Here is a 144,179-nt window from a genome sequence, read left to right as displayed (position 1 = left end):
TGTCATCTCCTGGTATCAGCATGAACATGGCCAGCCCTGCAGACTAGTCATGAGAAGATGGGGAAGCCAGGGGGTTTGGGCGGGACTAAGCTGCAGAATTGATCCTAACTGACTGATAACGTAGGGATGGAATGGAGCATGAAGGATGTATGGATGTGAACAGAGCGTTTTAGAATTGCTGAGCATTTCCTTGCTTAAATTGGATTGTGTGTTGCAGCCCTCCGGAGCAAGCACACAGCTGCCTGCCTTGCGCAGAGTAACTTTGGGCTTCTCTTTCTTAAATGTTGATTAAACTTTTGAAACTGGCTGAACGTCCCAATTTATCTTTTACACAAATGAACAGGTTTTGAAATCTGGTTTCAGACTTGTCTAAAGTTTTCAGCAAGTGACCCAATTAGTTCTCCTTACATACACAGAGATAATGTTTAACTTTCTTAACTTGTTTTACTGTTTTGTTTTTAAACCAGGAGCTATGGCTACATGGATTTTTTTTAAAGATAATGAATAAATATTTCTAGTTCTGAAATACATCCCTTTAAAGTAAAGAATATTCTGACTTTGAAACTTAATCATTTGAAACAGTAATTATATTTAAAGTGATTACATAATAAGATGAAATATATTCATTTACTAACATATGGCTTTTCATAGTTGATGCTGTTTTTTTTCACCTGTTTTCATTTTTTCAGCTAAAGTTCAAAGACATTTTTCTAACCAAATGTCATTTATTATATCACCGTAAGCTGTTTATACCATGAATGTATTGTTAACATAGCGAAATGAAACTTTAGTTCTGCCACTAGTAGCAATATTTAAGGCTTACCAAATATTATAAACACTGCAAATTCTATCCATAATATCCAGAAGCTGATTTTGGATCAAATTTAGACCCGTCTTTCACACAGCACCACATTAAATTTAAAATTAGTCAAGGATTACAGTTTGCTATGAAGAATGTCTCCACCTCCAATATGAGCAAATGTCATCAAAGTGAAAGGGGAAGAAAAAAAGGAAAGAAAAGATGTGATTGTTTTGACACCAGTGAGAGAAGCTTAATGTTGCTTCATTTTTAACCTCGTTTCAAATTATCTTTTAACCACCCTGATATTTCTGCATGGAGATAATCACATCTCATCAGCCTTCTTAAACCGGCAGCTCCATACTCAGAGCTAATGCTTCTTGTTAAATCATATTGCTAAACAAAACATTACAGCTCCTGCAGCAGACTGATGGGAATCAGCTTTGCTGGACGGTCTGTTTTGTTTTTTTTTTCTCTTTCCATCATTCAATTTTATTTTCTTTCCTTCTGTAATTTTAATCTTATATAAGGTATGCAAATATGTTTCCTAGAAAGTCAGGACACGAGTTTAAAAGACATAAAAGCAAATCTGCCTTATAGATGAAGACAGAGACCTGTTGAAGTGCTCCTAGGAAAATAATAAACTCAGGGATTCACAGGGACAATTTCATAGAAGAAAATCCTTCTCAGGAAAGGAACTGAAACTTGGGACTTCAGGAGAAGAAAAAGCGATCCTGGTTTTAAACATACACAATCAATTATTTCTTAACATCGCTTAAGAATTCACATATCATTGAGGTTTAGCAAACACAGGAAGAACACACGGCTTATTTATTTTAGCAGTTTTGCATGTGCGGATGTAAAATCAAAAGACCCCTGCTTAAGCATTTGAAAAACTAGTATATAAATGACCGACTGCCTTATCTTTACACAATTTGCCTTAACTTCACTTCCTCTCACTTTGTCATTTAATTTGTACGATTTCCAAATCAGAGTGACGATCATCTATTAGTCCCCCTGGTGACAGAGGGCAGGGCGTTGTTGTAGCCGAGTTAATAAAGCAGAAACACAAGCCTAATTACTGGGGAGATAAACCATGCTGGCAGGAGTTACCTTCCTCGAGATCTGGAGCTATTTGCACCCAGACATTTTGTAGGGAGTGTGTGCGAAAGGACAGACAGAGACCAAGCAGGTGGGGTGTGTTTGTTTTCACAGAAAGATACTGATAAATTTCAGGAATTGTCTTCCCTGGAAGACGGTGTGGTAAACTGCAGCTACACTGGGAGGGGGGAGCAAGTGCGTATTCATTAATCAAATGAGATAATGGGGGGGAGCGCAAAGGTGCTTTATAACTGGAAGGGGAGAGCAAATAGAAAGTGGCATTGTTGCTAAAAGGGCATGTATGAATGTTTAAATAAGTCTACCTACACATGTGTTAAATAGCTCTGACGTGGTGGTGGTAGTGTGTGGGGATGGAGGGTCAGGGGAGACAGAGAGAGAGAGAGAGATTGAGAATGCCTCTCTAATGCCAGAAGTTACACCATGGAATGTATTTCTGTATGGAAAGATTTAAATACATGGAGATACATATATATATATATATATATATATATATATAGTATAATGTACAGACAGAATCATACTATATGACTCAACAACTTTTATAGCATAGAACCTGATTGAAAATGTAAGTTATTGATGATTCAGAAGCACATATGTTTTTATAGGCTTAAACATGTGTATATGACTATACCATATTCATGCAGATTGCATAGGCATGCTGAGAAATTTCACCATCCCGTGTACTTTTTCACATTTAACGTGCAAGACTGCAACACTTTTTATCAAGACTGCCATCCTCCCCAATTCCCTTCCTCCCAAGTAAACAAACAAAAGAGCCTACCTGTGTAGCTAACATTTAAGAGATATTCATAAAAAGAGAAAAAAAATACAGCTCCTGACTCCTGATTTGGATGAATACAGTGATCAGTGGATACTATAGTAAAAGCTGAGAAACTATGTTTGCAGAGTGAACCTATTAATGCAGCTTTGTCCAACAAATATTAAAATTGCAAAGCAATTTGCCCATTTGACAATGGCTAATGAACTTAAGTATGCAGAATGAACTTTAATAATTGAGGAAATTGTGCAATTAAGCTGAAAGCAGCTGAAAATTACAAATAAAATTAACTCTCTAGTTTAGCAAGACTATCACTACTTCTATTACCAACCAGTTTGTGTGGGTTTCAAGAAAGTCTGGAAACTTTCAAGTGATTGTACATTTATTGTGATGATTTACCGTCAAGATATTGACCTCATTTTTTTCTTTAGTAGAAATGAACACTAATACTTCTTACAATATGTTTCTGAATTGCCATGTGGTTGGAATTATACAAAAGTTCTCATTGGCAGGCTGTGTTTTAATTTTGATTTCAGGTTTATGATCCTATCTGTGTCTATTTTAAATTTAAATGGATTACACTCAGCAAAAAAATCCTTTTACTAGACTGGCTTGCCTGTCTCATACTATTAGGCTCTATATGTCCAGCTTTTACAAATCTGTTAATACATAAAACCGTAAGAAGCCTCTTATGTTCAAACCAGGTTGGACTGAAGACATCAGATTAATATTTGATAATGTAGAAGAGCCCTTAATCAGATTGGTTATTTCATGACAGAATGTTTCTTCAATTATCATAATTGTTGTGCTAAATATGTTTGTCTTTGTATCTGGCTTTGGGCGTAATCTTCTCTCTTGAAAGCCACTCCAATGTGGAACTTCAGATTCCTGCACAAAACCCAATTAATATTAAGATGACAAGCCCCAATGAGCTCCAAAGAGGCAACAGCTGAACAGACTCTAACATTCTTAAGTACAGATACTTGAGTGATCAAGTACATCTGAGGGAGACACACAATTCAATAATCCCTTTCTCAAGAAAGTCAAGAGCCCTGTGAGATACGAGGGAAATCAAAGGAACACATCAGAAAGAAAATGACGGGTCTGGTCTTGTAGCGTCTCTATTAAAATGCAAAAGTTATGGATTTTTTTCGGGGTGATGGGAACCTTTTCTGTTTTTATTGATTTCTTTTTATAGCTTGATGATTTCTCTAAGATTATCTTAAAAGCTTAAAGAAAAAAGAGGCCTCATCAAAAGGTATCTTGCATGACAGAAGTGTATATATAGCCTTGGTTAACATGAAGGCCCTGTACAGGCTGGGAGGAGAGGAATTCTGCTAGTTCATCAGCCTGGGGGAGGGCTGCATTGAGCAGTGAAATGAGCATTTTACTGCCATATTTGATGCACGTGGCAAAACTACCCTCTCGCCCCTGGACCAGTCAGGGGAGATGAGAAGGGGGCTGGAACTACCTGGGCATTGCCCCGGAGAGGCAGTTACAAAGCTCTGTATTAACAAATGTCTTTCCCTTTGCATTGTGTAAAGCAGTCACCTTCATACTCTGACCCCCAATTTCCTGGCAGCCTGGGTGACTCCTTGGATTTACAGCTAACTTTGCTGTCCAGAGGTGACATCCTAACCCATTGATTTGTAATCAGAAATTGGTTTCCTGTCACTTTAAAAGTGAGGCACTAAGGGGCAGTAAAAACAAGGCTGTCGGGAGCTAAATGGAGCTATAGTTCAGACCCCGGGGGCCATTACACACTACCTTCCCCGTGTATTTATTACATTAAAAAAACCTTTGTAGTGCACTTTAAATGGCCAGTGACATCCTCTTAGGTGACTTATGGCTCTGTGAAATCAGTTTTGTAGAAACTCCTTCACATGTGCCAAAATGAAAAAAAAAAAAAAATATATATATACAAAAAAAAAAAAAAGAAAGTAAAACCCCACTCCCAGTGTGCCGTGTTTGTGCGTAAGAGTGTGCTGGTCCCAGTCCACTGAGTCTCTGTGACCAGCATTTCAGCAGCAGGAAGTCCCCACTCTGGCCACCCAGCATCACCTAGAGCTCACTTTGCTCAGACACCACAGAAAGTGAAACCAACCAGTGTGGCCCTTTGCCTCTCCCCTGATAAATCTAGTGGAGCCGTGGAGGCCGCCTGCCCAGTTCCGGCGTCTCTCCTAAGTAAGAAGGAATCATACATATACTCATGTCCCTTCCCCTCCTCCATATACCCCCAGATTCCACCTCCTACATTTGACACCCTGACAATTTTTTCAGATATCCCCTTTACAGTAAACAGTAGGGAACATGAGATAATTATATTCAAAACTACCTAGGCTGGAATAGAAATAGACTTCTCCGACTTAAGCTTACATTCTCAAAGATGCAAGGGCTTGAAAATTACTGAGATAATGTTTTCAGAGATTCCTCTTATAAACCAGACACCAGTTCCATCCAAATGCAGATCCTCGTGGGCCCCGAGCCCCCATTTCCTTTCTCTGCTTGTCACAGCAAGGCAGGACTTCTCTAGAGAGAGACCCTCACCCTGGGAGCAATCTAAGCGCTGTGCACCATTGCATCAAAATTAGACTCTCTACCACACAAGCATGGACAATTCTCTTCCCAGAGTGAATTGCCCCAAATTGTGAGATACTTGAAATGTGTTCCTGTTGCCTTCTGAGATTCCTGCTAATTAATATTCAAAAGACTCAAAGAGGAAAAATGGATACCTAAATCATACATATGTATATGCCTTTTAAGCTTTATTATAAAGGCAAAATAACCCCTTACTTGGTTAAAATCCAACTTGAGTCAACATACAAAGGTGACTGCACTGTAATACTAGACATATCTGCATTATGTAGGCATGTTACTGCGCCACCAGAATCTCTCAATAGTAATTATTATGCCAAGCACCCTGTTGGCACAATTACACTAAAGCTCTAATTAGTAGCAGTAAGATTAGAACCCCTACATGTTAAATCTGTAGAAGCAACGCTGAGTGAAGGATTTAAAACAGTTTCAAAACATTGTATTGTCTTTATTACAGTCTTTATACTTCAGTAAAGAAGGGTTTTCTATAAAATGCACTTAAAATAATCTGGTCCTGTCACTAAAAATAGGAAAGATAAGGTAATTGCAGTCAAACCTAGTGAGTCGGCTCGCTACCTAGGTGCGGTTAAATCGAAAATGACAAATCTAGTGAACTCCACTGGGAGATCCATACTTCCTGCCTGCTGGACGCATTGGTATTTTTCCAACCATCAGCCAGGGGAACACGCGGGGGCCATGCTTGTCACGGGCCTGCCTTTTCATTACCTCGGAGGAGCCAGGAGGCAGGCATCGGAAGCGGATCTCCCTCAGCAATCCGATCGCAGCATCCGGAGATTTACCTGTCTCCTTAGAGACTGCGGCATTCGCGTTGAACGCAGCACAGGTCTCCTCCCCTCCCACGGAGATGGCCCCTGGGCTTAGCTCCCAGAGGGCTGTGAAGCTGGACGTCGGGTGCCAGGACTGGGGCCTCCTGGAGAAGAGAAGCCAGAGGGCACACTCCGCGGCAGAGGTCTGGGTCACACCGAGAGTAGGCAGGGGGTCTGCAGCTCACCCCTGAGCATCTGGGGGAGACCAGAACACAGCTCATGGAGAGGGGGAAAGGAGACGCGGATTGCCAAATACCAGGTGTATCTGTTTGGATCTGGGAAACTTTAGATTGGATTTTCCCGTGAAACTGAGTAAATGTTCCACTGTGTAAAATGTTGTAAGGGTGAAAACCTAGAAGCTCAGCAGGGGGGGAAAAACAAAGCTATCATCTGCCTGGTAGTTTGCCCTTCCAGGCCCACCCCCTGCCACCTCCACAGCCAACAGGGCAGGGAAGCCAGGCCAAGGCCTGGAGAGTCTTCTTAGTGGCCTGCCTGCCATCCATGGGCTCATCTGCTCACCCAGCCCCAGTTACCTGCAAAAACCCTGGTTCTCTCAATCCGTGGAGCTCCTGAGTGGAAAAACAGGGAGTTCTGGGCACACAAAGGGCCTGTGAAGGCCACAGAAGCTGGTGGTAAATTAAGCTTATGTTTAAAAAGAAAGCACACACACACACACATATAAACACACACACACACACACACACACCTATATAGATATATATATAGTCTTGGCCAAAAAGTCCATTTGCGCTTTTCTGTAAGATCTTATATATATCTCAGCTGCCCTATAGGCAGAATTTGTCCTACGTACTTTGACGATGCACCCTTAAAAGCACGGTTATCCTGGAAGAATCTGTCCACAAACACCTACAGAATAGACATTTGAAAAATGTTTCACCTGGGTTTTTCCATAGAAGCAAATGCATTATTTGTTTCGCTTTTCAAATGCCAAGTCAGACAACTCTGGCAGTCTTCAGGATGAAAACAGGAGACAGAAATCCCCAAAGGTTACCGTAGTTCAGCTTTAGTGTCACGAAACGGCAGTTATTTCCCTGGGCCAACAAATTTCCCATAATTACAATAATACCTAGTGAGCGTGTATCTGTAAAGCACACATATATAGACTTTCGAAATGTGCCGTGTAACAGCCATAAAACTGTCTCCAAGAATGTACAGTGATAAGAGGGCAGAAGTCAGAGGATGGCCTCTGAATCTTAATAATTGTATGTGTTCAGCCATATGTTATATCCAGAAGTGCTATTTACTGTAAAATTGAAGGCCAGGAGAGTAGGCACTTTCTGGCTTCTATATTTTATGTTGGCTTTTCTTTCATAGCTCCAGCCTGGAAGAAGGAAGCAAAAACATCCTTCTGCTTTACAGGTTATCTCCTTGCCGTCATAATTCTGGTATTTATATGCATGTATGTTTTATCTACAAAAGATATCCACAGGAGAGCTGATCTTCCTGCAACTGTTACAGAACTATTAAATGTATATTAGCATGGTCATTTTTATTTAATGGAAACAAATAACAGTTAATCTTATTGGAAGGGTTAAGTGGGTTTACTTGGGAAAGGGCAAATCCCTTTGGATGCTTTCTTTTTTAAAGAATAGCTGCAGTGGCTGACAGATGGTCTTTGTCTGAGTGTAGCTGAGGACAGATACAGTTTCTTTTTACACATTTATGAAAGTTGTAGCTATAGATGGTTGGTAATATGCGGTGGCCTAGGACAAAGGGCACGCCCAGTGGACAGAGAGGATTAGATTTCAGATCAGTGACAGATGGCTGGCTTAGCAGAGTCAGATAAAATTAAAAGGGGTGGGGGGTGTGGATAAAAAGAAACCACTTTCCATGTAAAAGTTGTGTCTCTTAAGACAATGGCAGCATGCACCATTCAGTTCTCTTTCCAACCTGGTGTCAAGTTCCTGGGATTTAAATTCCTACATTTTACTTTTTGCCTTTGCAGAAGAGGTGGGATTATTCTTTGTTGATCAAGTTTATCAAAGGGAAACGAAGAAACCAAGTAATTCACAATTTGCCTTTCACCTTGACCAGCAGAAAGTATTCCATTTGCACAACGACACTGGATTTGTGTGTGTGGGTCATTAGCCACAGTACTCCTCCGCGGTTTGGGCAGATTTTTTTTATAAGCCTATTGGTAAGATCCACATTTTTGCTTACTCCATATGCACCATTTAAACCTATCACATCACTATAACCTTCGTCAAATAACCATACAACATATTTAGTGTTAATTTGTCACGCTGAAATTATTCATCGGTGTCTTGAGTAAGTCCGATAATATTTATGGGTTATGCCATTCCATGTTTTCTGGCAATGCAGTTTGCTAGATTTCATGGATTTACTGTGTCTGCTCTTTTATGACTGACATAGCAATAACCAGATTGCAGAGATATTTATGTTGTTTGTGGCTTAGCAAGATAATTAAAGGATATAAATTAATCAAGTGCAATTAATTAGAAACTTTATGTTCGCAGCAGTCCTTCTTTGCATGTATAATTTATATTTATTGATTTCCTGGCTTTCATTAGCCTATGAGATAACAGCAAAAATGCATTAGAGAAGAAAATGTACAATTAGCGTGAGAGTGAACCTTGGCATAATGGATAGATCAGCACATGTTTGGGGCAAATATAAAGCTTTGTTAACTGTCATAAGCAGTTATAATTGATGAGTGGTATTTCACTACATATCTTTCAGCTGATTAACGGCGTTTTTAAAGAGTCCCCTTAATGGGAAGCTGATAGGTTGGCTAAATTTACATTTTAATCAGAGTATTTATGATGGAGGCAGCCCTAGAAATTCATTGGCAGAGGCTGAGGCGACATTTCCTGAGGGACTGCAACAGGAGTGGGCTTTGGAGTGTGTCTACTCACCTATTCCGTCTCTTGTCATTTGTCCGAAAGGGTTTGTGGCGGGGGAGTGGCGGGAACATCAGTGGCCTCTTCAACATTAGTCACGTTCCCTATTAATATCCTGCAGAAAGGGCCACAGGCCAGGAGAGGGGAACCCCAGTCACGCTTGCCTGTCTTCTGTCCCCGGCTGTCAAATGCCAGCCCCACGGGCAGCAACGGTGGCTCCCAAGCTTCTGCACCAAGGGCTCCCAGTAGGAGGGAGCGGTGCCTTAGCCAAAGGAAGGGCAACACCCGAGTTGAGCCTGCTTCTCATGTTTCCCAACTGGGTTGAAAGCCAAGCCAAGCAGCTCCAAGGAGACCATGCAAGAGACCACAGCCGTGGATCCAAAGGCACATCAACTCATGCTCATAGCTCAACAGCTTCTATTTCAAACCTGGAAGCAGAGCCTGCCCCTGAATCATAAAGCCACTAAAACTCTGGCTCATCCAAGCAGGACTAGGATTAGAACAGTCAGAGGAAACTTTCAAGAGGGAGTCAAAAGTAAATCCTCCCATAGCAATACCTTCCTCCTTCCTTCACAAAAGGTGACAGGGGATTCTTCCTCCAGAATTCCCACTAGAAGACTGAGGTGGAATTTTCTATCAACCCTGTGAGCCATGACATGTCCAGAAGTTGAGAAAGGACAAAAGCTATTAACATTTCTAGCCTAATATTCTCCCTGGTGGCTCAGATGGTAAAGAGTCTGCCTGCAATGCAAGAGACCTGGGTTCGATCCCTGGGTCAGGAAGATCCCCTGGAGAGAGAAATAGCAGCCCACTTCAGCATTCTTGCCTGGAGAATTCCATGGACAGAGGAGGCTGGTGGACTACAGTCCATGGGGTCACAGAGTTGGACACGACTGAGCAACTTTCACTTTCAGCCTGATACTCTGTGTTCATATCATGAAGCCCACAGGTTTGATTTTTTTGTTCGTTGTAACAGACTTTGTGTTGGTGTCAGACTTTCTAAGATGGTGTCATGGGCAGCCCCCAACCAAACACTACAGGACTGTACAGTTAGTAAGGCCAGAGTGGGATTCACGTCTTGCCTGTTGAAGTGGTTTTGCATGGACATCTCTGCAGGAAAGGACCTATTTTTTGTCATTTCCGCGTAGAGGTAGGACTGGACAGCCATGTTATACATTTAGTGGGCCTTCCCAGTGTGGTCTTTATAAGAAAAGAATGTCAAGAAGACCTCTTGAAATAAAAACAAAAGAACATTCCTCCAAGGGGGCTCATTCCTGATTCAGAAACAAACCAGGGAGATCCTTAGGTCAGCTTAGAAAAGGACTTGAACAGAGTGACACTGGAGACCTGGTCTGTTCTCAAGCAAAGACAAAAGCCATTGCCCTGAGTCCTGCCAAGGGCCTTTTCTTCTTTTTATTCCTGCTCCTATGCAGCCCGAGTCTTCAGAACTCCCTCCCCTATTTCCTGATGGAGTCCCATAAGTGTGTATTGAATATTGACTGAATCTTCCCTGAATCTCCTTGCCCTGGGGCAATTAGAGTTGAATTATATACACCCAAGCTAGGCTACAAATAAAAAATTACTTTTCGTTTATCTCTGTGAGAAGAAACCAGAAATGAGCAAATATGAGATTAATATAAGTGAAGGAGGATATGGTTTCTGCTTTATGTGGTGATAAGCCCCTTTTTTTCCTTTTCATACTAATTATTATTATCATTATTAGTATTATTTTACCCCTCAATTGCCTTAGGATGTTATCCAAGAGGAAGCACTGTATCGGCTGGTGAAAGCTCCACAGTATTATTTATTTCATGTAATAAAATGTATGTAATGATCATGATTAATGTTTGTTTATTGTTGTATCATTGTGTTTTCCTTCCAGTCTCAGTGTGATACTGGTTTAATTAAACTTGGGAGAGGGTGGGAGTGGGTTTGGGTGACAGTCTTCAGAACTTTATACAATAATGGAGTCTGCATTTGGTTGCACTTACATGCCGATTAAGATGAAGATGTCCTCATAAATGACTGATTCTGTTTGTTCTTTTAAAGGAAAGTCCATTCCCCATCCTTTATTGTGTAATTTACAGATAAATTTGTTGTGACTCAGACCAAAGGCTTTTATGTACAGAAATTGCGATGACAGTAGAAATTATGGTAATTGAAGAGTGTTCTATTTTAGGTTTTCCTCTGATCACATGAAATGATCATAAGCATCTTTCCTGGCCATAATCGTGCCCCAGATTCCAAATTATTTTTTATTAGTTTGTTATCCAGTTTAACTGTTTGCTCAGGGAAGAGAAAGGCTGAGAAGGGAGAGCAAAATATTGTCATTGCTGGTTGATTGTCTTCTCTAAGGAAAAATTAGATAGGTGCAGTCGGGGCCATTATTTGTTTTCATTTCTGGTGCACCCAAAATTACTTTGCCAAGGCTCCCATTACATAGTTTCCTCATTTCCTTGGGAAAAATCAGATGTATGTCCTAAATGGAAGCCATAGAGCTTTGAAATAATATATTTCTAAAAGTTTTTAAAGCTGAATTCACATACGCCTTAACATTTAAAGCAATTTACAGTTTCAAAACTGGGCTTCCCTGGCGCCTCAGTAGTAAAAAAAAAAGCCCTCCTGCCAATGCAGGAGATGTGCATTCGATCCTTGGGTCAGGAAGATCCCTCGAGAAGGAAATGGCAACCCACCCCAGTGTTCTTGCCCGGAAAGTCCTATGGACAGAGGAGCTTGGTGGGCTATAGTCCATTGGATAATAAAAGAGTCAGACACGACTTAGTGACTCAACAACAACCACAGTTTCAAAACACTTTATTATCTCATTTTAGCATCTCAACCTTTGAAGGAAGTAGGATATGAAATTCTTTTATTAATATATATAGGATATATGTATAGTTCATATGTTTTTCTGCAACTTGTTTTTTCCCTTCAGTAATATGCTGAGGCTTTTATGTAAAAATTTGGTTTAATTGGAGACTTCTAGGTCTTCTGTGGTGGCTTAGACTGTAAAGAATCCACCTGCAATGTGGGAGACCTGGATTCGATCCCTGGGTTGGGAAGATCCCCTGGAGAAGGGAATGGCTACCCATTCCAGTATTCTGGCCAGCAGAATGGACTATACAGTCCATGGGGTTGCAAAGAGTCAAACACAACTGAGCGACTTTCACTTTCAGGATGCGTTCAGATTTCTCTTATTATAAACAATGCTGAATCAACATTCTGTTGGAAGGATATGTATACTTATGTGTATATATACATAAATACATATACACATTCATGCATGTATTTGTGTGCATGTGTGCCCGTCTGCATGTGTGTTTGTGTATGGGCTCCTATAAGCATTTAAGCATAGAGTGTTTTGTATCAGGATATAAATCAGTTAAATTTTTCATACAGTCTATACACACTATACAAAATATCTATAGGTTTCATTTTCCCACTTCTTCCAACCTTAGATAATATCAATCTTTAAATTTTTACCAACTTTAAAGAAAAAAAAAAAGGTATCACATCATTATTTAGTTGGTGTTTTCCCAGTCAGTAGTGAGGAGTGAAGCATCTTTTTATATATTCATTAGTCACTCATATTTCTTCTTCAAACCATTGCCTGTTCACATTATGTACAAATGTTTCTTTTCTGCTGTTCTTCATCTTCATAATTATTTAAAAAACTTTACGCTAATATTCACTCCAACTGAGTGCCTACTATGCATCTCAGTCACCTCAGGCTCTCATGTGAAGTTCCATTTTGTTTACAAGGCCCTGCTCAAGATCTCTGTGTGGTGTTTTTTCCTTACTAGGCAGTCAGATCAGGACTAGGGCTAGATGAGTGAAGAAAGGAAATTCAGAGAGAGGGGAGTGACTTACACCTGTTTATTCTGTCTCTAAGTGGGAAAGCCAAGATTGGAGCCCCCATTTGTTAACCACCCTGTCCTCCTTCCCTGTGGATGCTGCCATGATGCTGGGTCTGTAAACAGGCAGCTAGAGAGCAGGCATGGGCACAGCTTTTCAATTTCAATTACCTCTCTGTCAGACTCCCCTCAGCCATCTTCACCTGCGCTTGAAGGAAGTTTCCCGCCTCTCCTTCAAAACAGCTCCAATCACAGACCTGTGAAGCTTTACCAGATGCCCTCAGCTCAACCTTTGTCTTTTCTGTCGTTATCCATTGGTAGTATGGGCTTCTAGGGCAGTGTCTGTGTCTGCCTTGTAAGGCAAATGTTGATGTCATAGCTCCCTCCTGCCCTAGAGAGTGAAATTTCATAAGTTAAGGACCTCTGGTAGATTAATTGCATTAGTTAAGTGCTCTTCCTCTCTCCTGTATCCATGTCCTGGTGATGAACTCTTCACATGAAGAGGTGAGGTCTATTCCTCCAACCCTTGAATCTAGAATCACCTTGCCACTTGTCTTAAGAGGACTTGTGTGGTTCTGTTCACACTCTTGCTATCCTATCATTGACACCATGTGAACAAACTTAGGGGACTTCCCGGGTTTCACTAGTGGTAAAGAACCCGCCTACGAATGCAGGAGACTTAAGGGACTTGGGTTCAATCCCTGAGTCGGGAAGAGCCCCTGGAGGAGGGCATGGCAACCAACTCCAGTATTTTTACCAGGGAGAATCCCATGGACAGAGGAGCCTGGCAGGCTATGGTCCATAGGGTAGCAAAGAGTTGAACATGACTGAGGCGACTTAGCATGCATGCACCACACATGATTATTAGAATCAGCTCTAATTACCTCCATTGAGTGAATTTTGCTAGTGATTTGCTTGTTGAAGGATGGGAAGCCACATGGAAAATTGTCCCAGGGGAGGACATTTCAGACAAGCCATAGGATTGAGTCTTCATCTAATCTACAGTGATTGCAGAAGTGAAGTGAAAGTCACTCAGTGGTGTCTGATTCTTTGCAACCCCATAGACTGTATAGTCCATAGAATTTTCCAGGCCAGAATACTGGAGTGTGTAGCCTTTCCCTTCTCCAGGGGATCTTCCCAACACAGGGATCGAACCCAAGTCTCCCGCATTGCAGACAGATTCTTTACCAACTGAGCCATAGGGCTCAGATATATGAGCAATTCCAGCTGCAGCCTGCTAAGTCCAAACTAGGCCAGAAGAAGTCCCCAATCACTCCAGAGATTAATGAGCCAAGTAAATTGTTATTGTTTAAACCATTTGGGTGGCTTGTTACATAGAAAAGATGACTGATAACAAGCCTTTCTGCAGCAAAGTAAGCCTGGTCTTATTCGCACAAGGGTGCATAATTCCCATGTCTTCCTCATTTTAGAATGCTTGAAATATAGCCTAGCATGTTACATTGTACATAAGTCACAAGTTCATTTCAATATTTCTGATCTACAGATATAATTGTTCTTTGAATTCTTTTTCAATAAGGAGTTAAATGAAATCTTTGACACTGTTCATTTGATGTTTATATGAGAATAATGGTTCTGTACACCCACCTTCAATATGGGGAGAGGGCTTCCCTACACTAACAAGCAATGCTTGGGCACCAGCAGGATGTCCTACAATTTAACTCAATTCTGATGTCTACCTGGAGATAGTGTCAGATCCCACAGGTTAAGGGCTCAGTCCTACAAAACTAGCCCTGCACCCCCACTTCAGATACCAGTCACAAGCTCAGGTTATCACCTGTGCTTCTGGCCCACGGGTTATAGATGGGAGGTTCCAATGATCCCCTCCTTGGACTGGATTAATTTACTAGAGTGACTCACAGCACTAAGAGAACATTTTACTTACTAGATTATTGGTTTATTACAAAGGATATTCAAGGATACAAATCAACAACAAGATACACAGAACGAGTTTCCAAACAAAAGAACTTCTATCTTTGGGACTTCCCTGGTGGTCCAGTGGCTAAGAGTCCATGCTCTCAATACAGGCGGCCCAGATACGATCCCTGATCAGGGAATTAGATCCTACACGTTGCAACCAAGAGTTCGAATGCTGCAAGTAAAGATTTCACATGTCCCAAAAAAGTTCAAAGATTTTGTATGCCTCAACTAAGACCTAGCACAGCCAAATAATTTTTCTTTTAAAGTTTCTGTCATTTTGGAGTTTGGGGCCACACACTGTGGCTGACTGAAGTGTTCTAATTCCCCAACCAGAATGCACTCTGAACCCAGTACATAACTCAGGAACAGCTGGATGGAAGTGATGTGCACAGAGCAAAGGATGTGGGGTTTCTATACCCACCTCTAGGTGTTTCAGTCTCCCCAGATCTCCATGTGTTCGTTAACCAAGAGACTCTCAAATCCCTTCATTTTGAATTTTATGAACATTTCATGACATAACCATGACTGATTAAATAATTGACTCTTGGTGATTTATTCAACCTCCAAGCCTCCTCCCCTCCCTGGAAATCAGGGATTACAAATTCCAACCTTCTGTTGTAGTGTTTTAAAAAGTCACCTTATTTACATAAATCCAGTTGTGGTGGAAAGGGGCTTGCTAAAAATAACATTTCACTTTTATGGCTCTGAAGCAATTTCAGGAACTGAGGACAGGAGACCAAATTCTGTCTCCCACTGCTCTCTGACTCAAGAAATTTCAAAGGTTTTGGGATCTGTGAGCAAAGATCCCTGGATAAAAACCAAAAATATGTGGAAAATATATTTTGGTCATCTGAATTAGCAAATACATGTTTCTTATAAATCACAATATTCAGAGAGTCATGGTTTTACTTTCACTTGAAATTTTTAACAGTTTGAGAGATCCTTTCAGATGCTCAATCGATTCATGTGACAGAACAGATTAAATTTCATTCCCGAAGTAGAGAAACTCAAGGGCTACTTAAGCTCATGTGTATCTTTTCTTAGTTCCCAGTATGAATCTAAATCAGCAGTAGTACCTGATTCTCTGCTTTTCCAATTTTATTCTTCTCTGCTGATTTTGGTTTTTTTGTTTGTTTGTTTGTTTTTGATTTGTCTATGGCCAATAAGTTATTTCCCATTAATGATAACAGTGATTGGAAATTTGGTTTCATGGTTGGACCATTTGGTGACTTCTGGGTATGGATTAATGGTTTATAGAGATCCAGTTTTTGCTGGGCGAGAGGTGACAGAATCTTGCTTGCCAGTCTTTGTTGTTTGTTCATCTATTATGAGATCAAATCAAATAAAAAGTTTGTACTGGGAAGGAGAACAGCTCCTCAATAAGCCAGACTGCTGAGCTTTTGAGTTCTGTGTTTTCTCCTAATCTGTGGGTGAAAATACACAATTGAAACTTCAAGATCTCTATGTGCCTATATGTCTGTAGTTTAGAAAGGACTTTACCTCTCAGTGTTTGAGTATGCAAAATTTTCACATCTCCAGGAGATATTAATAAACTAGATTATAAAGTGTTTTAAAGGACTTCTGTTCTGATTGGTTTGTGGAGATAATTATGCCTTGGTATGAATTAGATATCCTTAATATTCCCAGAATATAAGAAAATTTAATTCCAACACTTTAAGCACCCTATTTATATTGTTACAGAAACCAACTCAGAAACACTATGATAATTGAAATTCACATAATTGAGCTAAATCTTTGATAGACAAAACTAGTTTAATAATTTTTGTGTAATGAAAACCACTATATGTGCTTATTCATTACTGTCAGTTATGAGAAAAACATTTTTATTATGCTGCAGTAAGTTTTCCTAAACTTATACAGCTTTAGCGATCAAATAACATATTGTTACTCCTATATAATGTCTCATGTGTGAGTGCTCAGTCATGTCTGACCCTGTATGACCTCATGGACTATAGCCCGCCAGGCTCCTCTATCCATAGGGATACTCCAGGCAAGAATACTAGAGTGAGTTGCCATTTCCTCCTCCAGGAGATCTTCTCGCCCCAGGGATCGAACTCTTGTATCCAGCATTGGCAAGTGGATTCTTTATTACTGAATCACCTGAGAAGCCCCCTATATAATGTTTAAAGCTATAAAAAATATAAATGTACATTGGTGTTTAACAAATGGAATCATTCTCATCTACTATTTATGTCAGCAGTAATTATGTAATTATTTGTAGTACATCAGCTTGATCATAATTTCCAAGGTCTTAAGGTAACTAAAAACCTGGGCATGATGCTGAGTTAATTAATAAATAAACATTTGGCATATGATTGTTTCTAATTAACACATTACTAAAGCATTGGTTGCTGCTGCTGCTAAGTCGCTTCAGTTGTGTCCAACTCTCTGTGACCCCATAGACGGCAGCCCACCAGGCTCCCCCGTCCCTGGAATTCTCCAGGCAAGAACACTGGAGTGGGTTGCCATTTCCTTCTCCAATAAATCATTGGTTACTAAGCATAATTTTAAGATTATGTATTTTCCATTTTGTTTTTATTTGCACACACATGCTGCAAACTTGGCCTAGGTTAATAAATGTGTTTTTGCTACTTGGGGTAGTTGTGTAGGGGATGCGAGTGCCAGTTGAATATTAGTGTAACATTTTTCAGTTAATCACCCTACAGTTTTCCCTGTGAAATGAAGGTAGTTACTTTGAGTTAAGTTTTAATTAATATAAATATTTGGAAGTATAATGAAAGTGTTAGTCAGTCCTGTCTCTTTGCAAACCCATGGACTGTAGCCTGGCAGGCTACTCTGTCCATGGAATTCTCCATGCAAGAATACTGGAGTGGGTAGCTGTGCCCTTTTCCAGAGGATCTTCTTGACCCAGGTTCGATCCCTGGGTCTTCCACATTGCAGTGAGATCCTTTACCATCTGATCGACCAAGGAAGAGACAGTATTTGTTTTTTTAAAAAAGGAGGGCCTATATTAAAAGGAATAGCAAAAAAAAAAATATAACTGTGAACATGTTTCTATTTCTCAAAGTAAAGTAGTGGTTTTCAGTTTTATTTGTTTTTGCCTTCAGATCTGTTTATATTCTTAGAACTTAGGCTCCCAAAGAGCTTTGATTTTTAAGTTACAACTGATACTTACCATATTAAAAATTAAAACTGATTCTAAGATATTTCCTGATTCATTTGACATTAGCAATCATGAATGTATTACATGTGAATAACATCTTAATATTACTGTGAAATTAGATCTGACCTTCCAGACCTAAAGTAAAGAAAGTGAAAGTGAAAGTCACTCAGTTGTGTCCGACTCTTTGTGACCCCATGGACTGTATAGTCCAGGCCAGAATACTGGAGTGGGTAGCCTTTCCCTTCTCCAGGGGATCTTCCCAACCCAGGGATCGAACCCAGGTCTCTTGCATGGCAGGTGGATTCTTTACCAGCTGAGCCACAAGGGAAGCCCAAGAATACTGGAGTGGGTAGCCTATCCCTTCTCCAGTGGATCTTCCTGACCCAGGAATTGAAGTGGGGTCTCCTGCACTGCAGACGGATTCTTTACCAACTGAACTATCAGGGAAGCATAATGTAAAACAAAACTTGCAAAGTAAATTTTACTTATCTTGATTTATAGATAATACCTGAGTCTGAATAGCATGAAATATATTAAAATCTTAGCAAACGTTTGCACAATTTGATGGGCGTGTTTCCTTGGTTTACTGTCTTTACCTATATTAGGGCTTATTCTTTCATGTGTAATCTACCTAGATAACAAAGGTTCTGTATCCTACCAAATTATTTTCTTCACTTTATTTTAACTATTAAGTTCTTACTCAGTTATGAAAACAAAGATTCTTCACATTAAAAAGTTATAGGTTATCTACAATCATATCATCTTCTACATTTACTTTTTAATGTTTGATCATCTCTGATTAAATGAGCAACCAAACATTGTGTGTCAAGCATCAGTGATGCTAACTTAATCAAATGTCCAAATCTTCTTTGGCAGGTTTTGTTTTTAATCATCATCTGCTCAAAAGCATACCCCAAACATTAAATCAAACTAAAAAAAAAAAAAAAAATTTAAGTTACCTTTTGCAAGCTAAAACTCTTTTGAAGTTTCTCAGAAACTCCTTGGAAAATCACAAAGATTTGTTGTTTCTCATTATAGAAGGAAAATGCTAGAAATGATTAGGTTTATTTAAAACATTATTGTTGATAAATTGTTTGGGAAGAATCACCATATCAGAGAAGATGCTTTTCCTCTGCCGCATTCAATTTGTGTAAATCAAGTGTTACAAATACGCAAATTTCAGAAGCTGTATACTGGGAATTTCCTAGAGATTTGTCAGGGCCCTCGTTCTCCATGACATGTTTCTATTTATCATAGCCATGAAGATGTCAGACAACAACAACAGTATTTCAGTCATGATTTGGGTTACTATTTAAAATCTTTGCTTAGTTATCACCTCACTTAAAAAAAATTATTGTATATTTGCTTTACAATGTTCTGTTAGTTTCTGCTGCATAGCAAAGTGAATCAGCTAGAAGTACATATACATCCCCTCTTCTTTGGATCCCCTACCCTCATTTAGGTCACCACGGAGCACTGAGCAGAGTTCCCTGAGCTATACAGTAGATTCTCTTTTATACATAGTATCAGCAGTGTGGGACTTCCCAGGTGGCACTTGGGGTAAAGAATCTGCCTGCCAATGCAGGAGACATGAGACTCGGGTTCAACCCCCAGGTCAGGAAGATCCCCTGGAGGGGGAAATGGCACCCCACTCCAGGATGCCATTCTCGCTGGGAGAATCCCATGGACAGAAAAGGCTGGCAGGCTACAGTCCATAGGGTTGAAAAGAGTCAGACACTATTGAGCCTCTGAGCACTATAGCACAACTATCAGTGGTGCATATATATTCAATCCCAGTCTCCTGATTCTTCGCATCCTTTTTACCATTCTTGCTGTCTATATGTTTGTTTTCTACTTCTGTGTCTCTATTTCTGCTTTGCAGATAGGTTCATCTGTATTATTTTTTCTAGATTCCACATACAGATTTAAGTAACTCAGAAAGAGAAAAACAAATATCACCTCACTTTAATTGAAACCTAGCATCTTCTAGGTAAGTGAGTTTTGATTGAGGATGCACTGTAAAGTTTTATAAAAATACTTTTCCTGCCCATATTCCAGACTTACTGATATTCTTGCTACAGGTAGCTTTAAAAGGCACAACAGAAGTCAGCAAATTGTTGAAGTTGTTTATGGGAGGAAATATGTTGCCTACATTGAGTGAGCACAGGGGGAGAAGATTAATGGCAGGACTGTTCCAGTAGACTTTACTCCAGCAAGGTGGTTATCAACAGACTGAAACTGGACAAAGATCACAAAAAGATCCTTGAACATAAACACAAATCTCATTCAGTGGGAAAGGAAAAGGGCAAATCTAAGGAAGAAACAATTGAGAAGATTCAGGAATAAAGTAGTCTGGTATAGAACTTAAAAAACTGTTAAAATGGGAAAAAAAAAAAAAAAAACCTCTTAGTATGTTCTTACTTTATGCCTGGCATATTCTTGCTAATTTTTACTCAGGCACAGTTACATATGTCTATTAATATATGTTGTAGCTCAAGATTTTTCCCCTTATGAAAAATCATACTTAGCCATTATGTAAGTCACTGACTTCTTTAAGAATAGGCTGAATCACTTTCATGGCAGACTCTATTTTGCAATGACTTTATCACCTTGTTTTGCTTGGCACAGAAACAAACAAATTTCCTTGTCAGTTGCCTTATTCTTGTCATGAACTCTAACTGGATCTGTCATTTTTGGAAATTATTGGTGATAAATTAACTACAGGCATTTTAAGTTACCAGCATCTACACATAGTTTGTCTTTAATACTTGCCGAAAGTCTCTGCCACTAGCCCCAGGCTAGAGTTCATGTTCACTAAACGACTTAAATAAAGAAGGACCATCTGAGTGCTTCTTGGAAAAGGACTATACCACTTACTATTGAAACTAGAAAAAAAAAAAAAAAACTGGTGAGTGTTCTGATGTCATTGCTTAGACAACATTCAGACCATTCCAGTGGGCTGAGTCAGGATTTCCAGAACTCTTTTTATTTGAAAAGCACATGGTTTCATGAGATTGCTAACCCAAGACCCTGTGGAACAAGAAAGGACCAGATAAATCAATGAGGAAATTTTACTGGAGTGATTTGTTGTAATACTACAGATTCTATTTTGCGGTTTTACTTTTCTCTATATAAAAGGAAACCCTTTTCCTTTCTTTCCCAAGCTGTAGCCCATGACAATTTAGTACGCTCTGTTTTTGGAAATGAAAATGAGACATTTAAATAATATTTTTCTTACTAATACCCCTTCTATGTGCAATCCCTATCAAATTATCAATTGTATTTTCCACAGAACTAGAATAAAAGTTTTTACCATTTCTGTAGAAACACTAATTCATCAATTCTTATTGAGTATCCTTACTTTTCATGGTAATTTAGCAATTTGCATAGACTGTGAATAAGATTGTCATTGTTTTATCAGGATATGATTAGAAACACTAGTTACATAATCAAGCCCTTGCCTGGAATGTCATTTGCAATGTTGCTCATATAATCTGATATGGCCAATCACTTTTAAGGAAATAAGATTGACTCTCTGGAGCCAATGCTTACAGAACTCTCCTGGAAAAAAAGGTTGGCCTGGTAGGACTTACAGGGTCCCAGTTCTAAGGAGGGACACTTCCTAGAGGCCAGGAACTTTGCGATATTTTGGAAAGAAGAATTCGTAAAAATTTAAAAGTACTGGAGGTGAAATCTGGTAGAGTTTTTGAGCTTGTCTTCCTCGCCTCAGGATAGCAAATAACAGAGGCTTTTAACTCCCAATCTAACATTTCATAGGGAAACTTTCAGCAAAGCAAATTTAAGAAAACCTATGTGCTAAGTTGACTCATTGGAAAAGACCCTGATGCTGAGAGGGATTGGGGGCAGGAGGAGAAGGGGATGACCGAGGATGAGATGGCTGGATGACATCACCGACTCGATGGACATGAGTTTGAGTGAACTCTGGGAGTTGGTGATGGACAGGGAGGCCTGGTGTGCTGTGATTCATGGGGTCGCAAAGAGTCGGACATGACTGAGCGACTGAATGACTGAACTGAACTAAACTGACTGATGTGCTAAATTAACACTCTTGCTGCACCATGTAAATAATGAGGCCAGAGCAAGAAGATCAGCCTTATTTTGTGACCAGCAATTGTCTTTCTCTGAGAGGAGACTGTCAGGAAATGTGAAATCAGCAAAAAAAAGATGGAGACTATACAGTGAAAACTATGCCTTATTTAGGGTTCAGAGTCCAGGTTTTTTGATTTTAGCTTTCACTGACTGAATTATAAGATCTAGAGAATTAATGGTGATGCTACTCCATTCTGTGGGTGGAGGAACAATTCTTCCTTGCCATGGAAAAAGTGATTTTGCATCCAGTTTGCAAGTTCATTTCAATATCCCCAACCTGCCAGTGTGGCTGTTCTCTGGATGCTCCTTGGAACTCGTTGGGACATCTCATTGTTCTCTCATTTTGGTTACTGACTTCTGCAAAAATTTTGACATGTGTTCATTGAATATCTGTATGAAAGTCATGATTTTCCCATCTTTGAAAAAAAGCCATCTTTTAACAATAAATAGTAAGCTATAATCATTCTGTTTGAAGTCTACACTGGGATGAGTATTTCTACCATGAAGGTTATGTGAGGACAAATCCCTTCTCTTTCGATCAACTTTATCTACACAGGATCCATCTTCCCATCTTCTGAGAAGAGCAAAGCTACTTCTCCCCAGGGTTTAGTTCCTGTGTTTCCCGTGGGGCTAGGCAAATTCTCACTTGTAGGTGTGTACAGAGACCAAAACCTGGCCAGTCTGAGTGTCTCATTCACCCTGTCTACCCCAGTTAGCTAAAGGTTGATCATTTGACCCAAGCCAGACAAATTGGAGACAGTGAGACTCATTTCTAGAATTTTGGCTGAGAAGATAAACTTATTTTGCAGGATTTACTGAAAGAATGGTCTATAAGCCTATAAATGTTGGTGACTCTCAGGTTGCTACATGGGAAAGCCCTGCCTGAAATACGGCCACCCAGGGAAAGAAATGGAGACTATTATTAAAAAGAGAGGTGTGGGGCGAGGTGGGGCGGGGAAGGAGGGAGGGGACAAGAGAGAGAGACAGAAAGCAGCCAAGTCCTAACCACTGTGTTTGAACTGATAAACTTGTTTCTGTCATTTGCAAAAGGAAAAGTCCTGATGAATGCATTTTTATGAAGTTACTCTGGGATTTAAGGTTTGCCTACTTAGAACCAAAGGGAGTCAGTCCATTTTCAAATTGACATTGTAATAAGAAGGCTATTATTATATTATTATTACTCTTTCAGTAAATGTTATGCTCCTTCAAACCAAAATTCCAGAACTGACTCCTCCTGATTCTGACGTGCCTGGCTGACAGCTACTGGCCAACTCTTTGTAGCTGCAGTCGAGTGTTGAGTGGAGTGTAACTGCATACCGCAACCCTTGGAGACGCACTCAGAGATGCTTTCCTGGCCAACATCCCACCCACACTCCACTACACTCACTTCATCAAAGTCCCGGCCATGGAAGGAAGGCTCTTGAGTCAAACCATGAGATCCCATGGCTATCGTTCTAGCCACAGGATACATATCAACTTGGTCTGTTACATGTTGGCTCCATGGACCAAGCCCCTTTAGAGCTGCTCAACAAAGGCAGTTTTAACCTGGGTTTTATTCCAAAGCTAAGTTCTAAATCAGAATCATGGAGTCATAAATACTCGATATTAATGCAGGCCTTCTTTAATTGCATGTAAAAATGTGTAGAAATTGTAAACAGGGTGCATGGGAGGACAACAGTATATTAAAGTATATTTGGAAGCCTGGATTACCAGGAATACATTATGACCAGTAAATATGACCATTGAGTGTTGAAAAATGAGTCCCACTTAGGTGAATTTGCAAAAAGAAAGGAAATAATATTTGACAGCGTCTCCCATAATTTTATATGCACAGCTAATATTAATATAAGGCATAAGTTTGTATATTGTTTGCTTCTAAAGGAATTGTTGATCAGCTTAGGGATAACTGTATTCATTGAGTCATTTGACAAATAAGTTTAGACCTTTTGAGCTTAGGGACACATGTGTGTAATTCCATGTGTGTGTCTTGGGGTAGAGGAACAAAAAAGATGCTCTTATAAGATTGTTATGTCAGTATTTTACACATAAGTTATATTTCAAGGAGCACATTTTGACCTGTGGTATGTAGAATTCCAAGTAATACCAAATTCAGTAAAGGGATTCTATTGTAATTAAAAATTACATCCTGAAAATTATAAAGCACATTTAAGATGAGAGATGAAGATTCTTATACATCCATGCATGTTCCCCAATCCTGCTAGAGATGAAAGAATCTCCTAGGATTCTTGATAAAATATAAGTGCATTTTGGGATATCTATTTCATGCCAAGATGGGCTCGATAAAGGACAGAAATGGTATGGACCTAACAGAAGCAGAAGATATTAAGAAGAGGTGGCAAGAATACACAGAACTGTACAAAAAAGATCTTCACGACCCAAATAATCATGATGGTGTGATCACTAATCCAGAGCCAGGCATCCTGGAATGTGAAGTCAAGTGGGCTTTAGAAAACATCACTACAAACAAAGATAGTGGAGGTGATGGAATTCCAGTAGAGCTATTTCAAATCCTGAAAGATGATGCTGTGAAAGCACTGCACTCAATATGCCAGCAAATTGGGAAACCTCAGAAAAGTGGCCACAGGACTGGAAAAGGTCAGTTTTCATTCCAATCCCAAAGAAAGGCAATGCCAAAGAATGCTCAAACTACCGCACAATTGCACTCATCTCATATGCTAGTAAAGTAATGCTCACAATTCTCCAAGCCAGGCTTCAGCAATACATGAACCATGAACTTCCTGATGTTCAAGCTTGTTTTAAAAAAGGCAGAGGAATCAGAGATCAAATTGCCAACATCCGCTGGATCATGGAAAAAGCAAGAGAGTTCCAGAAAACATCTATTTCTGCTTTATTGACTATGCCAAAGCCTTTGACTGTGTGGACCACAATAAACTGTGGAAAATTCTGAAAGAGATGGGAATACCAGACCACCTGACCTGCCTCTTGAGAAATCTGTATGCAGGTCAGGAAGCAACAGTTAGAACTGGACATGGAACAACAGACTGGTTCCAAATAGGAAAAGGAATACGTCAAGGCTGTATATTGTCACCCTGCTTATTTAACCTATATGCAGAGTACGTCATGAGAAATGCTGGACTGGAAGAAACACAAGCTAGAATCAAGATTGCTGGGAGAAATATCAATAACCTCAGATATGCAGATGACACCACCCTTATGGCAGAAAGTGAAGAGGAACTAAAAAGCCTCTTGATGAAAGTAAAAGAGGAGAGTGAAAAAGTTGGCTTAAAGCTCAACATTCAGAAAACTAAGATCACGGCATCTGGTCCCATCACTTCATGGGAAATAGATGGGGAAACAGTGGAAACAGTGTCAGACTTCATTTTTTTGGGCTCCAAAATCACTGCAGATGGTGATTGCAGCCATGAAATTAAAAGACACTTACTCCTTGGCAGAAAAGTTATGACCAACCTAGATAGTATATTCAAAAGCAGAGACATTACTTTGCTGACTAAGGTCTGTCTAGTCAAGGCTATGGTTTTCCCTGTGGTCATGTATGGATGTGAGAGTTGGACTGTGAAGAACTCAGAGCACCGAAGAATTGATGCTTTTGAACTGTGGTGTTGGAGAAGACTCTTGAGAGTCCCTTGGACTGCAAGGAGATCCAACCAGTCCATTCTGAAGGAGATCAGCCCTGGGATTTCTTTGGAAGGACTGATGCTAAAGCTGAAACTCGAGTACTTTGGCCACCTCAGGCGAAGAGTTGACTCATTGGAAAAGACTCTGATGTTGGGAGGGATTGGGGGCAGGAGGAGAAGGGGACGACAGAGGATGAGATGGCTGGATGGCATCACTGACTCGATGGACGTGAATCTGAGTGAACTCCGGGAGTTGGTGATGGACAGGGAGGCCTGGTGTGCTGCAATTCATGGGGTCGCAAAGAGTCGGACACGACTGAGCAACTGAACTGAACTGAACTGAACACGCTTTTACAATTAGGAAAGTTTAGGAGACATTGCAAATGTGCCTACCTATACAATATCATATGTGTAAATATAATAAATGTGTTAATGTTTGTAGATGCCTGTGCATGTATACATTCTTAGCTTTCTTTGCATAATGTTCATGCTCCCCTGCCAGACAGGATATGTGTCTAAGATTGGTTACCCTACCTCACCGGCTTTTTGTGAAGACCACAATGTAGGTAAATTAAAGGCTTCTTCCTCCTTGCAATACTTCTGACTGTAAATACATTGTGTACTGATGACTGACATGTCTGTCTCCCCCATAAGATTATGACATTTTTGATGGTAGAAGCATGCCATCTATCTTTTTAACTTCAGGATTTAAAGGAGAGTTGGCACAGAGTCTAAGCCCAACTATTTATAGACATATAATTCTACTAAAATGTCATTTGGAAGGTACCAAGAGAAGTGGAAGGTTCTTGAAAACCATTAAAGAGGGTTTAATCATTGAACTTCCCTGGTCCCTGATGGCTCAGAGTAAAGAATTCGCTTAACAGTGTAGGAATGTAGGAGATGCAAGTTCTATCCCTGGGTCAGGAAGGTCCCCTGGAGAAGGAAATGGCAACCCACTCCAGTACTCTTGCCTGAGAAACCCCATGGACAGAGGAGCCAGGCAGGGAACAGTCCATCAGGTTGCAAAGAGTTGGACATTGCTGGGCACACATGCATCATGCTATCATGCTGCGAATCTGTGAATGTCTCAGGTCAGAGAGAGGATGGTTCAGAATCCCCACTGATACCACTATTTGGTGAACTTGGGCAGGTTCCAGAATCTCCTGAGCACCAATCTCCCACCTTGTATACAACGTGTCTGTGTATAGCGCTAACCTCATAGGCATGATGAGCGAATGCGGTGTGTAAATTTACATCACACTGATTGTCACCGAGAGTCCTTCGCAAACGTGTTTTCCCTATCATCATCATCAACTTTATCAGCTATTTTCATCCACTCTTTTCTTAAAAATACAACTTACCATGCATTTGGTTGCTGACTCATTAACAATATATTGAACATGTGCTACAAGCAAGGAATTGAACTCAGCCTAATAGAGGCTTGGGCAAAACACAAGGTGTGGTTCCTCCCTGGGAGTGAGGGGTGCTTCATAGCGAGTTCTTGAGTGAGTGGATTGTAGGGTGTGTCTAGGCAAGGGGTCATTTTAAAGATCAGAGACCAGAGTGGAGATGCTAATGGCTGAGAGCCCCCAAACTGCTTTTCTGGGATCTCGGAGACAATCTGGGTCTCAGCAAACAATTCATCAATATTAGAGCATTCTTGTTGCCAAACATCCAGGTGAAGGAGGGGGCCTGGTGATGTTTAAATTGCTCCCTATTCATCCACAAGTTTGGTGTCATGTGGACTCAGCTGGAGCCAGTGACAGGTAAGGACTAAGCCATCTCTCCTCCTTGGTTCTCCTTCCACAGGGAGGCCAGCACCTCTTCCCAGTGTGGCTGCCATTTGTGAATACTCTGGGTCAATGGGGAGACACGTATAGAATATAAAACCAGAGAGCATCGTTAGCAGCATCCTCAGTGGACAGACGGGGAAACTGAGACCCAGGGTGGGGAAGGGAACTTTCCCCTGGATGTTCAAATAGTTAAACTCTGATCTTCTTTATAGTAAAGGGATGACTTAAATCTCAGATATCTGCTTTAAAACACATTAATAAATACTTACTAATAGTAGTAACAGGAATACCATACATTTATAGTGATTGCCCTCAATCCTAAATGCACATAGGATCATCTTGAAAAACTTTAAAAAGATGTGGTATCACCCCAGACCAATTAAATGTGAATATTATGGGCGTCAAGGATGTCGGGCTATTTTCAGATGTTCCTCGGGCTATGCTGATGCAGTGGGGGTGTACACCTGAGATTTGTGATGCGTGCCTATCCTTGAGGGCTTTCCTGGTGGCTCAGTGGTAAAGAAGGCACCCGCCAGTGCAGGATATGCAGGTTTGATCCCTGGGTCGGGAGGATCATCCCCTGGAGAAAGGAAAGGGCAGCCCACTCCAGTATTCTTACCTGGGAGATCCCATGGACAGAGGAACCTGGAAGGCTACAGTGTCCATGGGGTCACAAAAGAATTGGACATGACAGCGGCAACCTGTCCTAGAACACAAGACCTTTGATTTAGAAAGATGGCACTGATGAACCTATCTGTAGAGCTGCAATGGAGATGCAGACCTGGAAAACAGACTCAAGGACACAGTAGGGGAAAGAGAGGGAGGGATGAATTGAAAGAGCAACATTGAAACATACTCATTATGTTACATGCATTACATATATTACCATCTGTAAAAGGGATGGCCAGTGGGAATTTGCTGTTTGATGCAGGGAGCTCAAACCGGTGCTCTGTGACAACCTAGAGGGGTGGGAAGGAGGTTCAAGACGGAGGGGACATAAGTATACCTGTGGTTGATTCATGTTGATGTATGGCAGAAACTAACATAATATTGTAAAGCAGTTATCCTCCAGTTATAAAAAATAAAACACAAAAGATTAAAAATTTGAAAACATAGTCACTGCTTGCATCAAAAAAAAAAAAAAAAAAAAGAGTTCACACTACTTTCAGAATATCCCTGCTTTTAAGGTACATGGAAAACCTACAGAATGTGTGTGAATCTGCATCCTTACTCATTATCCAAGACAAAGCCTCTCACTTTGGGACCATGCGGGATCTCTCCTTGTGACATGTTCTCAACTTCTAGCTCAGTGGTTCCCAAACCTTACCCCATATCAGAGAGACCCATATCAACTGGAGACCTTTTTAAACACTGATGACCAGGTCCCAACCCCAGAACTGCTGGTTCACTGGGTGCCCAGGTAACGCTGATGCTGCTGGGTTGGAGAGTCCATACCTTGAAGAACAGTGGTCTAGATCATGCTCACTGATAATAGCAATAAGGGAGATGTCACTTATTTACAAAATTAAAAGAGTCAGATAAAAACACTGAAAGATTTAGGTTGGTCCTAAAGAATTTTTGATACTAAAATATCAACATAAGCAATCAGCAGTGACACTGTAAAAACTTCACCTCTGAAGTTTTGTCACCTCTAAGAGAGGACACTAAGTTCTACCTGTCTAATGACATCACTGTCCATCTTCCTGCGTCTTCTCTACTTGTGTCTCCTTGAAACAACTTGCAAGGCTTTGTCTGCTACTCACTAACCCTATTTCTAACCCTAACCCCAACCCCACTCCTGCATATGCTATCAGAAAGTTGCCATGCTTGTGGTGAAATGTATAGAGAAAATAATGAGTACAATTTAAAAAGAGGTGTATGGTTTTCCATAGTCAATATACAGCGCACGTTCAAATGAACTAGGTTCATATGTAAAACTCTCAGTGAATATCTGACATCAAAGAAAAAATAATTAAATCTGTCTACAAATGTAAGCATGATCATAGCCTTGGTCTGCAGGATTTCTGTCTACAGGGCTGTCTTAAAACACAGTGAAATGAAATATTGCTGTCTAACGTATGGGCAAAAATATTTTAAATAAATAAATGTTTCCTTGAGTCTCAGCTTACAACACAAGAGCAACTGATTCCTGGGTTGCCTGGTACTGAGGTTTATTGAATGCATAATACTGCACTTTTGTTTGATATGATATTGTGAGAAAAGTTTCAATCTTCCATTCAGAATAAAAAATTAAATGTTTTGGAAGGGGCAGGGAGATTTTGTGCCAAAGTATGTAGACATCTCCTGTGGAGGTGTTTTGGGTTCTGGATAGTTTTTCAACTAGATATGTATCGGTTTTAATTATAATGTTAAGCAGTTCTCCTGTTTTGACTAGACATACTTACAATAAATAAATTTGATTCATCTACGGACTTGCACCCTGAATGGCATTTTACAATCCAAGACAAGAATTATAATTCAGTTTGAATTATCATAATGTGTTTATCACCCTAAACATTTCCCAGGCAGGCAGACTCCTTTCTAAGTGAACTATATGAACATTACTGCATAGTAATTTGACCCACTGACCCAGGAAGATGTCCTTGAGGTTCAGGGACCAACCCACTCAAGATTGCAGACAGACTGCAGTCTTTGGTCCAGTACACCTGGCTTGAATATGGTTTGTGACCCTCACTGGTCCAACCTTTGTCAAATCATACTGCTTCGGTGGGCCTCCTCCTCTCATTTGTTCACTGGGGATAACAGTGCTCCCCTAGTAAGTGGTACAGGCCCCCTCCATGGAGGTGTGGCCTATGTAATTAGGAAGGGCCTCTTACTTAGCTTGGTGCTCTGCTAGTGCCATCTTAAAATTCTTAATTTTGACACAAGGGGTTCCATATTTTCACTTTGTACTGAGCTGCACAAATGAGTTGGTCCTGACATGGTGTTGATGGAGTTCATTGTGATCACAGATATCAAACCCATAGCACTCAGTCAATAGTAGTCCTCTTGTTTTTAGGCTGTGAGGTGGGCCCATGAACTGTCCGTGTCATCAGCTGTCAGAATAACATCAGGCAGCCAGCATGGTCTTTGCTGCTAATCCCACGTCTAAAGGTTGGATTGCAAAATGAAGGTGCAGCTTCCTTCAGAAGGTGTCTGGAGAATACTCATGGAAAGCAGCCTACTTGCAATCATACATCCTTTTATTTCACTTAGAATGTTCCCTACACAAGTATTAGCTCTTCCATTTTTTTTTTAATTTAAAAGAAAAAAACAAAGACTATAGGATTAAGAATTCTAATCAGAATTCTCAGATGGATAAATCATCATCTTGTAGAACCTTGATTTCTCAGTGTCAAAAAGACCTTCAGCTTCCTCACAGTGTTTCTGTACATTAGTTTAGCATCACTCGCCGTCAGTTTGTATTGTTGTAAAGTTGCTAAATCGTATCCAACTCTTTGTTAACCCATGGACTGTAGCACACCAGGGTCCTCTGTCCTCTACTATCTCCTGGAGTCTGCTCAAATTCATGTCCATTGAGTCAGTGATAATATCCAACCAACTCATACTCTGCTGCCCCCTTCACCCTTTGCCTTCGGCTTTTCCCAGCATCAGGTGTCATTTCCAAAGAATTGGCTCTCTGCATCAGTGGCCGAAGTATTGCAGCTTCAGCTTCAGCAACAGTCCTTCCAATGAATAGTCAGGGTTGGTTTCCTTTAGGGTTGATTGGTTGGATATCCTTGCTGTCCAAGGGACTCTCAAGAGTCTTCTCCAGCACCACAATTCAAAAGCATCAGTTCTTTGGTGCTTAGCTTTCTTTATGATCCAACTTTCAGATCCATACACGACTACTGGAAAAGCAATAGCTTTGACTATAGGGACCATTGTAGGCCAAGTAATATCTCTGTTTTTTCAGTATGCTGTCTAGGTTTGTCATCTGGAGAGGGCAATGGCACCTTACTTCAGTACTCTTGCCTGGAAAATCCCATGGACAGAGGAGCCTGGTAGGCTGCAATCCATGGGGTCGCTAGAAGTCAGACATGACTGAGTGACTTCATTTTCACTTTTCACTTTCATGCATTGGAGAAGGAAATGGCAACCCACTCCAGTGTTCTTGCCTGGAGAATCCCAGGGATGGGGGAGCCTGGTGGGCTGCCGTCTCTGGGGTCACACAGAGTTGGACACGACTGAAGCGACTTAGCAGCAGCAGCAGCAGGTTGGTCATAGCTTTTGTTCCAAGGAGCAAGCACCTTTTAATTTCATAGCGGCAGTCATCGTCCACATGATTTTGGAGCCCAAGAAAATAAAATCTGTCACTGTTTCCTCCTTTTCCCCTCTAATTGCCATGAAATGATGGCACCAGATGCTATGATCTTAGTTTTTTGAAGGTTGACTTTTAAGCCTGCTTGTTCACTCTCCTCTTTAACCTTCATCAAGAGGCTCTTTAGTTCCTCTTCACTTAATGCCATTATAGTGATATCATCTGCATATCTGAGGTTGTTGATATTTCTCCTGGCAGTCTTGGTTCCAGCTTGTGATTCATCCAGCCTGGCATTTCACATGATGCACTCTGCATATAAGTTAAATATACAGGGTGGCAATATACAGCCTTGCACTCCTTTCCCAATTTTGAATCAGTCCGTTGTTCTATGTCTAGTTCTAAATGTTGCTTCTTGAACCACATACAAGTCTCTTCACCACAACAAGGCTGTAATCCATGAAGGGGCTTCAGTGTACACCATGGTTCATAAAAGAATTCATACTGCAGCCATTTCTAGGTTGGAGCAGGTGTCTTCCTGTGAATCCAGGAAGGGAAGACTCTTGTATATCTTTGCGTTCTCTGCTTTCCTCTTCTGACTCTTAACTACATCTTTCACATGGATAAAAGTCATTCTTGCTACTTATCCCACCTGAAATTTCAAAGGAAATTGGAAGGAACTAATCAAAGCCAAGTGCAACAAATTTGAAGGACTATTTTATTAGATTAAACCCTCATTGTAATAATGATGTCATTCTCATCTATACACAGATTCTGGTTGAGATTCTGTATGTGGCAAAGAGGTGGGGAATTGGATAAGGGTAACATTATTTGTCCTGAAGGAAGTTTACTTAAAGGTCATGGAAACTCAAGCAAAGCAAAAGCCACCATTTTAACCTGCCAGAGTTTCAGTGAGTAATTTATTGGTGTTGGGCCAAACCATTTGCAAGTGAGCAACACCATTTCCCCCACATTCTACAACCTTCAAGAATTTGAGAACTTGCAAGTCCTAAGAGTGTCCTACAGAGACCATTTTCTTCCATGGTTATTAAATGTATCAGTTGCGCTCTCCACTTGCAAATTCATCTGCCATCATGCTTTTAGATTTGTCAGGGTTTAAATGGGTCTTAGGATCTGCAGCGTATCCTAGGATCAAATGAACTCCCACATTTTGATCCAATCCCTTTGTTCCTTCCATATCTTCCCGATTCAAGGAGGGGGCTCCAGGATTGCTGTTTAAATCAAGACACGCTCAGAGAGTTCCATCCATGGCCATACATGTCTGCATTGCACCTGCCGAGGACTATTATCTAATCTTTTCTGGGAAGTTTACACTCTCTCTAGTAAACCTCTTCATGTTTACCCAGAATGGTGTTTTATGGTATAAGAGATACTTAGCCTCTGAGTGTTAAAGCCACTTTGCACCTGGCATTAAGAAGAGACTTTCAGGAAGGCAGGGCTTGATGAATTCACTGAATGCCTTTCCTGTGAAATTTCCTGCAATTAAACCTCAGAATTCTCCCACTCCCATCAAGCTTGAACAGTCATTTCTCAAAACACTGTAGAGCTTAGGTTCTGAATGTGAAGACTCCTCGGCACTGATTTAATTGCAGGCTGACAAAGACTGGGACTTCTTACAATGGTGCCACTAGATACCACAGAGCTGAGGCATTGAACCATGGTGGGAAGGGATTCTTCTGTTGATTCAAAATCTCATCACAGTGTTTGAGGAGTTGGGTTTTGATTCAGGCTTCAGGGAATCTGAGAAGAGAGTACATTCTGTTAGAAGAGCTGGATCTTCAGGGTAAGGTCGCTGTTTCCATCTCAGCACCTATACTATTTTCATAATTAATCCCCCCATGCAGCTTCCCTGGGCTTGGGGAATGGGAGAGAGGGGAGGTCTTTGATGGATATTAACACCCACAATCTCAGAAACCTCAAAAAGAAAGTACACCGAAGTCTTCACATGTCTGGATATATCATGAATTCTCATTGCCAATGTTAGTCACTCATTCGTGTCCAACTTTGCAACCCCATGGACTGTAGTTCTCCAGGCTCATCTGTTCATGGAATTCTCCAGGAAAGAATACTAGATTGGGGGGGGGGGGCTATTCCCTTCTTCAGAAGATCTTCCTGACTGATTGAACCTGGGTCTCCTGCCTTGCAGGCAGATTCTTTACTGACTGAGCCATCAGGGAAGCCCAATGTGGCTGGAAAAAGCGACAAGGAATGGACAGACCCTAAAAAGCAGTAGTTCTTACACTCGGTTGCAAATCACAAAGAGTCGGACACGACTTAGCAACTAAACAAACAAACAAGGAAGTTTTAAACAATCTGATGCCAGGGATGCCAGCTGATTGATCTCAGAATCTCTGGGTAGGGGACTTCGAACTCCCACCATCTAGGGAACTCACCTTATCTCTGCAATTAAGAGAGTCTCCAGCAAGAGGGTGGATTTGATGAAAATCCCCAATGCCTTTCCAAATCTTATTTTGCAACTTGAATAAATAAATAGAATTTATTTTTCAGAATTCTCCAGCTAAGCTCAGTGTGCCACCAAGATTGAGAACCTACAGTACTCAGTGGGTTTGTCATGGGTGCTTCCTAAAGTGACTGTCTGAGAGGCACTCAGGGGTGACACACAGCTCACAGACAAGTGGGTTTCCCCCAAGGAGACCCCAGAAAGAAGGAACAAACTTGATGGTTTATGGTGACAGTTGGTGCTCTGTGACCCGGTGACCACAGAAACTGGGACTCCAGGAAAAGAATGTGAAGAAAGTATGAGGTTCCAGAGACAGGGGGTCTTGCAGGGAATATCTATAAAATTAAGATCTGTAAATCACTGGGATTTGCAAGGGAGAGATCAGTGAGTAATTTAGGTATCATAAAGCATCCATCGTAAAATGACCCCTGAACAACAACAAAGGAAACCAGAGAATAAAAATAAAGATGTTTGCAGTTCAGACTTCCACCATCCCTCTGCCTCTCTGTCTGTGTGCTAGAAGTCTGAAGCCTAAAAGAAAGGGAAAGAAGAGAGGTTCGAGGGAAAAAATTATTCTGTGCTCTCCATCTGTTGAGTGCTTCATAGAATGGCCAAATGAAAGCAAATGTTTTAAAAATATTATTTAATGAGTGAATGAATCTTAAACTAAAATAATGGATGGTCTTCCTTTTACTGAATGACAGTAGTAAGAAAAGATAGATGCTTATTTTTAAACATAGCTAGCATTATAAAATGAATGGAAAGGATGATTTTTGCCCTTTTCAGTTTGCAAAATAGGATTTGGAAAGGCATTGGGGATTTTCATCAAAAACCACTCTCTTGCTGGAGACTCACCCAGTCAAAGAAATACGATGAGCTCTCTAGATGGTGGGAGTTCGAAAGCCATTTAGGGATGGGATTGGAAATGTCCATCTTTTCAAGCCACAAAATAATGGCCCCTTCCATCATGTAATTGAATCGTGTTTCTGTCTCCTTATCTTCCCCTAAACCTCCAATCCACTCACCTTCCTTCTAGAATCCCTTTAATTCTCCAGTCTCATCTCTGCAAAACAGAAAGGAAAAAAGTGTGATCATGAGATTGGCATTCTGTTCAAGGTCTTAGAAACAAAATGAATGCCTAAAAAATAAATTAAAGACTTGAAATGCAATGTGTTCCCATTTCTTTCTCACTCCTGGCCTGCTGCGAGGACCAGTTTTCCTTCAAGCCTCCACAATTCTTGGTCCTTCATCTCTAAGGACAGTGCTTCCTGTTTCCAAAGGCAGAGGCTGTTGGATTCTGAATGACCTAGGGGACCATGGGGACCAGTATCTCACCCGCAAGGCTCTAAGTGTTAGTTTTTCAGTCATGTCTCACTCTTTGCAACCCCATGAACTAGAGCCTACCAGGTTCCTCTGTCCATGGAATTCTCCGGGCAGGAATACTGGAGCAGGTTGCCATTTCCTGCTTCAGGGAATTTTCCTGATCCAGGGACTGAATCTGTGTCTCCTATGTCTCTGGCATTGTAGATGGCTTCTTTACCATCAGAGCTATCAGGAAAGCCTCAAGGCTCTAAGGGAAAATCCTATTGCTTGTTCACTCCAGAAATTCAGCTCAAGATGCAGTTCCATACTGTGGCATTGCACTATCCTCACCCATTGCAGTATACTATGCACCCTGAGAATAACTCCTTTTGCCTCCTCTTAATTTGGGAAGAAGAAAAATAAAATAAACTCCATAGTATTGTCTTCTAACATTAAATAAATCCTTTTAAAAAAAAACACCATCTATTTAAAAGGTTTTTATAAATCTATCTCCTCAAACTGAATTCCTTGCACAAGCCCTGGAATTCTAAACCTCTGTGTGGCTGGAATCTGGGGCAATTACACCTAAGGGCCAGACCTGCGGTAATGCCCCAAATTACTTTCTGGAGGGAGTGGCCGGGGGCTGGGGGTGGTTTCCCATTATTTTAAAGGAAAGACTTCAAACCAAATGTTTCTCTCTTTATTGATCTGCTTTCATCTCCTTTCATTGCATTTCCTGTTTAGCTTTTTCCTCCTCCTTTTTATTTTTTCCACCCTGGTGGTGAACACCCTCAAATTGGTGATTGAAGACCTTGAAGGTGCTGTTTACAAAGGCTATTAATGCCCCCGTCCTCATTTCCTGGTTTACTGCCAATAAGCCTGACACAAAGCCCTCCTTGGCAGACACTAAAATATTGGCGAGGCCCCACTGAGCTTCTCAGTTTGCAGATAGTAGAGGTTTGCGGAGGAAAGGCGCCTTCTTTTCCCTGTGGCTGGCTAGGAAGGCTCCCTTTGTAACTATTTAAAGAGATATTTTAGAAAAGCTGAATGATTCAGCTGGAAGGGACTTCACAGATCTTTGGGGTCCAGAGATTCTTGACCTGAAGTCTACTCATCTTGACAAGACTTGGGAATGAGTTTCAAGGGGCGAAGGAACCCTTGGCATCATATGCAAACACTACATCAATATGTTCTCATGTACTCTTCTCGGGAGAGATTCTATGGTCTAAAAAAAAACTTAAGAATCACTGATGGTCCCCCTCTCTTTTATAAATACGGAAACAGGTGGAAATCAACTGAAACCGTTTTTCCCAGTTTTTAACATAATGTTATGCATATTATCTATTTTGTTGTCTTAAATTGACCCGTATTGCATCATTACCTCTGTTGAGAGGCCTTGATTTTCTTGCCTCTAAGAAAATGAGGTTGTCTTTGATCGGAGTTTTCAATTCTTGAGGGGAAAAAAAGGACTAGATAGAGGGCCAGCACCTCAGAGTCTAGAATCAGCCAGACCTGGTTCAGACCCAGACCAATCACCTGTGGGCACTGAAACCTTTGGTAAGTCTATTAACCTTTCAAGTCATGTGCTTCTTCATTAACTTAATAAAATGAATAATAGTGCCCACCTTATTAGGTTACTTAAGAATTAAATGAGATAATGTGTGACTGCCTAACACAGAGAATTCAGTAAATGTTAACCACTTTCTAAATGAAAGTTATGTCACGGTGAATAAGATGAGCTTCCCACGGTGCTGCTAGTGGTTAAGAAAGCACATGCCTATGCAGAAGGGATAAAGACTAGGGTTTAATCCCTGGGTCGGGAAGATCCCCTGGAGACGGACATGGCAACCCACTCCAGTATTCTTGGAAAACCCAATGGACAGAGGAGCCTGGTGGGCTCCAGTCCATAGGCTGTGCAGAGTCGGACTGAGCAGGCTTGTTGGACACAGAGCAACTTAGCACACACACATACTTCCATGGATACAACCAGATTCTGAAAAAAAGTCCAGAAAGAATTCCAGGAAAAGAAATCTAATTGTGCATAGAAACACCTCACTTATTCAGGTTTTACCAGAAATAGCAGATCAAGCAAGGTATGCCTAAATTGGCTCTGTGTTGTAGGAGATTCCTGCTGTGGTTACCTCTGCAAGCCCACCCTCCCCAAAAAACAGGGCAGATGTTAAAGTCACCCTGTGAATGTGATGTGATAGTGTAAAGAAATTTGATTCTGCTTTAGTTGACAGTTTTTGAAGATAAGCCGTTCGACAACCTTGGTATATCAGTATCAGAAATAATTAACTTCCTAGTATAATGTGTCATAGGGTAAGCCAGTATTACTGTCACCATCATCATCATTATCATTTCAACTGTTATCACATGATTTGAGAATCACGCTACGTGATTATCTTTGAGGTTCTCTTTTAGTTCTAACTACATCTTTTTAACATTTAAAAATGGCTTATATTAAAAAATTCAAAGTAGTTCCATTGAATTTTTTTAGATTAAGGAAAAACAATAAAATATATAATACATCCATGTATTCCTCAACCCAACTTGAAAAGAAAGGTCAGGAGTGCATTTGACTGGTGTGGTCAATTGGTCAAAATGGTCAACTGGTGTGCTCAGTTGGTCAAATGGTGAAGTACATGTGACTGCAATGGTCTCCCACACTGCAGGCAGACTCTTTACCAGCTGAGCCACAAGGGAAGCCCAAGAATACTGGAGTGGGCAGCCTATCCCTTCTCCAGGAGATCCTCCCACTGAGGAATTGAACCAGGTTCTCCTGCATTGCAGGGGGATTCCTTACCAACTGAGCTATCAGGGAAGCCCTCTAGATTAAGGAAAAAGAATAAAATATATAATACATCCGTGTATTCCTCAATCCAACTTGAAAAGTAGGTTGGAAGTACATTTGACACTCTCATAATGCACTTGCTATTTTACCATTCTCTGATTTCCATACATACCTCTAACCTGTTGAGTCTTGTATGTTTTTAAGCAAAGGGATTCCTACATTAGATATTTATCTGTTGCTCTGTTCCCTCAGCATTGTCTTGAACTTCGTCAGTGTTGACACGCAGCTATTGAAAATATAATTTTGACTTTTGTTGTGGTCATAGTCCATTCTCCCATCTCCATTCTCCTATCTGTAGATATTGGTGTTTCTTCAGATTCTCGTTTTACTTTGCTTTTGCTAAGATAAACGTTGCTGTTATCAATCACCTTGTTGATATCAACTGTGAGCGGTTTTCTAGATTGTGCTTCTAGGAGAAAAATTTGATTTTTAGGTAATTGCTTTTTAACTTAATAATAAATGCAGAACCATTTTCTAAAGTGGTTGAACTAATTTACATGTCCATCAGAAATATGTAATGTAATATAATCAACACATTTAATACAATCAGACATTTAAAATTTTTGTCAGTCCATTAGGTATTAAATAATATCACTTGGCTTTGAAATTTCTTGGTTTCTAATGACCATCAGTATCTTTTCCTGTGTTCACTGGCAATTCACGATTCCTGTTTTGAAAAGTTTTGTCTAGAATTCTGCCTATTTTTCTTTAGAGTTTCTTGTCTTTTTTCTCATTGGTTTCTAAGAGTTTATTAAACATTTTGGGTTCCCTGTTTTTAATGGTTATATCTAGTGAGAGTATCTTCCAGTTTAAGAGCTCTCTTTAGAGAGTCATTTGATAAGCAGAATTTATTCATCTTTTCCTTTGTAAGTTATGCTTTACTCTAAAATTTATTTTAGAAAATCTTACCATATTACAAAGGGTAAATTCTTATCTAAATTTTTTTGATGGTGCCTTTCACATAAGGCCTTAACATACCTGGAGTTGATTTTTATGTAGGGAGTACAGGAGGGGCCCAATTTCATATTTTCACAAGTGCATAACCTCACTAATCTGGAGTCCACTTTTCTCATAAAACTTTCCATTTAGGTGTGGGTCTGTTTCTGAATTTCCTCTTCTGCTCCACTGAACTACTTGCCTACCCCTGTTCTGATATCACACTGTCTTAATTGCTAGAGTTTTTAAGAAGCTGATATCTGGTAGGGAAATCTGTTTTCTCTCCCATTATTTTTTCACAATCTTGAGCATTCATCTTTAACTAACTGTCAAATTCAACTACCATTGGGATTTTTGAATGGAATTACACTGATCTATAGAGAAATCTTGGGATAAATTATATTTTTATGATATTAATGTTTTTATCCTGCCATGTAGTTGAAGAATGCCTATCAAAATGGTTTCCCACTTTTTTCCTTAAAGATCTGGCAGATATTCTGTTTGGTTTACTCCTATTTGTTTTCTGTTTTATGTTGCTACCATCATCATATTTTTTATACTTTCTAGCTGCTAATGGTGTTTAGAAAGGCTATTCACCTCTATATTTTGTAACAGGAAACTTTTAAAACTCTTTTTAATTTTTGTAACTTTTTTGTAGATAAAAAGACTGCATATTGTATGAAATGTCCAAAACAGGCAAATCTACAGGCAAATCTATAGTAGATTCTTGTTTGCCTAGGGCTGGGGTAGAGGGTTGCAGGGAAATGGGGAATGCTACTAGTAGGTATGAGGTTTCTTTTGGAAGATTGGAAATGTCATAAAATTGATTTGGTGATGGCTGCAAAACTCTGTGATATAGTCAAAATCACTGTATACTTTAACAGGTAAATTGTACAACATAAGAGTTATATCTCAATAAAGCTTTTTATATAAGAAGAAACTAGACAAATGTCATATGATTGGATGTTAGAAACCATACTCTGCATAATCATGAATCAAGGATGAAATCTTAATAGAAATTAAAATATATTTAGACCTAAGTAGTAAAAATACTATATAAAAACTTGTGAGATTAGATAAAGCTTCCTTAGATGAAAAGTTGCAGACATTTTACAAGTGGTTGTATAAAAAAATAAGAGGCTGGCTGATATTGAATAAGCTAAACAGTTAACTTGGTTTGACAATAACAAACCCCAAGATAGAAGGATGAAAAATGTAATGGCAGGTTTTAAAGAGATGGAAAGTAACTTTACACTTTAGAGTCTCAATAAAACCGAATACTGGTTTTCTTAAAGGACTAATAAAATTAACAAACTTTCGACAAGACTTATGATGAATAAAAGCAGGAAAGGAGCCAATAAATACATCAGAAATAACAATGAGAATAACCACAGGGCTGTCAAGATTAGAAAGATAAAAAATTAGTAATGATTTAGTCTAAAATATTTGAAAACAGATATTATAGACAAATTCTTAGAAAAAGTATAACTAATAATTTGACTCAGAAGAAATAGAAAATTAGAATAACCTTTTAATCATTAAAGAAACTGAGACTATGTAATATAAATTTGTTTTCCACCTCATTAAAATCTGATGCTATTTTTATTATTCTCATCCTCCAATTTTTAGATTTGTTATTGTCAAACTAAGTTGAATGTTTAGTTTTTCAGTGGACACATGCCTTTCGTATTGAAGATTTGTGTTTTTCATAAAGTTTGGAAAACTCTTAGCCTTCAATATTGTCTCTCCCTCAGTTTCTCATCTTGTGTTTCAGGAAACTTGATTAAACATGTGTTGTGTCTTCTATTTCTATCCTCTGAACCTCTTCCTTTTTCTCTTATTTTCTTCACTCCCCATGATGCATTCTGGAAAATTCCTTCAGAGTGAGCATCTAATTCATAATATCTTTAGTTATTTAGAATTTTCAATGAAAAACATCCATTGAGCTTTTAAATTCAAATACTGTATAGTAATTCTTTTTTCAGTTTTAGAAATTCAGTTTGGTACTTTTCCAAATCTCCTTTATTATTTGTATTGTCTGTTGCTCCTAACTTATATTTTAATTCCCTGTGACATTTTTCTAATTATACTACACATGGTTTGTTTATGTTCTGCATTTTATGATTTTATTACCAAAGCTTTGTTGTTGTCATTCTATGGCTTTTATTTTAACTAGCTCAAATTCCACTTGTTGCTGTGATGTTCCACTGTGAGCACATATTCCTTAGAATTCTTCCCTTCCAGAGAATATTTTGTTCGCTTCTGCCTGTTGTCTGGAGGCTCAATAAAATTGGGATCGATTTAAAACAAGTTCTTACCCTGAGGGACTTTTGGACAACAATGAGACAAGTTTCATGATTAAAAATCCTCTTTATCCGTTCTCAAAGTAGAGCAACCCAGTTCAGTTTCCTTGATGTTTCCAGATGTAGCACATGTATACAAAGAACACTTCTATTTTATCCTTCCAGTAAGGATAAGGTGTTTTGAAGTTCCTTTTTCTTCCATGCCTTGTGTCTTCCGTAGCCATTTATAAGGAAAAAGCCAGATTCAGTATTACCTACCTTTCTAGATCCCTCTTTCCTTTGTGTTTCCTTTTCTCTGGGAATCTTTTACTTTTAAAAGAAGGAAACTCAGTAATTCAACTAAAAATATGAGAATTTTCTCCTCATATATTTCAGCATAGTTTTTAAAAATTTCAGTGTGAGCATCCTTTTGTGTGTAATTATAGGGATGTGTATGCGCGCATGCACGCGCACGCACGCACATTCCTGCACACATGCATACAGTGAATTAGATATTCCACCATACTTCTGGGAGCAGGAAGCCTTTTAGACTATGATTTTTCTATGTCTTCTGAAATTATCCCTTGCTCTCCAGTGTAAAATAATCTGTGTGTGAGATTAAATTGTCTGCTAGTATCTATCTCATTGATGCATGTTCATGAATTCTCATTTGCCAAATAAATAAGGAGAAAAATTCAACTCTCAGACTTCCTGGATAATATGTATAGTTTTTACTTTCAGATTTCAAGTACACTGTGCTTAGTTAGCAATGGCATCCCACTCCAGTACTCTTGCCTGGAAAATCCCATGGACGGAGGAGCATGGTAGGCTGCAGTCCATGGGGTCGCTAAGAGTCGGACATGACTGAGTGACTTCACTTTCAATTTTCACTTACTTTCATGCATTGGAGAAGGAAATGGCAACCCACTCCAGTGTTCTTGCCTTGAGAATCCCAGGGATGGGGGAGCCTGGTGGACTGTCATCTATGGGGTCGCACAGAGTCGGACATGACTGAAGCAACTTAGCAGCAGCAGCAGCAGCAGCAGCATGCTTACATTCTATAACTTAACTCTTTAATGCCTGGGGGAAGACGAACCTATGTTGTGATATAGGCAAACTTTTAGGTTCTGAAACAGAACTTGTTGTCTATTAGCAGCCCCAAAGAGCTCTCAAAGTTTAAAAATTTTGTTGATTAGAAATAAAATTTCAGTACCTTATTATGGCAGCAAATAAACAAAAGAGGAGGCGGCACAGGAAAATAGAAATTTTATACTAGTATCTTGAGCCCTCATACCAGTTTGATGTCTGAAGCAAGTAATTTGATTCAATCATATTAGTAGAGTATTAGGAACAGTGGTTCCACGAGGAATTTGTAGTCTTTAGTAATCTAGGGATAGGGACAATACTGATGTGCCCTGCTTGAGGGAATTATACCAACCTGATCAAGATCATGGACTTGGAAATCATAGAGGCCTCAGTCTGAATTCCTTAATCTGTTGCTTGACCTCTCTAAGCCTTCCTTTCCTGTTTGGAAAATAAGGATGCTAATAGAAATTATATATGTGACTGTTGTAAGAACTGACAACACTGTATTTGATAAGAATTGACAAGCACTTATCATAGTTTATGATATTATGAAAGCTCAAAAAATTGTGTTTCATGATAATTATGATTCAGGACTGTTTTCCAGGATGGAGTGATACTATCCACCCCTTCAATGATGAACTCACTGGACAGGGGCTAAGGTTAACTCTTATATTTCCAGAATAGTGATTAGGGGTGCTCCAAAAGATGTTGGAAAATTCCCCAGTTATCCTTGAAATGAACATGTTTCCAGTCCATAACACAAGACAACTGCATTATAAGACATCATGTTGAAAGGAAGAAAATTATTGAAAAGAACTGAAAAAACAAACAGCTAGACTGCATCCCAGTTTCTAAATAGTAGAGACCACCCTTGCATAGAGAGGGACAAAATGATGCCCCATTATTTAACATAGTCAATGTTCAGCAAAGCAAGGAGTGAATTTCCTTTTTATCTGTTGTTGGATGACAAGGCTAGTTTGAAAAGGACAACGAAATGTATATTAAGAAATCAGGAGATCTAAAATGTGTTTAATTGTAGAGATGCTAAAAGCAAGGCAAAATGTGTGTGCCAATAGTGCAACTTGATCCAAACTGCATTTGGACTGAGCCTGTAATAAATTGTCAGAGCCAGCCTTTGCATTCACTTAAGCTAATACCGAGTGTCTCATTTCTACAAAGTAAATCACAGTGGCTTTGGTACTTTATTTTCCATCTTGTGTATAAGTAAACTGCAGGATCAATTGGGAGGTAGAATCAATCTGCTATTTATTACCTTGAAATGTGACACCCTATTTTAAGTGCCCTATTCCCTTATGATTTTGCTTGAGAACAGTATTATGTCCAAACAATATAGAAACCAGCTTTACAGCTCCTGGGTTTTTTTACATCAGCCTGGATGGATTTATATTGTATATAACTTTCAGAACCTAAATAAGTTACTTAGTGGTTTTGAAACAAGCATGTAAACGAGGAAGAGTCATTTGGGATTTTGGGAGTCTTAAATCTTAGCAGAATGCACTCATGACCAGAGCATTTTTTTTTTCATCATCAAAAAAAAAAAAATATGTGTAGGACTCCCATTGACCCACCGATCATGGCTTAATGTTCCAAAGAAAATAAATAAAAATCTCATGTCTAGGGAAAAGAGTTAGGCTTCATGGGGATTCTGTCATCTTGTCATTACACTTTGCAAAGAAACCTTGGCCTCTAATTTATGGGTTTCAGAAAGAATGCCTCCTCACACTGCTGGGAGGTTGAAAGGGCAAGAGATCTGATGTATATCAGAAAGGTTAAACCTAATCTTTGTGACCTGCCACCCGCTTTTCCTGATTAAAACATGAGGCACTGGGGCCCAGCAAAGATTCTTACTCTAAAGGACTGTCTGTATCTTAGTCCTTGATCTTAGTCTTGAGTCTTGGTTTATTTCAAAATGGTCATTATTGGGCTTGGTGGTGACTGCACAGAAAGTCTCTAGCAAGTGTGATAAAACATTTTTAAATGCCCCAAACTGAGTTAGATGAAACTGAAGAGAAACTGACAGTAATGAAAAGCTGGTGACAAGCTTGATCCCCATAAATTTGTATTTTATTAGGGCTTAAACTTAAGGTTAACCAGAAAGAGAAGGGAAGAAAAGAGACGAAAACCTTAAAGGTGGTTCAAGAAAGATCACGGCAACATCAAGTTTCTCCTTAGCCAGCTAAGATGGCAGTGGACGGTTTCTTTCTTTCCCTCTCTATAAATGTGGACACTCCATTATATGTAAGTTCTTAAACCTTTCATGATAACAGCATCTCATATTAAATTCATCCAGGACTTCTTGGAAGATATACTTAAGAAGGAAGGATGGTTTCTTCCTTTATAATAGTGTATTAATCCTCTAATATTTCAGGACGCAACTCACTTTAGCCTCTCCTTATCCTTCAGAAAGCCTGAACTGTATATTCTAAGCTTTGGCATCATCTCCCATGGACCAAGTCTTTTAGGACAAAACATGAATTAAAAAGGCATTAATATATATGCTGTGATGTAATTTAAATCAGAGGGCAATTGTATGTGTATGAAAAAGTTCCTTTTTTCCTCTTCATCCTTTTAGACCCCCAAAACTTTGTCTAAAGCAGTTAATGTGTTCTGGGATTTATAGGAAAATTTATTATCTTAAAGATAAAATAAAATTTTACATTGTATACAGCCTAGGACAGGCTCTGAGAATAAACGTAATTCTCCTAAATTATAAGGAAACATAATTTCTGGGTAAGTTCTTGTATCACTGCCATGTAACCTTCAGTCAACCTAGAAATCACAAGGGACTTTTGATTCTAAACAGTAAAGTTCGAGAGAGTCTTACAGCCACAGGGACAAAATTCATAAGTTTACTTAAAGACAAAATGGGGGTGGGAGTGGGAAATGAACAGAACACAAAGACAAACTAGTCATCTCTTATCACAGGAGCCGATGTTAATTACAACATCATTGCACATGTATATCTGCAAGGAAACCTCTGCCAGTTTAGGAAGCATGTACCTATATAATCATAAAGATATCTTGGTTATTTATCAGCTGCTTGGATCTTATCCTTTCCCTCAGCAAGCAAGTCACCGCTCTCATTTTATTACAGGCGCTCGACATAATCCAACATAAAGAGGAGGGAAACATATGGGACCTTGTTTGGACTTCTGTAATGAATCCTTCAGAAGGAATACTATTTCCTTCAAAAATTCTTTTGGATTTTATTGCAGTCTGTTTGTGTATTCTCCCCAGTAATCACTTGAACAATATTCATATTGGTAAAATGACTTTGAAGGGTTCTTGCCTCTGAGAAAATTGCTGATTGACAGGGCATGCCAGTGATTAAGGGTGTTCTTGTATAGCTGGGCTCCTCTGGCATACTGGCTGCTTCTTGCATGAGGAGGGTGTAGGATGGCCTCTTTCCCAGAGCCCAGTGCTCCTCCCCATTGTTGTTTTGTTTGGTTTCCTTTTCAATGAAAGATTTGCCACTAGTGATTCTCACTCTCCATCTGCCAAAATCCCTTTAACTCCTCTCTGGTACACAAACCAGAGGTTTGAAGCTGAGGGCCCATGTGCCAGGTTTGGCTCACAGCTGGGTTTTGCTGGTTGTGCACAGTTAAAAAATACTGCTAAAAGAATGTGTAAATGCTTAAAAATGATAAGTTTTCACGTCTAATGCTGGATTTATAGAGTAGTTGTTAGATTTTATCCCCTCAAGCCATGGAAAACACTGTACCAAATTTTCCTCTTGAAAAATTAGAAGAACTAGCAAGCTGGGCCCACCTTCCTGCATGGCAGCCAACCTCATCCTGCATGGTGAAGGGTATTTAAATGCAGCCCCGTTATTTAGGATAGTTGATTTTAATCATTGAAGTACCCACCTGGCCCTTTTATAGGCACTGGATTTGGTGCCTATATCTGAGATAACCAGTTCTAGAGATAAGGAAGTTTGTTTGTTGTTGAGATTAAGCAATAGACATGTGAATTTCAATTTGTTTCATGTTGCCTTTAAAGTTTCTTAGGACTCCTTTTCCAGGCATGCCTAACTCTTCTAAGAGATATTTTGTAGTTGTAATCTTTAAAAATAACTTATTTGAGGACTTATGTGATGGTCCAGTGGCTAAGACTTCACCTTCCAATGTCAGGGGTGTGGGTTCAATCCCTGGAGCTAAGATGCCACATGCCTTATGGCAAAAAAAAATCAGAACATAAAACAGAAGCCGTATTGTAACAAATTCAATAAAGACTTTTTAAAAATGGTTCACATCAAAAAGTATTAAAAAAGCAAAAACAGACTTATTCATCTTTCCCTCCCTCAGCCCCAGACATGAGGTCTAATTCCATGCACTATGTGTATTCTATGATTTGATGAATGAAGGAGTGAGTGAGTGAATGAGACTCTTGTTAGAGGCTAACAGAATTTACATCTGATACGTATATGAAAATATATTACCTGAAGACTTCCTCTACCTCTTGCTCTAATGATGACTGCTGAATCTCTCCTTTAACCTATACTCATTCCTCTGAAACCCCAGTGCCAAAAACACGAGGCATGTAATCCTTCTTAGACAAATGAATTATTAATAGTTGATGAAGTTTCAAAAATGGTAGCTAACTTCTATTGAACATGTATGATATACCAGGCACTGATCTAAGTACTTTCTATGAATTAACTCAAAACTTTAGTACCATTTTACACACGAGAAAACCACAACAGAAAGATTTTTTTTTTACCTGAGTCTAGTAAAATTTGGAACTGGCCTATGAACCAGTTACTTAGGCTTTGGTTTTTATTTGTTCATTTCTGATTTTGGCTTTATAAATAAGGTATTATTTTTTGAACTGCAATCATATACTGGCTATGCATCTCTGTAGGGGAGGGTATACTTCCTTAAGTCTGACGTCATTGTCTCAAGCAGTTTAATCTTACGAGTAAAAAATGTAAACATAACTAGTATGACTGAAACTTTAATTTTAAGAGGATTTTAAAGAACCAGTGAGCAGTAGGAACAGGAATCACATGAGCCCAGAGTATCTGGCCTTTACAGAATTGCTCCTTTTGATATAGAGGCTCTTGGTATTGTTAGATGATGCTAACTGCTGTAAGTAATAGACCCAGTCTATATATATAATGGCACAAACGTAGAAGTATAGTTTTCCCTTATGTAGACTTAGGTAGGCATTCTGGGTGAAGGGGGCAGTTCTCTTCCTTACAAATATGCAGGGATTCAGACTGATGAAGCCTCTTTCATTTTCAACCCATTATGTAAGATGTTGTGAGAATACTGCCCTTTCATCTGAGCAGAAGCAGAGAGTATAGAGGAACCCACAGATGAAGGTTTTATGGACCAATCCTGGAAGTGACTCATTTCACAAAAATAATGTGAATTTTATTGTTTGACCACGCTTAACTTTAAATGATGGAGAAGGCTATGGCATCCCACTCCAGTACTCTTGCCTGGAAAATCCCATGGACGGAAAAGCCTGGTAGGCTACAGTCCATGGGGTCGTGAAGAGTCGGACACGACTGAGCGACCTCACTTTCAGTTTTCACTTTCATGCATTGGAGAAGCAAATGGCAACCCACTCCAGTGTTCTTGCCTGGAGAATCCCAGGGATGGGGGAGCCTGGTGGGCTGCCATCTATCGGGTCGCACAGAGTCAGACACAACTGAAGCGACTTAGCAGCAGCAGCAGAAACTTTAAATGAAATCCCATGGACGGAGGAGCCTGGTAGGCTGCAGTCCATGGGGTCGCTAGAAGTCGGACACGACTGAGCAACTTCACTTTCACTTTTCACTTTCATGCATTGCAGAAGGAAATGGCAACCCACTCCAGTGTTATTGCCTGGAGAATCCCAGGGACTGGGGAGCCTGGTGGCTCGGACACAACTGAAGTTGGACACGACTGAAGCAACTTAGCAGCAGCAGCAGCAACTTAAAATGAACACTGAGAAATGTAGGTTTGATGTTTGCCAGGAAGAACAGAAAACAAGGACTTTGGTGGACAGTTCACCATTATCTCTTATCATTCGTGAAGTGGAAGATATTTATGTAAGGAAGATTTGCCTAGACTATATGTTTAAGAAACACCAACATTATACAACCAATTCTCTTAGAGTCTTTGAAAGTTTGTAGGCATACTGTATTTTAGAAATTGTGCTGAGAGGTATCTTTGGAAAACACTTTAGTACCAGCAGTATGCACTGAAAGATCAACACTCTAAAACTCTAGGGAATAAATCTTTATAGAGAATATTAGAGAATTTTTTAAAAACTTAGAGAAAACAGAATATTTTTTCAGAGTCCTTTCCATACATCCCAAATTAACAGATATAGCTCTAGGGTCACTACTAATGCAATCAGAGCGTTGGTCAGTTTCTGCTTCCTTTGTAGGGGGCAAGAGATAGCAAAACAAAATTTCATACATTTGACTTTTGATATTGATAGTGCTTCCCAGGAAAATTTTATTTTATCTTTGTTAGTTTGTCTTGCTTTTCCATGAAGCCTTAAGAATAAAATGAAGGAAAGACAAATTGGGAAAACTTGGTCAACCTGAAAATTTATCTATTGGGCATTCCTTCTTTGCTTTAACTGGCAGAAACTAAGACCAAATAGAAATTTTTCTGACTCATCTTCAATTTGATGTTTTCACACCACTGTTTGTCTTCTGATGAAAGCTGTGTAGGACATTCTTAGCTCTGAGAGTATGGTCTCTAACTATCATTTCCACTGAAGAAATGGTTTATTCCAAGTCTTATAGGCAAATAAGGTCTATTTCCTTGGCAAGGTATGCCTAGACTAATATTTTTATTCAAGAAAGCAAAAAAGATGTAAAAGATTACTGAGTTTATGTCAAAAGGACTCAGAAGTCAGAGAACTCAGAAGATTCCCAATAGCCAAAAAATTGGATAACTGGAGCATTAAATGCATAACAAGTACAATAGATTGAATATATTATAAATGCTGAAATCCATGAGATCATATCGTTATGAAAACCACCACACAAACACATAAATAGCTAACAACCAAAGTCTCAGTGTTCATCTTTGGATGTTGATAGGAAGCAAATTATTTTGAAAAATAATAAAGAAAATAATTAAGCATTGGTCCTGCATTTCATCTATTAATTGTTCACTAAGGTAATCAAGTAGTTAATTATTAATGCTGCTAAGTCGCTTCAGTTGTGTCCGACTCTGTGCGACCCTATAGACGGCAGCCGACCAGCCTCCGCCGTCCCCGGGACTCTCCAGGCAAGAACACTGGAGTGGGTTGCCATTTAATTATTAATAGTAAATGGCAATTTCTCTTTATAGAAGTATCACAGCTTCTGGAACAAATGAATGATAGAATTAGAACAGCACTGTTTTGTGGTCCCTAATGAGATAATTGGAGAAGGAAATGGCAAACCCACTCCAGTATTCTTACCTGGGAAATCCCATGGACAGAAGGGCCTAGTGGGCTATAGTTCATAGGGTCACAAAAGAGTTGGATACAACTTAGCACCTAAGCAACATCGAGTAATGGGTTTAGGTACTAATTATCAATGACTGCTAAGACCCTAGAAAGAAAGACACCAGATTTTAGGTGCCTCCCATTGGAAGAATACATTTCTTAAGAGGTAACCTTGAGGATGTTCTGTTTTGTTTTTTAATTGACTCCTCTTAAATACATAGAACAGAATGGTGGTTTCCACAGGCAGGGGTAAGCACTAAGGGAAATGAGTGAAAGTTAAAAAAAAAAAATAGCAAAAGTCTCTGAAATTTTAGTAAAAGGCTTTAAAAATATACTCTATTTATCTTTCAATGTCCTTTTAAATTTCTGTATTCTAAGTTGCTTATGAGATCAAAGCTCTGAAAAACCCCTTTTCCTAGTGATTTGCTATGCTTCCTGTCATTGTGTAACTTGCACTGTGTAGCTTCTTTAGATTTCTTTGCCTTGGCGGTCAGGAAGCTCAAGTTTTATGCTTAATTTAGATTTTATTGCATATAAATTCCTACTGAAAAAATTTAATATGATCAGGCCTCTAGAAATAGCTACCAACATACTAGAAATGTAGGGAGCAGAGGAAATCTTCAAAAATACCGTGGAAATATAAACAGTAAAATCCAAATTGTGGGAAACACATAGGACAGATAATATGGTTTCTTCTACAAATGAATTGCAAAAATATAGCTTAAACTAGTTGTAAAGAGCAAGCAAATACAATGCATGAATGTTGCATGGATCCAAATTTAAATAAAAACATATTTACTTTTATGCAGAATTTATGAGAGAATTGGAGAAATGTGACTACTGATTGGCTATTGAATGTAATTTAAAATGATTGTCAATTCTGACTGCAAAAGTGGTATTATGTGTGTGTTTTATGAGTCTTTATATTTTAGAGATACATGCTAAAATATTTATGGCTCAAATTACATATGCCTGGGATTTGCTTCAAAATAACTGAGGAGTGAGAAAGATGAGGGTAAAATGAGATTGACCATGAAGTAATAATTGCTAAAGATAGGTAATTGGTATGAGGGCTCCTTGTTGAATAAATGTTTAAAATTTTAGAAGTTTAGAGAGAAAGAAAAGAAAAAAGAAATGAAAATAAAAGAAAAAAAACAAGAGTGGTTAAGAGGGAAGGCTCAAAGCCAAGCTGCCTGGGGTCAAACCTTATTTTTGTCATTATGAGCTGTGTAATCCCAGGCAAGGGGGTCCTGACAATTACCTAAGTTTTGGTGCCTTGGATTCCTGACCTGTAAAATGGGTTTAATCATAACACTCATTTCTTTAGGTTGCTGTTGTTTTTTAATTTATCTAAATCTGTGGTGAGTCTTCATTGCTGTGCAGGCTTTCTCTAGTCCCAGGCAGCGGGGGCCGCTCTCTGGCTGTGGTGTGAGGGATTCTCGCTGCGGCAGCTTCTCTTGGTGCAGAGCACCGGCTCTAAGCACAAGGCTCAGCAGCTGTGGTACCTGGGCTTAGTTGCTTCACAGCATGTGGGATTTTCCTGGACCAGGGATCGAACTGGCGGCCCTTACATTGCAAGGTGGATCCTTAACCACTGGACCACTAGGGAAGCCCACTCATTAGGTAAGAAATAAGCTGGGAAGCAGTTTGTACATTTCTGACATGAAACAGATATTCGTAAGTGTTTGCTATTATTATAATTATCATTAGACACACCATCATTAGACATGGCTTTAGACATGCCATTTACCCTGGAACTGATCACGTCATGGGGAGCACATCCATGGTACCAGGGCAGGCTTTGGTTACCTGAACCAGAATGGACCCCTGTGGCCCTCCAAGGTAACCAAATCTTCTTCTTTAGCCAAGATGGCACACAGAATTTAGGCCATAATTTCGAAAACTGCTTTCTGGCCTTTTGGTGTTCTGGCTTCCCAATTCAATCTGTTTCCAGTAACACATTAACCCTTCATCCATTCTTGTCTTTGTTTCTTTGCTTTTGTTGATATCTCATCTCTTCAAGAAAATTAGAGATACCAAGGGAACATTTCATGCAAAGATAGACACAATAAAGGAGATAAATGGCATGGAGTTAACAGAAGCAGAAAATATTAAGAAGAGGTGGCAAGAATAAGCAGAACTATATAAGAAAGATCTTAATGACCCGGATAACCATGATGGTATATTCAATCACCTAGAGCCAGATATCCTGGAGTATGAAGTCAAGTGGGCCTTAGGAAGCATCACAGTGAACAAAGCTAGTTGAGGTGATGGAATTCCAGCTGAGCTATTTCAAATCCTAAAAGATGATGCTGTGAAAGTGCTGCACACAATATGCTAGCAAATTTGGTAAACTTGGCAGTGGCAACAGAACTGGAAAAGGTCAATTTTCATTCCAATCCCAAAGAAAGGCAAGGCCAAAGAATGTTAAAACTACTGCACAACTGCATTCATTTCACACGCTAGCAAAGTAATGCTCAAAATCCTTCAAGCTAGGCTTCAACAATATGTGAACCGAGAACTTCCAGATGTTCAGGTTGGATTTAGAAAAGGAAGAGGAACCAGAGATCAAATTGCCAACATCCATTCAGTTCAGTTCAGTCGCTCAGTTGTGTCTGACTCTTTGAGACCCCATGAATTGCAGCACACCAGGCCTCCCTGTTCATCACCATCTCCCAGAGTTCACTCAGACTCACGTCCATCGAGTCAGTAATGCCATCCAGCCATCTCATCCTCAGTCGTCCCCTTCTCCTCCTGCCCCCAATCCCTCCCAGCATCAGAGTCTTTTCCAATGAGTCAAATCTTCACATGAGGTGGCCAAAGTACTGGAGTTTCAGCTTTAGCATCATTCCTTCCAAAGAAATCCCAGGGTTGATCTCCTTCAGAATGGACTGGTTGGATCTCCTTGCAGTCCAAGGGACTCTCAAGAGTCTTCTCCGACACCACAGTTCAAAAGCATCAATTCTTCAGTGCTCAGCCTTCTTCCCAGTCCAACTTTCACATTCATATATGACCACAGGAAAAACCATAGCCTTGACTAGATGGACCTTAGTCGGCAAAATAATGTCTCTGCTTTTGAATATACTATCTAGGTTGGTCAAAATTTTCATCCAAGGAGTAAGCGTCTTTTAATTTCATGGCTGCAATCACCATCTGCAGTGATTTTGGAGCCCCCAAAATTAAAGTCTGACACTGTTTCCACTGTTTCCCCATCTATTTCCCATGAAGTGATGGGACCGGATGCCATGATCTTCGTTTTCTGAACGTTGAGCTTTAAGCCAACTTTTTCACTCTACTCTTTCACTTTCATCAAGAGGCTCTTTAGTTCTTCTTCACTTTCTACCATAAGGGTGGTGTCATCTGCATATCTGAGGTTATTGATATTTCTCCTGGCAACCTTGATTCCAGCTTGTGTGTCTTCCAGTCCAGCGTTTCTCTTGATGTACTCTGCATATAGGTTAAATAAGCAGGGTGACAATATACAGCCTTGACGCACTCCTTTTCCTATTAGGAACCAGTCTGTTGTTCCATGTCCAGTTCTAACTGTTGCTTCCTGACCTGCATACAGATTTCTCAAGAGGCAGGTCAGGTGGTCTGGTATTCCCATCTCTCTCAGAATTTTCCACAGTTTATTGTGATCCACACAGTCAACACCCATTATATCATAGAAAATGCTAGAGAATTCCAGAAAAAAAAATATTCTACTTCATTGACTATGCTAAAACCTTTGACTGTGTAGATCACAGCAAACTGTGGAAAATTCTTAAAGAGATGAGAATACTAGACCACCTGACCTGCCTCCTGAGAAATCTGTATGCATGTCAAGAAGTAACAGTTAGAACCAGACATGGAACAATGGACTAGTTCCAAATTGGGAAAGGTGTACCTCAAGGCTGTCACCTTGATTATTTAACTTATATGCATAGTACATCATGTGAAATGCCTGGCTCGGTGAAGCACAGATTGGAATCAAGATTGCAGGGAGAAATATCAATAATCTTTGGTATGCAGATGACACCACCCTTATGGCAGAAAGCAAAGAGGAATTAATGAGCCTCTTGATGAAGGTGAAAGAGGAGAGTGAAAAAGCCGGCTGAAAACTCAATCTTCAAAAAACTAAGATCATGGCATCTGGTCCCATCACTTCATGGCAAATAGATGGGGAAGCAGTGGAAACAGTGACAAACTTTATTTTCTTAGGCTCCAAAATAACTGTGGATGGTGACTGCAGCCATGAAATTAAAAGACCCTTGCTCCTTGGAAGAAAAGCAATGACAAACCTAGACAGCATATTAAAAAAGAGAGATGATACTTTGCCTATAATGGTCCATCTAATAATCAAAGCTATGGTTTTTCCAGTAGTCATGTATGGATGTGAGAACTGGACAATAAAAAAGGCTAAGCACTGAAGAACTGATGATGCCTTCAAACCGTAGTGTTGAAGAAGACTCTTGAGAGTTCCTTGGACAGCAAGGAGATCAAATCCATCAATCCTAAAGGAATCAACCCTGGATATTCATTGGAGGGATGGATGCTGAAGCTCTAATACTCTGGCCTCCTGATGTGAAGAGCCGACTCATTGGAAAAGACCCTGATGCTGGGAAAGATGGAAGGCAGGAGAAGGGGACAACAGAGGATGAGATGGCTGGATGGCATCACTGACTTAATGGACGTGAGTTTGAGCAAATTCAGGGAGATGGTGAAGGGCAGGGAAGCCTGGCATGCTGCAGTCCATGGGGTCTCAAAGAGTTGGACACAACTGAACGAATGAACAACAACTGGTCTAGGAAGTCTTTCTTCCTCCTCTGCCAAGCTTGGTCATCCTGAATGTCTAGATCCTATCTGTGTTGGCCGAAGAACCCTTTCCTGAATGAAAGTCTACTCTGACCTCCTCCTCCTCCTCCAAACTGCAAGATACTGACTGCACGTACCATGCAATCTAGTTTTTCATTATGTTGAGCTCAGAAGAGATCCTACTGTGCAATATCTTCCCAACCCTCTTTCTGTGACATCACTTTGGTAGCTTGACATTGGCTGTATCCATGTTGAAAGTAATTGTTTTTCATTGTTCAGTTGCCAAGTTGTATCCGACTTTTCACGACCCCATGAACTGCAGCATGCCAGGCTTCCCTGCCCGTCACCATCTCCTGGAGTTTGCCCAAGTTCGTGTCCATTGCATTGGTGATGCCATCCAACCATTTCATCCTCTGTCACTCTCTTCTCCTTCTGCCTTCAGTCTTCCCCAGCATCAGGGTCTTTTCCAACGAGTTGGCTGTTTGTATCAGGTGGCCAAAGCATGGGGAGTATTTATACCACAGCAAAGACTACAAGCCAGTGAGCTTCTTCCTTCCCTGTGAGCAAGTTTTTAAACATTTACCATCACAAGAGTAGTTATATGTCCCCACAGCTATCTGCAATGGACTGAATGTTTGTGTCCCCTCCAAAAAATAATTTATATGCTGAAATTCCAACCCCCAATGTGATAGTGTCAAGAGGTCAGGCTTTAAAGGTGATTAGATCTTGAAAGTGGGGCCTTCATGAACAAGACTAGTGCCCTTATGAAGAGACCCCAAAGTGTTGTCTAGTGCCTTCTCTGCCATATGAGGACACAGTGAGCAGTAAACAGTCTGCATCTCAGAAACATGCTCTCACCAGAAGCTGCCCATGCTGACTTCCAGCCTTTAAAATGTGAAACATAAATGATGTTGTGCATAAACCACCTGGTCTATGAAAATGTATGATAGAAGCCTGAATATTTCCCCTCTCTCCATCTGCCTATTTACCCTGTGCCTCACACTGAGTGGCCCATCGAAGTCTCCAATAATTGCATGAATGATTGCTGAACGCTACCTGTAGTTTTTACTTCTTCTCCCAAGTTGGCGGACATGCGTGCTAAGTTGCCTCAGTCGTGTCTGACTCTGTGAGACCCTATGGATTGTAGCCCGCCAGGCTCCTCTGTCCATGGGACTCTCCAGGCAAGAATACTGGAGTGGGTTGCCATGCCCTGCTCCAGGGGATCTTCCCAACTGAGGGATCGAACATGCGTCTCTTATGTCTCATGCATTGACAGGCTGGTTCTTTACACTTGGGAAGCCCCCTCCCAAGTTTAAAACACCTTAAAAGTAAAAACCATGTCTCATTCTCCATACTGCCTAAGAGAGCAGTGCACGCAGTAGGTGGTCAGGAAAAACATTATCGATCGATTATAGAAAGCAGTTTAATAACATCCTCCAGTGTGAGGCAGAAGATCCACTTTTCTTGTTTTTATGGTTGACAATGCACAGATACTCAGACCTAAAGATGTGAGGGACAGTTTTACAGCTTTTAAAAGTAAACCAAAATCCTCTTTAGGCAGCATCTTTCAAGTCTTTGAACAGCCCAACAAGGTTTCCTCTATGCCAAGCTATGATCACCTTGGGGGATTTATGATGAGGTCCTTTCTCATAATTGCAGGGCTGAGCTTGAAGCAAAGTTCCTGTGCAAAGCTTTGCCTGCTTTTGGAGGCTTTATTAATCTTGGCAAATGGGAACAAGGCCAGAAGCCAGGACTACAGCTGAGGGCCACGGGTCCCCTCCCTGTTCCTTCAGACTCAGGCACAGGCTTGGCCAGCTTCAGAGAGGTGGGGGAGAGAAGTCACTCCTACGTAAGGTCTCTGCCCCCTTCAGACCCCACACCTGGCCACACTGGGAAGTAGTGGGTGGCTGTCCCTTGAAGAGCCCATTCGCCTTTAATATTTTACTTGAGGATTCTTTCTTTAATGTTTTCCCATGATGTATGGAATGCGCAGTTTATGAAAGAAGCAATTAAGTGGGTGGAACCTGTAAATCAGGCTGATACTTAAAAGTATGCTCATTTACTGCTGTGCCATTATAATTATTCTGCTCACCCCCTCCCAGCCCACCCCTATCCCAATCCCACTGACTCCTCAGGGATGCAGGGTTTCTGCTTCTGAGGCTCCCTCACTCTTCCTTCTATACATCTGAGCTTTGGGGACCATCTGAACTCAGGCTGCTTCTCTAGTGGGTAAAACTGGCCTGCCCTGTCTTTTCACCATTATTGTCATAACCAGCCTCTGCACATTTCCTTCTTAAATGTTTATAAATCTGTTCCTCTCCATGAACTCATCAAACCTCAAATTCTTGTACTATCTATGGGGCTTACTTGAAAGATTCCAAGTATTGAATAAAGATTAAGGTCTTTGGAGGTGGAGGCAGCTTTCAAACTCCATCACCTTCCAAAGCAGAGCCTGGAAAATGCCATGAACAGAGGAGCCTGGCAGCCCACAGTCCATGGAGTCATAAAGAGTCAGACATGACTGAAGCAACTTAGCACAGTTATTGTTGGTATTATCACAATTATGTTTATCTCTTTCTACTCTGGACCACAGGATCCTGGGAGGCAGGAAACATGTTGCCTTTCCTAGCTTTCTTGCTTCCCCACCCTAATCCACAGCCCATTCCCAAACACGCACACACATTCACAAGCACACTACCAGCCATTAGGAAGTGTCAACAAATTTTTGTGTAATGGAGAGATAGCTGGGTGGATGGTGGTGGGAGGGTTGGTCCCCTGTGCCCTGACAATTACATCCATCAGGAGATAGTTTCTGAGAGAGGCCAGCCTCTGAAAGGAAAATTTTCCAACAGCAATTTGCTCTTGTATGTTAACCATAGCAATGGCCTGTGGTTAATGGAGATGTGATGGAACTTTACTAGAAGCCCAGCAAGTTTAATAGCACCTCTCACCAGACAGTCTCATGCATGGAGAGAAAACAGGCTCAGAATAAGGTAGACCCCTCCTGGTCTAGCACCGCTACCATTAACTCCATGACCTCTAGTTATTCACTTCTCGAAGCCCAGCAGTCACACAAGTAAAATGGGGACCATATCTCCAATTCATGGCTGCTGTGAGACAAAGCATGTCTATTTCATGGCACAGGGCTTTAGACTCAGTCATGAGCAGTTAATATTATTATTACTGTACATATTATCCTGCGGTGGGACACACTGGCAGGTATCTACTCAAAGTGACTTTGCCAGACACAGACAGCTGTGTCAGTCCCGAGTGTCCCTGCACTCTTGTGCTTTTTTCTTTCTTCCTTTCTTTTTTTTTCTCTCGTGCTCTCTTCTAAGGGCAGTGCCAGGATTCTCTATGCTGCTGGGTGATGGAGTCCAGTTTAAGAGTTTATCCAAGATTTATTGAATGAATATACATGAAGAAGTACGTGTATATAGAACATTGTACTAGATTCTGGAAAGTGAAAGTGTTAGTCACTCAGTTGTATCCAACTCTTTGCCGCCCATGGACTGTAACCCGCCAGGCTCTTCTGTCCATGGAGTTCTCCAGGAAAGAATACTGGAGTGGGTTGCCATTCCTCTCTCCAGGGGATCTTCCCAACCCAGGGACTAAACCCAGATTTCCTGCATTGCAGGTGGATTCTTTACTCTCTGAGCCACCAGTGAAGCCCACTAGATTCTGGGGACAATAGCAACGGAAGGAAACAATCCTTATTCACCAAAGCATACAGTGGGGAGGGTCACTGGATAGATGGCTGAATAAACATTATCCGGGGTAGGGTCGTCCTAAGTGAGGGGTCAAAACATGTGACCAGAGCTCCAGTGTGCCATGTGACCCTTGCCAGTCACTCCATTCCTCTGAGCCTGAGCTCCTCTTATATAAGGTCATCCTCAACCTTCTTTGCTCTGATTGAGCTTTTCAGGATTGCGTGAATGCTTCCGTCTCTAGGAAGGGCTTTGGAAGGAAAGAGAATCCTGGGAAGGCCAGGGGTTCAGAAGACCCCTCTGAACATCATAGCCCTTTCCTGTAGGATATTTTTCAAGCAGAGTTTCCAACCAAGTGTCCCTTCAGAGAGCAAGGAGGCTTGGATGTCCGGAGAGCCCCTTCTGGGAAGAAACGGATGCTGTTTCTTATTCTCCTGTAGGACCTGCTGTAGAATTGCTGCTCCAAGTTAGCTTTCCTTGACTGTGTGATCAGATGCTCTACCTGTCTCCTTATCATCCCATCTCTTCCCAAGAAGGTCATTTCTCACCTGGCACTTAGCTGCCAGGGAGTTAAATATGATGTGTTTGCGTTTGTGTGGTGTGTTCGTGTGTGCGAGAGCATGTATGCATGTGTGTGCGTGTGTGGAGGGGTATGGGTTTGCTTTTATATATTAGCTCTGCTGAGAATTCCATCTGCAGAACTTTAGGTGGGCTTTGTGGATGCTCAAGGACATTCAATGGGGGGGGGACATGGTTTGTGGACATGGTGCTCTAACAATGATAATAATGGCAGCAGCAACGATGACATCCATAAATTGCCCTTAAACCTTTACTCCTCTGTGGACCCATTTCAGGTCTCTTGTCTTACCTGGCAACTCAACAAGGTAAGTGATGCTGTCGTTCCTTTAGCTGCATTATTTCAGTGCATCTCCAGGACACTGCATAAGATAATAACAGAGTGGTTATCATTTACAGAGCCCTTGGTTGGGAGTAAGCCCTGTTCTCTACACGTTATGTCTTGACTCAAGTAATATCCTATAACATCCCCATGTTTCAGATGGGGAAACTAGGGCACAAAAAGGTGATATAATTTGCTAGACTACCAGCCAAGCAGTGGCATGCTGGTGAATCCCAGGGAAGTCTGACTCTGAGCCACACCTTGTAAGCTCCACCTATGTGTGTCGGTTGTTTATTTTCTGGAGTTTGTGGGAGGTGGGGGTGTGTGGATCTTGGGTTTCCTTTTGAAGCAACTCTTTTAATCTGCACAGCAGGAACATCTCTGTCATTTCCCCTAACATTAGTCTGACATACCTGCCTTTTGAAAGCACTTTCTGATCTGCACAGCTCATTCTTCCTCCTCTATAGTCCCTCTTCAGAGCTGGGGATGCTGGGGTAAGCATGGCCATGATACAGATTCAGAGAGCATTTTTATTTAGTCTTGGTCCACATTGGAATCTCCTTCAAATGCAGATTCTGCTTCAGTGGTTCTGGAGAGGGGCCTGAGTGTGTCCAACCAGCTCCCAGGTAGTGTTGAGGCTGCCATTCTGGGACCACACACTGGGGAATGAGTCTTTCCATTCATTCCCCTTTACCCCACCTCGTGGCACTGCCTTCTGTGTGCTCACAGGGCTCCCTGGCATTTTCCTTAAATCCAGCTCTTGACTCCAGCAGGTCCTACAGTGTGGACAGGGATGGCTGACCTCATCACCGGGTGAGTCAGAAAATCCAGGGTGCCTCTCCTGGGAAGGTGAGGGCAGAAGGAGCCAGAACTCTCCTCGGTGCCCATGCCCCCGGGTTTTGTCACACCTCCAGCCCTCTTCCCTTGGGTGAGCTCTTTCCACTTTGGATTTCCACTTTAAAGCACAAGTGGTCACCTCTAGGTCAGTTTCTAATCCTCCCCTAGGTAATTGGCCTCAATGAGGTGAGGGCTGGACAATTACACAGCCGTGGGGCTGCCCCTCCCCTTACTGCATGCCTCAGACAGAGCTCATTTTATTTCTGGTTTTATGGGGTGCATTTATTGTTGGCCTTTGGGTTGTTGGTGTCTCCTATGCCCAGTGTGGGGGTTTTATATGGATACTAGGTCCGATTGCCCTTTAGAAAGGTTCTGCTTTTAATTAAGCTTTTTACTCTAGTTGAGCATGGGGTTTCAGCATTTTAGTGCTTTAAAACATAAACATCTCTAATCAGTTTTTAAATGGCCTTTATTATTACATATCCATAATCCAAGCTAAAATTAATCACCACAAACCTCTGCTCTCATCACAGGAAAAGTCTTCGTATTTCCCAATGAAAACAGGGAGTCTGTTTCTAGATGGTAAGAGAAAAAATATAAAATGCCCTGTGCACAAAATGGCCTGGTACTCTTTTCACTAAGTTTCTCCTTAATAGGAGTTTCCAGAGAAAGGCCAAGACCTGCCTCTCCCTCCTGCTCAGTTCAGCTCCAGACACACAGATACACTCTATACAAGGCTTCTCCAGCTCCCCTTCACTCACCACATTCCCTCGCCTTCAGATCCATCTGACCATCCAAAGTTTTGCAATCTCTTCTGTCCTATTGCAACTATTCGGTTACATGTTTTCTTGTTTTACCTATGTGTCCAGTCTCCCTAACAGGATTCATTCAACAATCACTCATGCATTTGGTTAACAAATATTTGTTGAGTATTTACTATGTATTAGACCATTAAAGCAGAGAAGGCAATGGCAACCCACTCCAGTACTCTTGCCTGGAAAATCCCGTGGACGGAGGAGCCTGGTGGGCTGTAGTCCATGGGGTAACTAAGAGTCAGACACAACTGAAGCGACTTAGCAGCAGCAGCAGACCATTAAAGGGGCTACCCTGGTGGCTCAGATGGTAAAGAATCTGCCTTTAATGCAGGGGACCTGGGTTTGATCCCTGGATTGGGAAGACCCCCTGGAGAAAGGAATGGCTACCTACTCCAGTATTCTTGCCTGGAGAATTCCATGGACAGAGGAGCCTGGTGGGCTACAGTCCATGGGGTGGCAAAGAGATAGACACGACTGAGCAACTAACTCTATACTATACTATAGACCATGTAAGATGCTGCGATATAGGTGTAACCAAGGCAAACACAGATCCCAAAATGGCGCTAGTGGTAAAGAACCCACCTGCCAATGCAGGAAACATGACACGGGTTTAATCCCTGGCTTGGGAAGATTCTCCTGGAGGAGGGCATGGCAACCCACTCCAGTATTCTTTCCTAAAGAATTCCATGGACAGAAGAGCCTGGAGGGCTATGATCCATAGGGTCACAAAGAGTCAAATACGGCTAAGCTACTTAGCATGTATGCATGCAAGGCAAACACACTCTACCCTCACAGAGTTTATAGTCTCACTTAATTAATTAACTACAATTGTTGTTGTTGAGTCCCTAGTTCATATCCGACTCTTTTGCAGCTCTGTTGACTGTAGCTTTCCAGGTTCCTGTGTCCATGGGATTTCCCAGGCAAGCATACTGGAGTGGGTTGCCATTTCCTTCTTCAGGGGATCTTCCCAACCCAGAGACTGAACCTGTGTCTCCTGCATTGGCAGGCAGATTCTTTACCACTGAGCCACCAGGGAAGCCTTAATTGCAATTACCATAGCTATTACGACAGGAAAGCATGTGATGGTGGCCTGACCCATTTGGAACTGTGCACTTCTTGAGTCCAGGCACCAAATTTTCTCTCTTTGAGCCGAGAGATTACTTTAGTCTCCCTATGGAACAAGAAACATGTTATAACTGATAGATCCCTGAGATAACTTTCTAGTATCTCCTTCTTCAGCACAAATAGAAACCATACCCTCATCTCTTACTTTCTGTGCCAAATATATATTATATATTGTGGCCTCTCATCTCCTATCCATTCTTCTGTTTGTTCTGTACCTCTTAATCTGAAAGTCTGAAAGCTCTTTTTATTTAAATCCCCTTGCCTACTTGGTTCCAGGAGGCAGCATTCTCAACAGGGTAGAAGGCAGAGACAATCTAGAAGCTTGTCTACTTCTGGTGACACTTCTGCAAACAGTAGCAGAGGTGACTCCCACATAGCTTCAACATCCGGCTTCCAGCAGCATCTCAGGAGCAGCTCCACTAGTATCAGGGTCAACTGCATAGATCACTGGTAAGCACCATAAGTTTATGCTTCCAGTAACAGAACAGTGAATCGGAGTTTTTGGGCTCCATTCCAGAGGCAGTAGTAGGTTTGCAGTTTCCAGATAATATCTATTTCCTGTTTCGATGTTCCAGCTTTCCCCAAAATGTTATAACTAATACCTTAAGCTAAACTCCTCTCAGCTTAAAAATCTAAAGTGGTTCATGTTTTCCTGGCAGGACATAGACCGATAAGCTCATCACCACCACAGTCATTTGGCTGCCAACCCACAATTCCTATCACGTGCACTTCCTAATCATTTTTGAAGTCTACCTTTCCTCTCCACTATCATTCCCATGTACTGAGTCTGAAATGTATTTTCTGGACTATTCCTAGTGCAACTCAAATGGCATCCTCTAAGTGCTAGCTTCCATCTTTTTCTGTCTCACCTCCCACCTATCTTCACAATTTTTCTGTAAACCTGAAACTGTTATATAAAATATAAAGTTTAATATGTAAAGTAAAAAAAGATTTTTTTTTTTTTCAGAAAAACAAAATCTTGGAGGAGACTCACAGTGTAAGAAACATTAAAGTAAGTCCTTCCGGCAGATAGAAGTGGTACAAAATAGGGATATGGATCTATATACACACACACAAATTCAGAGTTATAGAAATGGTAACCACATGGATAAATAACTAAGTTTTTTTTGTTAAAGTATCTTTAAAGTATAACTAACTCTTTATATGAGCATTGATACTGTGATATAAAGTTAATAATGTGATATAAAGTTTATAGCATATATAGAAATAAAACATATGGTAACACAATGACTGAGAAAGAGAAGTGAAGGTCATTATTCAAAAGGTTTTTTAGGCTACATGAGTTGGTATAATATTACTTGAAGGTAGATAGTGGTAAGTTTAAAATACACAGAAATTCTAAAGCAGCTAATAAAATAACAAAATAGTTATGGTTAAAAAATCAGCAAAGGAGATAAAGGATTAATAAAAAGTACTTAATACCAAACTCTTAGAAAAAATGAATATGAATAAATGAAATCAGTAAAAAGCAACTAGTAAAATAATATATTTATATTAATTATGCCAATAATTATAATAAATGTAAATGGTCTAAACACTCTAATTAAAAAGCAGAGGTTGTCAAGTTGGATGAACAAACAAGAACCCAACTATATGCTGCCTACAATAGCTGTACTTTAAAGTGAAAGTGAAAGTCTCTCAGTCCTATCCAACTCTTTGCAACCCCATGGACTATATAGTCCATGGAATTCTCCAGGCTAGAATACTGGAGTGGATAGCCTTTCCCTTCTTGAAAGGATCTTCCCAACCCAGGGATCAAACCCAAGTCTCCCACATTGCAGGCAGTGTCTTAACCAGCTGAGCCACTGAACAGATATAAGTAGGCTAAAAGCAAAAGAATAGGAATGCCAGGCAGAGTAGATTTCAGAGCAAACAGCATTACTAAACACAAGAAAGTAACTTTGTAATGATAAAGAAGTTAATTTCATCAGGAATACTTAAGTGATGTTAAGAGTTTATACATTTAGTAGTAGATGTTCAAAATAGATGAAGTAAAACAGATAAAACTGTTAAAAAAAAAAAAAGATCCACAGTAACATTTGGAGATTTCAATAATTCTTAATAATCAATATAGCAAGTAGAGAGAAAATCAGTAAGAACATAAAAGACTTTAAGAGTACCTTTAGCCAACTAGATCTAATTTTGAATTTATAGGAAACTATGCAACAAAAGCAGAATTCACATTGTTTTCCACATTGTGCGTATGGAATGTTTAGCAAGATAAACCATAATCTTCCAAAACTGATTTAGTTACAGTTTGGCACACAAACTCTGAGTATTTGTGCCTTTGTGTCTTTTCACAGTTTCCTTTGGCATGAAATACTTTTCCCTGCTTACCCATCCTCACCTCCCTAACTCCTCTTCATCTTTCAAATCTGCTCAGCCATTACCTCCATTATAAGGCCTTCCTCAACTACCCCCTTTTCTTCTGCATGATTGTAATACTTTGTGCATACATTTATCTTTGCTTGTATCATAGTATGTGAAATCATATGTATAGTTCTAATGCTTCTCCCACTGGATTATAATGATTAGATTTAGGACAAACACCACATTATTATAATTAATAGCATATGATATAATTTCCTTATTAAAAATAGCTGTTTTTTAATGAATACCTATTATGTGCCAAACACAAATATACATTTTTTTAAATGTAAAGACAATAACACGTGTAAGAATTAAAGATTTTAAAATTAAAAAAAAAAAGAAACATTTAGTAAATAACTTTTATGTGTTGGACCCTGGGATACTTATAGAAAATATCCTCCAAAATACATTTGGAAGGAGGTCTTATGGGCAAGATGATGTGACTCTGCTAAATGACCTTTATTTTGTAGACTCACAAATCACTATAATTTTCCAAATCAAAGCAGGCAGTGTAAGGATGGCATTTGTCCCCACACACTAAGTAAATCATCTGAGTATTAGGAAACATAGAAATTTACTGTCTTTCAGCAACTTTTATTTCCAATACACTACAAGTTAGGGATGTTGGCTATGTCCTAGTATAGACAGTCCCTTGGGTGGCCCCAGACAGAACTGTCTGGCAGTGAGGAAGCTAATGAAGCAAGAACCATTCCCTGACCTCTTGTGCTATTGATGAGAATAAATTACCCCATTCAACAGAGAATATTTTTCATTCATTGATTCTTACAGTTATCCAATAATCTGGATTGCCTCTTGCACTTAATCTTTCACTTCAGAAGGAGAAATTGTCCCCACAAAGGGACACCCATTGTGATTCTCACAAACTTTGCATTTGATTTATCTGTGGCAGGCCAAGGAGAAAAACTAGATTTTTCATCAGGCATGCCCTTAAATTGTCTGAATCCTTGTCAACAGCATCATTCTCACAAGGAAAAAGCCATGATTTGATATAGGACACAGGCCTAGATGGTTAGTAACATGATCCTAATGTCCTTTTTGGCTTGGCTAGGTGGATCAAAAAGTTAGATTCACTTTTCTTGCTGCAGAAGTCCTACATTATTGGACTAGAAATGAAAACCATTTTTCTTCCTCAGTCAGGGAAGAAGAAATACATTTGCCAAGTCATTATATATAACAGATTATAGCAGGAAGGTGCTTAGGAAAATGCCCAAGGCAGGCAGTTACCACACAACACCAAGACAGCAAAACCTAATTGGCCTGGCAAGGGGAATTTGTTGTCTTTTCTGATGATGACACTTTTGAGGGTTTGCACTTAAAGTGCCAAGAAAATGACTGACATGTAAATTGGCGTCATGGAAGTCCAGAGAACCTTAATACTTGCTGCTTGGAAATGAGTTCCTACTTCAGTTAGGTTCTCATGTGGCAAGACCTTATGAAAAATGCTTTCCTTTGTAAGTTCATGGCCTTTGAGGTGGCTAGATCTGATGGTTTCAGGAACAAGCTCAGGCACACGGAAAGCTGAATTTTCAAACCTAAAGTTATAGGGGTAGGAGTATAATGAAAACAAGCGTAGTACATACAAATCAAGGTCAATAATGACAAAGGTCAAACTAGTAGTTTCCTTCTTGGACAGACTATTTGGACAGGTCCCCCATACTAGTTAAACTGTGTTTATTAGATGGTGATTAGACTGTTTTCCCGTTTATAATTCCAGCTAGAACTCCAGCCCTGTGCTACAGTTAACCATTGTCAACTGATCCTGAGTAAAACTGTCTTTCCGTCCCTCCTTCCTTTCCTTCCTTCCTGAGACCTTTGTGGCTTGTAGGCCACAAGCCCACTATGTTCATGGAACAAAACTGGGAATGAAGAAGCCCCAAGTTTTGATGCTTAAAGAGAAATTTACTTCATTTCTACATGCGTTTATTTCAAACTAGACTAATAATTTTTCATTAGACTATGAGGTTCCAGAGAGCAAACACATTAGCATTTTGGCATGTTAGCACCTAACACGATTCCTTGGCACACAGTAGATGCTTAATAAATGTTTCTTAAATGATTCTACATTCACCTCATCTCAGGATGTTTCATAAGAGATAAAATATATGAAATTATTTTGAAAATTTAAGAATGTTGGGAACAAATATAGCCATTTTCAATAACTGCAGCTAAAGATCTGTGTCTTTACAGCAAAAGAGGGAAAAACGACCTAATCAATCAGAAAATGTTATAAGTAGAAAGATCCATTTAGAAAAGAAAAAACTCCATTTTTTTTTCTAGCTCCTGATTATCTGGATAGATAAGAAAACCAACCCTTGAGGAAATGTATTGTTGCTGTTCCTAATAACTCCTAATATTTACTGAATAAATAAATGAAGTAAATAAAGCCCTCCTATTATGGGCTTCCCAGGTGGCTCAGTGGTAAAGAATCTGCCTGCAATGCAGGAGATGCGGGTTCGATTCCTGGGTTGGGAAGATCCCCTGGAAAAAGAAATGGCAACCGATGTGAGCACTCTTGCCTGAGAAATCCCATGGACAGTGGAGCCTGGTAGTTATAGTCCATGGGGTCACAAAAGAGTTGGACATGACTTAGTGACTAAACAACAACAACCTGCTATTATAGTGGCTGCCACAGAGCTAAATTGTTGTGTAATTACCAGAGGTGGCCCTGTGTCTTGTGTTCATTCCTTATGTGCTTTTTTATCTCTAAGAAAAGGTATGTACATCAGCTCAGTTTTTGCAAATAATTCATAAAGCTCTAATGTGTCTGTTAAATTATATATAAGCTGGAAATGCAATTGAAATAAGTTTAAAAATGAGTACAAAATAAATGTTATCAATACAATTTTAAAAGTAGCATGTTCCAATGCTATTTCAAGTACTTCACACATGTCATCTTGCATAAACCTCACAGCAACCACACAAGGTAGACACCATTATTACCATCCTGTTTAGCAAAGAAATCACAGAGAAGTTAGGAAATTTGACCAAAGTTGCCCAACTAGTAAGAAGTTCAGCCAGGATGCATGTTTTAATCAGAAAGAGATGGAAGCATGCCCCTACTAAGTCGTGTTTATATACATTTCTATCAAATATAATTATTTATTGGGCCTAAATCTGACTCTTTGCGACCCCATGGACTGTAGCCTACCAGGCTCCTCCATCCATGGAATTTTCCAGGCAAGAACACTGGAGTGGGTTGCCATTTCCTTCTCTAGGGGATCTTCCTGACCCAGGGATTGAACCCAGGTATCCTGCATTGAAGGCAGATGCTTTACCACCTGAGCTTCCAGGGAAGTCCAAGATTTTCTAAATCAATATAACTAAAGTTCATCAGAAATGGCAGAGTCCTCCAGTTCCTATGAGTAGAATTATGACTCTCCAAGCAAGATTCTACATCAATCATAAGAATCAATTCTGTTGTTTTCCTGAGAAAGAGATATTTTCATGAATGCCACTTTTACAACTTGGTTTTCTGACACTAAAAATTAGTTACATCATATGACAATAAGGTGTTTCCAGATGCCATTAAAGTTTAAGTCTCTCTTCTTCCCAGCTTATAGTCTGATCGGAATCGAAAGTCATGGGTAATTGATTCCGCCATTTGAACTGCAGTTTCCTTCTCTGTAAGAGGGGAATAAACATCTGCAAGGTGGGAATTAGCCCAGCACATTACTGTGGAGATTGCAGTTCCTGAGCTGTGCTCAGTCACGTCTGACTCTTTGCAATCCCATGGACTGTAGCCTGCCAGGCTCCTCTGTCCTTGGGATTATTCAGGTAAGACTACTGGAGTGGGTTGCTGTGCCTTCCTCCAGGGCATATTCTCGACCCAGGGATCAAACCTGCATGTCTTGTGTCTCCTGCATGGGCAGGCAGATTCTTTACCACAAACGCCACCTGGGAAGCCCAGGATAATGTAAACCTGTAAAGGATATCTATCTAAAGAAACTCAAAGGATGTCCCTAAATTCCACTTTCAGCACACTTGAAGTTACTTGGACAAAGTTTAGGCTTATTACATCCCCTTTCAGAGATATTTTAAATATTTAATATATTTAATATATCAACTATTATATTGACCGAGAGAAAAATTAAAGATTTCCAGGAAATACTCAGTGTTTTAAGTGCTTCAAAGTTTTAAGTCTTCTAAAATTATATATTACTGCATACTTTTACTTCTTTATTACAGTTTCCAGTCTCCTGGATGTTATCTATTTGTGTGGTTTCAGGTATACCTCAGATGACTCTATTCAAGTGCATTTATTTTAAGCCATACTAAAATGTAGATTTTCACTCCTTGAAGCTCTGCTTCCCCATAGTCCATTCAGATCCTGTGAGATTTTAAAGCAAATCAAATAATCCTTCAGAGTACGTCACCACCCTCTTATCACACACCTCAGTTCAGTTCAGTTAAGTCACTCAGTCGTATTCGACTTATTGCAACCCCATGGACTACAGCAAGCCATACTTCCCTGTCCATCACCAGTTCCTGGAGATTGCTCAAGATCATGTCCATTGAGTTGGTGATGCTACCCAACCATCTCATCCTCTGTTGTCCCCTTCTCCTCCTGCCTTCAGTCTTTCCCAACATCAGGGTCTTCTCCAGTGAGTCAGTTCTTCACATCAGGTGGCCAAAGTATTGGAGTTTCAGCTTCATCATCAGTCCTTCCAGTGAATATTCAGGACTGATTTCCTTTAGGATTGATTGATTTGATCTCCTTACACTCCAAGGGACTCTCAAGAGTCTTCTCCAACACCACAGTTCAACAGCATCAATTCTTCAGCATTCACCTTTGTTCATGGTCCAACTCTCACATCCATGCATGACTACTGTCAAAACCATAGCTTTGACTAGATGGACCTTTGTTGGCAAAGTAATGTCTCTGCTTTTTAATATGCTGTCTAGGTTGGTCATGACTTTTCTTCCAAGGAGCAAGTGTCTTTTAATTTCATGGCTGCAGTCACCATTTGCAGTGATTTTGGAGCCCCCAAAATAAAGTCTATCACTGTTTCCATTGCCATCTATTTGCCGTGAAGTGATGGGACTGGATGCCATGATCTTCTTTATTTGAATGTTGAATTTTAAGCTAGCTTTTTCACTCTCCTCTTTCACTTTCATCAAGAGGCTCTTTGGTTCCTCTTCGTTTTCTGCCATAAAGGTGGTGTCATCTGCATATCTGAGGTTATTGATATTCTCCCGGCAATCTTGATTCTAGCTTGCGCTTCATCCAGCCTGGTATTTCTCATGATGTATTTTGCATATAAGTTGAACAAGCAAGGTGGCAATATACAGCCTTGACGTAATTCTTTCCCAATTTGGAAATAGTCTGTTGTTCCATGTCCAGTTCTACCTGTTGCTTCTTGACCTGCATACAGATTTCTCAGGAGACAGGTCAGGTGGTCTGGTATTCCCATCTCTTGAAGACTTTTCCACAGTTTGTCGAGATCTACAGTCAAAGGCCTTGGCATAGTCAATAAAGCAGAAGTAGATATTTTTCTGGAACTGTCTTGCATTTTCGATGATCCAACGGATGTTGGCAATTTGATCTCTGGTTCCTTTGCCTTTTCTAAATTCAGCTTGAACATTGGGAATTACTCAGGTATTGAAGCCTGGCTTGGAGAATTTTGAGCATTACTTTGCTAGCGTGTGAGATGAGTGCAATTGTCCACTAGTTTGACATTCTTTGGCATTGCCTTTCTTTAGGATTGGAATGAAAACTAATGTTTTCCAGTCCTGTGGGCACTGCTGAGTTTTCCAAATTTGCTGGCATATTGAGTGCAGCACTTTCACAGCATCATCTTTTTGGATTTGAAATAGCTGAACTGGAATTCCATCAGCTCCACTAGCTTTGCTTACAGTGATGCTTCCTAAGGCCCACTTGACTTCTCATTCTGGGATGTCTGGCTCTAGGTGGTTATCTGGGTCATTAAGATATTTTTTGTATAGTTCTACTATGTATTCTGGGCACCTCTTCTTAATATCTTCTCTTCTATTAGATCCACATCATTTCTGTTCTTTATTGTGCTCATCTTTACATGAAATGTCCCCTTGGTATCTCTAGTTTTCTTGAAGATATCTCTAGTCTTTCCCACTCTATTTTCTTTGCATTGATCATTGAGGAAGGCTTTTTTTTTTTTTTTTTCGCTTAAATCTCTCCTTGCTAGTCTTTGGAACTCTGGATTCAGATGGGTATATCTTTCCTTTTCTCCTTTGCCTTTTGCTTCTCTTCTTTTCATAGCTGTTTGTAAGGCCTCCTCAGACAACCATTTTGCCTTTTTGCATTTCTCTTTCTTGGGGATGGTCTAGATAACCACCTCCTGAACAATGTCAGGAACCTCCATCCATAGTTCTTCAGGCACTCTGTCTATCAGATCAAATCCCTTGAATCTATTTGTCACTTCCACTGTATAATCATAAGAATTTGATTTAGGTCATACGTGAATGGTTTTCCCTACTTTCTTCAATTTACGTCTGAATTTTGCAATAAGGAGTTCATGATCTGAGCCATAGTCAGCACTTGGTCTTATTTTTACTGATTGTATAGAGCTTCTCCGTATTTGGCTGTGAAGAATATAATTGATCTGATTTCAATATTGACCATCTGGTGATGTCCATGTGTAGAGTCATCTCTTGTGTTGTTGGACAAGGGTGATTGCTATGACCAGTGCGTTCTCTTGGCAAAACTCTGTTAGCCTTTGCCCTGTTTCATTTTGTACTCTAAGGCCAAACTTACCTGTTGCTCCAAGTATCTCTTGACTTCCTACTTTTGCATTCCAGTCCCTTGTGATGAAAAGGATATCTTTTTTGGTGTTAGTTCTACAAGGTCTTGTAGGTCATCATAGAACCATTTGACTTAAGCTTCTTCAGCATTAGTGGTTGAGGCATAATCTTGGATTACTGTGATACTGAGTGGTTTGCCTTGGAAATGAACAGAGATCATTCTGTCATTTTTGAGATTGCACTCAAACACTGCATTTCGGTCTCTTTTGTTGACTATGAGGGCTACTCCATTTCTTCTAAGGAATTCTTGCCCACGATAGTAGATATAATGGTGATCTGAATTAAATTTGCCCATTCTCGTCCGTTGTAGTTCACTGATTCCTAAAATGTCGTTGTTCACTCTTGCCATCTCCTGTTTGACCACTTCTAATTTACCTTGATTCATGGACCTAACATTCCAGATTCCTATGCAATTTTGTTCTTTTCAGCACTGGATTTTACTTCCATTACCAGTCACATTACAATTGGGCATTGTTTTTGCTTTGGCTCCATCTCTTCATTCTTTCTGGAGTTAATTCTCTACTCTTCTCCAGGAGCATATTGGGGAACTACCGACCTGGGGAGTTCATCTTTCAGTGTCATATCTTTTTGCCCTTTCATGCTGTTCATGGGGTTCTCAAGGCAAGATTACTGAAGTGGTCTGCCATTCCCTTCTCCAAATACACCTAGCAGCTGCCATATTATTGACACAAGCCCGGAGATGTGGTTGCTGAGAGCGAGCCACCAAAAAGTACTTTCAGGGACTTCACGATCTAAGAGAAACATTTTGACATCTCATGGCAAAAAGCTTAGAAAGAAATCAGAGCATATACATAGTAAGAATATGCGAGACATTTCTGATTCACATTCTTAAGGTCATTCATTTCCTGAATTATAACACAAAAGCTTCAAAATCCTAAGAGAAGAGAAACAGGGAAGCAAAACATAAGTTCTCCATTAATCAACCTTCTATAACCAACGACTGTAGGATTTCTCGTATATGTGTGTTTGCATGCGTGTGTGTTTATATAGGTGTGTTTGTGTGTGTATGCATATACATAGCAAACATATACATGTAGTGAATATATGTATATAGGCACATATAAACACAAGCATACTTTTGTTTTTTAAATAAAAACTAAATAACACTGTGCAAACTATTCTGTAACCCACATTTGTCCCTTAGCCATCTGTCTTGAGAGAGACTGTATCTGGCTTTTATTTATTGGGATCTTCAGACAGAAGGGAACAACTGATGTGTAAGTTAGTTTTTCGTTAGTGAGCTAGTAGTACAAGAAAGCTGTAGGTGAAGGGAAAAGAGTTCGAGGTGGAGAAAACAGGCAGAGAATACAAATAAAATTATTTCCAACACAAAAATGATATTTTAGAAAAGAAGTGGGGAGAGAGATAAAGGTTAAGGGACTGAATAACAGCTTTTAAAGCAATGAATCAATTCTGTGTCCACAACCAGAATCTAAAGCTGAGCTAACTCATTTAAAACGGTATCAGAGTTTTCACATATGAACTTTGACCTCATCAAGGAAGCAACTAGATATCAAAGGATGGGGCCCATCCTTCTAACAGTCCCAAATTGGGACCACTACACCCGTGAACAATGTCAGAGTGGAAGGGAATGAGGGACGGAGGGGAGGGAAAAGAAACTTGCCATTTCTTGTCAGTGAACACAGTGGAAATGGGTTAAGTTAGCACAGAAAAGACTCAAGTCCCTGCTGCACTAATTGTGTTTCAGTATCGAGAAGGAGATGGGATTTTGTGACTCTCTGTTGGCTTCCACTATTAGCCGAAAAAGAGCCAGAGAATTTTTTTAATAGAGGCTCTTCTGTAAAGAAAGCAGGGAAACAATAGCTAGCTGTCACAGCCAGCTGATATCTGCCTTTGATCAGCCAAATGAATGTTGCAGGCATTTCTTATAGAAAGGAGATTGCTTATCGATCTATATCAAAATATGCATGCTAATCCTGGGCAGCAGAGAGTATTTTCAAGTGGAGTTAATAATCTGATTGCTGCCCTGTCTGGAGCAATTCTCTGAACTCGGAGCTCTAATCAGTCTAGGGTCCTGCAGTCAAATGTACTTTGCTGTTTAAATTTGGATTTGTGACATTGATTGAGGAGCCCTTGTAAAGGTGTTGACAAATCAAATTGTTTGTTCCAGTAGTGTTTTGCCAGAGATCAAGTCCAAAGTAATACGCAGTGAATTTGTTCATTACCAGTAGGGTGAAAGGAATGATAAAATTCACCTGCATCATTATCACAGACACAAGCCCAATAAAAGATATGTTTTGTCTGAAGAAAATGTAGTTTTGTGGGCACTCCAGTGAGTTATACAAGGGGTGGTTTAGCACTTCTAAACCTGGAGGGTATTAGATATGTTTTAAAAAAAATTGGCAAATAATTTTTTCACCATGTTTGAGATCAGAGCACTTTATTTAGTTGGCAAAGAAACAACAAAAAAAGATGGATAGATAGACATCATGCATTATTGGAAGAAGCCCTTCACCACTCAGACCTGTGTAGGGTCAGAGGCTTCATCCATGAAAAGAGGAAATGACAAAGGGGAAAAGCAGCTAAGTCCTCAAGGTTGGCCTCTGCTCAAGGCGAGGACTGGTGCACCATCTTTACTTGTTCCCAGCAAGAACCAGAGCCAGCGTGAGTGAAAGTAGCTTTCTTAAGTCTATAGGTCCCAAACAGAACAGTGAGCAGGCCTGAACATTCCTAGTTTTTACTTTAATAATTTATACTTTGCCACACATTGAGTGATGTTCATAGCCATTATCATGGATGTGTGCTATGTCCGACTTTTTGTGACCCCAAGAACTGCAGCCTGCTAGGCTCCTCTGTCCATGGGATTCTCCAGGCAAGAATACTGGAGTGGGTTGCCATTTCCTCCTCCAGGGGATCTTGGTAACCCAGGGATCAAACCTGCATCTCCTGTGTCTATTGCGTTGGCAGAAGGATTCTTTATCACTGAGCCACCTGTCCTGAGGCTGATTTCACAGGAACTTTAAGGATAGATTATGTGCAGGGGACTCTCTGAAGATGCGTTCTCCCAGAAGTAGACCCTGAGACAAGAGTGTGAGTACAAGTAAGTAGTTTTTGTTTTTTTTTTTTTTTTTGAAGGTGATCCCAAGAAACACTGGTAGGGAAGGAGGGAAGAGAAATGGGGAAGGAAACAATCTAATACAGGGTGCATTCATGAGCAGAGCAGGTCATTGTCATGGACACGGGGGGTTAGTCCTGCTGGGGACTCTGAAATAGCAGGAAAGTGAGGAAGAGAGAGAAGCTGACCTTGTGGGAGGCAGCTCCTTGTGGGAGCTGAAAGAGGGGAGAGTCTCCTCCTGGATTAAGCCCTGAAGTTTCTATCACTACACTGGGCTGGACACTGGAAAGACTAAAATGCTACTGCTTTTGTTAGTAGATAGAATTCGAGTTTAGGAAAGAACTAGCTTACTGGCTGGGTTTGTGGGAACGGATTGATGTGGTTTTATATTCTACCTCTTCACATCACTTTGCCACAATCAATAATAATGCCACTGATCACCATATTGTCTGCTAGCATTTACTGCATAACTTTCACCTGTCAGCACTTTTTTCTGTATTTAAATACACTATCTTGATTTTACTCATTTAATTTATGAATACATTTAACTTCTGTGTACATGGTGCAATCTAATTAGTCAAGTCAGTCCTTTTGGTCAAAGCAACCACATAAGTCAAACTGACTTTGCAAGAAAAGTCTGGCTTCTTTTCTCCCCACTAACTTTATTTTCAATGCATATGCAGTATGTGTTTTTGTGTTTCAAAAATAAATAAATACATAAATAAATGAATAAACAATGTGTGTTTTTTTCTTTTTTTTCAAACTTTAAACTTTTTATTTTGCATTGGTGTACAGCTGATTAACAATGTTGTAGTAATTTCAGGTGAACATGTATCCATTCTCCCCCAGACCCACCTCCCATCCAGGCTGCCACATAAATTGAGGAGAGTTCCATGTGCTATCCGATAGGTCCTTGTTAGTTATCCATTTTGAATATAGCAGTGTGTACATCTGCAGATTGTAAGCCTTTAGTGGATCTAAAATGAGTTCCTGGGTTGCCTGTGAAACAGAGAGGAGAAAACAGAATAGATTAGAATAGATTGTATTAGGATAGAAAATATCAAAGTATATCACGCATTGCAAGGATTAGCTTTGCTAATGAAAGCTTTGTTTCCATTATGTGTGTGAGTGTGTATGTACATTAGGTCAAGGGGAAAATATATTCCTCCCTGGAACTCAAGGGCAGTTAGAGGAACCCTGACTTTTCTCATTTATATCTTGAAGTTGATGTTGTTACCCCCATTTTACAGGTGACAAAACTGAGATTCCAAGACTTTAAGTAACCTACCAAAGTTCACACAGCAAGAAAGTGGCAGGGCCAGGGTTTAAACAACCCCACCCAATGTTTGCTCTCTCGCATAGCAGCCATAACTCAGTCAACTGTTTAGAGCAAAGAAAATGTAAACCCTGTAACTTTCACAGCAAGCCAGCGTTGGGAAGCCTCCGAGACCATCTGCTCCTCCAGAAGGCTTACAACTGTTCTTTTCTTGTTTGTAAGGAGAGTTTGGTAACAAAACCCATTTAATATCAAACTGGAAGACAACAGACTGCTCCTTGGCATTGTAGCATTGTTGATGTCGCCTTAATTTATAACATGGCAAATGGTTAGGCAGATGGGATTTAATATATTCCCAGACATAAACATGAGGCTTAAGTTGTATATGGTATATGTTCCTGAGCTTCCATAAACTCTGTTGGGGGTAAGACTATCTCTTCCCCTCCCCTGTCCCCCTTCTTCCCATGAGCAGTTGTTAACCATTTAGAGATGTGGACAGGAGGCACAGAATTGGCCCAACTCATAAGAAGATACAGAGTGACTTATGTGATGAGCTTTCCAGCTCATCCTAGATAGCACCGGCCATAACTTAAATAGTTTATATCAGTCACTAATGGCAAAGGCAAGGGCATGTGACAGAAGGACCTTGGTCTCAGGAGTGTGAGGGACCTGGGGGCTGGGCCATCTCCTGAATTTCACAAGTCATGTCACTCTGTTTTTTAGTCAATAGGCCTTGTTTTTAGTACAGTTTTAGATTTACGGGAAAAAATTAGCATGTAGTGTAGGTTTTCCCATATTAACACACAATTTCCCCTGTTAGTAATATCTCACATTATGTGTTGGATGTCTGCACAATTAATGAACCAATAATGATACATTACTATTGTTAGCTAAAGTCCATTGTTATTTAGTCCCTAAGTCACGTCTGACTCTTTTGTGACGCCATGAACTCTAGTCTACCAGGCTTCTCTGTCCATGGGATTTTCTCTACAAGAATACTGGTGTGGGTTGCCATTTTCTTCTCCAGGGGATCCTCCCAAGCAAGGGATGGAACCTGTGTCTCCCGCATTGCAGCGGATTCTTTACTGCTGAGCCACTGGGAGCACTTGGACAATTAATGAGCCAATAGTGATACATTATTATTATTAACTAAAGTCCACAGTTTACTCAGATTTCCCTTGATTTTACCTGGCAATCTTTTTTCTATTGCAGAATCCCATTCAGGATTCCATGTTACATGTGATTGTCATGTTTCCTTAGACTTCTCTTGGCTTTGACAGTTTTTTCAGACTTTTCCTTGTTTTTGTTAAAGTGTTAAAACCCTTAACACTTTTGAGGAATACTGGTAAAGTATATTGTTGGATGTCCCTTGACTGGAACTTGTCTGATGTTTTTCTCCTGGTAAGACTGGGGTCATAGACTTGGAGAAAGAAGATCACAGAGGTAAAATCTCATGTTCAGTTTTAGTTCAGTTGCTCAGTCTTGTCTGACTCTTTGCGACCCCATGGACTGCAGCAGGCCAGGTTTCTCTGTCCATCACCAACTCTAGGAACTGGCTCAAACTCATGTCCATCCAGTCGGTGATGCCATCCAACCATCTCATCCTCTGTCGTCCCCTTCTCCTCCCACCTTCAGTCTTTCCCAGCATCAGGGTCTTTTCTAATGAGTCAGTTCTTCACATCAGGTGGCCAAAGTATTGGAGTTTCAGCTTCAGCATCAGTCCTTCCAATGAATATTCAGGACTGATTTCCTTTAGAATTGACTGGTCTGATCTCCTTGCAGTCCAAGGTACTCTCAAGAGTTTTCTCCAACACCATAGTTCCTAAGCATCAATTCTTCGGACCTCAGCTTTCTTTATAGTCCAATTCTCACTTTGCCGACTAAGGTCCGTCTAGTCAAGGCTATGGTTTTTCCTGTGGTCATGTATGGATTTTGCCTCCCAAAATTCCCCACCCACTTAATGAATTGTCCAGTTCCAATGTACATGTCTACCGTTGTCAGAATTGTTAACCTAGACCCCCATCAGAAGGGCTTCCCAGCGGGCACTAGTGGTAAAGGATCTGCATGCCAGTGCAGGAGACGTAGAGGTGTGAGTTCAACCCCTGGGTCTGGAAGAGTCCCTGGAGGAGGGCACAGTAACCCACGCCATATTCTTGCCTGGAGAATCCCCTGGACAAAGGAGCCTGCTGGGCTACAGTCCATGAGGTCGCAGGGAGTCAGACACGACTGAAACGACTTAGCACGCACACATCCCTGTCAGAAACAACTTTATCAATGAGTACAGAGCTGATGTGAGGCTCCTTTTGCTTTTAGTCTTACAGATTCCATTCCCAAAATGACTTAGTTCAGCACCTTTTCCCCTATTCCCTTCCAGAAGCTTGTTTCATAATATAGTGAGAATCTCACTGCAGTCTGTATTCATTCCTGGGACCCTCGGATATTCTAAATTATTGTTTCAAATTTTTATACATTAAGGTTGACTCTTTGTGCCATAAAGTCCTATGGGTTTTTACAAAGATGTAATGTCATGTATCCACCATCACACAATCATACTGAATATTTTTCCCACCAATCCCTTGTGCTACATCTATTCATTCCTCTCACCTCCCCACCAAACTCCTGGCAACCACTGACCTTTCTAGTATCTTCATTATTTTACCTTTCCCAGGATGACATATAACTGGAATCATACAGAAGGTAGCCTTTTCAGAATGGCTTTTTTCACCAAAGAATATACATTTAAGTTTCCTCCATAGCTTTATGTGGCTTGGAAGCTCATTTCTTTTTATCACTGAAAATATTCCATTGTTTGGATGTACCACGATGTATTTGGCTTCTCTGATGGCTCAGATGGTAAAGAATCTGCCTTCAATGCAGGAGGCTCAGGTTTGATTCCTGGGTGAGGAAGATCCCCTGAAGAAAGGAATGGCTGCCCACGCCATTATCCTTGCCTGGGAAATCCCCTGGACAGAGGAGCCTGGTGGGTTGCAAAGAGTCTGACACGACAGAACAGCTGTCACCTTCACAATTTATTTATTCAGCCATGAAAGGACAATGCAGTTTCTTGCAGTTTGGGGTGAATAATCAACATATAGCTGTTATAAGCATTCATGTGCATATTTTGATGAACAAACGTTTTCAACTCAATTGAGTAAATACCTAGGAGAGCAATTACTCTGTCATATGGTAAAATATGCTTAGCTGTGTAAGAAACTGCCAAATTGTCTTCTAAAATAGCTATGTCATTTTGCATTCCAGCCAGCAATGAGTGAGTGTTCCTGTTACCCCACATCCTCACTAGCATTTGGTGTTTTCGGTTTTGAATCTTCGCCATTCTGATAGTATAATGGTATCTTGTTGTTTTAATTTGCAGTTCCCTAATGACAAATGATGTTGCACATCTTTCATATGCTTATTATCCATCTGTATATCCTTTAAGTGTCTGTTCATATCTTTTCCCCATTTTTACTTGGGCTGTGTGTTCCTTGTGTTGTTGAGTTTTAAGAGTTCTTTGTATATTTTGGATACCAGTTCTTTTGTCAGATCTGTGTTTTACAAAGATTTTCTCCCAATCTGTGATTTGTCTTTTCATTTGCAAAGCAGTCTCTTTTTCAAAGCAGAAGGTTTTAACTTTAATAAAGACCAACTAATCAATCATTTCTTTTATAAATTGTGCTTTTGGTGCTGTATCTAAAACTTATTACCAAATTTAAGATTTTCTCCTATGTTATACTTCCAAAGTTTTCTTTTAGATCTGTGATTCACTCTGAGTCAGTTTTTTGAAAAGTGTAAAGTCTGTGTTTAAATACATTTTTTGCTTACGCAAATCAAAATGTTTCCAAGCACATTTGTTTAAAAGACTATCTTCTCCTGATTAAATCGCCTTGCTCTTTTGTCAAGGATCAGTTGACTATAGTTGTGTGGGTCTATTTCTGGGCTTTCTCTCCTGTCCTACTGAACTATGTCTCTATTCTTTTTCTAATACCATGCTGCCTTGATTACTGTAGGTTTATAGTAAGTTTTGAAGCTCACTGCTGTCAGTCCTCCAAATTTGTTTTTTATTTTCAGCATTATGTTGGCTATTCTGAGTCTTTTGCTTTCTTTTTTTTTTCCTCTGGGTACATACTTTTAATTTTTTTCTATTTATTTTTTTAGTTGGAGGCAAATTGCTTTACAATGTTGTATTCATTTCTGCCATACAATGACACGAATCAGTCATAATTATACATATATCCCCTTCCTCTCAAGCCTCTTTCCCCTCCCTCTAGCCCACCCCTCTAGATCCCCCCAGAGTACCAGTATGTGCTCCCTTGGTTACATAGCAACTTCTCACCAGCTATGTATTTTACACATGGTTATATATATATGTTGATACTACTTTCTCCATTCATCCCACTCTCTCCTTCCCCCACTGTGTACACAAGTGCATTCTCTACAGCTGAGCTTTCATTCTTTCCCTGCAAGTAGCTTCATCAGAACTGAGTAAGTTCTAGTGAGGCGGATGAACCTAGAGCCTGTTATACAGAGTGAAGTAAGTCAGAAAGAGAAAAAAAATATCGCATATTAACACATATATATGAACTCTAGGAAAAAAAAATTTAACATATATAAACCCCAGAATCAGTTTGTCTGTATCTACAAAATACTGTGCTGGCATTATGTTAAAACTATATATCAAGTTGGGGAGAATTGACATTGGGCTTCCTGGTGTCTCAGATGGTAAAGGCTCTGCCTGCAAGGTGGGAGACCTGGATTCAGTCCCTGGGTTGAGAAGATCCCCTGGAGAAGGGAATGGCAACCCACTCCAATATACATGCCTGGAGAATTCCATGGACAGAGGAGCCTGGTGAACTACAGTCCATGGGGTCACAAAGAGTTGGACACGACTAAGCAACTAACACACACACACACAGATTCTAGAAAAAAAATGGTTTTGCTTTTTTTTATATATAAATTTTAGAATCCATTTGTCTGTATTTATAAAATGATGTACTAGGATTATGTTAAATCTAGCAAACACCCTCTTCCAACAACACAAGAGAAGACTCTACACCTGAACTTGACCAGATGCTCAATACTGAAATCAGATTGATTATATTCTTTGCAACCAAAGATGGAGAAGCTCTATATAGTCAGCAAAAACAAGACAGGGAGCTGACTGTGGCTCAGATCATGAACTCCTTATCGCCAAATTCAGGCTTAAATTGAAGAAAGCAGGGAAAACCACTAGACCATTCAAGCATGACCTAAAACAAATCCCTTACAACAATACAGTGGAGGTGACAAATAGATTCAAGGGATTAAATCTGATAGACAGAGTGCCTGAAGAACTATGGACGAAAGTTCATGACATTGTACAGAAGGCAGTGACCGAGACCATTCCCAAGAAAAACAAATGCAAAAAAAAAAAAAAGAAAGAAAGAAAAGAGAATAGGCAGGTGACCCATTGTTAGTGGATTGATGAGAAATCTGCAACAAAACTGAAATGAGCAAGACAAAAAAAAAAAAAAAGGCAAAATCGTTGTCTGAGGAGGCCTTACAAACAGCTATGAAAAGAGAAGCCAAAGGCAAAGGAAAAAAGGAAAGCTATACCCATGTGAATGAAGAGTTTCAAAGAATAGCAAGGAGAGATAAGAAAGCCTTCCTCAGTGATCAATGTAAACAAATTGAGGAAAACAATAGAATGGGAAAGACTAGAGATCTCTTTAAGAAAATTTGAGATACCAAGGGAACTTTTCATGCAAAGATGGGCACAATAAAGTACAGAAATGGTATGGACCTAATAGAAGCAGAAGATATTAAGAAGAGGTGGCAAGAATACACAGAAGAACTATAAAAAATAACATCTTCATGATCCAGATAACCACGATGGTGTGATCACTCAGCTAGAGGCAGACGTCTTGGAATGCAAAGTAAAGTGGGCCTCAGGAAGTGTCACTACCAACAAAGCTCATGAAGGTGATGGAGCTCCAGTTGAGCTCTTTCAAATCCTTAAAGATGATGCTTTGAAAATGCTGCACTCAATATGCCAGCAAATTTGGAAAACTCAGCAGTGGCCACAGGACTGGAAAATGTCAGTTTTTGTTCCAATCTCAAAGAAAGGCAATGCCAAAGAATGCTCAAACTACCACAAAATGCACTCATCTCACACATTAGCAAAGTAATGCTCAAAATTCTCCAAGACAGGCTTCAACAGTACATGAACCATGAACTTCCAGATGCTCAAGCTGGATTTAGAAAAGGCAGAGGAACCGGTCAAATTGCCAACATCTGCTGGATCATCAGAAAATCAAAAACATCTATTTCTGCTTTATTGACTATGCCAAAGCCTTTGACTGTGTGGATCACAACAAACTTTGGAAAATTCTTCAAGAGATGGGAATGCCAGGCCAACTGACCTGCCTCCTGAGAAATCTGTATGCAGTTCAAGAAGCAACAGTTAGAACTGGACATGGAACAACAGACTGGTTTCAAATCGGGAAAGGAGTATGTCAAGGCTATATATTGTCACCCTGCTTATTTAACCTATATGCAGAGTACATCAAGAGAAATGCTGGACTGGATGAAGCACAAGCTGGAATCAAGATTGCTGGGAGAAATATCAATAACCTCAGATATGCAGATGACACCACACTTATGGCAGGAAATGAAGAGGAGGAACTAAAGAGACTCTTGATGAAAGTGAAAGAGGAGAGTGAAAAAGTTGGCTTAAAACTCAACATTCAGAAAACAAAGATACTACCATCTGGTCCCATCACTTCATGGTAAATAGATGGGGAGACAGTGACAGACTTTATTTTAGGGGGCTCCACAATCACTGCAAATGGTGACTACAGCCATGAAATTAAAAGACACTTACTCCTTAGAAGAAAAGCTATGACCAAACTAGAAGCTTATTAAAAAACAGAGACGCTACTTTGCCAACAAAGGTCTGTCTAGTCAAAGCTATGGTTTTTCCAGTAGTCATGTGTGGATGTGAGAGTTGGACTATAAAGAAAGCTGAGTGCCAAAAAATTGATAATTTTAAACTGTGGTATTGGAGGACTCTTTAGAGTCCCTTGGACTGCAAAGAGATCCAACCATTCCATCCTAAAGGAAATCAGTCCTGAATATTCATTGGAAGGACTGATATTGAAGCTGAAAGTCCAATATTTTGGCCACCTGATGCAAAGAACTGACTCATTGAAAAAGACCCTGATGCTGGGAAAGATTGAAGGTGGGAGGAGAAGGGGACGACAGAGGATGAGATGGCTGATGGCATCACCGACTCAATGGACATGAGTTTGAGTAGACTCCGGGAGATGGTGATGGACAGGGAGGCATGCTGCAGTCCATGAGATTGAAAAAAAGTTTGGCATGACTGAGCAACTGAACTGAACTGAACTGATAGATAAAGTTGGGAAGAATTGGATTTTTGAACAAGTTTTTTTTTTTTTTTAACCAGCTTTACTAGGGCATAATTGACATAAACTAAGCTACTCATTTAATATTCACATTTTAATAAATTTTGATGTATATATGCATTCCTGCAGCCATCACTACACACAATATAATAAACAAATTCATCAGTCCCCAAAGTTTCTTCATGTCTCATTTTAATTTCTTCCTTCTTACCTCTCCAAATAACCAATATTATTCAGTTTACATTTCCTATACTTTCATATAAATGGAGTAATACAGCATATATATTTTTTGGTTTATCACTTTCACTCAGTATAATTATTATGAGATTCATAAATGTCATAGTACGTGTCCATAGAGTATTTCTTTTAATCCTTAGGTAATATCCAGTTGTATAGATATACCACAATTTGTTTATTCATCCATCTGTTGAAGAACATTGGATTGTTTCCAGCTTTCAGGTATTCTAAATAGCAGCTGTAAACACTTGTGTATAAGTCTTCATATGGACATATGCTTCCATATTTCTTGGGTAAATACCTGGGAGTAGAATGACTGGATCAACTGATAAGAATAATTTTACCTTCTTAAGCAACTGCCATCCCATGCTCATCAATACATTCATTTGTTGCAACTCAATTCCAGAGAACATTGTGAGATGCTAAAAATAGACATCTTCAAGCTGTTCTCTGACAGAAGGAGGAAGTGGTATGACAGCAATTAGAAACACTGGCCTCAAAGGTTGAGAAAGTTCAGTCCAAGTCAGACACTTCTTCCACTGCGATTTTCTCTACTCTTGTTAGAGACATTTATTATTATGGACAGAAACATGTGGTTCTTGTGATTCTGTTTGCTCCCTTCATGACAATGGCTTCATGATTTTGCCATAGGTTTTAAGTCTCAAGGGGGTTTAGATTGATTCTTTTCTAGTTTCAATAGCATGTTACTTAAAGTGTCTCTCTAGACAACACTTTTGGGAAAACTTTTACTTATTGTTCTTGCTTCCTGAAGATATAAGTTAGGTTCTCTTTCCAAAAAAAAAAAAAAATGTATATATATGCAGCCTTCTTTTTTACATCTCCTTCTATAAAGTTCTAGGCCCCTTGGTTCTTCTTTTTCAAGCTGTTTCTTTCCCATCCCTCTCTTCTACATTTCTTGGACTAAGTAAGGGTTTATATTGAGAACTTCTTCTTTTCCCTTTAAGCCACTACCACAACAGTTTCCAGATAATGGGGACACATTTTAAAAAATTACTTGATATGTTTTTAAAGTTACACTACATTTGGAGTTATTACAAAATATTGGCTACATTCACCATGCCGTTCAATACATCCTGTCTTGAACGGCACCATCCATCCAAAAGTTTGTACCCCTCACTCCCTCATCCCTGGTATATTGCCCCTTCCCCACCTCCAATATCACTTTGTTTGCTCTCTATATCTGTTGAGTTTGCTTATTTTTTGCTATATTCATTAATCTGTTGTACTTTTTAGATTCCACATATAAACAACATCATATAGTATTTATCTGTCTGATTCATTTCACTTAGCATAATGCCCTCCAGTTCCATCCATGTTGCTGCAAATGGCAAAATTCCATTCTTTTCTATCGAGTAGTATTCCATTATATACATGCCACATCCGCTTTATCCATTCGTGTGTTGATGGACATTTAGATTGCTTCCATGTCTTGGCTGCTGTAAATCATTCTGCTATGAACACTGGGATACATGTATCTTTTTGCATTAGTGTTTTTGAAGTGATGTTTCTGTTTTTCCTTTTTGGTTAGGGCCTAAAATTATCTTTCTTTTTTAACCTAAGGATATTTCAGTACATTTTGATGTAAGAGATTTTGCTGGCTGAAAGCCAGTCAGTCTTGGATGGTGTTTCCCTTGTCAGCATGGGTACTTAATGGCGTCAGCACAGGTGAAGGTAAGCTGGGGTGGCATGAAGGCTATAGATGCTGTGAGCTATAAGAGTCTTCCTTTTCTCCTTCCCTTCCTTCTCTTGAAAACAAGAACTTTCCTCCTGTTCTTTATAAAATAACAATATAACGCATCTCTTTTTGACCCGTCTTTGTGCTGGGTTTGAAGCTTTGTGGAACTCTCCCATGGACGGAGGAGCCTGGTAGGCTGCAGTCCATGGGATCACTGAGTTCAGCACTACTGAGCAACTTCACTTTCATGCATTGGAGAAGGAAATGGCAACCCACTCCAGTATTCTTGCCTGGAGAATCCCAGGGACGGGGGAGCCTAGTGGACTGCCATCTATGGGGTCGCACAGAGTTGGACACGACTGAAGTGACTTAGCAGCAGCAGCAGCAGCAGAGCAAGAATTGGTACACATTTTCTTAGAATAAATATTTTAGGCTTGGCCAGTCAGGAGTTAAAAATCAAGGTTATTATGTAGGTACTTGTATAACCATTTAAAATGTAACTATTTCAGAATGTAAAAAAAAATTCTTACCTCTTGGATCATAAACCAACAGGCAGCTAGCCAGCTTTGGCTCCCATAGTTTTGCTGAACTTTGATCTAGAGAACTGGATAAGATCTAAGTTCTCATGGAATTGGGGGTGTGCTCAACTATAGAGAGGAGGACAGAATAGTTGGGCAAATTTACGTTCAAATACAGAATGAATTCACATCAAATCTATCTCTATCAAATGCTATCTGTTAAAATCCATCTGAAATAATTTTCTCTGCAAATGAAAAAGCTATTATTTAATTTCTCACTGAGCTGGTTGATATGTACAAGAGGAAGGTAGTGACTGGTTGCTGACTGGTTGTAAAGTTTTCTCCTACATTAGGAAATTCTACAGCCTCATTTTTCTCCAGTGATCTTTCCACTCCAGTTAATCAGTTCACACGCATCTTCCCACTCAACCTCTTTGCCCTGACATCCACACATTTACTGTGGTCTCTCTGTGGCTGGCTCATACCTCCCCCATCTCCACATGCCCCCTGTTCCCTGCCACCTGTGCCAAGTTAAGTCTATCTGCATCCTTAATGTGAGAAATTGCCAACGTGCAAAACCTGAACCCTAAGAGGAAGAACGTTGATTTCAGAGAATGCAGTGATGTGAACAGACATGGGACGTGGCCTCACACAATTTCCATCTTTAGGTACTCACGCCCTATGGAGTCTGGGCTAGAGCTAGTGACTTGCTTCTAAAGTACTGAGCTGTCACATTCAAGATGTGGTTGATTACAAAAATCTGTGACTGTCTCATTAGCATGCCTTCTCTTGCTTTCTGACTTGTTCAGTTCAGTGAAGACAGTTGTCAAGTTGTGAGTTGCCCTATGAAGAGGCCCGGGTGGCCTGGAACTGAGGGTGGCCTCTGGCCCACTGCCATCAAGGAGCTGAGGTCCTCAGTGCAACCCCTGTGTGAAACTGAATCCTGCCAAAAACCACGGAGAGAACTTGGAAGCAAATTCTTCCTTAGTCCAGCTTCAAGACCATAGTAACCCCAACGGACACCTCAACTGCAGCCTCCTAAGAGACCACAGGCTTAGAACTCAGCCAAGCTACACCTGGATTCCTGAGCCATGGAAACCATGAGATAGTAAATGTTGTTTTAAGTCAGTAAGTTTTGGGGCTATTTTGTTACACAGCAATAGATAATTACAGTAACCTCAAATTTATTATAATGTGTAGTGGGAGAAAACTTGCGCATACTAAACATTTGCATTTGTATGTACTCAGCTAGGTCCAATCTTTGTGACCCCTTGGACTGTAGCCCACTAGGCTCCTCTGTCCATGGATTTCCCAGGCAAGAATACTGGAATGGGCTTCCATTTCCTTCTCCAGGGATCTTCCTGAGCCAGGGATTGAACCTGCATCTCCTGCTTTGGCAGGTGGATTCTTTACCACTGAGCTACCACTAAATATTTAATCTTCTTTTCAAATGTATTTAAGTGAAAAAAAGGAAGAAAAGAAACTACTACAGATGAAAACATTCAAATGCGACACAATTTCAAAAATTATGGAAATGACTGTTTTAGGCAATGGCTTTGAATTCATCACCATCAATAATCTGTCATGATTTAAGACCCCCACCCCTGCTCTCTTCTCCATCACTATCACTTCATTACGCCACAATTTTGTGTAATTGCCTTGTGATGGCAAGGTGGGATGGCAAGTATCCACTCAGCATTTTGTTGTTTTGAGGTCTATTTTAGGACCTGAAGGAGAAAGATACAAGATGATTTCATGTCTAGGTTGATGGGTTTAATGTTGTAGTGAAGCATCAGAATTTATTTTCATGAAACAATTTATATGCACGTAGGAATAAGAGATTGTGCAATGAACATGGGGGTTGGATAAATGTTCAAGATTTGGGGGAGATCTGGATTATAAATTCAGTTCATTTCAGTCGCTCTCTCAGTCATACTTGATTCTTTGAAGCCCCATGAACTGCAGCACACCAGGCTTCCCTGTCGATTACCAAGTCCCAGAGCTTGCTCAAACTCATGTCTGTCGAGTCAGGGATGCCATCCAACCATCTCATCCTTTGTTGTCCCCTTCTCCTCCTGCCTTCAATCTTTCCCAGCATCAGGGTCTGTTCAAATGAGTCAGCTTTTCACATCAAGTGGCCAAAGTATTGGAACTTCAGCTTCAGTCCTTCCAATGAATATTCAGGACTGATTCCTTTAGCATGGACTGGTTGGATCTTCTTGGCAATCTGGATCATAAAGGGAAATCACAGAGATTAGAAAAGTCTAGAGAGACTTTAAGGAGAGGTCATTTCAGCTCTGGAAGAAGGGTCAGTTTAGCACTCATTGTGTGCTACTGTAAATAAGGTACCATGCGCCTACAGGAAGCAGTAAAGGGACACACTGTCCTGGTTTGTCTGCATCTGAGAGTTTCCTGGGATAGGGAATTTTCCATGCAAACACCAGGAAAGCCCCTGGATGGCTGGCCTCCGTATGTGGTGACCTCTGTACTTGTGGTGCTTTGAGTCTGTGAAAAGTCACAGTTGGGCAAACCTTGTGAGAGATGTTGTGGAAAACTGAACAATGGTCCCCACATATCTCCACCTCACCCCTGTAACCTACAAATAGTACCTTATATGTCAAAAGCAGGTGGTTCAGTGGCAAAGAATTTGCCTGCCAATGCAGGAGACCTAAGAGACTGGGTCTCATCCTTGGGTCAGGAAGATCCCCTTCAGGAGGGCATGGCAACCCATTTCAGTATTGTTGCTTGGAGAATCCCATGGACAGAGGAGCCTGGCGGGCTATAGTAAATAGGTTTGCAAAAAGTCAGACCTGACTGAAGTAACTTTGCACATACACATGCCTGCAAAAGTTAATTTTATGTGTCAGTTTGACCAGCCATGGGCTGCCCAGATTAAACTTTGTCTCTGCGGTCATCTTTGGGAGTGTTTCCTTATGAACTAGCATTTGAATTGGCGGACTAGGGAAAGTAGATTACCCTCCCCCGTGTGTGAGGGAGAGCATCCATTTCCTTCTTGCCTGCCTGACTGAGCAATATATAGGTCTTCTGCCTTTGGGCTGGGATTTACACCATCATCAGCTCCCCTGATTCTCTGGCTTTAAGACCTGAATGGAATTACAGGACCAGCCTCACTGGGTCCCCCATTCTCTTCCCCAGGCTTCAGTTTGCACATGGTGAATTGTGGAACTTCTCAGGCTCCATGATCTTGTGAGTCAATGCATCATAAATCAGTCTCTCTCCATCAATAAATAGGTGGATGATAGATAGATGCAGATATATCTCCCACTGGAGATATATTATACACACAAGCATCCACACACACACACATACCCATATTCTGTTTCTCTCAAGAACTCAGACTAATATACCTCCCAAACCTAGGACATGTCAGAATGAAATGCATACTGGTTAAGTGCTTGTCACCAATGTGGGAAAAATTCACACCCTGAAAAATGGAGATAATCCATTTTAGTGTGAAGAAAATAGGAATATTTCCATATTTTTCTCTATCTCATTATTTTCATATTTCTACTTGGAGTTTTGTTATATACAGTAAATAATATAGCCATGCTTGTATATCATTTATAAATTAATAAGTAGATAGTGATGGAAGTGTCTCTTCACACAGTTTCTTTAGAATGGGATGTGCAATAAAAAGGTCTGATGATCAGAAATCTCTATAGTGTTACGCTTGGGTCGATTTAGAGCAACCCCCACTTGCCTCCTATTGGATTCAGGAGATGTTTTACAACCTCTCCCATCCTCCACATGTCCAATCTGTGAAATGGGATGGCAACCATGATACTAATACTCTAACTCATGATGTTGGATGTGGGCTAAAATTGACACTGCATGTGAGAGCTGGGGCTGCAGTGAGCTCTCAGGGTGTGTAAATACAGAGTTTGCCCCTGACACTTCACATTCTACTGCCCATGTGCACTTGGCATGTACTTGCCACTAGTAGCTGCTAGAACTGATGCTCGCTCTCAGTCCAGCCCCAGACTGGAACCCCCTCCAACCAAGGCCCTCTCCCAGGAAACCTCAAATACTGAGTTTCCCATATCCCCAGTCCCTGCAGTTCAGAGAGAAATTTGGTTGGCCTTTCCAGAGTGAAGGCTCAACCCTGTCAAGCCTCGCACTGGAGGCCAGCTCTCCCCACGTCAGGCACACTCTTAAACATCTGTCTGTGGCGTGATTTATTCTATTTTAAAATGAGGTTTTCAAACAACTCACTATCTTAATTTTAGCAGTTCAGCTCCTTTGTATGCTAACAATACCAAACATGCAAATGAGCTACCACTTTGCTTTCTAGCAAAAATGTTTCTGTGCAAACACTTGATTTTATAACGCACTTTGCAGCTTTCTCCTATAATTAGTTGTTAAATCTATATTTGACTTTGTCTAAGTGGTTGCATCGCAAGGCTGTTTTTCTTGCCTCTCACTTTGGCTGGTTCATCTTACCCCTGCTCATGTATCTGTCTGCATGGGGATATACCTTCTTGGCTAGTTTCTAGCTGGAAGGCAAAAATCAAGAAACATGCCAAAAGTCAGGGCCTGGTTGCCCCCAGAGACGCTAAAGACTCCTGGGTGTGTCAGGTTCAAATCACGTGTCTCTCATCCACTTTTTTTTTCTTTTAAAGGGAGTATGGCCAATCAACAATGTAGTGATAATTTGGGGTGAACAGCAAAAGGACTCAACCATACATGTATATGTATCCCTTCTCTCCCAGACTTTCTCCCGTTTATGCTGATATTGAGCAGAATTGCCTGAGATATGCATGTTGGTTATCCATTTTAAATATAGCAGTGTGTACATACTGATCCTGAACTCCCTAACTAGCCCTTCCCACATACTTCCCCTCAGCTATCATAAGTTCATTCTCTAAGTCTGTGAGTCCCTTTCTGTTTTGCAAATACCTTCATCTGTATCATTTCTTTTTAGATTTCACATATAAAGGATGTCATATGATGTTCCTCCTTCTCTGACTTGCTTCACTCAGTATGGCAATCTCTAGTTCCATCCACATTTCTGCAAATGGCATTATTTCATTCTCTTTAATGGCTGAGTAGTATTCCATTTTATATATGCACCACATCTTCTTTATCCATTCCTCTGTCAATGGACATCTCATCCTCTTTGGATCAGCAGAGTAACCATGACCTGCCCTTTTTCATGGTGAGATGAGCGCAGAAGTACAAGAGGATGGGGTGAACCATGAAGCTCATATCTAGCTTCTGCCTGCATCGTGTCTTCCAGCATCCAATACCAAGGGACAGCAGGTGTATTCCTCCCACAATGAGGGGGAAGCAAGCCTTATGGCCAAGTTCAATAGCAGTCAGTGGGGAAGTATATTGCTCCTTTGGCAGTGAGGGTGGGAAGAAAGTGAATATTTTCGAACAACAATCTCCCATAAGTGCAAAAAACAGAGCTCAAAGTGTTGTCCATTCATACTCAGTCATGGGAAAGGTTTTTGAGTGACTACTCGATACTGGTTACTGCAGGTACAACAGTGATTTAAGGGTTTAGACAGAAGATACCATGAACTCACCTTTCCTGTGCTTACGGTCCAGACTAATCAAACTGAGGCTGACCTCAAACTCTCCAGTCTCCTACAAATTGTGGAGCCTGAAACCTGTGCAGTTTGGGAGCCCTTGATGGCTCAGTGGTAAAGAATCCACCTGCAATACAGGAAACTCAGTTTCGAGCCCTGGGTCAGGAAGATCCCCTGGAGATGGAAATGGCAACCCACTCCAGTGTTCCTGTCTGGAGAATCCCATGGGTAGAGGAGCCTGGACTACAGTCCATGTGGTCACAAAGAGTCAAATGTGAATGACTTAGGGACTAAAATAACAACATCAAGTAAAAGAATGCAAAAGCATGAACATAAACTTAGGCATGAGAGTTATGTTTATTTAAAACAAAAAAAGAAATCATGACAAGATACTAATTTTAAGAAGCTGATTGACCAATTTTTTAATAAAAACTTCCAGACAAAGAAAGAACTTTTAAATTAATTAGCTGCCTGGAACACCTCTTTAGTACTTTTTCTTACAATTTTGGCTTCACACTCTTGGATTGCCTCTTATGATAATAACTTTGTCATATTTTCAATGGAGAGACTAGAAAGACAGGTCAGTCTTTCCCCTCTGTTGTTGATTAAAATAGTAAAACATGATATTTGGGCTGTGTGAAACATGCAAATTCACCAAGAGAAGTCCTCACTGAAAGATATAGGTTTGAACTCTTCAAACACAATATTTCTGATAAACTATATTTCATGAGATGTTCATATAAATGATGGGGGGTTTATAATTATATTGTCAATAAAATGCTGCTCTATTTGGCATATTCTGACAGGAAAGAGCTTCTATTTTGACTAGGAATTAATGTGAACAGAAATTTCTGCTTATAATTTTGCACATTTGACTAGTATAGAATTTTTCATAGCCTTGTTCTGACTCACTGGTTGTCAAACATGTTTCTTCTCTCCTCTTCTCTCCTCCTAATTCTGGGACTGGGGACCACAGACATGCTCCTATCTCAATACAGTGTCTGTCCTTGCACTATCTTGTCACGATGCAGTGAGCTGGCCCACGAGCAGGAGCTGAACCCACATTTACCCTGGGGCAGCCATCAATAGCTTACTCTCCATGGGCCCTCTGTACCACAAAAATTTATCTCACTAAATACAGGCGAAAATGTCCTCAACTCAGTGTCCTCTTGACCAGCTCCTGAAAAAATGTCACCAACCAACACATGGACAAGTGTAATGCGAGGAAAGTTGAAACAGAAAGAAATAGCAGCCCTGCTGCTGCTAAGCCGCTTCAGTCGTGTCCGACTCTGTGCGACCCCATAGATGGCAGCCCACTAGGCTCCTCTAGTCCCTGGGATTCTTCAGGCAAGAACACTGGAGTGGATTGCCATTTCCTTCTCCAACGCATGAAAGTGAAAAGTGAAAGTGAAGTCCCTCAGTCGTGCCCAACTCTTAGCTACCCCATGGACTGCAGTCTACCAGGCTTCTCCATCCATGGGATTTTCCAGGCAAGAGTACTGGAGTGGGTTGCCATTGCAACCCAAGGGCAATTAAAATACATAATTTTGCAAATTTCATAAAAACATGCTGCCTTAGTCTATTCAGGCTACTGAAACAAAATGCCATATACTGGGTAGCCTGGAAACAGCAAATATTTCTTTCTCAGAGTTCTGGAGTTTGGGAAGTTCAAGATTAAGATGCCAGCAGATTGATGTCTGGTGAGGGCCACTTCCTAGTTCATGAAAGCCGTCTTCTATCTAGTCGTCTTCTAGCCGTCTTTCATTCCGATCCCAAAGAAAGACAATGCCAAAGAATGCTCAAACTACCACACAATTGCACTCATCTCACATACTAGTAAAGTAATGCTCAAAATTCTCCAAGTCAGGCTTCAGCAATATGTGAACTGTGAACTTCCAGATGTTCAAGCTGGTTTTAGAAAAGGCAGAGGAACCAGAGATCAAATTGCCAACATCCGCTGGATCATTGAAAAAGTAAGAGAGTTCCAGAAAAACATCTATTTCTGCTTTATTGACTATGCCAAAGCCTTTGACTGTGTGGATCACAATAAACTGTGGAAAATTCTGAAAGAGATGGGCATACCAGACCACCTGACTTGCCTCTTGAGAAACATATATGCAGGTCAAGAAGCAACAGTTAGAACTGGACCTGGAACAACAGACTGGTTCCAAATAGGAAAAGGAGTACGTCAAGGCTGTATATTGTCACCCTGCTTATTTAACTTCTATGCAGAGTACATCACGAGAAACACTGGGCTGGAAGAAGCACAAGCTGGAATCAAGATTGCCGGGAGAAATATCAATAACCTAAGATATGCAGATGACATCACCCTTATGGCAGAAAGTGAAGAGGAACTAAAAAGCCTCTTGATGAAAGTGAAAGTGGAGAGTGAAAAAGTTGGCTTAAAGCTCAACATTCAGAAAATGAAGATCATGGCATCTGGTCCCATCACTTCATGGCAAATAGATGGGGAAACAGTGGAAACAGTGTCAGACTCTGTTTTGGGGGGCTCCAAAATCACTGCAGATGGTGACTGCAGCCATGAAATTAAAAGACGCTTACTCCTTGGAAGGAAAGTTATGACCAACTTAGACAGCATATTAAAAAGCAGAGACATTACTTTGCAACAAAGGTCCGTCTAGTCAAGGCTATGGTTTTTCCAGTGGTCATGTATGGATGTGAGAGTTGGACTGTGAAGAAAGCTGAGCACCGAAGAATTGATGCTTTTGAACTGTGGTGTTGGAGAAGACTCTTGAGAATCCCTTGGACTGCAAGAAGATCCAACCAGTCCATCCTAAGGGAGATCAGTCCTGGGTGTTCATTGGAAGGACTGATGATAAAGCTGAAACTCCAATACTTTGGCCACCTCATGCAGAGTTGACTCATTGGAAAAGACCCTGATGCTGGGAGGGATTAGGGGCAGGAGACGAAGGGGTTGACAGAGGATGAGATGGCTGCATGGCATCACCGACTCAATGGACATGAGTTTGGATGAACTCCCGGAGTTGGTGATGGACAGGGAGCCCTGAAGTGCTGTAATTCATGGGGTCGCAAAAAGTCAGACACAAATGAGCGACTGAACTGAAGTGAACATGATGGGAGATTTCTTGTACCTCCGTTGTAAAGACACGAATCCCATCATGACCTAATCACCTCCCAAAGGTCTCATGTACTAGCACCATCTCTTGGGGGTTAGGATTTCCACGTATGGATTTGGAGGGGACACAATCGCTATAGAACACGTGATCACGTGAACCCAGTGTTAAGCCCCTCTCTGGGCTGTGGAAGGGGCTTGTGCAAGTGAGCAGTGCTAAGAATCAAGCTTCATGAACTTCATGGTAAGCCCAAACCTCCTTGAGCTCCCCCAGCACAGACTCCATCCTCAGAGTTTCATGCCAGGGGGCATGGCTCCTTGAAGGAGCTACTTCTGTAATATGTCCTGGGAACTGTGACAAGGGAAGGTCTGTAGTTTTCTTTCCCTTTATAGTTTGTATCAATAAGAATCTGACATAGCCTGGTCCCATCCTCTCTCTGTTTCTCTTTCTTTCCTCTTCTAGCCTCTGACCTTATTACTGATTCTTCCTTTTGGCTTCCCCTTGCCTTCCTGACTTGACTGCATAAACCACAGGCTTCCTAGAGAAAGCCTGCCCCAGCCCCAGGGGCCCTTCCTGTAAAGCCCTCTCCCAGGGACTTCAGGAAGTTCTTTCTAGATAAGATGCTAATAAGGCTTATATGCATATGAGAAAATACTCAAACTCATTGCTAATGAGGAAAATGTAGACTGAAAATCACAGTAAAGGAATTCTCTAGCAGTCTAATGGTTAAGACTCTGCCCTTCCAATGCAGGGGTGTGGGTTCACTCCCTGGTTGGAGAAATGAGATCCCCCATGCCACGCAGCTTGGCCAAAAAAAAAAAAAAAAAAAATTAAAAATAAGAAAATGCAGATTGAAATAACAGTGAGACACTATCTTGGTCTTATAATACTGGCAAAACCCTAAATGCAATCATTTCAACAATCCACACAGTTGCTGGCAAATAGGCATCACCATGCAACATAGTTGTGAAAGTGAAAGTGAAGTCGCTCAGTCGTGTCCAACGCTTTGTAACCCCATGGAGTGTAGCCTACCAGGCTCCTCAGTCCATGGAATATTCCAGGCAAGAGTACAGGAGTGGGTTGCTATTTCCTTCTCCAGGGGTCTTCCCAACCCAGGGATCAAACCCGGGTCTCCCGCATTGCAGGCAGATGCTTTACTGTCTGAGCCACGGAGGTCCTCATTGGGCTGTCAAAATTTATAATGTGCCTACCTACATACCTATGTATGTTTCCAAGAGTCTGTTTTACAGAAATAATCTCATTTGCTCAAAGACATATTACAGGGACTATTTTTTGGTTCCCTGTGCTATACAGTAGGCTGTTGTTCTCTACTTTATATATTGATAGTGTGTGAATAGATGTATTATGAGGTTTTTGTTAGGTAGGTAAAACAGGGAGAAGGAGTCCAAAATGGCGGTGGCTGCAAGACAAGGAAGGGAAAAGCCCGCAAAAATGAAACAAAAGAAGGTCGGAGTGAGGACCTCAGGTAAAACAACACTCCTGGCTGGCCCAGTTTACATAGGACAGGCCCAGGGAGAGATAAACATATAAACAGAAGAGGAAAGCTCGCTCGCTCGCTCTCTCCCGCGCGCTGGGGCGCTCTTCTCCTCGTGTCTTTAGATCGACTTGCCCTCACGTCTCGAAGATGGATTTTCCTGCTATCTTCTAAATAAAATAGAGCTGTAACACTGAGCTGTAACACTGATTTGTCTAAGAGCTATAACATGGTCCATTCGATACCTGAGAGCTATAACACGGTCTATCCAAGACCTGAGAGCTGTGACACGCCGAGGGGCTTTAATGTCCATCACTTCAAATCTTTGTTGTGACAAGACAGAGAATCGAGGAACACACACTTGCGTGACAGTTTTCTTAATTGCAACATTAAAATAATGAAAAACCGATGAAACTGGAGCCGATTATACAGAGTGACGTAAGCCAGAAAGAAAAACACCAATATAGTATATTAACGCGTATACATGGAATTTAGAAAGATGGTAACGATAACCCTCTATGTGAGACAGCAAAAGAGACACAGATGTATAGAACAGTCTTTTAGACTCTGTGGGAGAGGGAGAGGGTGGGATGATTTGGGAGAATGGCATTGAAACGTGTAATATCACATAAGAAACGAATCGTCAGTCTAGGTTCGATGCAGGGTGCAGGATGCTTGGGGCTGGTGCACTGGGATGACCTGGAGGGATGGTGTCGGGGTCGGGGGGGGGGGGCGGGGAAAGTGGGAGGGGGGTTCGGGATTGGGAATACATGTACATCTGTGGCGGATTCATGTTGATATGTGGCAAAACCAATACAATATTGTAAAGTAAAATAATAATAACAAATAAATAAAAGAAAGAAAATAAAAAATAAAATAACGAAAAACCAGAAAGTGAAAGTATTAGTCACTTAGTATGTCTGACTCTTTGGGAACCCGTAAACTGTAACCTGCCAGGCTAGTCTGTCCATAGGATTCTCCAGGCAAGAATGCTGCGGTGGGTTGCCATTCCCTTCTCCAGGGAATCTTCCCAATCCAGGGACTGAACCCAGGTCTCCTGAATTGCAGGCAGATTCTTTACTATCTGAGCTACTAGGGAAGCCCCAATGAAAAAGTTGAGGGAACATAAAAGCCCATAAATGGGAAACATGTTAAATAAATTATGATTCATTCATACTATAAAATCATCTGCAACTATTTGTTTTTTAATAATTGTTCCGTCATAGAAGTATTCCCAGGACATATTAAAATGTGAGGAAATCAGGTCAAAACACCATGCGTGTGGTATGGGCATATTTCTCATGGACTGAAAAATTGGACAAATGAAATAACCTCTTGGGACCTCAGTCTCCTCATCTGGAGAGAATCTTTCCATTTCCCAGATGTTAGCAAATTAAAAGGGACAATGGGTATAGAAGAATCCTATAAACTGTAAAGTTCTATGTAATTCACCGATTGAAATTTATCGACTCAAAAGGGAATATCGCTCAAGGGCACAAATCCTCATTTTACTGTAGGATGTCTTTTAATCCCCAAAGTCTTCGATAGGTTATTAAAGACACCTTAAGAAATAAATTGTTTTGCTTTCAGCAGTAGCTGACTGTCACGTAGTGTAAGTAGATTGGAGCATACCTAGCAAAGTGCTCGGTGCATAGCAGGCATTTAAAAAGTAGTTGTGGAAAAGAAATAAAATAAAATAATAAAAAAAAGAAAAAAAATAGTAGTTGTGGAATGAATGACTAAACCATTGAATGGAAGTAGGAATGTCAGGGTGAACTGGGTTAAACCAAAAGATAGTGCTGGTCTTGGAGGCCAGAATCACACATGAATGACTCCAGAACCATAGTTGAAGTTCACCATGATGGAGTATTTCCCCATTATTTACCAGATCATCAGGGTGAAATATTAACTGAAAAGAACAGAATGCCAACCTAGAATGTGCTCTATGACTACTACTATAAGGAAATGAAATATTTCTAGAGATCAGTCCTGGGAGGCAAACACTAAATTGGAAACAGTTGGTTTGTTTAGTGTGGTGATATTGTGGGTAAATTTTCTTTTTAATTCTAAGACTGTTATAATGTTTCAGGCAATCCACACTTCACTTACTTAAGTGGATTTAGAAAAAGAATAGGTACTCATTGAAGAAAATTAGGAAATTTTAGAAAAACTGTAGGGGAAAAGAACTTCATTCCCAGAACCATTACTAAACAATACTTGTTATTAAAATGTTGTGTCTTTCACTGAAGTCTTGCTATTACATTTTTTCCTTTTATTTTGGAGATAGATATTTAACATATGGGAATGTTCTATGTGCCATTCTCCCCACTCTGCAATAAAATGTTGATGAGCCTGTGTTTTTGGTAAAAGGCTTGTGTTCAGAGTTTCTGAATTCTGGTTCAGTCACTTACCAGCTCTCCCACATGCTGGGCAACATTCTGATTCCATCCAAGTTTCAGGTTCTGCATTTGTAACATGAGGATATTCTCAGTACATGTTTCCTAAGTGAATTATATCCTGGAAACTTGTTCACCTCAATTTCATGCAGATAATACACACTCTGAAAAGAGTAATTCTGGGAAGAAAAGAATAAAGGAACCAAGTAGGGGAACTTGGCCTGGTCTAGGAGACCAGGGAGGGCTTCCCAGAGGAAGTGGCATTTGATGCTGGTATCTGAAGACAGAGCAGAAATTTACCATCAATGAGAAACAGGTTAGATAGAGTATGGTTCATCTGTACTCTGAAATATCACTGGGAACTCAGAGGTAGAGAATGAATTGCAGAAACAGCTGCAACATCCTTCTTGGGCGCAGGGTCACTGGCACTGAAGAAGGGAAGGCAGAGGGGAGCGATCAAGCCAGATGACAGACCCAAAGTCACAGGGGGATTCAGAGGTAGAAGGGACCCAAAAAGAGGTCAGTGAGAAAGAGAATCAGGGAGCAAAGTGTTCTGTGACCCACAGAGGTCGCAGGGAATCAGCAAGGCAGTTGGTGCAGGGCCCCAGATCCCTCATGGAGAGGTGGAGCTTGATCCTAGAGAACAATGGGGGACCATCAGAAGAATTTAAGAAGAGGAACCCTGGTCAGATTTGTGTATTTAGAAGAGTATGCAACCTGCCTTGTGGGGCATGGCTCAACTGGGGAGTGGGGAGCAGGGGTGGGAGTGACGAGTGGGCAGAGTAGGAATGAGAAGCCTTCCAAGAAGTCATCCTTCTCCTGGCAAGAAATGGCTGTAGCTTGAGCCAGTTGGTTCTTCAGTCATGAATTTCCCCTTCATAAGTAAACACATCTTGCTGTATACTTAGTGGCTCAGTTGTGTCCTGCTCTTTGTGACCCTTTGAACTATGGCCCACCAGGCTCCTCCGTCCATGGAATTCTCCAGGCAAGAATACAGAAGTGGGTTGCCACTTTCCTCCTCTAGGGAATCTTTCCCACCCAGGGATCAAAGCTACATCTCTTGTGTCATCTGCTTTGCAGGCAGATTCTTTACCTGCTGAGCCATTGAGGAAGCCTGTGTAAACAAACACCAGAACTCATATTATTACCAGTCATTGCCCAGCTCTTTGCTGCCAATGCATTTAAAAATGCACCTTGCTCAGCTACTTTGGGCTTCCCACATGGCAGTAGTGGTAAAGAACCCTCCTGCCAATGTAGGAGACGTAGATTTGATCCCTGGGTCAGGAAGATTCCCTGGAGGAGGGCATGGCAACCCATTCCAGAATTCTTGCCTGAGGAATCCCCGTGGACAGAGGAGCCTAGCAGGCTAAAGTCCATAGAGTCACAAAGAGTCAGACACGACTGAAGCGACTTAGCATGCACGGATGCAGCCTACCTTAGAATCTGCAGGTGTCCAATAAGTTGGGTTGAGAGGGTCAGTAGGAGTATTTCTGCTGAGTCTGAGAAATGTACGGAGTGCTGCCATGGATAGAAGAGAAGGCTGACCTGCAAGCCTGCAGCAAGCACCCTGGGTTTATATTCCAGACCACCAGCCACTGTAATTATACATTAGTGGGCCTCAGAACGGCACAGTGTAGATGTTTGCAGCCAGGGTCCCTGTTATAAAGACCCTGGTTGTGGCTGGTTATTAACTATACTGTACAAAGCCTCATAAACACCTTTTTACACATACAGTGCACCTTTCAATACAACAATCAAATGCTTTTCAACAAATTACAGTCTCCTAGAAAAGAGACCCCTTGATTGCTTCCCAGAAAGAGGTGGAAGGAAACTTTAGACAGAACTCATTTGAAGCCTGATGTTTAGAGCCGCGTTTGCTTTGGGGTGGAAATGCTAGCCTGGAGTTCAGACCCCAAGTGACTCTGGGGAAATCAGTGCCGGTGAATCCAAACCTGGGCAGAGAAGAAAGCAAGACCACCGAAATAATCTAACCAATCTACTTTACAGATGAGCAGAATGAGCTCCGGATCTAGAAAAATGGTACAGACGATCTTATTTGTGAAACAGAAATAGAGACACAGACGTAGAGAAAATTGTGTGGACACCAAGGACGGAAAGAGGGGTGGGATGAACTGGGAGATTGGGATTGACTTGTAAACACTATTGATACTATGTATAAAGTAGGTAACTGATGAGAACCGCCTCTATGAGGATAAATTTGAGCAAACTCTGCGAGATGGTGAAAGACAGGGAAGCCTGGTGTGCTGCATACAGTCCATGGAGTCCCAAACATACAGCCCATGGAGTCGCAAAGAGTCGGACACAACTCAGTGACTGAGTAGCAACAATGAGAACCTACTGTATGGCTCAGGGAACTCTTCTTAGTGCTCTGCAGTGACCTATATGGGAAGAAAATTCAAAAAAAGAGGACTGATTTACATATAGCTGATCCATTTTGCTGTACAGTAGATGATAACACAATATTGTAAAGCAAATATCCTCCAATTAAAACTAATTTAAAAAAATACAAGAAAAGAGCAGCCACTGTCTGAGGCCTCTTGGGAACTCAAAGATGAACCTTGTAAGTCAAATTCACTCAAAAGTGAATTTCGGAACCAGCTGCCAGCATCATCCTTGGGCAGAGCTTACTGATCAACATGCTAAGTACAGAGTCTTATACACAGAATGTTGAATCCTTACTCCCAACACTTTCTTTGCATACTTCTTTCTCTTATGTCCCCAGTCAAGCAAATCATTTCACTCTTATAAAGATAGATTTTTAGCTTTCATAGATCAGTAAAAGGTACAGACCTAAGGTTGCGAACTTTTTATTTTGCCAGATAAGAACACTGGAGAAAAACCAACTGACAAGATGATGATCCAAGAATGTGTGAGATTTGCAATTACCAGCATTCCTACAAGGGGAAAACGCTACTGTCACTAGAAAAGGAGACAATAAAGGGGGGAGAGAGAAGAAAATATCAAAATTATATTGGCAGTTACCTGGCCTGGGTGGGGGTTGTAGTTTGGCTGCAGAGGGAAACAGGGAACTTTTCTGGGGAGATGGGCATATCCCATCTTTATTTTGATTGAGATAGTGGTTATATGAGTGTATCCATTTAAAAAATCATTGCTGTTTGTTAGAAGACGTTCCTCCTGATACAAAAATAAGGCAAGATATAAGTAACAAAAAAAAACCCCATATCTTGATCAGGCAAATCTTTCTTAGACCCAGACTTGTGTCCAAGTTTGTAGCTGGATTGAAGGACATAGAGAGAAAGAGACAAGGGTTGCCCCAGTGTAGCTTCCCTGTCTTTCCAACCCACGTCACTCAAGAGAAATATACTCTGAGACAGTATATTTCTACTCAGTGTCTCAAATGAAACTCAACCAAGGGCAAAGCCAAGGGATCCCTGTCCTTTACTTCACCCTAAGGACTTAAGAAAGAGGTACAACCAATCTTGGCTTCAGAGTCCTCATATGACCATTGAGAAAGTCATCACCCTCTAGGGGTAAATGTTCTAGGGGACTCCTTAGAACATGTCTCGAGAATTCAGGCTCGGACAAGGTCAAGGGAGCTAAGCAAAGCCCACTGAGGCTAGTTTCCTTGGTTTCAGCCTTTGCTTGTTTGCTTATAAAATACAAAGCTTAAAGGGAGGTGACTAAATGCAGGCTTAGGCAGCAGAAAGACCTGAATATGAATCATGCTCTGACACTTATGAGCTGTGTGACACGGGGCAAGGAACTTCACCCTGATGAGTCTCCCTTTCCTGTGCTGTAAAATTACTGATCACGATAGTGACCATCCAGAAAGACTGAGGATGAAATGAGATAACGTGCAAAAAGTTGCCAGCTCAGGGTCTGGCACCGAGTAGGTTCTGAATTAATATCTAAATGCTGTTATAATTTCTCCTACCAGGCTTCCTAGCAACCAACTAGGTTGGGAGAACTTGCATAAGGTAGGGCAGGATTCTTGGAGGCTCTGTTTCCTCGACTCTAAAATGATGAGGATAAGATGAGGTGATGTGTGTGAAATGCTTACCCCATGCCCAACACATGTAGGTGCTCACATAGTGAGAATCCTGGTCGTCACAGTGTCAGTGGAAGCTCAGATCACTTTTGGCCAAACATGACACGTAATAGCCATGACAACTACACTACCTTTTGTCTGTCAATACACATTTTCCTGAGTTTTCCCCAAGGGTTCAATAGGAATGACCAGAGCCCTAATGCTGAAGTCGGTCATACAATCAGCATCTTTTTCTTTTAGTCCTTCTGTTGGCAGGGACCCTGTCTGCTGGTTTGCAGCTGCACGCTCAGCTCCAGGAAAAGTGTTGAGCACATAACAGGTGCTCAATAAATATTTCCTAAATGAATGAATGAGTTCCCAAGTCAAAGAATGAGTGAGAGTAATGCGTCTGAGACCTCTTAAGTTCTATATTCAGCCAAGTATGATTCTCTAAACGCCAAGGCAGAGAAGCAGATACAAACATTGTAGAGAGATTCTCAAGTGAACGGCTGGCTGTAGTTAAAACGGCAAGCTTAGCATTGGTTTTCCTAGAGCTGGAGTTCTGCGGATTTGGGTTTAGTGTGGGTTTTGGTGTGGGTTTTTGGCAGAAAAGAGAAATGCATGCTATGTCTCTGTGATCCTCAGAGCACTTCATGCATAAGACTGTCACCAAATCCGTGATCCCCAAATGACCAAAAAAAGTACAACCTGGTTAATTGCTGCCCCCCACCCCCAACTTAAACCTGAATGTAAAGTCATACTCAGGAGGATATGCAAAAACAGGTTCACAACATTGCAGAAAACCAAACCAAAGCCAAACCATCAGCAAAAATAAAAATCAAAACTAGCAGGCATTTCTGCCATTGCAGGACCCATTCTTATTTACACTTGGGTTTTAAAACTCCACAAGACAATGGGAGTACTCTAATTGGAGCCTGGGAGGAAAGACAGAAAGGCCAGTCGCTAGTAAAACCGAAAGCATTTATTTATTATTTAATTTGTTTGCCCAGGAGACTTCGCTCCTGATGTAACATCTGGTTTTCATTGTAGCCCAACTTTTACCTAATTGTACAGCTGGGGAGATTAAGGCACTAGGGGTCACAGGCCGAGCCCAGCCAGGACCCTGGCCCCTATGAGAGCTTTGCTCCTCGCTTCAGGGTAGAGACCACACTCCTTGCCCCTGGTCCTCTGGTGGAGACCTATAAATAAGAAAGGAATTACTCTTTCAAGTCCCCACCTCTCCCTCCTTCTGATTCTCATTAATGGTGGGGATGGGGGTTGAGGGCAGAGGAGGGGGACTAGGGAGATGGAAGAGGCAGGAGGTAGGGGCAGCAACCACAGAGGTTCCAGACCACAAGCAAGGGATGGGGGCGTGGCAGGGACGGAAGCGGCTCTTCCGGGGGGTCCTTTGTCAAAGGCTGGCTCCTCTGACCCCCTGTGACTGGTAAAGGGCAGGCAGCGTCCGTTTTCCAAGTTGGAGAGTGACAAGGAAGAAGCAGATTTCAACAGTCACATCAAGAGGCCGGAGTGGAAAAAGAATAAATCCCACCTGAGCGGAAGTTGCCTCCCAAGGGCTTGGAGAATGTTCTTTACTGGATTTGAATCCCATCTTTGCCAGTCCAGTATGACTTTGGGCAAGTTGTTTTAACTTCTCTGAGCCTCCATTCCTGGGATTCTTGGGAAGATTAAATGAGATAATTTATGCAAAGAACCTAGGAGAAATAGCTGATGCTTGATAAACATTTTTTAAAAGGTAGTAATAACCAATCTAAAAAAAACTGTTCCAGATGCCACACTTTATTCTGTGACCATTTAAAGAAGTGAGCATACCTTCAGGGCTACCTAGAGAATGTCATACAAAGAACAAGGACTGGATAGGTATCAGAAGGCTTGTTTGGGTCTCCTGTCATGCTAGCCACTGGGGACTCGAGGAAGGGTGGAGACACAAGAACTTGAAGATATATGATAATAACCAAGAAACTCCACATCTGTCTAGTGAGACCAGAAGTGCTCACATGGAACTAAGCAATGATAATTCAGGGCTGAGTACCCACTACAGCCAAAATGAAGGCTACTCAAGTCAGACTCAGAATCAGTCAGGGCTACGATTGCTAGGAAACCCTTCAGAGCAGAAGTGGGACGAGATCGGGGTTTTTGAAAGATAGCTAAGAGTTGGAGAGGCAGAGGGACCTCAGTGGACTATTCCAGAATACAGATGACTTGGGTGAACTGGGCCAGTGATGGTGGAGGAACAGTGAGCTGAGTAGCCTGGACAGAGAGATGGTAGACAGATGGGGCATGGAGGACAGCGTGCTATATTCTGGGAGGTCTTGAAAGTCAAGTAAAGGTGTGTGCCTCCCAGGACAACAGGCTGTAGCTATTGGCTACTGTGCCAAAGAAGATGATGACTCGAGTACTTGAGAAAGCTCCCATGCACTGACCACATGGATAGGCTGAAGATAGACTAAACACTGTGATGCCCTTGGGTCTGATATTCTGGGATTCCTGCCTCACCAAGACTCAGACCATCTTTCTCAACCTATGAAGCTTTGAGTCAGGGACTTCGCTCCTTGGTGAGCCTGGAACCACGCTCCATTTTCCTGCGTTTACTGCACATCCCACTGGCCTTGGTTGGGGTACACTGCAATGTATTTATCCTGGCATCATAGCATCTAGGCCAGGTATAATCTAGCTTCAACAACAGCCCGAGACTACTCTTAAGGCTCTGATGTATTCGTTAGCCAAGATTTTCAGAACGATAAGAATGTAAAGCAAGAAAAACCAGACTGGGAACCAGATACCCTGCTCAGCTGACCCATTGGCATTCCATTGTTTAGATCATAAAATTATGGCAGGAAGACAAGGCTACTGAGCCTGGCACAGAGACATTCATGTTGGACATTTCAGAGCGAGTAGAGATGTGGAGATAAATCGAGACTCTTCATGTGTTTGGTGGGGGGCTCTCATTCTTCCTGCTTTGGGATGACTTTACACTTCTCACCCAGATGCTTTCTAGAGTGGTGGGGTAGAAGACACTCGTGCTTCAGAGGGTGCATAAGAATGAAGATTCTTATGCTACCACTGGTCAGGTCACTGGACTTCCTCTGCCTCTCATTTTTCTTGTCTGTGAGATGAAGAGTTTTTGTTTCAAGGGTCAAATTAAGTCATAAATGTTAAAGCACCCTGAAAGCAATAAAGATGCTGAAAATGACACTCTATGGAAGTCTAGGGACTTCCCTGGTGGTTCAGATGGTAAAGCGTCTGTCTACAATGCAGGAGACCCGGGTTCGAGCCCTGGGTTGGGAAGAACCCCTGGAGAAGGAAATGGCAATCCAATCCAGTACTATTGCCTGGAAAATCCCATGCACAGAGGAGCCTGGTAGGCCCCAGTCTATGGGGCCACAAAGAGTCGGACATGACTGAGCAACTTCACTTCACGGCTTGATGGTGTAGGGAAAAACTTTTGAGTGAATCTTTCCTAATTTTCATCTCCCACTTATATCCTAACCCTGCCTCCAATCTATGCAAACCCATCACTCTCATTTAGAAAAATATATGACGTGCACTCAGTATATGCTGTGCAATGTGCACTGTGCAATTTGCCAGGGATGTGTGTGGTTAAGGTCAAAGAATTAAAGTATGGCTGATGGCACATTTCTCAAACCATACCCTACAGAGAACCAAGTGAAGGGACGTCACCTGAACACGTCTGTCCCACTGTCACATAAAGCATGATGTGCAGGATAACCAGAATTCCTCATTGCATGTTTCTCAAAACACACAATATGCTAATGTCACTGGAGATGTTGAAAGAACCTAAAGCGTTTCTCATTCCACTCATGGAGCCCACAAAGCAGAGCAATCGTCAAGTGAAAAAGGGGGTTACTCACTTGTTGTCCTGGGCAAGGGGATGTTTCTAAGTTAGAGTCATTGACCTCGCCCAGAGGAACAGCAAAGGAAGCTCTCTTTCCAATTCATTTCACCCCAGCAACATTTTTCTCAAGGGACATCCAAGTATCTCAAATAAAATATTTAGTTCAATATAATTTATAAATGAGAAAATCACATGATACTACTTTTTTCAAACCATGATTTTGAGCTTTTATTTAATAAGCAATAAAAAAAAATGCTTAAAATGACACTCTAAGACTTGATGATGCAGGGTAAAGCTTCTGAGTGAATATTTCCTAATTTTCATCTTCCATTTATATCCTAACCCTGCCTCCAACCTATACAAACCCATCACTCTCACTTGGAAAAATCAAGGGTTGTCAACATATTCAGAGTATCTTGATCCAAGGGCAAGTTAACCATCGATGGTATTACACAGACCAGTTTCCGTTTTCCAAAAACTTTGGCTGAATAAAAGAGGGTTTTGTTGCCAAGTCTAGCTTCCAAGGTCTGGGAGCTTGTTCTAATTTGTCATTAGCCCACCTGGTTTCCACTTAAATGTCTAAGAGAAAAATCAGCATTTCAAGGTGACCAAGATTGAGACTGAGATTTCTCCGCCCTCCTTCCCTTGAACAATGGCCAAGGTTTAGGGAGAGTTTTAGTCTTAAATATTTGATGATGTTTAGTTCTGAGGGGGGGAAAGGTTGAGCTTTTTTTGAACCTTGTTCCCAAAAGGGCAATGGGTATTATTAAACACATCCATTAAGGCAGACATATGAGGGGTGAGGTTTATGGCCCTGGAAGAGAATGCCTCTGAGACTTCTAGGAGACTTAGCTCTGGAAATCTTCCTGGGGTCATCTGCTCTGGTCACTTCTACTCCCATATCTTTCGGCTCAACTTGAAGGTAGTCTAGAGAACAAAGATAAATGCATAGAGAATATATGCCCACTGCCCTTTACAAATGGAGTACCATGAGCATGACTTACATAGTCAAAATACCTTCACCAGCCCAGCACTCCTTCAGGAGGCAGCACTAAAGAGGGCTCCTAGAAGAGCAGATGAGTGTACAGGTGGAATCTCCTGCCCATTAGAATGCAGAAGAACTGATGAGTCTTTTACCTTCTTGTCCATCAGGTTTTTATCCTCACTCTCAGGTGATACCCAGACCCTGGCCTTTTGCCTAAACCCTGCAGTTCAACCTCTTAAACATAACTTTTTCTTCTATGTTCCTTCACAACTGGCCTCCCACCCAACTCTGAGTTTAAAAAAGAGTTGAGAAGCCCCTGTCAGAGTTATTAGCAGCCACCTTTTCTTCTAATTGTTTTGTGTGAGTGTGTGTTAGATTTGCATCCTTCCAAACTTCATGAAGGCTGAGACTTAATCTCGTCGACTACTTGTAGTACCCGACAATGATGGACACAGAGTAGACTCTTCTTTGGGGCTATCAAGCAAGCGTCTGAAGATGGAAGCAATGCTAGCTTAATAGTGTCACTATATATCTGTTTCAATTTACAGAAGTCAAGTCAGGAGGAAGAAACTTACTCATTTCTTGTCCGTTTTTCCTCATTACATAATACATTACCTACCTTCACCTATCAACACTGTTGTTTAAATTTTTCCAGAAACACATGTATTACACCCACATGCACACACACACACAATCATCACCTTTAAAAAATTTTTTGTTTCTTTGTCTGCACAGGGAACACTAGATAATTTAATTCTCTGAGGCTGACTCTGGTCAAGCTTTAAAAAGCATGAGAAAGGGTAACATGTAGATACTAGTGTCTGACTGTAGGAGGTGAAAGAATCTGTATTCTTGCCTCTGACAATTCACTCTGCATAGGAAAAAGTGTCATGCATTGTAGAAATAGAAAATGCAAAAATCTGCCCTTCAGATAATACATCTCTGTTTAGGGAGGTAGAGATTCGGGTGAGGGGGGGCAAATACATTGAATCACTCCTTCTTTCATTATTTTTGACATTGATTTGTCATTAAGAAAATTTATTAGGCTCCAGATTAAATTGATTTGAAGAATCATTAATTCATGGGATGAAGCCAGAACCATTTGGCCTGCCCACACTGAAATGAGGCAGTATTGATAAAACAAAGGGGAAATATCAGAGCTATTTAAAATCCACTTTTTTCTTACCTGAAGGAACATGTTGAACATAATTTCAGGAGGATATCCTAATAGTTGACCTCAGTCAACTTTTTTCCAGAGAAGGATTTTTCCAATACCTAAATCAGAGGGAAAGGCGGATAATTAATTTCTGAAAAAAAGAAAATTGCCAAGTGGCCTATGGCTCAAAACAGAGATTATAACAGGTTTCCAATGTGGTGCTAGGTCTAAAGACCCTGCCTGCTAATGCAGGAGACATAAGAAACCTGAGTTTGATCACTGGGTCAGGAAGATCCCCTGGAGGAGTGCATGGCAACCCACTCCAATATTCTTGCCTGGAGAATCCGATGGACAGAGGGGCCTGGCAGGTTATAGTCCATAGAGTCGTAAAGAGGCAGACATGACTGAAGTGACTTAACACGTCATCACAGAGATTATAACACATCCTCCCTCCTCCCCTCATAAAAGAAAACCAGAATCCAATTTATCTGCACCCCAGTGCTGCCCCTCTTCAAACAGTGTCGCTCTCTCCCAGATGACGACCTTTGCTCAAGCTAAGGGTAGCTACTTCATTTAAGGAAGCTAATCCTACTGTGAGGCAGGATTATTGTTGGTCTGATTCTCTCTTCAGTCTCTCAAAAGTTATCAGAGAATATAAGTCACTGTGGAACATACCATAAAACATGTTTCTCTATCTTTCTCTTAGTCATGTTCTCCTGTATTTTCAAAAGAAAAATAAGAATAATATTAAACTCCCCCAATCATTATATTCATCAAGACTTAAATCAATCGTTTGCAAATGATCAAAAAGACTTAAGGGGAAAAGAGGCAGCGTGGGGTTTTTGCTTCATATGGCAGAAAAGTCTAGTAGTATAATGGGCTCAGGCAGGGCTGGCTGGAGGTAGTTGAACAATGTCACCATGACTTGGTTCCTACTCTTTCTCTCCCTCTCCCTCCCATTCTTAATCCCCCTCTTCACTCAAGGATCTTTCCATTACCTCTGGGTCTACACCCTCATTTTAACCAACACCACCCGTGGAAAATGGCTCCTCTATTCCAGAGCTTGGACCAAAGTCCTTGAATTAAGTCCTTTGTCTTGGAAGTGAACTGTGAATCTACATTCAGCTGACTCTATGTCCTTCCACCAGTCTCTATCCCACTCTCTATCACATGCTAAGTTTGGGGGCTCAGACAGAGCCCTCACCTTCAACCAATCTTTCTTCTGAAGCTAGTTCTTCATTTCTGATATTCGAAGAACACAGCCCGCAAGTTTACCTGTTGTGAGCATCCATCCTCGGGGCAAATGAATGTGGTTAAGGGTGACATGCCCATTGTTTACCTCTCTAGACACTCCTCAAAGCAGCTTAGTTTTCCAACCAAATGCAGAAAGGTCTAGAAGGCAGACATCGGATCCGAGAAGTGATGAAGAGTTTGAAGAATGAGCTTTGCAATTAACTTTACCGCTCACTGACATGATGACATTTGGGATTTTTTGGGAGCACAGAGAAGCAGCTGAGGAGAGGGCAGCCCTGGAGTGTTGAGTATGGCACTGAAGCAGAATGAAGTGAAGGCAGAAATTTCACGAAGAAGAGTTGGGGATGAAATGTTCAGAGACCAGATAAAAAGACTTACAGCTTCATGCAAACACACACACACATAAACAGGCACATACATACACACACACTGGGGTTTAAGTACACTGTGATCTCACTTAAGTTCTGCCTGTGTTTGAGTGTATGTGTGCCTGTATTTAACTTGCATATTCTTCTCAAAGTTGGGAGAGTGGGGGAAGAAGCCAAGAGGCCCAGGCAGAGGGCAAAGTGCAGCCTCTTGGGCGCCAGCAGGAGGCCTCATCTATAAATGCTGCCTCACCCCTGAAGCCTAGCTGGGTCCCGCCAGCCCTCTAGATTTACACCATCCCTGATGCCTTAGAACCTGGCTTGTCCTCTCTTGAGTGTTATTTTACTCCGTTTGTGGGGTTTATTTAGTTTCCTGATGAAAGGAAAGGTCTAACACAGAAGACACTCAGTGAACCTCTTTCTTTGCATATCCTTGGGACCCCCAACTTAGGAAAGATTCACAGAACTGAAAACACCATTACAACTGTGTAGAACTCCACAACTTCTACACTGCCTTTGTATCCATTGTATCATCAGCAAATATTTTCACACATTGGAAATCCACCATGATTAAACATTTCGCTACGCACTAGGCACTTTGCTGAGTGAATGGTATATATCTTCTCCTGTTTAATGCATCTAAAAATTATGTGAGAATGAATATTATTATCCTCACTTGACAAAGTGTGAAAGACGTTAAACAGTTTGCCCAAGGTCACACATCTCAGTAGCAAAGCCAAGATTCAGGCCCAAACACTGTGCTCTTATCAAAAGAATTAACTCAATACTTTTGACCCAGGGCACTGAGAAAAGATTTGTCAAAATGAAAGAATGAATGAATGAATGAGCAATTCCACATTGTGGATTACATATCAGTTCAGTGTCTCCCGTCGTGTTCCTGACTCTGATGCATAGATAATGTCGGGGACTAAAAACTAAGAAGCTCATGACTCTAGCAGATTGTCCCACTTCCATTCTGTCTCTTAGGGGCCATTGACACACTGAGTCCCAGGCAGAGACTCTTCCTAGCTGAGCCTAATGGATCTTGGTTGGGTTCATTAATGCCATTGTGGTTCAAAGACAGTCAATACTCTAGCCACTGCCTCCGATCAGACTACATGAAAAAAAGGAATGCAACTTCTTCCTGTGTTTTGCCCAAGCACAGTATGTTGTGTGGGTAATTTCTGGTCTGGCCAGTAAAAACCTCCGGGAGCCTTCCTTTAGGTCTTTAATTATGAACTGTAGGGGACACCACAAAATAAATACTTAAAATGTCTAGACAACCAGTCATCAGAGTAGGATAATTAACTTCAAACATTCTAAATTGTTGGAGGAGTCGTTATTCACCTTCTGTAGTTCCTTTCTATATCCTTCCCTGGCCAATATGTTTGTAGCAACGAGGCTGGGGGACCAGTTGAAACCTTCTCCTGATACAAAGCAGCCTCTTTTCCCCGGCTCTTAAATGACAAGTCACAAAATGACCAGAGAACATACAATAAAGGAACATAAACTGAGACCATTAGTTTTTCCAAGGAAGGAAAAAATCTCTCCACTTTTTAATTACATCGAAACACAAAACAGCAGGAAGGCAGATTGGAAGAAGAATTACTATTTTACTTATTTGGTCTATTTTATGTATTTCTGTCTTAATTTTTTATTACTAGAAAAAAATAATCAAGCCATCCTGATTCTTGATTAATACTCAGAAAGTTTGCCTCCTGACATCTAAAATGTGATTAGGCTGCTGTTGAACTTGGGGTGTTTCTCCCGTTACCCGTTCTCACCTCCCACATACTTCCTCCAAGGAAGGGTTTTTTTAGCATTGAGCGCACATTAATTTTGTCATGATCCCAAACCAAAACACTTCATGAAAGAGATATGGATTTCACAATGAGAATTAGCTCCAAACGTGTCTCAGACTCCAGCCCCCACTGCAGAAGGGGCCTGTGGGGGCCTTGCTGTTAATCAAATCCAAAACCTGAACTCAAACAGCCTGTCTTCGGGCAATGAATGGATCTTAAAACTATGAGCCCTGTGAGTGCAGCACTGAGCTTGCCTCTGAGGTAAAGGAAAGCTGTTCAAAATGCCAGCAGCTTCATTCTACACACTCTTTCACATCATCGTCCAAACAATCTCTACTAAGACACCAAATAATGGATAAGAATTCTCATTGTTTGATTCCGATGTCATTTTCCTTTCAGTGAAAGAAATGCCATGTCAACTGTTACTGAGTGAAAACTTTATATTCCATTTATAATGACCATGTTTAATTGCTACAGCTCTAATTAAAAGTGATATCTGATTGCACGCATATACTTCTTAAAAACCATAATTGTCTTGTGCAAGCCACTGAATAGGTTTAAGAATCTTCAGTAACAAAATTACATTAATAGCATATGCTATTAAATATGATTGATGGCAAAATTGGACCCCTCCCGGTTCTCTACTACACAAAGAAACATTCTGCTTTTGAAGATGGCGCCTGGAGTGTCAACAAGAGAGCCAGGAGAAATAGACTGCACCACCAAGGCCTGCTCTCCCCTAAAGAAAGAGCAATGTCTTGGTAGGAATAAAGGGGGCCTCTAGCATTTGAGCTAAGTGCTGCTGTGTGCAGTGCTAAGTCGCTTTGGTCATGTCCGACCCTTTGTGACACCATGGACTGTAGCCCACCAGGGTCCTCTGTCTGTGGGATTCTCCAGGAAAGAATACTGGATTGGGTTGCCATGCCCTCCTCCAGGGGATCTTCCTGAGCCAGGGATCAAACCTGGGTTTCTTATGTCTCCTGTACTGGCAGATGGGTTATTTAACACTAGCACTGCATGGGAAGCCCTTGAGCTAGGTGGGTTCATGGAAGTTTATTTGTCTAGGTGGGTTCTTGGGAATTTACTTGATTGGTTCTGTGTAGAAACCCTGCTCCCAATAAGTGTCAGAGGAACCCATGATAGAAGGGCACTTAGAGGTGGGTTACATTTTTGAGAAAATTCTCTAGAATTTTCTCCTAGAGCCATATCTCTAGGAGGAAAGCACAAGCCAGCAGCAAGGCTGCACTTAGTTGTATTGTACAAGTAAATGATTATGAAATGTCGATGGTGTATATGGCTTAGTCCTTCCACAACCATAGAATAGGAAACAGAAATAAGAGGAGACACACAAAAGAGATGCCAGTTTCTAAGATCAATGATGTGAATCAGAACTGAAAAGAAAAAGAATTAGAGAAGAGAGATGGAAGGGACTGTGATTTTTCTGTGGCTGATTTTTTTCCTGTTTGAATCTTTTTACAATCCTCTAAGAGTAGAAGTGAAGAAATTGAGGCTCAGGGGAGAGTATGTAAACTTTAGACCCCAAATCCCACTCTCTTTCAATTCTAGCGCATGCTCCCTCTCACAAGATCACAGCATGGATGCCTGTCAAGGAGACCCATTGTGCCTTGGATTCAATACATTCTTTGGATCTTCTGCTCCAGTTTCTGGGTCTATAAAAAGAGCTCCTTATTGGAAAGGGCAACAATAGTTAAACCATTTCAGACTAACACTTCAGTAGGGACTTGATGGACAAACAGGATCAAGGCTAGGTGATTATGCAGCGTCACTCAGAATCTAGTGGAAGGAAGTATGGAGACAAGACCTGATTCCAAAGACAGCACTGAACTGTCTAATTCTGATGAGAGCTTGTTCGGTTTCTCTTGCTCTCTTCCTGTTTGGGTCTGGTCAGGAGGAAAGGGCATAAATAAAACTCCTGAGCCCTGGATCCACTTAATGGGATAGCCATTCTTATCATTATTATCGTCACTTATCATTAAGTGACGATAATAATGACAACCATTAGTTGGGTTGATCATCCTCAACAAGTACCAGATACCATGCTTGATATTTTATAGACAGAATCTCATTGGCTTCTTCAGGAAGTACCTACTATTATTAATACTCGCTTTTGATAGCTGAGAAATCAAGGTTCCAGAAACTCAAACAACTTGAAAGAGGTTTCATAGACTACTGTCAGAACCAGAATTTAAACCCAGGACCAGTTGGTTTTGAAGATTTTGCCCGTAACCACAGAGCTGTGTGGTTTAGAGCAATATGGATGAAACTTCTGGAGGAATGACCCTTTTTTTTCCAGTCTAGACAGGTGGATGGATTTTGCCTGAGGGGCCTGGTTTGTTAAACTGAAACTAGCCTCATAAACGTTTATTGAAACAAGCTCATTAATTTTCATTGTATTGGTTCTGAGATGGCTAGGGAGAAGCAGTTTTCACAGTGAGAATAAGGCAGAAAGGACAAGAATGCCTTAGAAATGGAGTCTACAGTTTTCCAGGCCCCCACCCCTCCTATCTTAGTGTTCAGGCAGAAAGAACTAGAACCATCTTCTTTCCGCCTTTGTGAACATGAGGTTGAACACTCTGGCTTAATGCCTACCTACTAGAGGCAGACCCTTCATCACACAGACAGTGGGAGTGCCAATATAAACTAGAGTAGAGATGAGATGTCTTGGTCAAGTAAGCCTCCGAATACTAGATATTAATAGTAAAACCACATCACTGAATGGGAAGCAATGAGGACGGTGAGAAAAATATGAGTCTTGGTATATTGTTTCCAGTCTCACTGAGACATGATTGACAAATTTTAAACTGTATATATTTAGGTTGCACAATGTGGTTTTTTAAGGCATGCAATGTGGTGATCTAATACCCATATACATTGTGAGATGATGGCTACAATCAAGTTAATTAACACATCCATCACCTCATGTAGTTATCTTTTTTTTGTTGTGGTGAAACAATTAAGATTTACTTTCTTAGCAAATTTCAAGTATATGTGGCAGTATTTTTAACTATAATAATCATGCTGTACATCAGATCTCCTTAACATGTTCAGTTATGAGAGCCGACTCATTAGAAAAGACCCTGATGCTAGGAAAAACAGAAGGCAGGAGGAGAAGGGGACAACAGAGGATGAGATGGTTGGATGGCATCATCGACTCAATGGACATGAGTTTAGCAAGCTCCAGGAGATAGTGAAAGACAGGGAAGCCTGGCGTGCTGCAGTCCATGGGATCAAAAGAGTCGGACATGACAGAGTGACTGAACAACAAAATGTTAATCTTCTACCTGAGCGTTTGTGCCTTGGCCAACATCTTCCCATTGCCCCTAATCCTCTACCCCAGGCAACCACTGATCTACACTCTGGCTCTATGAATCTGACCTTTTTAATAGATTCCACATATAAATGAAATCATAGAGTATTTGTTTCTCTCATGGTATATTTTAAAGGAAGACAATGTGACTCTCTAGAAATAATTCTAATAACCAGCATATATAAAATGTGTTTTATTTCATTAGTAATAAAACAAATGTAAAATTGTAAAAGAAGAATGGTAAAAATAGCATTTTTAACAATAAAACCAGTGAAGACTTAAGAGAAATATATATTGCACAGCAATTAAACAAAAACTAACTCTTGATACATGCAATAACAAATATGAACCTCAAATAGATGATGCTAAGTGTGAGATGCTCAAAAGGTTACATGCGGCATGATTTTATTTATGTGACAATCTGGAAAAAGCAAAATCAAAGGGACAATATAGGAGGTAAGGGTGGGGAGAAGAGGTGGCTACACAGGAATAGGAGGGAATGTTCTGTATCCTGATGCTGGTGGTGATTTCCTGACTACATACATCTGTCAGAATTTAGGGAACTTGACACGAGAAGCAGTGAATTTTTCTGCTGTAAATTTTGCTTCAATCTTAAAATGGAAAAACCAGTATAATTTCAGTTCTATAGAATGGAAAATATTTTAGAAAAATCATATACACAGAATTTTAACTGTTCTTATATATGGTGATAGTTAATGGGTGTTCTTTACTTTCTTTTATGACCTTTCAAAATTGTATAAATTCTTTTTAGAGTTAATAGATTATTTTGTTAATAAGGTCAGGAAAATAAAATTATTTTCATGTTCATTAAAAAGGAAGAAAGATAATGCCCAGGATTAATATGTGGATAATAAAATTAGCACCTTGTACAGCTCTAGGAGAAGTTTATATTAACGACATAGTAATACATCTCAGAGACTTTGTAATATGTGTGCCTATTTTGGTATTTATAGTAGGAGAAGTGAAAGTATTTGCACGTGGATATTCATTGCATTGTTTATAATAGAAAAAACTTTGAAGATGTCTGAGTGTCTGATATGATAGAAAACTGGTTAAATGGATTATGATATATCAGTTAAGTAGTAGTTATAATCATAAACATTAATCATGATTATAATGTAGGTGATTTGACATAGAAAAATGTTCAGTGATAAAGAAGCATATACCCATTTTCTTTGTTTTTCCCTTCTACTTTACCATTTTCTGTTGTATTTTGTTATCTTTGTTCATTTCTTAAAAATGTTCTCAGATGACTCTGGAATTTATCAACTACTTTTAATTTTTTTAATGATCCCCCCCTCCCATTTAAAGACAATTTAGGGAGATGTAAGAATTGTGGGTTGACCATTATTTTCCCTAGCACTTTGAAGATATCATTCCATTATTTCTCTATGAGAAATAATGTTTTGGTTTGCTAGGTTTTATTAAACATTTTACTGTGAAATCATTGTGAGATTGATGTATAGTTAGTATAATGATAGAGAGAGATTCCATGTACCCTTTATCCAGGCTCTCCCAGTGGTAACTTGTACAAACTGGAGTACAGTTTCACATCCAGCATAATGACCTATATATATCAAGAAGCAGAACACTTCCATCACCTTAAGTATCCCTCAAGTTTCCTTATATCAACAGCGATGTCTTTCCTGCTATACCTCCTCAATAATCCCTTGTATCCACTGTTTTCCATTGCTATACTTTTGTCACATAAGAGTCTTATAGAAGTAAAGTCATATGGTAGGTAGTCTTTTGAGATTGACCTTTTTCATTCAATAATTTTCCAGAGTTTCAGGCAAATTATTTTGTGAGTCAATAGTTCCTTTCCATTGCTGAGTAGTTTTCCTTGGTATGGCAACCCCAGTTGGTTTAACCATTCACATATTGAAAGATATCTGTTTTGAGTTTGAGGCTACTAGGAACTGCTGAGAGAATTCATGTTTTTGTGTGAAGAAATTTTCATTTCTCTGGGATAAATGCCCAGGAGTGCAGTAGTTTGGTTTTTATCAATCCTCTCAGCCCTTTAGGTAAATTACTCTCTGAGAACGAAGGGCTTCAAATTTAGAAAATCCTCAGTCATTATGTTTTCTAAAATTGCTACTTCACTCTATATTCCATTTTTTTTCTTTTGGAACTCTGGAGCTTCTCAATGTCACGTTGTTTAACTGCTACTTTTTCTGTGTGCTTGAATTCTTCCATTCTATGCCATCAGTTTTTATGATTATTTCCAGTCAAACATTTTCCTATCTTTTAAGATTTGGGTTATTTCCCAATTTTATAATATTTCCTTCACATATCCTTATTCTATTTCTTTCTGCCTGTTTTATTTCATCATTATATTTTATTTTTTATATGATTAACTTACCTTGTAAATGATTCTAACTATGCTGACTTTAAGCCATTTTCAGGCATTTCTATTTTTCATTCCACCTTGAATAAATTCATTTTCCAAATACTGATTTTTGTCTCTACTGATTTTCCACAAGCGTTTGAGATTTTAGTCTGCAGACTCATTGTAAATGACAATCTCTTATTTTAATTTTTCATGTTTACCTCAGCCTATGAGTCTCTCTCTCTCTGTCCAGATATATTGTCTTATCACCTTTCAGAGCTCTTAGGTTCCCAGTCTAGGTCTTACCCAAATGACTTGGGACAGTGTTCCTCACATGACCTGTGATGATGAAGCATTTATTTCCCCAGTCCTTCAAAGTCTAAAGGTGTTGTAAAATTTAGTAAAAAATAAATTACTAGAAAGACCATCACCAGCATTATCAAGTCATGTACCAGTGACTGGGCACCAACTAGGGTCCCATGCCACACTTTGGCATGTGGCTTTTGGCCAAATGACCTTGAGGATTTCACAGATCCAATCACAGACCTGGCTGGTGTCATGGTCTGGGAGAGTGCATGTACTTCCATCTACTTTTCTTGGTAATCAGCGTTTGGAAACCACAGCCCCCGGAGCAGACATGGCCTTTCTTTTTCAGCCTCATTTATAGGAAGAGACATCTTATCTGAGTTCTTAATTTTAAAAAGTGAACCTGATTTAGTTCTCATCCTCACTTGAGAAACTTCATAGAAGTCAAACTTCATACCCACAGACTGGGGCATTTATCCCTGCTCATTCTCTGTCCTTCTGTTTTGGTTCTGTCTGTGGACACGAGATGGTGTTCGGAGGAACAGTTATATTTTTTCCTTTTTAATTGTGCCTGCTGTAGCAGATAAGAAACAGTTGCTTTCGAAAGCCATTTTTGTTCTGCTCTATAACTGAACCCCGGCTGTATATCCACTCTCCTGTTCAGGGATAATTTCTTCAGGGAAGTCTACCTCCTGTCCCAGATTTAGGCAGGGGCAGTGATTAATTTATGGTTGATCATGTGACACACTCTAGCTAATGAGATGGGAGCAGAGATCTGGAGAAGGTCTTTGAGAAAAGTTTCATCTCTCCTAAAGAGAATCAAAAGCACAAATAGTTTTATTTTCTATTTAAGCATGTTGATGTGATGGGAGGTATAGAAGCCACTATCTTATATACATGAGAGTCAATCTGAAGTCCATGATCAGGTATAAAAATTTGCTTATTGTCTGAGCTGATTAAAGTTGAGATTTTTCACTCCTTGCAGCCAAAGACATCCTGACTCATATATCTGTCGTTATAGTATGTCTGGGACAGGGTGATGGTGTGACCCATACACCATGTTAGTTTTAAAATCATTCTCATTGATAAGCAATGGAGTTCTTGGCGTTCCCCAATCAATAGAAATTGACTAGAGGCCAGACAAGAAATTCAGGCAAGGCTATATTGGAGCCCCTCCTGCAGCAGGGGGGAGGATGAGTTTGTTCCTTCTATGGAGTGAGAGTTAAGGTGTGTCTGGGATCAGTTTCGAGGAGTGTTGTAGGAGGTTTGCACATCCTTTTGGGGTATTGAGTGCAGAAGGCACACTCAGCACCCTGCTTTTGCTCCCAATACCCAGCATTTTGCTGTGAGCTCTTCAGATGTGGCAGTTGGTTTTTTGTTTTGTCTTTTGTATCTTTTTGTTCTAATTTGCCCCAACCATGCATGTATATAGCTATTTTTAGTCCCATATAGTTTCTTTGCATTTTGTTGCTGAAGGAGAGGTATGTCCAGGTGCAAGCACTGGAGCACTGCAGGAGCAAAGGGTCCCAGGTTCCAGCCTGTCTCATGATGATGTGTGTAACTTTCAGGATAACTCATGGTGATATTTCCAAAGTATATGAAATAACTCCCAATAAGCTTTTAAAATATTCACAAATACTTTAGGGGGATTACTTAATGAATCGATGAGAACATTTTCAAGTTAGTACAAAGATTTTGATTGGTAAATGAAAATTTCTGAAGGACCTTCCATTCTAGCCAACATTTATTTACCATTTGTTAAATACCAAACTCTACAATAGGAGCCATGAGGGTTATTAAAGAAGGTAATGCTGGCACCTTTTCCTTTAACAAATTCAACGAGGGAATGTGTTTGATCAGTCACTCAGTTGTGTCCAACTCTTTACAACCCCTTGGACTGTAGCCCACCAGGCTCCTCTGTCCATGGGATTTTGCAGGCAAGAATACTTGAGCAGGTTGCCATTTCTTACCCCAGCAGATCTTCCTAACCAAGGGATCGAACTTGCATCCCTTGGGTCTCCTACATTGGCAGGCAGATTCTTTACCGCTGCACTACCAGGGAAGCCCAAGACTTATAATAAACAATAAACAGTAGAATGACCTGAACCCATGAGGAAGACATACAACAACTATGTAAGGGGTCAGAAAAAAGAATAAACATAGTACTGTAAACATTATCAAAGGATGTTTGTTTACACTGATTGCTTGGTCACCAGATTCTCTACTAATCAAGGTTAAACCCCACCCCAGCCCACACTTGAATAGTTATAAATGCTAAACTTAGGTAAAGCAGTGTTGAGAAATTTCTCTATGTCATTAAATCAGCTGCAAAAGATTTTCCAACTAAACTTCAAGCCTCTAGTTAGCATACCTTTGAATTCAAGTGAGGCAGTTATCAAATTTGAAGAAATATTCCTTAAGGTGGTGTGTTCATTAAATGTGTAACTTTGTCAGAGTGCCACCGCATTACGGATTTTTTTTACAGCCAAGTGGTGAGAAAAGTACCTTTTGGAATAGTTACTCGCTGACAACATAGAAAGTGAAAATTGCGCGTATTCTCAAATCTTTACACATTTCTCTGACTGATCATTGGTTCCTTGGAACACTGGAGATTTGTGTGAAGCATGCCTGCAGGCTACATATGTTATAAGTTAACAGGAAAATGTGCACCAGAAATCAAACATAAGATTCTGTTCGATCACTCTGGTGTGCCTGCTTATCCAACTGGACAATTAGTGGTTTCTTTACAGCTGAAGATGGACCAACCCCCAGATGTTTACATGGAGAAGAAATACCTGCAGAGCTGATCCGTTCTATATGGTTGCTTGTGAAAATAAATGTCTACAAATTTTTATTTTTTCTACACTATTTACAGAATAGTTTGATACTTTTTATTTAGAAAATGGTTATTATTTTAAAACTAAAGTAGAAAAAATAAATAAACAGGAAGTTACACAAGGGATAAATGTCCATCTAATATATAGGCAGAAATGTATTTTGGTCAAATATCTTTGGAAATCGAAGAGATTTCCAAGTGGGAACCAACAGCCACTTGATTTTCAGCAGCTTTCGCTCTTTCTAAAAACTGACAATAGGCAAAGCATCCTACTGAAGATCTATGCCATGGAAGCCAAGCTGTCAGTTACCACTCTAATCAATTAGGTTTGTTTGTTCAGCAAACCCAACACGTGCCTTCAGCCCTATCAACGCAGATGCCAAGATTGGAAGCAACCGGACAGGAGAGCAAATAAGGAAAATCAAGTCTGAAAGCCCACCCAGGCCAAGATATAGAGACAGTGATTCTTTAGAGAATCGATCATCTGGTGGGAGCGGCAAATTGCATCGTCATTGTCAAAGTGTGATTCATTTGAGTACATATTTTAAAATTCAAATTGGGGTCACTCTGTATTACAGGAATTTACGTTTCAATATCTGTCCTTGAAAAAGACGTTTACACAAAAGTATGTACAAGAGATTCGTTATAAAAAAAACAAAACAAAACAAAAAAACGGGTAATGACTTAAGCGTTCATCAATACAAGAATGGTTAAATAACAGGTAAATGTCATGAAGTGAATCAGCATTTGTCAACACAGGGTCTTTAAGACATAAGGCTGAATGGACAAATAAAAATTACCTTAGGAGTAATATACACAGTTGAACACTCTGTATGTTAAATCCATCATTCATTAAGCAATAGGATTTATTATCTAGGAGTGCATTATTTTTCTATATGCAAAGCAAGGAAGAAGATTTGGAAGTTGACATCCCAAACTGGTTAACAGTGACTGCTTTTGTGGAGGTAAGAGGGGACAAGAATTGAAGATAAAAGTGTTTTAAAGGGGCACTGTACCTTTATGTGTAAGGTTTTAACTACATATATCCTTCATTTTTTACATATATTATGCATATGGTTTACAAAGTTAAAATAAACAAACAGAAAGCAAAGAAGCTCTATGGACTTCAAGTTTAAACCTATTCTATGTATAAGTAAGATTTGTTCAACATTTTTTTGAGATTTCTCTTTCTTGAGTTGATATCATGATTCTGAGCACTGAGGAGTCTTAGAAAGAGGAAACAGATACTACCATGAAAGCTTCTTCCCACCTCTCTTTTCATGCTGTTAGAGGGGCAAAATCAAACTACAATGCAGAAATTAGGGTGGTCCCATTGATCTCTGCTTCCTCAGTACCTCTTGGCTTTGAACCACCTCCAAGTTGTATCACATAACCCTTCAGCATTCTTCTCAGTTCCCCTATGTCGACAATGGATTCTTGAAGTATTGAGATGAAACCGGCATGGCACACTGGCCAAACTGGCAAACAGTGATAGGGGATGTTGGCTAGACCAGAGGTCTTTGAACTGAACTAGGAATTTTCCAGTCCCTCCCATGGGAAATCTTGCCAGCAGATAACAGATGCACTGACAACTGGCCCAAGTAAAAGATGGGATGGTTAGGAGTTATTGAGAAAAGGGGATATCCCTTTCCCTTCCACTTGTTTAAACTATTGGTGGCTATGTTGCTACTGGAAGAGGATGCTTGAAAATGGATCCAGAAACGACATAAAGAGTAAGACATGGTAAAGAAGAAAACAGATTCTTAATAGCACTGGTTTGCTATTCTAGATCCAACCTTATTTTAGTGTAGTGACCCCCATGAACTTTTTAATTATTCTATTGTTCAGTCACTAAATCTTGTCCGACTCTTTGCAACCCCATAGAGTGCAGCATGCCCCCCTCCCCTGTCTTTCACTATCTCCTGGAGTTTGCCCAAATTCACATCTTATTCTTGCTGTTGTTGCTGTTATTGATTGGTATGTTATCAAGGTTCTTCCAGAGAAACATAACCACAGGATACATGTACTGACATAGATGCAGATACAAAGGGGTTTATTTCAAAGAATTAGCTTATGGGATTTTGAGGTCTGACAAGTCCACAATCTGTAGAGTTGGCCAGCAGGCTGGAAACTTGTAGGCTAGAACTAGCACTTTCTTTTCCCTCACATTCTTCTTCCTCAGGGAGACCTCAGTGTTTCTATCATGGACTTTCAACTGATCAGGTGAGGCCCATCCAGACTGTCAAGGTCAACTGATTATAGGCAGTTTAACCACATCTACCAAATACTTCACAGAAACACCTAGATTACTGTCATTCAAAGAGCTGACTCATTGGAAAAGACCCTAATGCTGAGAAAGATGGAAGGCAGGAGGAGAAGGGGACAACAGAGGATGAGATGGTTGGATGTCGTCACTGACTCAATGGACATGAGTTTGAGCAAACTCCGAGAGATAGTGAAGGACAGGGAAGACTGGTGTGCTGCAGTTCTTGGGGTCACAAACAGTCGCATACAACTTAGCGACTAAACAACGATAGTGACCTATTTGTTCAAGTTGATACATGACACTGGGGACTCTGCCATCACATCTGGGGGCTCCCTTGGGAAAGCAGCTACCATGAGAAGTCTTATCTATCTTGTATCCCTAAGTGCCTTGGCAGCCATTTTCCTCCAAATGGTCCAGACAAACCCAGGTAACATCTCAAGGTAGTCACAAGGTGGCATCTGCCAGAGGGTTCCTGAGCAGCTGCCCACTGATCCCTAACTCAGAAGAAGCTGAGATTTGGTGCCAGGTCTCCGAACATCCCATGGTAGTCCTAGCTGGCTGCCATGTGAGTTCTGATCTACCCTCAGTGAGCAGAGATGCTCTTCGGCCCTCCCAGCTTTGGACTCCTCAACCTCACTCAAGAAGTGCTTCTAAGACAAAAATCAGAATTTCTTAGAAAGCCTGCCAGGATGGAATCCTGAAAGCTGCCTTTAAAGACATCAGGCTATAAACCCAGGTTCATGTGGAGGATGAGTGAAAGCATCTAGGGCCGTTCCTTAAATGGAGCTGAGAGCAGATGCTCTTCGAACCAGGGCACCTGATAAACTACTGAGTAATGAGAGGTCCCTGTCACCAGAGAGCTCTCTGCCCTTCACAGTGGCAGGGGTACCACTGTGTTGGTTTGGGAGACCCTCTCCCCAGTGTCAGGGAAACCAAGAGAAGAATGTGCCCAGCAGAGGCAGGTGTGAGCATCTTCATTTGCAATACCTTTATCCTAGCATTATTATCACTGATTTAGATGTGATGCATCTTCCCCAATAGATTGCGATCACCTTGAGTGGAAGCCTCTGGACTGTTTTGTTAAACATTCTGTCATACCTGGAATGGTGTTTCACCACTGCAGGAACTCTACTGACATTTGAAGAAGGATAAAATGAGGCAAGGAAAGAAAGCAGAGAGAGAGAAGGAAGGAGGGAGGAATCAGTTACTATTCACTGAGCTAGCCTTAGAGGACTAGTTTAGGGGACCCTGAAATCTGGGCTCTGAGGAGGTCAGAGAGGCAAAGTGTTAGACTGTCTCTGAGTCCCTGCATCCAGGAAGATTTTCCTCTATTACTGAGTCAAAATGTTGCCACAGGGCTACAAAATGACTAGAATCATCCAAAATGAACTGAACATTAAACTAGAAGGGTGAGTGTACAGTGAATCTGGTTATTGTGGTCTTTTGGGTTTTCATCACCGGGGTCAGAGATAACCCGGTGACACTGATTGTGATGGGGAAAGAGGAGGGGTGTACAGAGAAAAAGATGGAAGGGGAGATATCCTGGTTACGGGCCCCAGTTCTGCACCAGTGACTCTCGAGCAAATCTTTCTCTCCATGCCTGGAGTCCCATCTTCAAAATGAAGGGGATGAAGAGAATCAGTGGCACTCAAGCTTTATTTTTAAACTGTGAAATCTTACAAGGAATCCCAATATATAAAAGCAGAGCAGTAGAACGTAATAGGTATATACATATTATATATTTAAACGTACAACACTTACTTATACAGATAATAATATGGCTTCGTATAAACCACCTATTAAAATTTGGGGTAATGAAAGAAAGAGATAGCTTTATATCTACTCTAATCATCTGATTCGTTTTTAATTTTTGTTTCCATGGCAAAACAAGTAAATTCTCACAGACAAGCACTTGCAAATGGTAAATGCTCATTTTTCAGTCTTAGAATATTCAGTTTCATCGAAATGGCAAGTTGAGCATTATTCCAAGGTCTTCAGAGAATTGAGTTAGCCTGGCAACACAGTTTAACATCTGTGGGGTCACCAGCAGGCTAAGATACATTTTATTAACTCATAAGCAGCTAAATGTTTAAATTCTCCACAATATATGTTAAAAAAAAAAAAATGGTTTCAGATGCTCTGAAACACCTCCAGGTAAACAATGTGAACATCATTAGGCTGGAGGATCTCAAAAGGTCCCTCTTTTTCTAAAAGGCTCTAAGTCTGAGTATGTATTTATTGCACATATATTATTTGCCAGTCTTGTGTGTGCTAAATTGCCTCAGTTGCATCTGACTCTTTGTGACCTTATGGACTGCAGCCTACAAGGATTCTCCAGGCAAGAATACTGGAGTGGTTTGCCTGACGTTCTCCAGGGGATGTTCTGGACCCAGGGATCCAGAAACAGAGGTAATTATAACCCAAACAGTTCCTTTTATATAGAACATTTTTCAGATCATTCTCTGTGAAGTGTTTTCATATATTGTTTTATTTCATCCTCCATCAAAACCTGTGATGCACAGATTATTATTTCCTTGTTTTACTAATGGGAAAACTGAGGCTTAGAAACCTTTAAGAATTTTTCCAAGGCCAATAAGAGTCAATGCTAGGACTAAAACCTGCATCTGTCCACTCTAGACTCCTTGCTCTTAACCCTTGGGAGTCATTTTTGTAGTATCGTGAACCACTGGTTTGGAGCAGAACTGGTCCCCACCACTCCTGGTCCAGGAAGAAGAAGGGGTGGCTATCTTTCCTCACCACGTGAGGAGGGTGGTAAAAGGACTCTGCGGTCCCTGGCTCCCCTGCTTTGGTCCAATAATGCCTCCCTCAAATCCACCCAGGCTGCTGGCATAGCTGCCAGGTTTCCTCCGCAGGGAGAAAGAAAGCCTCCCATTAGCAAGGGCTGCAGCTTGGAGCATCCCTGGGATGGGAAGCATCTGTTGCTGCTCCCATTGTTCCAGCTGAGAGCACGCTAATTGTCCTCTCCAAAGTTGGACCGCAGTCTCTTGCCAGAGGGAAATTAGGGACCCGTTTTCAGCAGGCTCACTGTCCTTTCCGCAGCTGTCAGCTGAAAGGCCCCAGGAGGAATAGGCGGATTCGGAGTAGGGGGAGGAGAGAGGTCCACCCTGCATCCTGATCTGTACAGAGAAGGAAAGTTAGCACAGCCCTGAGAAAGTAAGGCGCCCACCAGACACAGGCAGGCTGGCGACCACCATTCTTGATCATTTCACTTGATTCCATGGCTTGAGTGATGGCTTGTGGTCCATGCGCGCTGTCATGTCCGAGTCTTTGTGACCCCACGGACTGCAGCGTGACAAGATCCTCTGACTGTGGGATTAGCTAGGCAAGAATACTGGATGAGATTGCCATTTCCTCCTCCAGGGGATCTTCCTGACACAGGGATGGAACCCACGTCTCCGGTCTGGCAGGAGGATTCTTTACTGTTGCGTCACCGGGGAAGCCCCATGGCTGTTGGGTAATTAAAGAACCCCAACGGAGGCAGCAGGATGGAGTAAAAAGTAGAACAGGCTTGGAGGTCAACCTAAGCAGGTTTCAAATCCCAGCTTGTCTATTCATTAACTATGACCCTGCGAAATCACTGTCACTTATCTACCTTCCAAGGCAACTGGGAGGAGTAGAGAAACCAATAAATACTTATCTAGCAGAAGTTTGGCACGTAGCTTGTGCTCAATAAATATGATTCATTATTATTATTACTGCTGTAATCATACCTCTAAGTCTTTAATCTCATGTGTGGAGATGGTCTACATATACAGGGTCTCCTTAGTGAGTAAAGGGAGTAGAAAGAAAAAAAATCGTAGCATCATTCACATATATTCAAAAATACTTTGTATACATTTTTTATACAAGTTTTAAAGGTGACACTCCAATTACAGTTCTTACAAAATATTGGCTATAGGCCCTGTATTGTACAATACTTCCTTGTAGCCTGTCTTACACCCCAGTACTGGAAACGAGTCTAAACATCCCGAAATATAGGTGCCACCCTTACTAGCAAACAAAACTCTGTAATAAAACACAACTTTTCAAGCAAAAATAATTGTTTTAAAAATCATCTGCTGTGTCCTAGGTATGTGCTGCCTGTTAAACACCTAGCCGACAAAATGGCCCTGCCCTACTGGGAAGTCTTATAGAATGGGTGTTCTGAATTGGTGCAGCAGTCGATGCTGATAGAAGTGGTTGGAAGCTTTGGCAAACCGCTGGAAGGCTCAGAACCCTGGGCCATACTATGGCCACAGGGTTATTTTTTCTGCATAGGAGTCTTGGGTCTCAGAACCATATAACGACACAACAGGCAAAACACAGGCCTGGGAATGAGTCTTGCCCACTCCTGTCCTGTTTCAATACTTCCTGGTTGTGGGACTTTGCAAATCCCTTCTCCTTTCTTGCCCCCACTTAGCTATACTGTAAGGATGACCACTGCTGACTCAGTTACAATGAGAGGTTCAAGGACCAACAGAGCAACCTAACCACCCTGTGAATGTCTTTGGATTCTTCTCTTAAAGACCTTGGGTATAATGCAGTTCCCCAACACAAAGATTCATATTTTGAATTTATAGAATTTGTGAGTTTCGTTCCTACACATGCACACACACATACACACCATCCCTTAAGAGCATATAATGTCCTGAGTCAAACACTCATCACAATCATGTCCTTCCATCTAAGACAGAGAAAGGAGATATACCCATGTTGTCTCTATGGGATCCTTTCTGATCTGACTCCCAAATATTCCAGGATCAGGATCAAAGGAGGTATTTACCATATGAGGGTTAATTCACTGTATCTATGAAGTTATCGATGTCTAATCACATTGTGACAGCCATACTGGGGGGCCTTTCTTGTTCCTCTGTGCTGCTTCACTGAGGGTCAGAGGAGAACATGAGGCCCCAAGAGAAGGAGCAATAGCTCCTCAACACATATTTCTCATACTAGGAACTGTATTTGGTGCCAGTAACAGAGTGGAGCTCAAGATAGAAGAATGTCATTTTATACATCTTACAGTTTAGTGTCTAGAAAAGAGGTATCATTGAAATATTCTCACAAGTGTATCATTTCAGACTATGGTTAGGACTCTGAAGTTAAATCACAGGATTTTAAAAAAAAGCACAGAGCGATTGGAAGGGGCCTCGTAAGTAGCAACAAAAGCGGTTAAATTAAAAAGAAAAAAAGAAACCACTGTTTAACCACAGTCAATGAAATTAGATAAAATTATCTGCTAGTCTTTATGAAGAGATCTAATGCTGCCCTTTACAATAAAGGCTCTATATGACTTGCAAGATACAGTAAAATTAATTTTATATTGGGCTGCCAGGCGCTGTTAGGAGAGCGTGTTTATGTAAGCAGTCCCAGAGCTGAAACATTCAGTTGTAAAGGCCGAGTCTCAGGAGTGGCTTAGTGAGGAAAAATCCAAGGGCTGGCATTCCCCTGGGGCAAAGTCTCAGCTAGCTTTATGGCTGGACACCCTGTTGGGTGTTTTTCCTTAAATAGCCCCTCCTGACAACACCTGGCAGAACCCCGAAGGAGAAATGGGACGATCCGTCTTTGGATTTTTGCTCGGCAGCAAAGTGGAAGGAAATTGGAAATGACTGTCTTTTCTTAAAAACTAGGTGAGGATAGTTCCTATGTAGAGAGACACGGATTGGACTTTCTCCAGTTTCTGAATAAGAAGAGTCAGGCTCACTGCAGGGAAGAAGAAAATGGGCTCAAGCAGGCTTGATTGGAAGAAAGTGAGACATTGAAGTGAGGATTCCCTGTGCAGCGAAAGTGATGTGGACTTGTCATGAGAAACCTGCTTCTCAACGCTGGCTGTGTTCGCCTGCATCCTTTGCATCCACATGTGATCATGAAATTTCACCACCAGAATAGGACCAGAGGAAGGGGCACCTTCCAGAACAACTGTGGCCAGTGCCCCATCCCCACGGTGAGCCACTGCCAACCCATGCTCCACAGGAGACCCTCTAACACTAGCAGGTATAGTTGCGTTTTTACCTTGTCTCCCCCATAAAAGGACACTAAAAAGAATTGCCCGAGAAAGAGGAAAGCACAGGAAGGAAACGGAAAATGACGATGCCGGATGTAGTTCAGTTCAGTTCATTTCAGTTCAGTCACTCAGTCGTGTCTGACTCTTTGCGACCCCATGAATCGCAGCATGCCAGGCCTCCCTGTCCATCACCAACTCCCAGAGCCCACCCAAACCCATGTCTACCGAATCGGTGATGCCATCCAGCCATCTCATCCTCTGTCGTCCCCTTCTCCTCCTGCCCCCAATCCCTCCCAGCATCAGTCTTTTCCAATGAGTCAACTCTTCGCATGAGGTGGCCAAAGTACTGGAGTTTCAGCTTCAGCATCATTCCTTCCAAAGAAAACCCAGGGCTGATCTCCTTCAGAATGGACTGGTTGGATCTTCTTGCAGTCCAAGGGACTCTCAAGAGTCTTCTCCATGTAGTTAGAAGAGAGCTAATCAAGCATATGACAACACTGCCACCATGCCTGGGTCTATACACGTGCCACCAGAGGGACTGAGTGCAAGAGAGCTCAACAACATGATGGGAGGCAGGCCGAAGATGTCTCCAGGAGGTGACATGGGGCAAAGCCTCTGTGTTCAAGGAAGTTTGGGAGAGATTTTTCTGACGTTGGAAGTACAAAGTGTAAAATGTTCATCTTAACCTAGAAGGTATGTGTATTCATCAAGTTATACAAAAAGTTATCATGCAAAGAAGGCAAGCACTGTTTAAATTACTGTTGATATGATTTTAGAAATTAATAAAATGATTTCATTGCCAAAAAGAAAGAATAGGGCCAGAAGCCCTGAGTGACTCTTTCAGACCGACAAACTGGAGAAGCCAGAGTGCCGGCACCATTCCCCTTTTCCCTTCCACCAGTTTTCTGCAGAAGAGGGCAGTCACCTAGACACCACATCAGGGATGGCAGAGCCACAATGTGGAAGGAGCCTGGGTCCTTGAGTCACCACTCGAAGGTGAGCTAACTACCAGTTAGGAAGATCCATTCTGCACATTAGGCGAGTGAGAAATTAACTTCTATTTTGTTGAAGCTGTTACACTGGGAAATTGTTTATAGCAGCTATTACCCAAGTAGAGTGACATTCAGCCCTAGAGATTGAGTTTAGTGTGTGTGTGTGCATGCATATGTGTGTGTGTGTGCATGCATGTGCGTGTGTGTGCTCTGTCATGTACAACTGTTTGTGACCCCATGGGCCCACCAGATTCCTCTGTCCATGGAATTGTCCAGGCAAGAATACTGGAGTTTGCCATGTCCTACTCCAGGGAATCTTCCTGACCAGGGATCAAGTCCCAGTCTCTTCTTCACCACTACTGCCACCTGAGAAGCCCAGTAGAGTGACATTCAACCCCAGGATTGGGTTTAGTATATTTTTTAGGGTTATTAATATAAGGAAATATGTTGCTGCTATCCCTACTATGCCCATTGGGAAAACTTGTTCATTGATTGTGACATTTTTATCTGTCTTCACATGGTCTCAGAAACCTTCTTGACCTTGTAGTTACTACCAGATTATTGAAGTTGGCACTCAGAAAAAAAACATCTATTTGCTATTCCAGCATGACGATCGCCTTCTTCAAATAAGGATTTAATATCTCTCACTTATCACATGGCCAGCACATAGCAGCAGCTCAAAAATATTTGCTGAATGTATCGAAAGGGGTAGATGCTCTACAAAGAAGATCTATTCTATATTTACAACCTTCTTTAGGCCAGAGAGCTACCACAAAAGGGGAGGCCATAGAGACCATTATTAGGATAATTCAATTTCAGGTCTTAAGGGTCCTGGTAGACTTGGAGTAGCCATCCTAGGATGGAAAGTCAGTATTCACTGATCATCTCTCACCTCTGTATTTTACCTTGCTTTCATAGAAAAAGCAATTCAAATCGTTCAGATCTACTTGGAGATCCAGTGTCAGGAGAGGTAAGTAAGTGAAGTCGCTCAGTCGTGTCCAACTCTTTGCGACCCCATGGACTGTAGCCTACCAGGCTCCTCTGTCCATGGGAGCCTAGAAAAAGCATAGAAAAAGCAATTCAAATTGTTCAGATCTACTTGGAGATCCAGTGTCAGGAGAGGTAAAAGGGAAAAATTCACACTATTGTTTAGATGGTGTTTTGAATATCATAGCCAGACAGATGTTAACCTAGAGAATCTGTCGATAATCAACATGAGCAGCAGTGAGTGTGGCCGTCCCTTTCCTCGGCAGCACCAGCTCTAGCAGCCGGACTCCTGTGTCCATAATTTCATTTGGTCAGTGTTTAAAGCCAAGAAAACAGAGGGGTCTACCCATTTCACAGATAAAGAGAGAATCCTAGAGGGCATATGACTTGACAACATCAAGAAATATTAAAGACAAGCTCAGGTCCAGAATCCAGGACTCAACATCTCATCTATCCATTTGTACAGCAGTCATTCAGCTGACAATCACTAAGTACTGAATACTTGTCAAGCACGAGCCACCCCTGAGTCTTGCTGACCACATCTTCATATCATTTTTTCCACAGCACAGATTCATGTGTCCTTCTCATTCTTGGTATTTTATTAAAGTATAGCCCTTTCTCTTCTACATTATCAGACTGTTAAAGCCAAAGTGGCGGGAGGAGTGTTGTATGGCAAGAGAGCATTGGACCCCTCTCTTGGAAACTTGCAGAGTCTGGAATTTGCCTGGAAGTAATGGAGAAATGGTCTAGAGTCTCTGATGGTTCCCAGGGGCTTGAAAGGATTCCTTTGGTGCCTTCGCTGGGGCTTCAGACCTACAACCTAAGAAATGTAGCTTTCTGCTCAGAACCTGGGTCCATGAACACCACAGTTCAGCTTTGCTGGCCCTCAGCCGTCAGAGCGTCTGAGATGGGCATGGAAGCAACCTGTTCAGTCACTTTCACAGACACCAGGACACTCAGTTGCAGATGCCAGCTTCCAGCCCAGGGTGCTCCCATCAGAGCAAGAGGGCTCTTCCCAAGGGCTACAGTGGGGGCCAGGGATCACTGCATGCATGCATGCTAAGTCACTTCAGTCATATCCAACTCTGTGCGACCCCATGGACAGCAGCCCACCAGGCTCCTCTGTCCACGGAATTCTCCAGGCAAGAGTACTGGAGTGGGTTGCCGTTTAGTGGAGACCAATTCCTTCAACAGTTGATAGACCCACATAAATATCAATTCATTGCTTATCTTTGGAGGGAAGTAAGAATTCCCCTGGAAGGAGCATGCATTTGTATGTGTTAAATTGCTTCAGCTGAGTCCGACTGTTTGCGACCCCGTGGACTGTAGCCCACCAGGCTCCTCTATCTGTGGGATTCTCCAGGCAAGAATACTGGAGTGGGTTGCTATACCCTCCTCCAGGGGATCTTCTCAACCCAGAAATGGAACCCATGCCTTGTACATCTCCTCCATTGATGCATATGTTCTCTACCACTAGTGCTACCTGCTGCTTTCCTGGTGGCTTAGAAGGTAAAGAATCAGCTTGCAATGAGGCAGACCCAGGCTCAGTCCCTAGGTGGGGAAGACCCCCTAGAGAAGGGAGTGGCAACTTGCTCCAGTATTCTTGAATTCCATGGACAGAGGAGCCTGGCAAGCTAGAGTCCATAGGGTTGCAAAGAACTGGAAATGACTGAGCGACTAATATCCAATGTCAAATCAACCTGTGAAGCCCTGAAGGGGCATTAGTTCAGTTCAGCTTGTCACTCAGTCATGTCTGAATCTTTGTGACCCCATGGACTGTGGCACATCAGGCTCCCCTGTCCTTCACCATCTCCTAGAGCTTGCTCAAACTCATGTCCATTGAGTCGGTGATGCCATCCAGCCATCTCATCCTCTGTCGCCCCCTTCTCCTCCTGCCCCCAATCCCTCCCAGCATCAGAGTTTTCCAATGACTCAACTCTTCGCATGAGGTGGCCAAAGTACTGGAGCTTCAGCTTCAGCATCATTCCCTCCAAAGAAATCCCAGGGCTGATCTCCTTTAGGATGGACTGGTTGGATCTCCTTGCAGTCCAAGGGACTCTCCAGAGTCTTCTCCAACACCACAGTTCAAAAGCATCAGTTCTTCAGCACTCAGCCTTCTTTATGGTCCAACTCTCTCATCCATACATGATGGATAGGTAATGGAGCATACTGATGTCATAAGGAGAAAACTGTCATAGTGGAATAGGTATTAGCAATCTCAGAGCACATAAGGATATTTTTTTTAAGTCCTTGGAAAACTCACTTTCACAGTTCTCTGAGACTGCTTCTTCTTCACTCTCCCCTCCTCCCCACAAGGTGTTCTACACTCCATTGCCCCCTAACCCTCAAGCACACTAGTTTTATTTCTGCATTGTGTCACATTGACAATCTGAAATGCGTCTTTCCTTTCTACCTGTTTCAGCAAGTCCTGTCACTCACTTGGCAGTAGAATCCCTTCTTCTCTCCCCAACTTTCCGTGGTCTGGAGAGAGAGACCCAGGCCACACCATTCATCACGGCCCCCACGGTTTCTCTTTATTTATAGTGATACCGCACTTCCTCTGAGATTATAAGCCATGTGCAGAAGAGGCAGTTGATCTTGTACTCTTTAGTATATACACTGAATACTCCGTTTTTAAAAAAGTTAAATGTTTTCCTTTCTGTTATTGTTTCTCAAGCAGTGGATGAGGACTTTGATCTCACATAATAGAAGCTGTATTCTAAAGAGCTAATCCATATTTGGGGTCTAAGTGGATTTGCCATCTGCTATGAACAGTTTTAAGTAGATGAGACGGCCACATGGGGAAGACTTTGGGAGATGGGGACAACCTCCTGAGGATTCCTGCTCATAGATCTGGGGATTAGCAGTGGTGACATCTTTGAAAATGAGGTGACCTAAGAGAAAGTCAAGGAACTTAGCTTCCTCCTCTTCTCAGTAACTTTTGGAAATCTTTTTTTTTTTTAATTTTTTTTTTATTGGAGGAAAATGTGTTTTATAACATTGTGTTAGTTTATGCCATACAGCAATGCAGATTAGCCATAATTAATACAGGCCTCCTCTCCCTCTTGAGCCTCCCTTCCTCCACCCCATCCCACCCCTCTAGGTCATCACAGAGCAGCAGTCTGGGCTCCCTGGGTTATCTAGCAACTTCCCATCCGCTATCGATTTTACGCATTGTAGTATACATATGTCGATGCTGCTTTTCCATTCGTCCCACTCTACTCTCACTGTGACCACAAGCCTGTTCTCTATATCTGAGTCTCAGAGAAGAGATGACATGCATGTGAGACTCAGATCCACAGGGTAGGCTTCCCAACTGAGCATGCAGGCCTGTTAGGGAGGGAACGCTGATAATAGCAGAAGGGGACACATAGACCCACTGTCTCCACCCACTTGTGGAAGGTCCCGAATCGACTGCCCTAGTTTTCTCACTGTATCCCACACCCAACCCGTACCAAAGGTGGCCGAGAGCCAGGCAGACCTCCAACATTAAAACTGGCAAATGGGATCCAAGCCTTGATACGCCCCCTCCCCACCTTTTTTCCTTGCTCAAAGAGGATTTTGGTGCCAGCACCATATGTTGAAAGGGTCCAAGCACAATCCTATTACCATTGCAGGAGGCATTAAATAATTACATTAATTTACCTAAATATGGAAAAAAAAATCTTTACAAATCAGAGACACTTGGCAAATTTTCCGGCTGCACATTTTTCTCTTGGCACGGCACACTGTCCTGTTGGGTTCCTATTGCTACTTGGAGTGTTTCCTTTAATTGTGGGGCACATGGCTTCTCTTGTTCTGTTTAATTTTCTCGAAGCTGGTTCCCTATTCTGGCTACAAACATATTATAGGGAAAAAAATGCCCACAATAGTATGGATTGTGCTGAAGTGTACCCTAAGGGGGAGAACATAAAAATAGTAATTTCTCGTATATGAAACCTTCCAAAGGGGCGGTCTTTCATGAGCCTTTACAAAAAGGACTGAAGAAATGGAAAGGGAGAAAAAGAAAGAAGGGAGGGATTAGAAGAGGAAAGGGAAAGGGTTTCTGCCATGGAGTTGGAGGTGGCTGTCTGGGTTCCGTGAGTATTGATACCACGATTGGGACTTTTCTTTGGTGGACTTTCCAGGGACACACCTTTCCTTTGGCCTATACCTTCACTGCCAATACTCCCTGTGTCTCTACCATGTGCCTTTACTGTTTGCTGTGAAATTGGAGGACTGACATAAGGGTCATATGTATACAACCCTACATGCGTGCATGCTAAGTCACTCAGTTGTGTCTGACTCTTTGTGACCGAATGGAATGTAGCCCTCCAGGCTCCTCTGTCCATGGGATTCTCCAGGCAAGAATACTGGAGTGGGTTGCCATTCCCTTCTCCAGGAAATCTGCCCGACCCAGGGATTGAAACTGTGTCTCACTGCATCTCCTGCATGGGCAGGTGGGTTCTTTACCACTAGCGCTACCTGGGAAGCCTGCCTTCCCCATTAAGCACAGGAAGAGCAGAGTGACTGTCACCCGCACAACACAACTGGAGAGGCCAAGAAAGGGGAGGTCTTGGTACCTTGCAAAGCTCTCTGATGCAAGAACTGCCCTGGCTTCCCTTCCCTGGCATAAGACTTCTAGAAGCTGCTTCTCAAAGGCTCTGTGAAAGACCATGACTTTTTCTTTTGTTTCTAGCCCATTACAGAAACTTTTTTTTTTTTTCCATCACAGCACTTGGAGGTTGCAGTAAAGTCAAATGGCTGGAAAATTTCTCAATGTTTCCTCTTACTTTCTAGCCCTGTCTCTTTGTGGATGAACAAGCAAGAGAGAGCAAGGACCAGTCCATGGCCCACCCCTTGAGTAGCTCGAATCTAAACTGCTGGGAGATGAGATGCAGCTAAAATGGCCTCTTCCAAGAGGGGTGCTCATTTACGTTGGGGTTAGGCTATCCCATCTTTCTAAGAGCAGATATACAAAAAGAGCAGCTGGATCCCCAGAAGATGAGCCTCCTTCCAACCCTCCGAGTTTACAGAGTGTCCACTTAGCCTGAAAAGAGTGCCAATTCCCACCAGACCTCACTCCAGTACTTGAGAGCTTGGGGTAAGCTGGTCTTCAGACATGGCCAGGGTAGTTATAGAGGGCAAAGCACTATTTTTTAAGCTAATATGTGTACCTTTTAAAAAGATATCCATATGTGGTTAAGACAATAGCAAAAAGATGTCAGAGGAAGCAAAGAACGGTGATTTTTTAAGGTTCTGACTTCTCCACCCCAAAAATGGTGCCAGTCCCACCTCACAAAACATTTACTGTTCTGAAGTCAGGGTCTGGCGAGGCCTCTGCCTCTAGACGTTATAAAAGATGCAATTTTCCTAACTCCGTCACACGCCTGCTCACGTCCAGCCTGCTCCATACACAACTTCTCTCTTCCCTGCTGTTAATTCCAGGTGTTAGGCTGATGCCATTTCCTTGATGGTCTGGCAGCATCCGCCTCATCGCCTGTGAGATGTTTAGAAATGCAGAATCTCAGGCCCTGCCATGCCCCCAGCTGACCTGATTCCACATGTGAACAGCATCCTTGAGCAGTTTCCACCCACATGCTGCTCACGGAAGCCGTGATGGTGACACGTGACATGCATTCAGCTCCACTTTCTGCACGAGGGAGGTGGTACAGACAGGACAACTTCAGGGAGCTGGAGGACAGGAAACCAATAAGGTAAAGTGAAGGGCTAGTGAAAATCAGAAAGTTACTACCACCCCTAGACTGGAAGGGACAAAGAGAAGAAGCCCCAGCCTCCCAGAAGCTGTAGGAGAGAGCCCTTGACAAGGGCTAGGGTGGTTTATTTTTTATTTTTCCAAATTAATTTACTTATTTACTGGCTGCCCTGGGTCTTCATTGCTGTGTGGGTTTTCTCCAGTTGCGGTGTGCAGGCTTCTCATTGAGGGGGCTTCTCTTGTTGTGGGTTTCCAGTTCTAGAGTTCGGGCTCGGTAGCTGTGACACATGAGCTTGGTTGCTCTGCACTATGTGGGATCTTCTGGGACCAGGGATCAAACCAGTGTCCCTTGCATTGCAGCAGGGTGGATTCCCAACTACTGGACCAACTGAGGAGTCCCAGGGCTAAGGTGTGTTATGAAGCCTTCAATAGAGGAAGAGGGGGACAAACATCCTTTTGACCCTAGGGAAATAAATACCCCAATCTCTCTCTTCTCTCTGCCTCCCTCTGCTGTCAGTGTTTTTATTAAGGGCTGAATTGTGTTCCCTGAAAGATATGTTGATGTCTTAACTTCCAATACACCAGAATGTGACCTTGACCTTATTTGGAAATAAGATCATAGCAGATGTAATTAGTTAAGATAAAGGCATCCTGGGGCAGGGTAGGCCCTTCATCCAATATGACTGGTGTCCATATAAAAACAGAAGGGATGCGGAGACAGACAGACATAGGAAGGAAATGGTCATGTGATGATGGAGGCAGAGATTGCAATAATGTATCTTTAAGCCAAAGGTTGCTGGCAAGCACCAGGCAGTGGAAGAGGCAGGGAAGAATTCTTCGCTGGAGGTTTCAGAGGCCATGTGGCTCAATAGTAAAGAATCCACCCTCCGTGCAGGAAATGCAGGAGACACAGGTTCAGTCCCTGGGTTGGGAATATCCCCTGGAGAAAGAAATGGCAACCCAGTCCAGTTTTCTTGCCTGGAAAATCCCATGGAAAGAGGAGCCTTGTGGGCTATAGTCCATGGGGTCACAAAAGTGTCGGACACAACTTAGCAACTAAACAATAAGAAAAGCCCTGTGGCCACCTTGATTTTGGACTTCCAGACTCCAGAACTGTGCTGCAATAAATTTCCTGTTTTCAGCCACTCAGTTCATGGTACTAAAGAAAGGGATATAGTCTCCAAAGGGAAGGCAGAGAACAAAGGAACCACTTAATAAGAAGGTGGAAAAAATAGAGAATGAGTCTGGAGGAACAAACAGTGAGTGTATAACAGAGAGGGGCTATCAAAATACCTGATAGAAAGCTTTTAGGTTAAAAGAAAAAAACAGAAAACAGTTTCCTTTTGCAAGTGTTACCGTACCCTCTGCTGCTGGCTCCTTCCCTGGCCGCTTGAAAGAAACCTGCCTGCAATATGTGAGCCTGCGGCCAGCACACAGAGGGGACAGGACATTGACAGAGAGACAGTGTGTGATGGTTTAATTTAAGCTCTTGATCCTCTCTCCTCTGTGACCTGATCTACTCTTTCCAAAGACCTAGATGTGAGAGAATGGTCTTATGAGTCTGATAAATGCAGCATCCACATCAAGTCCTTTTATTTTTTAAAAACAACATGTGTTTATTTGGCTGCTCTGCACTTGGGGTCTTCCATCTTTATTGTGACATGAAAGATCTTTAGTTGCAGCATGCAAGCTCTTAGTTGTGGTATGGGGGATCTAGTTCCCTGACTAGGGATTGAACCTGGGCCCTCTGCTTTGGGAGCTGAGAATCTTAGTCACTGAATCCCCAGCGACTGAGGGAAAGAAAGTTTTCCTTCCAGGCAGGAAACTTTTTAGGACCCAGTCCATATAAAAAGAAACTTTTTATAAAATCAAATGCATAGTTTCCTGCAGATCATTTTTTTTTTTTTAATGAAAATTCAGAACCAGCCTAGATGTTCAAAATCAGGGGATGAGTCAAATGAATTTTCTGCATCCATCCAGTGAAATTCTATTTAGGCAAAAATTATGACATAAATGATGGTTTTCTAAATGTCCTCCTTAGGATCCCAGGATTTTTCTCAAAACCCCTCATGGATGAAAGGGTGTGAGTAAACACATGAAACTATGGATATCATAAGACTGATTTAACAAGATAATTTTATTTTGACCTATATTTATCCATTTGGCCTCCAGACAGGATTTCCTTCCAATGAAGAGCTCCAGGCAACACTCATTCGGTTGAAAACATGCATTGTTCACTTTTTATGCACACGGATTGGCACTGGGGTAGTAATAGGGTGAAGAGTTCAGGTTTGATGAGAAGCAGAAGATCCGAGAATGCCTGTGGCAGACTGATGACTCAACCAGTCAGTTCAGTGACTCAGTTGTGTCCAGCTCTTTGCGACTCCATGGACTGTGGCACACCAGGCTCCCCGGTCCCTCACCAACTGCCGGATCTTGCCCAAACTCATGTCCATCGAGTTGGTAATATCCAACCATCTCATCCTCTGTCGTCCCCTTCTCGTCCTGCCATCAATCTTTCCCAGCATCAGGGTCTTTTCCAATGAGTCAGTTCTTCACATCAGGTGGCCAAAATATTGGCGCTTTAGCTTCAACATCAGTCCTTTCAATGAATATTCAGGACTGACTTCCTTTAGGATTGACTTGTTAGATCTCCTTGCAGTCCAAGTGACTCTCAAGAGTCTTCTCCAATAAAACAGAAGTTCATGTAAAACTGACTCAGAGCTCAGATGACTCAGAGCTCATGTAAAACTGAGCCATGTGGATGATGAGAACAAGTGCAGAGAGGAAAGAACCTAGACTGGGAGCAGGGTGAGCTGGTCCCATCCTGTCACCAGGAGGTAATATGCTTGAGTAGGTCCCCTTTGGGCTGCGGTTTCCTTATCTTTAAAGGTCGAGAGCTCCAGCTGGATGATCTCATGTCTTTATGAACATTCCAATGTTCTTTAATACATTTCCTTCTCCAAGGGATCTTCCTGACCCAGGAAACGAACCCGGGTCTCCCACATTGCGGGCAGACACTTTACCATCTGAGTCACCAGGGAAGCCCATACAGAACCTTAGGTGATGTCAAAAAGAAACTTCCCCAAGTATCATTACATCCAGTTGCATATTCATTTCTAACTTCAACTTTCCTCATGTATTTTCAGCTCTTTTCCTACACATGAAGCAGATATATGGATAGAAATAGTTTCTGACAGATACCACATTGTGTTTAATCTCCATATATGCTTGTATCTCTCTATATCTGTATCTATCTCCATATCATCTATATATAAAGATTTTGAGAGATTTATTGTTCAAGCTGGTTTTAGAAACGGCAGAGGAACCAGAGATCAAATTGCCAACATCTGCTGGATCATTGAAAACGCAAGAGAGTTCCAGAAAAACATCTACTTCTGCTTTATTAACTATGACAAAGTCTTTGACTGTGTGGATCACAACAAACTGTGGAAAATTCTGAAAGAACTGGGAATACCAGGCCACCTGACCTGCCTCCTGAGGAATCTGTATGCAGGTCAAGAAGCAACAGTTAGAACTGGACATGGAACAACCGACTGGTTCCAAATTGGGAAAGGAGTATGTCAAGGCTGTATATTGTCACCCTGCTTATTTAACTTATAGGCAGAGTACATCATGCAAAATGCTGGGTTGAATGAGGCGCAAGTTGGAATCAAGATTGCCGGGGGAAATATCAATAACCTCAGATATGCAGATGACACCACCCTTATGGCAGAAAGTGAAGAAGAACTAAAGAGCCTCTTGATGAAAGTGAAAGAGGAGAGTGAAAAAGTTGGCTTAAAACTCAACATTCAGAAAACGAAGATCATGGTATCTGGTCCCATCACTTCTTGGCAAATTGATGGGGAAACAATGGAAATGGTAAGAGACTTTATTTTTGGCTTGTTCCTTGGAAGAAAAGTTATGACCAACTTAAACAGCAAAGCAGAGACATTACTTTGCCAACAAAGGTCCATCTAGTCAAAGCTTTGGTTTTTCCAGTAGTCATATATGGAAGTGAACGTTGGACTATAAAGAAATCTGAGCACGGAAGAATTGATGCTTTTGAAATGTGATGTTGGATAAGACTCTTGAGAGTCCCATGGACTGCAAGGAGATCCAGTCAGTCCATCCTGAAGGAAATCAGTCCTAAATATTCATTGGAAGGACCGATACTGAAGCTGAAACTCCAATACTTTGGCCACCTGATGCAAAGAACTGACTTGTTGGAAAAGACCCTGATGCTGGGAAAGATTGAAGGCAGGAGGAGAAAGGGGATGACAGAGAATGAGGTGGTTGGATGGCATCACTGACTTGATGAACTTGAGTTTGAGCAAGCTCCAGGAGTTGGTGAAGGACAGGGAAGCCTGGCGTGCCACAGTCCATAGGGTTGCAAAGAGTCGGACATGACTGAGTGACTGAACTGACCGAATTGAGAGATTATCTACTTATATCTATGTGTCTATCTATATCCATATCTATCTATCTATTTATCTATCTGTCAGGAGGATAGACAGTTTTCATCCATTTTCATTGGATGGTAGGACTGGAAGTGACAGTAAACCATAGAGTCAAGTCTGTTCATTCCTCATGAAACTGACACTCAAACAGAAGATACATAGTAACCAAAGTCATACAGTTGGTTGACATCCAACCCCCAGCTAAATCTCAAGATTTTAAAGCCAAAATTAACCACTTTTCACACTGCAGTTGTTAACTTTACACTCTATCCTAAGATGTACTTGCTGTGCTTTCTGAAGTCTTGAAGAGGGGAAAAAAACAAAAACTTGTTTCTGAACTTCTGCTTGCCTGATGAACTCATCTGATTTACCAGATGTATGAAAGTGAAACAAATCTGATGCACAGTTAATCCTGCATCTTCTTGGCGGCAGCATCTGAAACAGCCGGAGGACAGTGCCCCAGCCTGCAGTGGTGTTACGGATCACAACGGAAGCATATTGTCATCAGATTAATTTTCCAACGCTCCTACCCCAACCGCAGAATCCTGAGAGAATGAGTGTCAAATACACTTAATAATTGCATAATTATGACATCTGTTACTCTCCAGCACCTCTTAGTGGAAAATTAACTGAAGAAATAGCAGGTTCAAAGATGTGTTAACACTCTGATAGCAGATTTAATTGAAATATGACGGGGGAGGATAATGGAGATTAAATTAAGCTCTCAGATAATCATCTGACACAGAGATAATTGAGCCAGCCTCTGCCACGTTGATGAACGCTTCGGAGATGCTGTGCTGGGTGGCATTTCGAGTATCTTATCCTTCAGGCAAAATGGAATTCTTCTCCTTCCACACCGCCGTTCCTCTCTCTCTCTTGTCATTCAACATTTGTATCCTCCAAATCGATAATGTGAACAGCAGCATAATTGGAAATAAAAGATGATCTGAAATCCACAGGAAATTAGGTTGAGGTGCGCAGAGGAGCATAGTTGTGTCCTAGACACAAGGGGGTCTTTTTATAAGCTGTCCATAAGAAGGATGTGCCTCCTCCCTGAAGTCTCACAGGGACTATTTGTCCAATACCTCTATTCTCAATGGAGAGAACTTATGTTTGAGACAGGGAGGGGACCAGACAGAAGTCACTTCGTGCTCTTTTGCCTCCACAGGGAACATTGCCATGCTTTTTAGGGCAAGTTCAGGATGTAGTGTGCGCTGAAGATCTGGTACCCAGTACTGGAGGGCATGCAGTCATCCTATAGAGGCAGCTAGCTCACGGTGGTTATTAGTGAATGTCTGGGGTTACATGTGATGAACAGTTAAAAGCAAGAAGTGGGGAACAGAGTTCTGGTTGTTGTCATCACAAGGGTCGGCCTTAACAGTCCTAGAGAGTAGGGACCCACCCTCTTTAACTCAGGGAACTCCTGCCTCTCCAAGGGTTGTGAGTGGCAAGCCAAGTGTAGACAACAGGATGGCATGCAAAAGGGAGTCTTCACCCTTTCTCCACTCACCCAGTGCCCCAGCTTCTCAAAGTTTCAGGTCTGGGATTTTAGACCAATGTGACTTACCCACTTCACTGATGTGGAGCTGTGAGAATGTGGTCACATCTCCTTAGGAGTCCACTGAAACATCTGTATCACATTTCTCTCTTATTCTTCTCTTCCTTGCCATCACCCCACCCATGAACACACCAAGAATTCCCTGCCCTGGCGGTGCCCTGTACAGTAACATCATTCAGGGGCACCCTCTTGGGGCTGGAGGAAGCCGCTGACACAGGCGCCCCTGGAAGTGGATTGCCTAGCAGACAACCAACCTCCCAGAGCAAAGCTGGGGCCCCAAACTTAATGCGGGAGGAAGAAATCTTCCTTCCACCAGTGCAGTCATGTGTCATCTGGTGCCTGTAGGACTCAGCAAGGGGCTCAGCCAGTCTCTTACTTCAGTGCTGACCACATCCTCTAGTTCAGATCCACATTTTGGCAGTAAGTCCTTCAGTGGGCCGTGGAGCCTGAAGACCAGAGGATTGCCTCCAAATCTGGCTGGAGCATCCACACTCCAAACAGACATCCTCTTTCACAGGCTCTCCAGGGCATGATGCCCACAATGGCTGAGACAGAGTCTGGAGTCCAGGGCCTCACAAATGGCAACGTTCCCCTCTCACCACCCTGTCTTCTTTTTCAAATCTCATGGAGATTTTATTTTACAGAGCTCATTGCTCCTCTCAATTATCAGTCTCAAGTAGGATCTTGGATTCAGCAAGATTACAGCAATGTTTAAATCTGGGAAGAATGATGCGGCACTCCATCCCTCCCAGAAAAGTTCTATTAAGTACATTTCACCAATTCCTGGATATCAGCAGTAAATTCCATCGCATCCAGCCCCCCAGCTAATCTATGACAGCAAAGCTTAGAAGGTGGGTTGTCCCAGGTGTCCTGTAATTTCTGTCCTAAATTGTTAATTTATTGAAGCATCAAAGCGCAAGGAATCTCATGAGAAGACAATTTAAGGGATCGTTTTAATCATCTTCCTGAAGCTGAGTAATATGGCACCAGAAATTCCTTCCAAGGCGAAGATTCTTGACCTTCCTCTGACCTCTCTTTTTATCTGCAGGATGGGTGTGTGGGGCCAATAAATCAACAGAACCCACCTCTTTCTGTCTAGTCTGATGCTGCCAACTGACACTGGATGGCTAGACTCTGCTTAGAGAAAACATTAGAAAACCTTAATGTGTTCACAACGGTAACATGTCTTTGTTGCTTCCACCCCTCTTAAGAATTTCTGCAGTTTCTTCAAGAAGTTGATTATTTTTTATATTGTGTATCATCTTGTCTTCTTGGGCAAATTATACAGTCTAGGATATGTTTTGCTGAGTATGTAAATGCCTTTTACATATTTCAAAATAATATCTAATTAAAATGTCAAGGTTATAGCTCATGTGGCTGGAGTGGACAGGGTTCCACCTCCTCCTTCAGCCTCTCAAAGTAACATTTACAGCATGTCCTACAATTAGGAGCAATTATAAATTCCAATTAAAAAGAAACCCACACCATCCTGACGCTATGGTTCTTTGATGTTTCTTTCTTTAATTTATGTGCTTGGTGTACCAAATTGTTTCAGCCTCCTCAGCTATGTTTCTAGACAGAAAAGACTCCCAAAACTGCGGGGAGAAAAGCAGACCAAGTGTGAGAAAAGTAGTAAAGTTCATTAAAAAAAAAAGAAAGGGTTATTGCATCTATAACTTCTGGACTTGGTGCTCATTGATTAGA

Source organism: Capricornis sumatraensis, chromosome 20, assembly GCF_032405125.1.
Source record: "Capricornis sumatraensis isolate serow.1 chromosome 20, serow.2, whole genome shotgun sequence".
Taxonomy (NCBI): domain Eukaryota; kingdom Metazoa; phylum Chordata; class Mammalia; order Artiodactyla; family Bovidae; genus Capricornis; species Capricornis sumatraensis.
Note: the sequence above shows the minus strand (reverse complement) of the source record.